Source organism: Mobula hypostoma, chromosome 23 (assembly GCF_963921235.1).
Source record: "Mobula hypostoma chromosome 23, sMobHyp1.1, whole genome shotgun sequence".
NCBI classification, from domain to species: Eukaryota; Metazoa; Chordata; class Chondrichthyes; order Myliobatiformes; family Myliobatidae; genus Mobula; species Mobula hypostoma.
The window spans coordinates 53896317-54027016 of NC_086119.1; the positions used below are offsets into that span (position 1 = coordinate 53896317).

Genomic DNA, 130700 nt, shown 5'->3' on the forward strand with positions numbered 1-130700 from the left:
CTGTTTCCGTGCTGTAATTGTTATATGGTCGTATATCTTCACCACCTTGTCTATCTGTGTCACAGCTTTCAGGAAGCTATATACTGGTACCACCAGATCTGTCTGCTCAACAACACTCACCAGAACTCCATCGTTCCCTACTTGTCCTACCCTGCATTAGCCTCCCAGAATGAATCACTTCTCATTTGTTTGAGTTAAGTTCCATCTGCAGTTCTATGCCCCACTTTCCCAGTTGATTTCCTGTGGTCGCCTCAGACAACCTTCTTTGGTGAACATTACACCCCCAAATTTTTGTACCATCTGCAAAGTCACTAATCATGACAACATTCTCACCCAAATCATAACATATGTTAAACAACATGGAACTAGAGTGGGACTGTTTTCCTTGGAGGGTAAGAGGTTGAGGGGTGATCTGATAGAGGTACTGTATATGAAGGACATAGACAAGGTGACTCTACCTTATCCTCAGGTAGGGATAGGGGAGTCTAGAACCAGAGAGCAAGGTTTAAAGTGAGATTTAAAGAAGACGTGATTAGCAAGATTTTCCACACAGAGAGGAGAAGGTATATGACCATAAGATATAGGAGCAGAATTAGGCTCATTGACACTTCTCTGCCATTTCATCATGGCTAATCCGATTTTCCCTCTCTGCCTCCATCTCCTGCTTTCTCCCCATGTGCCTTCATGCCCCGACTAATACTCAAAATATGGCAAAATAGTACAACCGTGCCTGACAAGGCAAGTCAAAGCTAATATAAAAGCAAAAGAGAGGGCATACAACAAAGCAAAAATCAGTGGGACGACAGAGGATTGGGAAGCTTTTAAAAAGAGAGCGACAAAAGTAATCTTGGGGGGAAGGGGGAAATATGAAAGCAAGCTAGCAAACTATATGAAAGTGGATTGTAAAACTTTTTCAAGTATGCTTAAATAAATAAATAAAAGAAATGAGAGTGGATATAGGACCACTAGAAAATGAGGCAGGAGAAATAATAACGGGGGACAAGGAGATGGCAGATGAATTAAAAGAGTATTTTGCATCAGTCTTCACTGTGGAAGGGTGTATGGGGTGTCTACGGAGGGGTAGCACCTCTGGTGGGGTGGGGGGGGGTCTGCCGTGCCCTTTTCAGGGCAGCTCGTCCACCTTTGGTCCCCACCTGGCGCTCAGCTCTCATCTGTGGCTCTGAGTAGCTGTAGCACGCGCAGTGGCCATACCCCGGTAAACCGTCTCGGCAGATGGACCAAACCAGGTGAGGGTAGCTGATGGGTCTTCGACCCTCGGTGAGGTAGGGGATCTGTCTATCCCAGTGTGTGGAGTCTGGCCCTGGCAGATTGAGCGGAGGAGACCAATTAATGGTCCAACAGTCAAGAAGGCGGGTCCAGCAGGCGTTTGTGGAGCGCTAAGAGTGCGACAAGGTACTTAGACGTCCTGGTCATCCACTGGAACAGGAGAGGTCTCCGGCCGTAACGGTTGTCCGTGCCACTGGATCAACGTCTCTTCTGCCAAGAGGGTGGGATTGCCCCTGTGCAACAGCTGTTCCACTTCAAACTCCATCACGCATGGGTTTCAAAAAGTGCCTTCTTCGAATCCGAAGGACTACCCATCACTGTGAAAGATGTTGTAGTGCCTGAAGGAAGAGAAGGTGCTAAAAGAACTGAAAGAGCTAAAGGTACATAAGTCACCGGCTCAGATGAACAGCATCCTAGGGTAGTGGCAGAGATTGTGGAGTCATAAGGAATGATCTTTCAAAAAAATCATTGGGCTGTGGCATGGTGCCAAAGGACTGGAAAATTGAAAATATCACTCCACTCTTTCAGAAAGGAGGAAGGCCGCAGCAAGGAAATTATAGATGGCATGGTTAGAGCATTGCTGAGTGATTGGAGGCAGTGAGTGGGAATAAAAGGATCCTTTTCTGGTTGGCAGTGGGTGACTAGTGGTGTTCTGCAGGGCCTGTGTTGGGACCGTTTATTTTTTATGCTGTATATCACTGATTTAGATGATGGAATGGACGGCTTTGTTGCCAAGTTTCCAGATGATATGAAAATTGGTGGAGGAGCAGGAAGTGTTGAGGAAACAGGTAGGCTGCAGAAGGACTTGGACAGATTAGGAGAACGGGCAACATAGTGGCAAATGAAATACAATGCTCGAAAGTGCATGGTCATGCACTTTGGTAGTAGAAATAAATGTGCGGACTATTTTCTAAACAAGGTGAAAATCCAAAAATTTGAGATGCAAAGGATCTTGTGAGTCCTTTTGCAGAACATCCTGAAGGTTAACTTGCAGGTAGAGTTGGTGGTGAGGAATGCAAATGCCATGTTAGCATTCATTTCAAGAGGTCTAGAATACAAGAGCAAGATGTGATGCTGAGGCTTTATAAGGCACTAGTGAGGCCTCACCTTTAGTATTGTGAACAGTTTGGACTCCTCATTTAAGAAAAGATGTGCTGGCATTGGAGAGAGTTCAGAGGAGGTTCACAAGGATGATTCCAGGGGTGAAAGGGTTATCATACGAGGAATGTTTGATAGCTCTGGGTCTGTACTCGCTGGAATTTAGACAGTTGAGGGTGTGATCTCATTGAAACCTTTCAAACATTGAAAGGCCTAGGCAGAGTAGATGTGGAAAGGATGTTTCCCATGAAGCGGGAGTCCAGCACAGGAAGGCACAGCTTCAGGGTAGAGGAGCGTCCATTTAAAACAGAGATGCTGAGAGATTTCTTTAGCCAGAGGGTGGTAAATTTGTGAAATATGTTACCGCAGGCAGCTGTGGGGGCCAGGTTGTTGGGTGTATTTAAGGAAGAGCTTGATAGGTTCTTGATTGGACATGGCATCAAAGGTTATAGGGAGAAAGTCGGAGTGTGGGGCTGAGGAGGGAATAAAGGAATCAGCCACAATTGAATGCAGAGCAAACTCGACGGGCCAATGGTCTAACTCTGCTCTTATGTCTTATGGTCTTATTCAAGTTTCTATCAACCTTTTCCGTAAATGCACTCAATAACTTGACTTCTACAGCTGCCTATGGCAACGAATTCCATAGATTCACCACTCTCTGGCTAATGAAATTCCTCATCTCCATTCTAAAAGGATGCCCCTATATTCTGAGGCTGCCCCCTCTGGTCTTAGACTTCCCCACCACAAGAAACATCCTCTCCACATCCACTCTATCAAGGCCTTTCACCATTCGATAGGTTTCAATGAGGTCACCCCTCATTCTTCTGAATTCTAGTGAATACAGGCCCAGAGCCATCAAGCATTCTTCATATGACAAGCTATTCAATGCTGGAATCATTTTCGTGAACCTCCACAATGTCAATGTATTCTTTCTTAGATAAGGGGCCCCAAATGGCTTACAATTCTCGAAGTGAGGCCTCACCAGTGCTTTATAAAACCTTAACATTACATGCGTGATTTTGTATTCTAGTCCTCTGGAAATGAATGCTGACATCGCATTTTCCTTCCTCACCACCGACTCAACCTGCAAATTAACTTTTAGGGAAGCATGCACAAGGACTTCCAAATCCCTTTGCAGCTCAGATTTTTGAATTTTCTCTCTATTTAGAAAATAGTCTATCCTTTTATAGTTTTTGTACCAAACAGCATGACCATACACTTTCCGACTCTGTATTTCATTTGCTGCTTCTTTGCCCATTCTCCTGTTCAGTCTATAGCCTCTGTAGCCTCACTACTTCCACAAATCTACCCCCTATCTTTGTATCATCCACAAATTTTGCCACAAAGCCATCAATTCCATTATCAAAGTCATTGATATATAATATAAAGAGAAGCAGTCCCAGTACAAACTCCTATGGAACACCACTAGTCACTGGCAGCCAACTAGAAAGGGTGCCTTTATTCCCACTCTTTGCCTCCTGCCAATCAGCCACTGCTTCATCCATGCTAGTTTCTTTCTTGTAATACCATGGGCTTTTAACTTGTTAAGCAGCTACATGTGTGGCACCTTGTCAAAGGCCTTCTGGAAATCCAAGTACACAACATCCACTATTCTCTTTTGTTTATCCTGTTTGTTATTTCTTCAAAGAATGCCTACAGGTATGTCAGGCAAGAAAACCGTGATAACTAGGCCCTATTTTATCATGTGCCTCCAAGTAGTCCAGAACCATGTCCTTAACAATCAATTCTCAACAACTTCCCAACCACTGAGGTCAGGTTAACTGGACTATAAGTTTCTTTTTTTTTTCACCTTTCTCCCTTCTTGAAGAGTGATGTGACATTTGCAATTTTCCATTCCTTGCAACCATGCCAGAATCAATTGATTCTTGAAAGATCATTACTAATGCATCCCACAATCTCTTCAGGGCTCTTTCAGAACCCTGGAGTGTAGTCTTTCTGGTACAGGTGATTTATCTACCTTCTGACTTTCAGTTTCCCAAAAACCTTCTCCCTAGTAATGGCAACTTTGTACACTTCTAATTCTTGACACTTCTAAACGTCAGGCATACTGCTGGTGTCTTCCATGGTGAAATACTTACTTAGTTCATCTGACATTTCCTTGTCCCCTATTACTACCTCTCCAGCATCATTTTCCAGCTGTCTGCTATCCACTTTCGACTCCCTTTTACACATTATGAATCTCAAGAAACTTTTGGTATCCTCTATCATATTATTGGCTAGCTTACCTTCTATGTTTAATCTCTCTATATTTTTGTCAGCTCCCCCAAGATCTAACTATTACAAGAATCACCACTTGTAATAACGATCAGGGAGGCATGGAGAGAATCTGTAATTACTGACAAGTACCTTCATTGTCTCAATGGAAAATCATGAGAATTTACACAACTGAATACCTGTGTACACACCAACTAAGTTTTCCTGACCTTCCACAAACAGTCAAAGAATAGTATAGATGATACCAGCTAAGAAGGAATTTTTGCTGCTGGCCACATGCTCCTTGTAGTCTCATTTCAAATCTTCACATCTCTGGGGCACCTCACATCCATAATGGTGAGTTTCCTACGGAGTCAATGCTGTCTTGCATCTTGACCAGTTGAAGTGTTAGATTCCAGTGTTATTGGCTATAGGTCATGTGTCTGATCTTTAACACCTTTTTATTGGCTCTGCTCCAGGCCAGCATCCATTTATTGCCCTCTTCCTAGCAAGTGACAATCGGTAATTTATGGCTCTTTGCTCTCAGTCAGCAACCAGCTTGAATCATGCAGGGTAAACACAGACCCCAACAGTCACAAACCTGCATGTAATATCCAACCAAAGAACACCTCACAAATAACTTCTTATTTGGAAATGATCCCTCGTCCAGCAGATTACATGAAACATCAATGTGTCTGCTTTAAAAGAAACACAGATCAAACTAAGCAAACAACAGGAATTCTGCAGATGCTGGAAATTCAAGCAACACACATCAAAGTTGCTGGTGAACGCAGCAGGCCAGGCAGCATCTATAGGAAGAGGCGCAGTCGACGTTTCAGGCCGAGACCCTTCGTCAGGACTAACTGAAGGAAGAGTAAGTAAGGGATTTGAAAGCTGGAGGGGGAGGGGGAGATGCAAAACGATAGGAGAAGACAGGAGGGGGAGGGATAGAGCCGAAAGCTGGACAGGTGATAGGCAAAAGGGGATACGAGAGGATCATGGGACGGGAGGTCCGGGAAGAAAGACGGGGGGGGGTGACCCAGAGGATGGGCAAGAGGTATATTCAGAGGGACAGAGGGAGAAAAAGGAGAGTGAGAGAAAGAATGTGTGCATAAAAATGAGTAACAGCTGACCTCCTGTCCCATGATCCTCTCGTATCCCCTTTTGCCTATCACCTGTCCAGCTCTCGGCTCTATCCCTCCCCCTCCTGTCTTCTCCTATCATTTTGCATCTCCCCCTCCCCCTCCTGTCTTCTCCTATCATTTTGCATCTCCCCCTCCCCCTCCAGCTTTCAAATCCCTTACTCACTCTTCCTTCAGTTAGTCCTGACGAAGGGTCTCGGCCTGAAACGTCGACTGTGCCTCAAACTAAGCAACAAGCTCACAAAATGGAGGACATAGAACAGCTGCACAAAATGGCATCCTCCATTCCTAAGTAGATGTCAAGAGGAAAGGCAATTTGTCTTCTCCCACTGTCCTTGATTCATTCAAATTAATTGATTTGTAGACTGTAGTTCATTTTGGCCAACACTACCTTGCACCTATTTACAATTTACAGTGGCAAACTACCAACCTGCAGATTTTATAAATGTAAGGTGCCTTTAGAAAATCCACATGGACTTGCACACTATGCATACTCAGCATCTGAGGTCAGGATTGAACCCAGCTATCTGGCACTCTACCACCTGTGCCACTGTGTCTCCATGAGACCATAAGATATAGGGGCAGAAGAAGGCCATTTGGCCCACTGGGTCTGCTCCACCATTCAATCATGGGCTGATCCAATTCTTCCAGTCATCCCCACACCCCTGCTTTCACCCCATATCCTTTGATGCCCTGGCTAATCAAGAGCTTATTTATCTCTGCTTTAAATGACCTGGCCTCCACAGCCACTTGTGGCAACAAATCTCACAGATTTATCACTCTCTGACTAAAGTAGTTTCTCAGCATCTCAGTTCTAAAAGGACGTCCTTCAATCCTGAAGTCGTGTCCTCTTGTCCTAGAATCCCCTACCATGGGAAATAACTGCCATATCTAATCTGTTCAGGCCTTTTAACATTCAGAATGTTTCTATGAGATTCCCCCTCATTCTCCTGGACTCCAGGGAATACAGCCCAGGAGCTGCCAGATGTTCCTCGTACAGCAACCCTTTCTGGAAGCATTCTCATAAATCTTTTCTGAACCTTCTCCAATGTCAGTATATCCTTTCTAAAATAAGGAGCCCAAAACTGCACACAATGCTCCAAGTGTGGCCTTATAGAGCCTCAACATCACATCCCTGCTCTTATATTCTATACCTGTAGAAATGAATGCCAACATCGCATTCACCTCCTTTACAACTGACTCAACCTGGAGGTTAACCTTTAGGGTATCTTGCACAAGGACTCCCAGGTCTCCTTGCATCTCTGCATTTTGAATTCTCTCCCCATCTAAATAATAGTCTGCCCGTTTATTTCTTCCACCAAAGTGCATGACCATACACTTTCCAACATTATATTTCATTTGCCACTTCTATGCCCACTTCCCTAAACTACGCCTCTCTGCAGGCTCTTTGTTTCCTCAAAACTACCCACTCCTCCACCTATCTTTGTATCATTGGCAAATTTAGCCAAAAATCCATTAATTCCAATGTCCAAAACAAAAACATACATCGTAAAAACCCATCATTGACCCCTGTGGAACTCCACTGGTAACCAGCAGCCAGCCACAATAGGATCCCTTTATTCCCACTCTCTGTTTTCTGCTGACCAGCCAATGCTCCACCCACGCTAGTAACTTCCCTGTAATTCCATGGGCTCTTATCTTGTTAAGCAGCCTCCTGTGTGGCACCTTGGAAAAGGCCTTCTGAAAATCCAAGTACACCACATCTACTGCATCTCCTTTATCTACCCTGCTTGTAATTTCCTCAAAGAATTGAAGTAGGTTTTTCAGGCAGAATTTTCCTTTCAGGAAACCATGCCTATCTTGTCATGTGCCTCCAGGTACTCTGTAATCTCATCCCTAACAATCAATTCCAACAACCACTGATGTCAGGCTAAATGGTCTATAGTTTCCTTTCTGCTGCCTCCCACCCTTCTTAAATAGTAGAGTAGCATTTGCAATTTTTCCAGTCATCTGGTACAGTGCCAGCATCTATCGATTCTTGAAAGATCATTGTTAATGCCTCCACAATCTCTCCAGCTACTTCCTTCAAAACTCTAGGGTGCATTCCATCAGGTCCAGGAGATTTATCCACCCTCAGACCATTAAGCTTCCTTAACACCTTCTTAGTCGTAATTTTCATTGCATGAACTTCACTTCCCTGACACTCTTGAATGTCTGGTATACAGCAGACGTCTTCCACCATGAAAACTGATGAAAAATACATATTCAGTTCCTCTGCCATCTTTGCATCTCTCATTACAATAACTCCAGCATCATTTTCTATTGGTCCGATATCTACCTTTGATTCTCTTCTACCCTTTATACACTTAAAAAAGCTTTTAGTATCTTCTTTGGTATTAGTCAGCTTTCTCTCATAATTCGTCTTTTCCTTCCGAATGACTTTTTTAGTTTCCTTCTGCAAATTTTTAAAATCTCCCCAATCCTCTATCTTCCCACTAGCTTTGACTTCCTTGTATGGCCTCTCTTTTGCTTTTAGTTAGGATCTGACTTCACTTGTCAGCCACGGTAGTGTCCTTCTTCCATTTGAAAATTTCTTCTTACTTGGAATATATCTGTCTTGCACTTTCCTCATTTTTCACAGAATCTCCAACCATTGCTGCTCTGCTGTCCTTCCTGCAAATGTCCCTTTCCAGTCTTTGGCCAGTTCACCTCTCATGCCATTGTAATTTCCTTTATTCCACTGAAATATTGACACGTTGGATTTTATTTTTTCCCCTCTCAAATTTTAATGTGAACTCAATCATATTGTGATCACTGTTCCCTCAGGGTTCCTTAACCTTAAGCTCTCTTATCACCTCCAGATCATTGCACAACACCCAATCCAGCAAAGCTCATCCACTGGTGGGCAACCAGTAGTCAACAACAAGCTGTTTTAAAAAGCTATCTCTTAGACATTCTAGACTCTTGGGGTCCAGTACTGGCCTGGTTTTCCCAATCCACTTTCATGTTAAAATCTCCAACAATTATGATGACATTGCCTTTCTGATATGCCTTTTCTATCTCCTGCTGTAATTTGTAATCCACATCCTGGCTGCTGTTTGGAGGCCTGTATACAACTGCCATTAGGGTCCTTTTACCCTTGTCATTTCTTAACTCAACCCATAGAGACTCAACACCTTCTAATCCTATGTCATCTCTTTTCAATGATTTAATATTATTTTTTATACACAGATCCACACCACCCCTCTGCCTACTAACCTATCTTTCCGATACACCGTATATCCTTGGATTTTCAGCTCCCAATGGCAGCCATCCTTTAGCCAAGTTTCAGAGATGGGCACAATGTCATATTTGCTAATGTGTAGCTGAATTTCAAGATCATCCCTTTTATTCTTTATGCTGTGTGCATTCAAATACAACACTCTCAGTCCAGTATTTGTTGCTTTCTGTTTTAACTGCACCATGCCCCTATTGCCCTGTAACTCTGCCACTGGCTTTGATTAAGTCTCATTTCCTGCCTGTTCTTTCTGTAATCTCTGTTGTACGCTATCTTTGATTTATTTTGTTTTCCCCCTCCTCAGCCCTATCACTCCAGTTTGCATCCCCCTGTCAAATTAGTTTAAACCCTCCCTAACAGCTCTATTCACTGTGCCCACTAGGATATTGGACCCCTTTGGGTTCAGGTGTAACCCGTCCATTTTGTACAGGTCATACCTCCCCCAGAAGAGGGCCCAATGATCCAGAAATCACACAAACCAATCTTCCGTCCTTGGACTCACTTTACACCGCACGCTGTCGGAGCAGTGCTGCCAGGATAATCAAGGACACGACCCACCCAGCCAACACACTTTTCATCCCTCTTCCCTCCGGGAGAAGGCTCAGGAGCTTGAAGACTCGTACGGCCAGATTTCGGAACAGCTTCTTTCCATCTGTGATAAGACTGCTGAACGGATCCTGACCCGGATCTGGGCCGTACCCTCCAAATATCTGGACCTGCCTCTCAGTTTTTTCTGCACTATTTTACTTTGCCTTTTCTATTTTCTATTTATGATTTATAATTTGTCTAAGTTGCATGCCATCTTGGTCAATGTCTCCCATCCACTACATAATGTACTGGGTGGGCACAGGAGTACATTCAGCCAGAGACTCATTCCACCGAGATGCAACACAGAGCGTCATAGGAAGTCATTCCTGCCTGTGGCCGTCAAACTTTACAACTCCTCCCTTGGAGGGTCAGACACCCTGAGCCAATAGGCTGGTCCTGGACTTATTTCATAATTTACTGGCATAATTTACATATTACTATTTAACTATTTGTGGTTCTATTACTATTTATTATTCATGGTGCAACTGTAACGAAAACCAATTTCCCCCGGGATTAATAAAATATGACTATGACTATGACTATTTAAATTTTTACTATTTACTATCGATTTGTAATCCAGGGAGCGCGAAGCGCAGAATCAAGTATCGCTGTGATGATTGTACGCTCTAGTACCAATTGTTTTGCAACAATAAAGTAAAGTAAATCTGAAGCCCTTCTCCTTACACCAGTCTCTCAGCCACATTTTAACACACCTGATCATGCTATTCTTGCACTCGCTAGCATGTGGCACAGGCAGCAATCCTGAGATTGCTACCCTGGAGGTCCTGCTTTTCAGCTTCCTACCTAACTCCCTGAATTCTCTCTGCAGAACCTCCTCCCTTTTTCTACCTATGTCATTGGTACCAACGTGTACCAAGACTTCTGGCTGGTCACCCTCTCCCTTCAGAATACCCTGTACCAGATCTGAGACATCCCGTACGCTGGTACCTGGGAGGCAACACATCATGTGGGTATCTCTATCAGGCTGACAGAACCTCCTGACGGTTCCCCTCACTATGGACTCCCCTATGAGGATATCACACAATATCAGATGCTTGCCTCTGGAATTCAGATCGTTTGCCCGTATTTGGACAGGGGCAGGAATGCTTGCTGGATGGAGCAAGGATCCAATACAGTTTCTGCTTTCAGAACCAGATGATTATTTCAATAAAAATAACAGATGGTCACAAAATGAAACTGGAATCTCATTAGGTGCTTTCACTTCTCTATTTTGAGAGAGAGAGGAAGTTCCCCAGGACTTTTGAGGCAAGTCACAAAAGCTGAATCTCAGTTAGCACAGGAGTAGAAGATTTGTCTCAGCCTGTTAGTGCAAGCTGCAAGTCAAAATTGTACTTTGAAGGTGACAAGAAGTGTGGAGGGAATTAACTGATTTATCTGCTCCAGGACACAAACCAAGCAGCAGCGGTCTGGTGTTGGGGGTGAAGTGCTTCCGGGCTGCAACGGTTTTGGGATTTATTGACATCTAGAATGGAGGGGCCTCACGTCAGACATGTCGAGGTGCTGGGATTTGAAAAAAGATTTGTCCCAAGTCAGCATTATGTGAGTACCAGTAAGAAATGCATATTCCGATATCATTATTCTTTCATTATGAAAAGCGAATCTAGGTGCATTCTGTGTGTTTCTCTTCTTACTCAGAGAACTATACTCAGAGGGAGGGAGGCAAAAGAGGTGGAGATTTTGGCAATGCTGATCAGAGATAGCGTCACGGCTGCAGAAAAGGAGCAAGTCATGGAGGGATTGTCTACTGAGTCTCTGTGGGTGGAAGTTAGAAACGGGAAGGGGTCAATAACTCTACTGGGTGTTTTTTATAGACCACCATGGCCTCCTATCTTGCTAAGCAGCCTCATGTGCAGCACCTTAGCAAGGTATTCTGAAAATCCAAGTACACTACGTCTATTGCATTTCCTTTGTCTACCCTGCTTGAAATTTCCACAAAGAATTGAAGTAGGTTTTTCAGGCAGGATTTTCCTTTCAGGAAACCATGCCTATCTTGTCATTTGTAACAGAGACATCGAGGAGCAGAGAGGGAGGCAGATTCTGGAAAGGTGTAATAACTGGGTTGTTGTGGTGGGAGATTTTAATTTCCCAAATATTGATTGGCATCTCCTGAGAGCAAGGGGTTTAGATGGGGTGGAGTTTGTTAGGTGTGTTCAGGAAAGTTTCCTGACACAATATGTAGATAAGCCAACAAGAGGAGAGGCTGAACTTAATCTGGTATTAGGAAATGAGCCTGGTCAGGTGTCAGATCTCTCAGTGGGAGAGCATTTTGGAGTAAGTGATCACAATTCAATCTTCTTTAGCATAGTACTGGAGAGAGATAGGAACCGACAAGTTAGGAAAGTGTTTAATTGGAGTAAGGGGAAATATATAGCTATCAGGTAGGAACTTGGAAGCATAAATTGGGAACAGATGTTCTCAAGGAATGTACGGCAGAAATGTGGCAAATGTTCAGGGGATATTTGCGTGGGGTTCTGCATAGGTACGTTCCAATGAGACAGGGAAGTTATGGTAGGGTACAGGAACTGTAGTGAACAAAAGCTGTTGTAAATCTAGTCAAGAAGAAAAGAAAAGCTTACGAAAGGTTCAAAAAACTAGGTAATGATAAAGATCTAGAAGATTATAAGGTTAGCAGGAAAGAGCTTCAGAATGAAATTAGGAGAGCCAGAAGGGACCATGAGAAGGCCTTGATGAGCAGGATTAAAGAAAACCCCAAGGCCTTCTGCAAGTATGTGAACAGCAAGAGGATATGAGAGAATAGGGCCAGTCAAGGTGACAGTGGAAAGGTGTGTATTGGACCGGCGAAGATAGCAGAGATACTTACTGAATACTTTGCTTCAGTATTCACTATGGAAAAGGATTTTGGTGATTGTATGGATGACTAACAGCGGATTGAAAAAGTTGAGCATATAGACATTAAGAAAGAGGTTGTGCTGGAGCTTTTGGAAAGCATCAAGTTGGATAAGTCTCTGGGACCAGATGTGATGTACCCCAGGCTACTGTGGGAGGCGAGGGAGGAGATTGCTGAGCCTCTGGCGATAACCTTTGTATAACTGCTGTGTAAGGTTTCACTGATAATGTAATGGTTTCTCTGTAGCAGCAATGTTTGGGTTATGGCTAGAGATAACAGGGTTTGGAATGCTGTTGTTCTTCCTTGTGAGTCTGGAAGAGAGATTTTTGCAGTCTTTTGAAGGTCAGCGATGATCAGAGGAGGCCGATGGTGGACAATCGGCTTATCAGTAAGCTCCAGCATTGTGCAACAGACTGTTGAATAAGATTGGGCCCTTTCTTTTCTTTTTTTTTCGTTTCTTTATGAACCATATAGTCAAAGTAAGAATTATAAGGCTTAATCGTTTAATCATGTATTGTGTACTGTTTGTTATTTTGGGGTACTGATTTGTAACAGGGGACACATTGCGCAGCATCCACCCAAACGAGATTTCTTAAGTTTGTCCATGCCAGGGGCTATCACCCCTATATTAAGCCGCTAGCCGAAGGAGAGTTACAATCGTAGGGTCTCGTCCGGGATTGATTCCGTTGGATGCTGTGTAAATACCCTGAGCAATGAACCAGTGGGGCAGATATTTGTACTCCGGATGAATTGTTAATTCCACTGTTCAGTACTGGTAAAGTGGCGACTGTGGGAGGAGGTTTGATAAAATGGCTGGCGCAGCTCTCATTTTTAATGCAGACCAGTGCTGAGGTAGCGGCAGCTGGGGGTGGAGATTTCAAAGACTGAGCTTTCTCGTTTCTGAGGAGTGAGGGGAAAGAGTGGTCGGATTTGGAATGTCTAATTAGTCCACGTCCCCCGGTGAAGAGTGAGAATCCGCCCTTACTTCTCTGGCGAATAAATGGAAAAATCAGATTCAAAGTCCCAGCTATGGCAGGCTCCGCCTATTCGCTGGAATAACACCCACCCCTAAAGGGGAGAAGGAGTATGAGATTTGGACGGAACGGACCTCTCAGTTGTTAGATGAGCGGCAGTGCTCTGATGATATAAAGCGACAGAGACTGGTTGAAAGTTTGAATGGACGGGCCGCTGACGTTGTGAGAGCTGTCAGGCTGAAATCTCCCGTAGTGACAGCTGTCAATTATCTGCGAGCACTGGTCAATGCTTTGGCCCGACTGAAAGCCGAATGGAGTTCATGGCGGGGTTTTAGAACGTACGTCAAGAGAAGGGGGAGAAGCTTTCTGCTTTTATTTTTTGGATAGAGAGGCAGCTAAATTACTCGCATCGCAGAGGGGTCATCCAGGCGGCTGAGGTGGATCAGTTAAGAATGAACCAGATAGCCAGGTGCCCAGTCCCATGACCGGATTGCATGGGGTCTCCAACAGTCTCGTAAGATGCGCCCCACTCCATCTTTTGTTGAGCTGATCAGAGAGGTACGGGAGGAGGAGAACGCGACGGAGGCGTGGGAGGATTCCGTCAGCAGGGTACAGTCCTCGGTAGTAGTTCCCTGAGGTGAAGTGACCACAGACAGCCTACCCCGGGGAGCAGTAGAGGAGATTGTGGCAGAGTTAGAACGGAGGTATGTCGGCTGTTATCAGCGGGTGTGACCCCCCCCCCATATGATGGAGCTGATGGTGGGGGGGGGGGCGCGCAGATTCCCCAAGCAGACGAACAATGCGGAGGGCTGGTGGAGCGGGTGTCACGCCAGAAGGAGAGAGAGCCCCCGGGTACCTCAGCAGGGGAGAGTAGGAGATCCAGTGAGAGAACGGCCTGGTGTCTCTGGGGGGACACGTTCCCAGCAATGTACTAAGGAACCCCCAAAAGGCTTAGTGGGTCCATGCTCCAGTGTGTCGCTACAAATAGAAGGTATTTATGCTAAAGCCATACTCGACACCGGGTCGCAGGTCACGTTGTTGTACCGTAGTTTTACAACCGGCATCTGAAGCATTTACTATTGACACGATTCAGGGTGCTGGAGGTCTGGGGGCTTAGTGCTAGTAATTGTCCGTACGACGGTTATTTGTCAGTGAAGTTGGAGTTCTCGCAGGCCGATGTGGGAGTGTCTGAGGTCCTTGATACATTGGTGCTGGTTTGTTCGGACCCTGTTGAGAAGGGTGGCGTTTCAATTCCGGTGGGGACCAACACCCCTCTTGTGAAGAGACTCATGGGGGCCTGGGGGTCTGGAAGGAGAAGGCTGGTGAGACCTTTCTGGGAACATTGTCCGTTCACCCGGGGTTTTGAGCTGCTTTTGAGGAGGTGCGTGGCTGCACTGGGCTGGATACCAAATTGAAACGAGGGACTGTGTGGTTCACTCAGTCGAAGCCAATGGTAGTATGGCCCGGGGAAGTAGCAAAAGTGATGGGGATCCCCAAATTTCCTGGAGTGCCCGAGGGCAAAGCCCTCTTAGTGGAAGACCACAAGGGGGAGTCGGGGTTTCCCTCTGGGTGTCACAATGGGGGAGCATTGGGAGCAAGGGTGGACCCAAATGCAAGACACATCTTGTGAGGTTAATTAGATTTAGTTTATTGTTCGATACCGGCAGAGCAAAGCAGAAGCAGCAATAGCAAACTGGATAAGGACTCAGGACTACGATTAGGCTGGGACCAAGGGTCTGGGCTTGGACTCTGAATCGGATCCCAGAACTAGAGGCGACATGAAGAGGCTAGGGTACGGACTCCGAGCCAGAGACTGGGCAAGGACCCAGTACCTGGGTCTTGCCTCGGGCTCGGACCCCAGAACTAGGCAAGGACATGACATGGGCTAGGGAGAGGAGGAACATGGAAAACAGAGCCTCGGTCTCAGGAGAGTAGGTACATGGAACCATGGACACATACACAGAACACAGAGTCGGGACCCCTCCTTGGGTACAGGACATAGGGCCGGGACTCGCACACAGAACAGAGAGCCGGGACCCCTCCTTGGGTACAGGACATAGGGCCGGGACTCATGACCCTCCGTGGGGTAACGGCAAGAAGGCCTGACCTACCCCACAGAGGCGAGGACAAGGCAAGACAAGACCAACACGGATGAACACCAGACAGTACCCATCTAGCTCCGGTGATGGAACTAGATCGAAGTGCAGGTGGGGGCTGCAGACAAGGGCTAGAGGCGAGAGGGGCAGAGAAGGGATTCAGACAGGGGGGAAAGGACAGGAATCACAGACCGCCAGGGCCAGGACTCGACTCGGAAGTAAGAAGCCGCCAGGGCCAGGACTCGACTCAGAGCTTGAATGCCCCCGGATCCAGGACTTGACTTGGAGCCTCCGGGTAGTGGCGAGCTCTCGACTCGGCCTGGGAACAGTAGACAGCGGTTCTTGATTCCCTCCGGTGGGTTAACTGACGGACCCACCTCGGTGAGGAAACTTTGCAGGCTCGCTCTGGCGAGGTAACTGGACAGGGTTGCTCCGGTGAGGAAGGGTGAATTACCGGCACTCGCTTCGGCAGAGACTAGGCTTGCTCCGGCCAGATGACATCGGCACACCGTACCTTTGGTGACTTTGCAGACACTCCTGCACCAAACGGCTGAAAGCCGGAGACTATAAACTACTGGTTCAGTCGAGAGTAATTGCCTCCAATCACCAAAGCCGAGGGACACGGGAAAACAGGGAAACAAAGGGAAACAGGGAGTCAACGGTCCGGATCGTAACATAAACAAAGTAAATTTAAAGGGACCCCGATCCGGACCATGACACTGGGGTACTGGTGAGGCCCAAATTGCAGAAGCCCTCGGTTGTACAGGAACGCAGATGGCAGTGATTGTCAGGAACACTATGAAGAGGGAGGTCACCTTCAAGTGGGGGATGCCCCTGGCGCATTTGCTCCCAGTGACGGTAATGTCTGGTGCCCCCGTGAGGCACGCTGGGGAGAAACTATTAGAAAAGGGGGTAAAGTTAACCGCTGAGTCATTCAACTTCAGGGACTCCCTGGTTCCTGTGGGTTGGAAGAGGAGGCTGGTAGAGAAGATGTTGAAGCTGGAAGGTGTCTTTTGCACTGACAAGTTTGATGTGGGTTGTTCCAAGAGCACTCGTCACACTATCCAGGTGACTGAGGATACCCCGTTCAGAGAGAGGTCACGGTGACTGGCCCCTGCAGAGCTGGAGGACGTTGGGCAGCATTTGTGTAAATTGAAGGAGGCTGGGATCATCACTGAGTCCCGAAGCCCCTATGCATCCCCAATAGTAGTGGCCCGAAAGAAGAATGGGAAGGTACGCATTGTGTGGACTATAGGACTCTGAACAGGCGCACCATCCCTGACCCATATACTGTCCCGAGGATTGAAGATGCGCTGGCCTGCCTGAGTGGTGCGAAGTGGTTCAGTGTGCTGGACGTGAGGAGTGGATATTACCAGATCCCCATGAGTGAGGCCGACAAAGAGAAAACAGCATTTATATGTCCCCTGGGATTTTTCCAGTTTGAAAGGATGCCCTAGGGCATCTCAGGAGCTCCTGCAACCTTCCAGCAGGTCATGGAGAAGATGCGGGGGGGGGGCGGGATACAAACTTGCTTGAGGTATTGGTGTATCTGGATGACCTCATAGTATTTGGATCCACCTTGGAAGAACATGAAGCGAGGCTGCTAAAGGTGCTGGGCCTCCTGAAAGCTGAAGGGTTAAAACTTTCCCTGGACAAACGCCTGTTAGCTATGTTGGGCACATAGTCTCACGATATGGGGTAGTTACAGACCCAGCTAAGATTGAGTTGCTTACCACTTGGCCAAGACCCCAGACTGTGAGCGCTCAGCGCTTGTTCCTCGGGGTCTGTGGTTATGATTGGAGGTTCATGAAAGGCTACGCAAAAGCGAGTCACCCTTTGAATCAGCTTCTGTGCGGTTTCCCTCCCTTGGGGAAGAAAGGGAGGGGGAAGAGGACAGGAGGGTGGAGGGTATCTTAGCCCATTGGAGACCTTTGGACCGAGGTGGGATGCAAAATGTGAGGGGGCCTTTCAGTCGCTGAAGGAGCTGCTGACCCAGGTGCCAGTGCTGGCTCTTGCAGACCCCGATTACTGTTTGTACTGCACACAGATGCCACCTAAGAGGGTTTAGGAATCAGGAACAGGGCTCTGGGTTGAGGCCCATTGCGTTTCTCAGCCGGAGTCTGTCACCCTTTGAGAAAAACTATCCCACGCACAAGTTGGAATTTCTGGCGTTGAAATGGGTGGTGGTGGGTAAGCTGAGTGACTATCTTTACGGGGCCAAGTTTGAGGTGAGGACGGACAACAATCCCCTAATTTATATCCTGACCTCGGCGAAACTAGATGCCACAGGCCATTGGCGATTGTCGGTGTTGTCTGCCTATGACTTCAGCCTGAAGTACCGGCCGGGAAGCAGGAACGTTGATGCTGATGCTTTGTCCTGACGGGTGCATGAGGGACTGGACAGGGATGAGGAGTGGGAGAGCATTCCTGCCCCGGGGGTGAAGGCCCTGCGTCAGTTTGCCATCACCGTGAAGGCAGAGGAAAAGGAGGGGCAGGATCGAGCGGTGGATCAATTGGGGGCTTCTGATGACACCGTCCCCCAAGTTTACTGTAACCTGACTGCTCTGAAGACAAATCAGCTGCCGGAATTGAGTTCTAGGGAAGTGGCAGCTGCCCAGTGAGATGATCTGGGCATCAGTACCATTTGGGTGGCGGTCGAAAAGGGAGACATGGCTCAGGTGGACAGGATGAAACAGGTGTCGGTGCCTCCATTACTATGAGAATGCCCTCTGATGGAATTGAAGGACCAGATCTTATACCGGGTCACGTCACCCCGAGACCGACCCCAACGTTGCCAACTGGTTCTGCCAGAGAATTATTGGAGGATGGCATTGAAATCACTTCATGATGATTCTGGACATTTGGGGGTGGAAAAGACCTATGGATTGCTCAGAGACCGGTTTTACTGGCCCTGAATGAAGTCGAAAGTCGAAGAATACTGCAAGTCATGCATTTGATGCATATGGCGGAAGACAAGGCCAATGCGGGCAGCTTCAGAGTGCGGGGCCCCTGGACCTGGTGTGTATGGATTTCCTGGCAATAGAACCCGATGCCAGCAACACAGCGAATGTCTCAGTCATCACGGACCACTACACCAGATATGCTCCTGCTTTTCCTACCAAGGACCAGAGGGCGTCTACGGTGGGTGTTTTGGGAGAAGTATTTCATTTATTATGGCCTTCCCAGGCGAATACATAGTGATCAGGGACGGGATTTTGAGAGCAGACTCATCCATGAGTTACTGGGCATGCTTTGAGTCGAGAAGTCGAGGACCACGCCCTATCACCCACAGGGTGATCCCCAGCCAGAGAAGTTTAATCGGACCTTGCTAGACATGCTCGGGACCCTGGAGATCAGCAAGAAGAGCAAGTGGAGTCAACATATTGGGAACCTGGTTCACAGTTATAATTGTACACAAAATGAAGCTTCTGGGTACTCGCCATATTATCTGATGTTTGGGCGTGAGGTGAGGTCGCCCATTGACCTTTGTTTTGGGACTGACAAGGGTGACTTACCACTGAAGACTTATCTGAAGTATGTGTCTGACATGAGAAGAGAGCTTAAAAGGGCTTATGAATTAATTGGGGTCGTGGCTGCCAAGCAGAATCAAGGAAATAAGAGGAGGTATGATCAGAAGGTGAGATTCTCCCAACACCTGTTGGGAGACCGAGTCCTCATAAGGAATTTGGGGCTACCTAGAAAGCATAAGTTGGCTGACCGCTGGGCGGCTACGCCCTATGTGGTGGAGAGTCAGATGCCAAACCTACCAGTTTTCCGGGTGAAACCAGAGGATGGGAAGGGGCCTGTCAAGTTTCTCCATTGGAACCACCTGCTGCCCCAGGACAAGAGGTGCAGGTAGGCCCAGAGCCCGACTTGGAGCCTACGCCTAGTAAGAGGGCTCTACGAAAACAAGGGGTGACTGCAGGGCCCACAACAGGCGAGGTTAGGCCTGCCCCCACCCCTGAGAGGGATACTGATTCGGAAGATGAGGACCTGGATGTGTGGTATATGCTGCCTTTTGCTAACTCCCCATTGGTTGAGGAAGACACTCCTGGCCCTTCTCCCATTGAGACAGGTGAAGTGTGGGGGGGGGGGGGAGCTATCTGTGGACAGCCTGGGTAGCAGCGGGACTCTGCAGGGGAGGAAGTGGAGTTTGATCACGGGACAGAGGGCTCCGAATTGCAGGTGGGCACGAGTGATAGATTGGGGGAGGCCTCACCAGGTAGACCGGAAATATCCCCAGTAGTGTCAGAACCTGAAGAGTTAGATGATAGGGTGCAGAGGTCTCAGAATATTAGGAGACCACTGGATAGGTTGGTCTATGTAGCACCAGGGAAACAGAGTGTGACCCCTACTGTGTTGGGGAGCTATGTCACTGCCTTTTACACCTGGATTGAGCTTTGTGTTTTGCAGGAAGGGTTGGTGAATTATCTCAACGTCATAAGGTCATGACTAAATTTGGTGGGGGGAAAGTGTAACGTGCTGTCGGGTTTCACTGCTGTGTAACATGCCATAATGGGTTCTCTGTAGCAGCAATGTTTGGGTTATGACTAGAGATAACAGGGTTTGGAATGCTGTTGTTATTTCTTGTGAGTCTGGAAGAGAGATTTTCGCGGTCTTTTGCCGGGGAGCGATGAGGAGAGAAGATGCAAATGGAGAGAGTTGGTAGACCGCCGGACGAGGTGGACTTGGAGCAAGGGTCCGAAGGGCAACTACAACCGGAGGAGTTCGATGGTGGACAATCGGCTTATCAGTGAGCTCCAACATTGCGCAATAGACTGTTTAATAAGATTGGGTCCTTTTGATTCTTTTTTTTCGTTTCTTTACTAACCATATAGTCAAAGTAAGAATTATAAAACTTAATCGTTTAATCGTGTATTGTGTACTGTTTGTTATTTTGGGGTGCTGATTTGTAACAGGGGACACATCGCGCAGCATCCACCCAAACGAGATTTCTTAAGTTTGCCCATGCTGGGGGCTATCACCCCTATATTAAGCCGCTAGCCGAAGCGAGAGTTACATTTGCATCATCAAAGGGGATGGGAGAGGTTCTGGAGGATTGGGGGGTTGAAGATATTGTTCCCTTATTCAAGAAAGAGGGTAGAGGTATCCCAGGAAATTATAGACCAGTGAGTTTTACTTCAGTAGTTAGTAAGTTGACGGAAAAGATCCTGAGAGGCAGGATTTATAAACATCCGGAGAGGCGTAATATGATTAGGAATAGTCAGCATGGCTTTGTCAAAGGCAGGTCATGCCTTACGAGCCTGATTGCATTTTTTGAGGAGTGACTAGACACACTGATGAAGGTAAAGAAGTAGATGTAATATATATGGATTTCAGCAAGGCATTTGACAAGGTATCCCATGCAAGGCTTATTGAGAAAGTAAGGAGGCAGGGGATCCAAGGGGACATTGCTTTGTGGATCCAGAATTGGCTTGCCCACAGAAGGCAAAGAGTGGTTGTAGGCGGGTTATATTCTGCATGGAGGTTGGTCACCAGTGGTATGCCTCAGGGATCTGTTCCGGGACCCCTTCCCTTCGTGAATTTTATAAATGACCTGGATGAGGAAGTGGAGGGATGGGTTAGTAAATTTGCTGATGACACAAAGGTTGGGGGTGTTGTGGATAGTCTGGAAGGTTGTCAGAGGTTACAGCGGTACATCGATAGGATGCAAAACTAGGCTGAGAAGTGGCAGGTGGAGTTCAACCCATATAAGTGTGTAGTGGTTCATTTTGGTAGGTCAAATATGATGGCAGAATATAGTATTAATGATAAGACTTTTGGCAGCGTGGAGGATCATTGGGATCTTGGGGTCCGAGTCTATAAAACACTCAAAGCTGCTATGCAGGTCGAATCTGTGGTTAAGAAGGCATAAGAGCAAACCTTTACTCCCAGCTTAAAGAAGGCAAACTTAAAAAAGACGGACAACAGAAGAGATTCAAAGACGTCTTAAAAGCCGACATGAGGAAATGTAACATCGACATCAACAATTGGGAAACCAATGCCAAGGACAGGAAACTCTGGCAAGCCATCATCCGAGAAGGAACAGCAACTTTTGAAGCCAACAGATGTGCAGAATTAGAAGAAAAGAGAAGAAAATGGAAAGAGAGGCAGCAACAACCAAAGCCTGATCTGCCATCTGGAACTACCTGTCCTGAATGCGGAAAAACTTTCAAAGCCAAGATTGGACTCATAAGCCACTTGAGAGCCCATAAGTAGATCAACAGAATGAAGACCATCATGCTCGACCTCGAGGGATAGTCAGGATCGAAGAAGGCATATGGTGCATTGGCCTTGATCAACCAGACGATTGATTTTAAGAGCCGAGGGGTAATGTTGCAGCTATATAAGACCTCGGTCAGACCCCACTTGGAGTACTGTGCTCAGTTCTGGTCACCTCACTGCAAGAAGGATGTGGAAACTATAGAAAGGGTGCAGAGGACATTTACAAGGCTATTGCTTGGATTGGGGAACATGCCTTATGAGAATAGGTTGAGTGAGCTCAGACTTTTCTCCTTGGAGTGGTGGAGGATGAGAGGTGATCTGATAGAGGTGTATAAGATTCTGAGAGGCATTAATTGTGTTGATAGTCAGAGGCTTTTTCCCAGGGCTGAAATAGCTAACACAAGGGGGCTCAGTTTTAAGGTGCTTGGAAATAGGCACAGAGGAGATATCAGGGGTAAGTTTTTTTACAAAGAGAATGGTGAGTGCTGGCTATGGTGGTGGAGGCAGATACTATAGTCTTTTAGGAGGCCCTTTTATGTGCCCGATGCCCGCCCCCTAGGCCTGAGTCGACATAGTAGTAGTACTTTTAAGAGACTCTTAGATAGGTACACGGAGCCTGGAAAAATAGATTTCTATGGGGTAACCCTAGGTAATTTCTATAGTAAGTACATTTTTGGCACAGCATTGTGGGCTGAAGGGCCTGTATTGTGCTCTAGGTTTTCTATGTTTCTAACTATGTTTCTGTAAAGCTGCAAGTTTGACACATATTGAGGAATTGAATTTTTTTTCAGAATGCAGGAAATGCCAAAATTACATTAGTTCATTTCAACTGTTAGGCACTTCTGTGTGTGTGTATATATATATATCTTGTGCTCTGTCTCTCTCCGGTTGGCACCCAGCTTAATGGTGCATTACTGCCATCTTCTGCTCCAGAGTGTGCAATAGACTTACATTCTAAATCCCTTCACCCAATCACACACCCACACATACCCTAACCTCCACTTTATCCTCCCATCTTTGGCTATCCTAGTACCCTATTCCTGTTTATACGTCATATCCTATATAAAAAAAACCTGTACCCCTTAAGAAATCTGTCTGCCTTGATATTCAAAGCAATTTCAGGCAGGCAATTTAATTCATGATTGCAAAGGTTACTGACTTACATAGAACATAGAACACTACAGCACAGTGCAGACTCTTTGGCAGACAATGTTGTGCTGACATTTTACCCTACTCTAAGATCAATCTAACTCCTCCCTCCTACATTGCCCTCCCTTTTTCTATCATCCATATTCTTCTCTAAGATTTTCTTAAAGCCTCCAAGTGTGACTGCATCTGCCAGCAGCACCACTCGTCACTCTCTGTATAAAGGCATTACCTCTGACATCACCACTATCCTCCAATCACCTCAACATTCTGCCCCCTAGTATTAGGGACTTGTAGTTTCTTGTACAGAACGGAAACAAATTTGAAATAAAAGGCCCTAAACTGTGGCCAAAGTGTTGGAATGCACCTCTTCAGGCAGTCCCTTAAGGCGAAAGGAAACTTGCTCCCACCGCAGGGCTGTGGGTTCCAAGGTCACTGATAAGGCTAATGGAGGGCCACAGTTGGGGCAGGAGGGGCTGCTTACTTTGATCAGATCAGGTGGTCCGGGATCCCGGATTCCCAGAGTCAGCAGCAATGCTGGATTTCTTAAAGTAGGCTTTGACACAAACGAATCTTTCTTTCAGTCTACTGTGTGAGTTATTGTATAGCACTAACGAGTCACAGAACAACACAGTGTTGAAATATTCCAGTCTAAGTTAGCCATTTGCCTATCTTTGGCCTATATTTATCTAAACCTTTCCTATCCATGTACCTTTTAAAGTACAACCTAACAACGTATAAGTGTTGTTAGGTTTACCTGACTCATCCATTTCCTCTGGCAGTTTATTTCATAAATGGATTACCCTCTCACCTTAAAGCAATACCCTCTGGCTTTTGATTCCTCAACCCCAGGAAACTGTGAACATACGCTCTATCTCTGTCTTCACGGTTCTATTCTTCTATGATTCAAGGAATAAAATTCCAAACTCTGTCCATAACTCAGCCCCTTATGTCCTGGCAATACCCTGGTAAACTTACTCTGTCCTTTTTCCACCTTCTCTGGGTAAAACTGGGAAATGTAGCAGCAGCCTTGTCTGTGATGCTGCAGGTGGTTCCCTTGTGTGAGGACTGTGCATTTTGTGAGGGATGGGCTCTGCCAGGTTTCAGATACCCAAAATGCGCTGTTCAATGAGCAAACGCAAAAGATCGGTGCAAAAGCTTGTCATGATGGCACCCCGGAGACTCCACCAGGAGAGACAGACAGACAGACAGACAGACACACACACACACACACACACACACACACACAGACACACACACCATTTAATCATAATGGGAGTAAAGACAACTCTGCTGCAACACGGGGCGTGGTCTCCCTGGTTCCAGGGTCAGGGATATCTCAGAAAGTGGTGGGGCATCCTGGAGGGCAAGAGTGAGCAGCCGGTCATAATGCCCAATCTGTACCACACAAAGAACGAGATCACCTAATTTGTATTTAGGGAGCTTTGAGGTGAGTTGAAAGGTACGACTATGAATTAATAATCTCAGGATTACTTCCAGTGCTCCACACCAGATGAAATAGGAAAAGATATAGAGTTACGTAACATTTGTCTGGTTTGGCCCACCTCCCTCTCTAAACCTTTTCTGTCCGGTACCAGTCCAAATGACTTTTAAACATTGAAAAGAATATTGTGATGAGCCACCCTACTTGCCTCTCACCATTTTATAACTCTCCGTAAGGCCACTCACAGCCTCCTGCATCATAGGGAAAACAGTTCCAGTGTATCCGGTTTCTCCTTTTAGCTCAAGTCCTCCAGTCAATGAAATATCCTTGTGAATCTTTACTGCACCCCTTCCAGCTTAATGCATTCCTTCTGTGCAACAAGAACAGCACACAAGTGTGATCTCACCAGTGTCTTGTAAAGCTGTAACATGATGCTCTGACTGTTGGACTCAGTGCCACATACCTTCACCACTTTGCCCACCTGTGCCACCACTTTCAGAAACTCCGTACTTGTATCCCGAGGTGTCTCTGTTCTACAAAAGTCTCCAGGGCCCTGATATTTTCAGTGTAGGTGCTACTCTGGCTTAACTTCCCAAAGTGCAACTTGTGTTGGTGTAAGTTCAATTCCATTCAAATTCCCTGGTCCACATTCCCAATTGATCTATATCCTGTTGTAATCTTAAATAACCTTCTGCACTGACCACAACACCACTAACTTAGGCAACTGTGGCTGACAAGGGAAGTTAAGGAATGCATAAAAGCCAAGGAGAGTAGATATATGGTAGCAAAAGTGAGTGGGAAGTTGGATGATCGGGAAGCTTTAAAAATCCACAAAAGGCAACTAAAAAAGCCATAAGAAGGGAAAAGATGAAATATGAAGACAAACTAGCAGGATACTAGAAGTTTTTTCAGTTATACAAAGAGTAAAACAGAGGTAAGAGCTAATATTGGACCACTGGAAAATGATGCAGGTGGGGTAGTAATGGGGGACAAAGAAATGGTAGATTACTTTGCTTCAGTCTTCATTGAGGAAGACACTAGCTGGGTGCCAGAGGTCCGTGAGTGTCAGGGAGCAGGAGTGAGTGCCATTACTATTACAAAGGAAAAAGTGCTAGGCAAACTGAAAGGTCTTAAGGTGGATAAGTCACCTGGGCCAGACGGACTACATCCCAAAGACCTGAGAGAGGTTGCTGAAGAGATAATGGACGCATTGGTCATGATCTTTCAAGAATCACTTGATTCTGGTATAGTCCCAGAGGACTGGAAGATTGCAAATGTCATTCACTCTTCAAGAAGGGAAGAAGGCAAAAGAAAGAAAATTATAGGCCAAATAACCTCAGTGGTTGGGAAAGTGTTGGAGTCTATTATTAATGCCTTGGAGGTTTTGGAGACTAATGATAAAACAAATTCAAGTTATCATGGCTTCTGCAAAAGGTAAATCTTGGCTGACAAATTTGCTAGAATTCTTCAAGGAAGTAACAAGCAGGGTGATCAAAGGAGAGGCAGTGGATGTCATTTACTTGGGTTTTCAGAAAGCATTTGATGAGGTGCCACACATGAGACTGCTTAACAAGATAGAATTCTATGACATTACAGGGAAGATACTGGCATGGATAGAGGAATGGCTGACAGGTAGGAGGCAGTGAGTGGAAATAAAAGGGACCTCTTCTGGTTCAGGGGTCAGTTTTGGGACCGCTGCTTTTCACGTTGTTTGTCAATGATTTAGATAATGGAATTGATGGCTTTGTGGCAAAGTTTGCAGATACGAATATAGGTGGAGGGGTAGATAGTGCTGAAGTAATGCAATTGCAGCAGGACTTAGACAAACTGAAAGAATGGGCAAAAAAAGTGGCAGATGGAATACGGTGTTGGGAAATGTATGATGATGCATTTTGATAAAAGGAACAATAGCGTGGACTATTATCTAAATGAAGAGAAGGTTCAAACATCAGAGGTGCAGAAAGACATAGAATTCCTCATACAAGACTCCCAGAAGGCTAATTTAAAGGTTGAGTCTCTGGTAAAGAAGACAAATGCAACGTTGGCATTTATTTCAAGAGACATAAAATATAAAAGCAAGGAGATAACACTGAGGCTTTATAAGACACTAGTCAGGCTGCACTTGGAGTATTGTCAACAGTTTTGGGCCCCATATCTCAGAAAGGATGTGTTGTCATTGGAGAGAGTCCGGAGGAGGTTCATAAGGATGATTCCAGGAATGAAGTGGTTAACATATGTGAAACATTTGGCAGTTTAGGGGCCTGTACTCACTGGAATTTAGAAGAATTGGGAATCTCATTAAAGAAAACCCTAAGGCATTCTACAAGAATGTGAAGAGCAAGAGGAGAATACGACCAATCAGGTGTGACAGTGGAAAAGTGTGTATGGAACCGGAGGAGATAGCAGAGATACTTAATGATTACTTTGCTTCAGTATTCACTATGGAAAAGGATCTTGGCAATTGTAGGGATGACTTACAGTGGACTGAAAAGCTTGAGCATTGAGATATTAGGAAAGAGGATGTGCAGGAGATTTTGGGAAGCATCAAGTTGGATAAGTCACCAGGACTGGATGGGATGTACCCCAGGCTACTGTGGGAGGCAAGGGAGAAGATTGCTGAGCCTCTGGCGATGATCTTTCCATCATCGCTAAGGCCTGAGGAGGTTCCGGAGGATTAGAGGGTTGCGGATGTTGTTCCCTTATTCAAGGAAGAGAATAGAGATAGCCAAGAAAATTGTAGACCAGTGAGTCTTACTTCAGTGGTTGGTAAGCTGATGGAGAAGATCCTGAGAGGCAGGATTTATGGATATTTGGAGAGGCATAATATGATAGGAATAGTCAGTATGGCTTTGTGAAAGGCAGGTCCTGCCTTACGAGCCTGACTGAATTTTTTGAGGATGTGACTAAACACATTGATGAAGGTAGAGCAGTAGATGTAGTGTATATGGATTTCAGCAAGGCATTTGGTAAGGTACCCCATGCAAGCCTTATTGAGAAGGTAAGGAGGAATGGGATCCAAGGAGACATTGCTTTGTGGATCCAGAACCGGCTTGCCCACAGAAGGCAAAGAGTGGCTGTAGATGGGTCATATTCTGCATGGAAATTGGTGACCAGTGGTGTGCCTCAGGGATCTGTTCTGGGACCCCTACCCTTCGTGATTTTTATAAATGACCTGGATGAGGAAGTGGAGGGATGGGTTAGTAAATTTGCTGATGACACAAAGGTTGGAGGTGTTGTGGATAGTGTGGAGGGCTGTCAGAGGTTACGACGGGACATTGATAGGATGCAAAACTGGGCTGAGAAGTGTCAGATGGAGTTCAACCCAGATAAGTGTGAGGTGGTTCATTTTGGTAGGTCAAATATGACAATATAGTATTAATGGTAAGACTCTTGGCAGTGTGGAGGATCAGAGGGATCTTGGGTCCGAGTCCATAAGACATTCAAAGTTGCTGCGCAGGTTGCCTCTGTGGTTAAGAAGGCATATGGTGCATTGGCCTTCATCAATGGTGGGATTGAGTTTAGGAGCCGTGAGGTAATGTTGCCACTACATGGAACCCTGGTCAGACCCCATTTGGAGTACTGTGCTCAGTTCTGGTCACCTCACTATAGGAGGATGTGGAAACAATAGAAATGATGCAGAAGAGATTTACAAGGATGTTTTCTGGATTCGGGCTCATGCCTTATGAGAATAGGTTTAGTGATCTTGGCCTTTTCTCCTTGGAGCGACAGAGGGTGAGAGGTGACCTGATAGAGATGTATAAGATGATGAGAGGCTTTGATCATGTCCATAGTCAGAGACTTCTTCCCCAGGGTTGAAATGGCTAACACGAGAGGGCACAGTTTTAAAGTGCTTAGAAGTAGGTACAGAGGAACTATCAGGAGTAAGTTTTTTATGCAGACATTGGTGAGTGTGTGAAATTGGCTGCTGGTGGCAATGGTGGAGGCGGATACAATACAGTCTTGTAAGAGACTCCTGGATAGGTATATGGTGCTCAGAAAAATAGAGAGCTATCGGTAATTTCTAAGGTAAGGACATGTTTGGCACAGCTTTGTTGGCTGAAGGGCCTGTATTCTGCTGTAGGTTTTCTATGTTTCTCTGAAACTTAGCAAAAGTTGAAAGGACTAGATGGGGTGGATGTGGAGAGGATGTTTCCTCTGGCAAGGGTATCCAGAATTAGAGGGCACAGACTCAAAATTAAGGAGCGACCGTTTAGATCAGAGGTAAAAAGAAATTTTTTTTTTAGCCAGAGAGTAGTGAATCTGTGGATTTTCTGCCACAGACTGCAGTGGAGGTTAAGTCCATGGGTACAATTAAGGCAGAAGTTGATAGTTTCCTGATTGTTCAGGGCATTAAAGGATATGGGAGAAGGCAGGTGTATGGGGTTGAGTAGGATCGAGAATCAGCCATGATGGAACGTCGGAGCTGACTCGATGGGCTGAGTGGCCTAATTCTGCTCCTATGTCTTACGGTCTAATTTTTGTGCCATCCACAAACTCACAAACTCAACTATATTCTCATCTGTTGTGTTTTGTAACTTTAAAACATAAAGTTCAACGGAAGAAAAACATGGATTGATCGGGAGAATGTATACGCTTCCTTTTTACTTCTAGAAAGGCTTACCCTTATAACTTGGTGGCATAATAACGTTTGTCATTTGTTGTGTCTGTGCAACTATGTAGACATAGAAACATAGAAAACTTACAGCGCAATACAGGCCCTTCGGCCCACAATGCTGTGCCGAACATGTACTTAATTTGGAAATTACCTAGCGTTACTCATAGTCCTCTATTTCTCTGAGCTCCATGTACCTGTCCAGGAGTTTCTTAAAAGACCCTATCGTATCTGCCTCCACCATCGTTGCTGGCTGCCCATTGCACACACTCACCACTCTGCATAGAAAAACGTACCCCTGACATCTCCTGTACCTACTTCCAAGCACCTTAAAACTGTGCCCTCTCATGCTAGCCATTTCAGCCCTGGGAAAAAGCCTCTGACTATCCACAGGATCAATGCCTGAATAATAAAATATTCAATTTCCCTTTCATAAACCCACATTCCAAATAAACATGCTTTCACAATAATAGTCCATAATTAACTTCACGATACTGAAGATTTAGTCTTTTGGGTGGTGCTCTGCTTCTTTCAGGACAGTGCCTCTGGACCTGTGGAGTGGCGTCGGAGTTGGCAGGAGTCTTGTCTCAGTTTCTCGTGTCACGTTGCTGTCTGTGACATGATCACCACTGAGAGATAAGTCCGGTTGCCATAATGTGTCTGTTTCATCGGATGCAATCAACTCAGGTGCGTTCGTTGGTTGAGCATCCAATATCTGGACCACTTGATGTCTCCACGTCTGACCTCCAACATCCACTGTGTGCATCAGTGGTCCAGTTCATGTAGTTATCCTACTTGGGGTACAATTGTCTTCTCAGGACTTCTTCCAATCTCAAAGCTCCTTGTTGATGCACTTGGTAACTGGTCGAACTGGACTTTCTGCACTTTCCTCTGTAAGTCTGGTTTATGTGAGATAGATTCCTGTTCATGAAAAGCATTGCAGGTGCTTGATTTGTCATCACATGAACAGGGTTTCGATGCATTCAAAGGAAGTTGTCTACCTTGTACTGTAGAGAAATGTCTTCATTGTTCATCGTTTTGATGGACTTCATGAGTGTTTGTATAAACCTTTCAGCTAATCCATTCATTGCTGGGTGGTGAGGAGCCGACTTGAAATGCCTGATGCCTTTTTTCTTTGTCAGCAGTTGGAATTCTTCTGATGTGTATTGTGGTCCATTGTCACTCACAATTTGTTCTGGTAAGCCACTTCTGGTAAAGATAGTCCTCAGAGCAGAGACAATCTTTGCTGAGGTGGTTGACTTCACTGGTATGACCTCCGGCCAATTCAAATGAGTATCCATAACAATGAGAAGCATGGAGTCCATGAATGGACCAACAAAGTCAATATGTGCTCTTCACCACGGTGAAGACAGCCACTCCCATGGGTGTAATGGCACCTGTGGGGATGCATTTTGAACTTTTTGGCATCCCAAACAGCTCTTGACTAAGTCTTCAGTCTGTTTATCTATTCCCAGCCACCACACGTAGCCCCAGGTGAGACTCTTGATCTTGAATGTGTACCCAGGTGTCCTTCATGCAGATTCTTATAACTCTGATGTGCAGCTTAGAGGGAACCACAATACGAGATACTGTCACATGACCAGCAACAATGAATATAGAATTGAGTTAAGTTTTATAAGCAGACATAAACATTTATTAAACTCTGCTCAACAATAGCAAAAAGTATTCAAACAACTAACTTAACTGGAAGTTAACTGCTATACGGCAACTCTGGAACAGTTCCTAAAATGGTAAATTCGAACACAGTCTTAAAGTGGTAAATTCGGAAGTCAAGTGATTTACACAGTCAATAAGGAGAGACTTCCCTGGAAACGGACTTCTTCGAAGATGTGACGTTACTGCTGATTCTGTCCAAAGGATTCACAACAAAGGAAATAAAACGGCTTAAAGGAACTGACCTTTTCCCTGGCGAATGAACACTGCACAAACCTTCCTGCTCTTACAGGGCTTATCTCAGATTTACCATAGAAACCATAGAAACTACAGCACAGAAACAGGCCTTTTGGCCCTTCTTGGTTGTGCCGAACCATTTTCTGCCTAGTCCCACTGACCTGCACACGGAACATATCCCTCTATACACCTCCCATCCATGTATCTGTCCAATTTATTCTTAAATGTTAAAAAAGAACCTGCATTTACCACCTCGTCTGGCAGCTCATTCCATACTCCCACCACTCTCTGTGTGAAGAAGACCTCCCCTAATGTTCCCTTTAAACTTTTCTCCCCTCACCCTTAACCCATGTCCTCTGGTTTTTTTCTCCCCTTGCCTCAGTGGAAAAAGCCTGCTTGCATTCATCCAATCTATACCCATCATAATTTTATATACCTCTATCAAATCTCCCCTCTTTCTGAACAAAGATTCAATAAGGTCGATTCTGTATTAAACTGTCGAACGACACCAACTTTACTCAATCCTTAAGATTCCCGTACTTTAGTAAGGCCTTCACTCTCCAAGACTGGACTTACAATAGAAAGTAAAACTCCACCTTAAAACGAAACAGCGTCATGAGACGAATACACAGCATAACAGAGCAACTGACGAATTAAACAACGAATTAACTGTGTAACAACAGAGGTTTCCCGTTATACACCTGTTGAGAACATGTCATCACATGACCTCACACTGGCGGGAAAATTACATCACGCCACCATCACAAGACCATTACACCGTACTCACAAGATACTCAGTTACATCATGGTCATAAAACAGTCACAAGATACCCACGAGGTATGTAACACCTCCCTCCAAAAAGGGAAAAGTTTGGTCTGTTATGAGCAAAATTTTAACAACTAACACAAAAAAACCACAAATGTGTAAAATCTACAACATACACAATATACATAGTATTATCATACAGAACCTTGCAAACTAATATACCGTAGGAGTGTTACAAATGTTAAAATACCACTCCATAAAAAAATTACATTGTACATTCAACATCTAGATAGACAGTCAGCAATCACATTATCTTTACCTTTAATATGAGTTAGCAAAATATTATACTCCTGTAACATCAAACTCCAATTCACTAACCTTCTATTTTTGTTTTTCATCTTACTCAAAAACACTAACGGACTATGATCGGTGTAAACTATGAGTGGTTTCTGAGTTGTACCCACATACACATCAAAATGTTGTAAAGCCAAAACAAGAGATAATAATTCCTTTTCTATGGTTGAATAATTTCTTTGATGTTCATTAAATTTCTTAGAAAAGTAAGCTACTGGACGGTCAACTTCATCACCCTCATCACCCTCATCCCCTTGGCGTAACACTGCTCCTGCAGCCTCATCACTAGCATCTACAGCTAATGAAAATGGTTTTTCAAAGTCAGGCGACCTGAGCACAGGTTGATGACATCGCATTAAATTAAAGGCATCCGTTAGTCTTGCGAGACCGTCTTCACTCTCCAGGGCGCAGGCCTGGGCAAGGTTGTATGAAAGACCAGCAGTTGCCCATGCTGCAATTCTCCCCTCTCCATGACACCAATGTTGTCCAAGGGAAGAGCATTAGGACCCATACAGCTTGGCACCAGTGTCATTGCAGAGCAATGTGTGATTAAGTGCCTTGCTCAAGGACACAACACGTTGCCTCGGCTGGGGCTCGAACTCACGACCTTCAGGTAGCTAGTCCAATGCCTTAACCACTTGGCCACGTGCCCACACTGATATAGCATAGTTTTCAATTTATCAAAGGCCTCTTGACGAGACTCTGTCCAAACAAAGTTTTCACTTTTCTTCTAGAGATTAGTTAATGGAAGGGCAATGTCAGCAAAATTCTTACAAAATTTACGGCAATATCCTACCATTCTCAAGAATCTTCTGAGAGTCATTCTACCAGTTGGAGTGAATATGTCTAAAATTGCCCTAACAGGAGCTAACTTATCTTGACCCACAACATAACCAAGGTAGGTCACAGTGGCATGACCAAATTCACTTTTAGTTAAGTTAATAGTTAAGTTAGCTTTTGAAAGCCTTTCAAATAGTTTCTCCACCGCAGTAATATGTGCTTCCCAAGTATCATTTCCTGTAACTAAATCATCAATATAGACATCTGTATCTTTTAACCCATGAATCACAGAATTAATCTTCCACTGGAAAGTACCTGGTGCATTCTTCATCCCAAAGGGAAGAACATTATATTTCTATAATCCAGATGGGGTTACAAATGCAGAAATCTCTTTACCTCTATCCGTCAATGGAACACACCAATAACCTTTTAACAAATCAATCTTTGTAAGGAATTTTGCTTTTTCCACTTTATCCACACAATCATCTACCCTGAGGATTGGATATGCATCTGTTTTTGTCACAGCATTCACCTTCCTGTAATCAGTAGAAAACTGAATACTACTGTCTGGCTTTGGCACCATAACACACGGTGAACTCCCATTCGAATTAGAAGGTCTAATAATATTATTCTCTAACATATACTTAATTTGTTGTTCAGCAAGTTCACATTTCTCCATGTTCATCTGATATGGATGTTGCTTTATGGGTTTGGCATCTCCAACATCTACATCATGTGAAGCTACTGTGGTTCTCTTAGGAACGCCTGGAAACAAATCCCTGTATTAAAAAATTAACTGCTTCATCTGCCGCCTCCACTCTGGCTGTAAATGAGCTAATTTCTCATCAATATTTTCCAGAATTGTGAGTTTGGTAACCTGGCAGAAATAATGTTGGGTTTAAAATAAGTTTCAGATGAATCATCCATTAAGTTCCTAGGGGTATCAGACTCACTGTTATTGACCACAACAGTCATAGTAGCTGACTGTTTCTCATAATATGGTTTCATCATATTTATGTGACAAAGCTTCATTGGCCTTCTTCGATCTGGAGTTTTTATCACATAATCCACGTCATTAACTTTAGATATAACCTCATAAGGACCATGAAATTTAGCTTGTAAAGGGTTTGTTTGCACTGGGAAAAGAACCAACACCTTATCTCCAGGCTTAAATGACCTCATTCTAGCTTCCTTATCATACCAAGTTTTCATTTTCTCCTGAGCTGAATTTAAATTTTCCCTAGCAAACCTTACAAACCCTACAAACTTTATGCAATCTTTCCTTAAATTTTAAAACATAATCCAGCAAATTAGTATGTACCTCTTTATTAATCCACTGTTCTTTTAACAAGGTCAAAGGTCCTCTAACTCTATGCCCAAACACAAGTTCAAAAGGACTAAAACCTAAGGATTCCTGCACTGACTCCCGTACTCCAAATAGAAATAAATGAACACCCTCATCCCAGTCATTTTCATTTTCCACACAATACATCCTAATCATAGTTTTGAGGGTAGAATGGAATCTCTCCAAGGCTCCTTGTGATTCTGGATGGTATGAAGATGAGGTAATCTGTTTTGCTCCCAGTTTATAAACTATCTGCTGGAACAATCCAGACATAAAATTACTACCTTGATCAGATTGTATTTCCTTAGGCAACCCAAAGTAATTAAAGAATTTTATAAGAGCCTTTATTACAGTTTTAGCCATTACATTCCTAAGTGGTATTACCTCTGGAAACTTAGACGCTGTGCACATGATGGTCAACAAATATTGATGGCCAGTTTTGGTTTTTGGCAATGGGCCTACGCAATCTATAATAATTTTGGAAAATGGTTCGCCAAATGTGGGAATAGGTTGCAGTGGGGCCACTGGAGTAACTTGATTAGGTTTACCCACAATCTGACAAGTATGACACATTCTGCAAAATGTCGCCACATCTTTTCTTAAACTAGGCCAGTAAAAATGTTTAAAAACCTTGTTCATAGTTTTCTTCACACCTTGATGGCCACCCAAAGGCATACTATGAGCCATAGTTAAAATCTCATTCCGATAAACTTTAGGAGCTACTACCTGGTGAACAACTTCCCATTCCTCACTTGCAGGAATTGTAGGTGATCTCCACTTCCTCATTAATACTCCCTTCTCAAAATAATATCCTACTGGCACCTTCTCAATTTCACTATCTAGAAGAGCTTGTTCCTTTAATTTGATAATCTCAGGGTCTCTACTGTACTCTGCTATCATCTCCTTCCGAGACAGAGACAAATCTTCATGGCCAGACTTACTACAAGAGTCTTGATCAAACAATGAAGGTGAGAAAGTTTCTGACACATCCTAAAATTCGAATCTCAAGTTGAACAGTCATGGGTAACAGACCCATCCTGCACATCAATCTTTTTAGCCATAGCTCGGGTTACAACACAGGAGGAATCCATGTTAGAATCCATCTTTTGTTCCTCAGAACTGGGCTTTATTGTCAAATGTACTTCAGAAAAAACTTGTCCATTGGCTAAGTCATTCCCTAACAATAGAGAAACATCATTCATGGGTAAACTGGGTTGTAGTCCTATTTTAACAGGTCCTGTAACTTACCCTGACCTTAAATTTACTCTATGCAAATGTACAGGCATAAGGGCACTCCCAACACCTCGTATATGGTGTACCTCACCAATGTCAGACTCATCACTAGACTTTAGAACACTGTCTAACAGTGAGAAGCTCCAGTATCCCTAAGGATTTTTATTGGCACCGGAGCGGACCCCTCTTTCAAGGATACAAATCCTTCAGTTATAAAATGATCATATCCGCTCTTAACTTGGTCAGACCCTGACAAAGCTTCACTGGTATTTATCGAACCCTGTGGATTTCCAGGTGTTTCAATATGTTGCACACAAGCATCTGGGACTGCCTCCTTCTCCTTCTTCAATCGGAAACAGTTAGCTATTATGTGACCAGGTTTCTTACAATAATTACAAATAGGACCAAAATGTCTTTCCCTCACATGTTTCCCTTCATCCTTACCTTTCTCACTAACTTCTGATTTAATTTCTGGTTTACCTTGACTCTCTGTGCTGTTTTTCATTTTAAAAGTTCTACCTGAAGGAAATTTACTCTTGTGGATTAAAGCATACTCACCTGCTAATTTAGCAGACTCCAGCAATGTAGCAGTGTCCCTCTCATTTAAGTATATCCTTACTTCAACAGGAATGCTCCTTTTAAATTCCTCCATTAAAGTCAACTCTTTTAATTTATTATACTCTCCATTCACATTTTTAGAGGAAACCCATCACTCAAAACACACAGATTTATGATAGGCAAATTCCATGTCAGTTTTTTCCCATGGATTTCTTCAAATTTCTGAATCTTTCTCTGTAAGCTTCCGGAACCAGTTCATATTGCTTTTAGTATATGCTGCTTCACAATATCATAATCAAATGCTTGCTCAGCAGTTAAAGCTGTACAAACTTGTTGTGCCTTACCTCTAATTACACTTTGTAACATCACTGGCCATTTATCTTTCGGCCACCGTGAAATCAGAGCAAGAGTTTTGAAATAATGGAAATATTTATCCACCTCTGTCTCATTAAATGGAGGAGCCAATATAACTTCCCTACTAGCAACAAACTGTTTCCTAGAACCAGAAGCCTGAGTCTCGGACCTTAACTGCTCTATCGCCAGCTCAAACTCCCTCTGTTTATTTGCAGCTTCTAACCGACTTTGTTGCAAGTCTGCTTCTAATTGTTTCTGTTTTAAGTCTGCTTCTAGTCTAAGCTTTTCTAACGCTACCTGCTCCAGGTGCAACTGGATCGCTGCTTTACTTACAGGGAACCTATCTAACTCCGCGTAATCAAAAACTCCCGAATTTACATAGTGTTCCGCAATTTTCCTCTGAATTACTGGCTTTGTTGTAACCTTCGAAATTCCTTTAAGGCCCAAACTTCTAGCAATCTCGGATACATCATCCTTTTTTGCCTTCACTAATAATTCTGAGTCTGACGATGCCATAAACTTGGCAATATTCATTGCTGCTGAATACCACCCACAGACCAATCAGACAAAAGAATCGGGTATTTCCCTTTTCCAAATCAGATTGATAATTAGACAAGCTCAAAATTGGAACAATCCAGATGAGCCCCCAATTTTTCTGTTATGTGACCAGCAACAATGTATATAGAATTGAGTTAAGTTTTATAAACAAACATAAACATTTATTAAATTCTGCTCAACAATAGCGAAAAGTATTCAACCAACTAAATTAACTGGAAATTAACTGCTATACGGCAACTGTGGAACAGTTCTTAAAGTGATAAATTCGAACACAGTCTTAAAGTGGTAAATTCAAAAGTCCAAGTGATTTTCACAGTCAATAAGGAGAGACTTCTCTGGAAACGGATTTCTTTGAAGATGTGGTGTTACTGCTGATTCTGTCCAAAGGATTCATGATGAAATAAAACGGCTTAAGGGAACTGACCTTTTCCTGGCTAATGAACACTGCACAAACTTTCCTGCTCTTACAGGGCTTATCTCAGATTTCTGAATGAAGATTCAATAAGGTGGATCCTGTATTAAACCGCCAAACGACACCAACTTTACTCAATCCTTCAGATTCCTGTACTTTAGTAAGGCCTTCACTCTCCAATACCGGACTTACAATAGAAAGTAAAACTCCACTTTAAAGCAAAACAGTGTCATGAGATAAATACGCAGCATAACGGAGTAACTGACGAATTAAACTACGAATTAACTGTGTAACAACAGGGGTTTCCTGTTATTTACCTGTTGAGAACATGTCATCACGTGACCTCACACTGGCGGGAAAATTACATCACCCCACCATCACCATCCATCGTTTTTTGACCTACTCCTTGCAAGGTGATTTCATAGACTCTTATCAATGTTGAGTCATTCCTTGTTTCCCTTCAGAAATTCCAAATTTCTTACCGGCAACTGGTCCACCAATGTTGTATGGAACACTTCTACTGGGACAGTATGAAGATTTTTCTTCTTCAGTTGCCAACAGTGGAAGACGTGACAGCCATCAGCATTGCTGTGTTGCTTGGTACCCTTGAATTCTATGTCATAAGAGTGGGCTCCGAGGAACTGGGTAGAAGACATCACTTGGATTCCCTCCCTGGGACTGAAACTGGAGACAAGGGGCTGGTGATCTGTTACTAGTGTAAACCTTTGTCTGTAGAGGTAGTGGTGGAACTTCTTTATTCCCCATACTAGACTATGGGCCTTTTGGTTGACCTGAGCATAGTCATGTCCTGTGCTCATCAGTGATCTTGAAGCAAATGACGTTCAGATCCTTCATCTACAATGTGTGACAAAACTGCCCCGATGCCATGGGGGGGACGCCTTGTAAACCAGTCTGAAGGGCAGGGATGGGTCATAATGGGTGAGCAGTTCATTGGATGTTATTAGTCTCTTTGTTTCCTTGAGTACTCTTTCACATCTTTCTGACCATTTCCACTTTGCTCCTGTCTGAGTTGTGACACATTTTCTGGTTTGGGTGCCTGTAGCACTGCTTCAGTCTTCTCTTGTGACTTATGTAAGCCATGCTTGTCAATGACATGTCCACAATATGAGATTTCATTCTTGAAAAACTCACATTCCTCTCTTTGCACACAGACCATACTCACTCAGCCTGTTAAGCTCTTTACCAAGGTTCTGAACATGCTCTTCATTATTCTTGCCAGCCACAATGATGAAATCAAGGTAACATTGTGTTTCTGAGGTATCTTGGAGCACATGGTCCATTGCTCTTTGCCAAGTTGCTCGAGCTGATACAAATAAAGCTGTGACTGCAGTGTCTGGCCTCCAAATGTCAACACTTACTTTCAGTTTGCCTTTGGGAGACACTTTTTTGCCTGTGTAAGTCTTCTTTACTTAGTTTTTATTTAATGGTAGTCTTTTGTTGTCAGCCTCTGAAGTTACAGACAAAGGTAACTGATAAGGTATCCCATGAAAGGCTTATTGAGAAAGTAAGGAGGCATGGGATTCAAGGGGACTTTGCTTTGTGGATCCAGAACTGGCTTGCCCACAGAAGGCAAAAAGTGGTTGGAGATGGGTCATATTCTGCCTGGAGGTTGGTGACCAGTGGTGTGCCTCAGGGGTCTGTTCTGGGACCCCTACTCTTCGTGATTTTTATAAATGACCTGAATGAGGAAGTGGAGGGATGGGTTAGTAAGTTGGCTGATGACACAAAGGTTGGGGGTGTTGTGGATAGTATGGAGGGCTGTCAGAGGTTGCAGCGGGACTTTGATAGGATGCAAAACTGGGCTGATGTCATGGGGGGGGGGTGCTGGGAGGACCCAAATGCACGACACAGACACTGAAGTACTAGGAACAGGACTTTACTAGAGAGCTGGGACAAGAACACAGACTTGGGCTAGGACATTGGCTAGGAAAGCGGAACCAGGACAAGGAACTAGGAACAAGGAGCCTGGGCTTGGACTCCGAGCCAGAGACTGGACAAGGACCCAGAACCTGGGTCTTGACTGGGGCTCGGACCCCGGAATTAGGCGAGGACATGACGTGGCTACAGGACTGGACGAGGCTTGGGTTCTTCCAGGCGAGGACATGGTGTGGCATGGGTTCGGACTCCAAGTGAGAGACTGGACAAGGACCCAGAACCTGGGTCTTGACTGGGGCTCGGACTCCGGAATTAGGCAAAGACATGACGTGGTCTTGGGAGACAGGACTAGGCGAGGCTATGGGACAGAACGAGAGACTCCTGGTCAAGACAAGGGAACTCCAGCACAGGACGAAGCACATGGACACAATGAGAACACAAAGCCTTGACTTGGTACTTAGAAACAGCCGTGCCTTGGACTTGGGACAACAGGAACCCTGGAACCTTGGACTTGGGACAACAGGAACGCAGAACACAGAGTCTTTATCTTGGGGAGGACAGGAACACAGAACCTTGATCTACAGCACAGGAACACGGAGCCTTGGACTTGAGAGACAGGAACACAGGGACATGGAACACAGAGCCAAGACCCCTCCTTGGGAACAGGGCGTAGGGCTAGGACTCGTACACAGAACACAGAGAGACAGTTCCCAACACAAGGTAGCGGCAAACAGCCAGACCTACCTAGCAAAGGCGTGGACACAGAGATAGTTCCCAACTCAAGGTAGCGGCAAACAGCTGGACCTACCTAGCGAAGGCGTGGACACAAAGAGACAGTTCCAAACAACAAAAGACAGTTCCTTATCTAGACACAGCAAGGCTCCAGTCTTGTTCCAGTGGTAGAACCTGACAGTGATACAGGCAAGGACAGAGGCGAGGCAAGGCAAGGCTTGGCTTGGCTTGGCTTGGCTTGGCTTGGCTTGGCGTGGCTTCAGACACTGGTTGCAGGGCAAGGCTTCAGGAGGAAGGGGCAGAGAAGGGATTCAGACAGGGGATTTGGACAGGAATAATCTGGTAGCCAAGCCCTGGTCTCCAGAGGTATTTATGTGTCTGCCCAAATGAGAATCATGAGCCTTAATTAGAGCACCCAACAGAACAATGGAAAACCAGAAAATCTGGAATACGGATTGATGGACCGGACCGTGAACCGGAATGCGGACTTCACGGACCAGACCATGACAGCTGAGAAGTGGCAGATGGAGTTCAACCCAGATAAGTGTGAGGTGGTTCATTTTGGTAGGTCAAATATTATGGCAGAATATAGTATTAATGGTAAGACCCTTGGCAGTGTGGAGGATCAGAGGGATCTTGGGGTCCGAGTCCATAGGACACTCAAAGCAGCTGCGCAGGTTGACTCTGTGGTTAAGAAGGCGTACAGTGTATTGGCCTTCATCAATCATGGAATTGAATTTAGGAGCTGAGAGGTAATGTTGCAGCTATATAGGACCCTGGTCAGACCCCACTTGGAGTACTGTGTTCAGTTTTGGTCGCCTCACTATAGGAAGGATATGGAAACCATAGAAAGGGTGCAGAGGAGATTTACAAGGATGTTGTCTGGATTGGGGAGCATGCCTTATGAGAATAGGTTGAGTGAACTTGGCCTGTTTTCCTTGGAGCGACGGAAGATGAGAGGTGACCTGATAGAGGTGTATAAGATGATGAGATGCATTGATCGTGTGGATAGTCAGATGCTTTTTCCCAGGGCTGAAATGGCTGCCACAAGAGGTCGCAGGTTTAAGGTGCTTGGGAGCAGGCACAGAGGAGATGTCAGGGTAAGTTTTTTACGCAGTGAGTGGTGAGTGCGTGGAATGGGCTGCCAGCAACGGTGGTGGAGGCGGACATGAAAGAATCTTTTAAGAGACTTTTGGATGGGTGCATGGAGCTTAGAAAAATAGAGGGCTATGGGTAACCCTAGTAATTTCTAAGGTAGGGACATGTTCGGCACAGCTTTGTGGGCCGAAGGGCCTGTATTGTGCTGTAGGTTTTCTATGTTTCTACAAAGCTGACCCTGTATCCAGTTCCATTTTCAGTTTTACACCAGGCACATCAATTGTGATCCATATTATATTGCGATCTGCTTCAGTGATACTGTGCAGTTCTAGGCATGACAGCTCACCTTTGTTGGACTCTGTGTGGTCTGATTCTGTTTTACATTCAGTCACTTTATGCATTTACTTAGTCTGTGTTTGAGACTATTCACTTGGTTGTGCTTTTTCTCTACTTTGCATACTCTATGTGACCTTGTCTGTGACACTTTCTGCAAACTTTTTCTTTGAACCGATTTGCATCACAGGAGGATTTGCCACATCGATAACATCTTTGGCTTTTTGCACCATTCAGGGACATTCTAATCTCTTTTTCTGCAGATCTTCTGCATCCTTTGCTGCCAGCTCTAAAGATGCCCATTCTGAGGTTAGGTCTCTTTCTGACAGTAGCCTCTTTTGAGTGCTTTGACTATGCATGCCAAATACAAGCCTGTCCCTTAATGCATCTGAAAGTCCATTTCTAAGGTCACAGAACTGGAAAATTCTGCGCGGTTCGGTAATGTATTCAGAAATGCTTTCATCCTTTAACTGGTTCCTTCTGTAAGATCTAAATTGCTCAGCTATTACCAGCGGCTTGGGGCTCAAGTGATTTTGTAAAATTGGAACAATTTCATTGAAAGTCTTGCTTGCTAACTTTTCAGGTGTTACTAAGTTGCATAAGAGACTGTACATTCTCGCACCCATTAAGCTAAGAAGCATAGGGGCTTTCTTTTGCTCAACCACATCATTCGCCTTACAGTACAGTCCACCCTCTTGATATTCAATTCATTGGCATTATTAAATTTGTCAACTTTCCTGACTGAAGCCATCTCCATGTTATTTTCACTTTAACTTTGCTAGTTGTGTGACTTTCACTATGTACCATGCTGTACTCATTTTGTCAGGGTCCGTGATGGCTTCTGTCCTCTTTAACTCTTTCCTCTCGTTGTTTCATATTGTAGCTATTGGTGCAGTTCGTGATACTTTCTTACATTCAGATCTATACTTGTCACCAATTTCTTGTGTCTGTGCAACTACATATCAATTAAAATAAAAGCACGCACGCAGCAGATGGCTTTAACTGTTGCATTCACATTGCAGCAAGAGAGGGAGAGCACAATGCACATACACAGACAAGAAATCAATACGTAGTGCAGAGAGTTTCTCTAAAAGAAATAGCTCCATCGATTACACTATATGCATACTTTTACATATAACCACCCCTGGTTAGGAAAGATGTTATCTCACAAGAAATCCTCCACAGTGATTAATTCTTTAGGCCTGAATTGGGAAATATAAAATTTAATGTGCTGTAGCTGTCCATGCAATAGTTATATTATATATATGAATTATATGAATTATTTGAACAAAGAGTGCATTATCAAACATTATAATATTGCTCAACTATTACTGAAATATTAAATACTTAACACTCCTCCCTGCTTAGCAATATACTCTGATTCAATATAGAAAGCATCTCAATGTATATGCATATATATGTATAGTAGAGTATATAATACAAGTACTATATAGACATCCACAGCATAGTAAATTTTAAATTTTCCCATTCAGATCTGAAGATTTAATCACTGTGGAGGATTCCATTCTCTTACTGGATATCATCTTTCACATTTCTCACTGGTTATTACAAAGCTTTTGGAATTCTTTAGGCAAAGGAGAATCAGTAGATTGTCAGAAGGCATCTGACAAGGTGCCATGCACGAGGCTGCATAACAAATTAAGAGCTCATGGTGTTACAGGAAAATTACCAGCATGGATAAAGTATTGGCTGATTGGCAGGAGGGAAAGAGTGGCAATAAAGGAAGCCCTTTCCTGGTTGACTGCTGGTGACTAGTGGTGTTCCACAGGAGTCTGTATTGGAACTGCTTTTTTCACTTTATATGGCAATAATTTGGATGACAGAATTGATGGCTTTGTGGCCAAGTTTGCAGATGATATGAAGATAGGTGGAGGGGCAGGTAGCATTGAGGAAGCAGATAGACCACAGAAAGGCACAGGCAGATTAGGAAAATGGGCAGAGAAATGGCATAAGGAATACATTGTCAGGAAATGTGTGATCATGCACTTTGGTAGAAGAAATAAAACCATAGACTATTTTCTAAATAGAGAGAAAATTCAAAATTGGAGGTGAAAAGAAATCTGGGAGTCCTTGTGTAGGATTCCTTAAATGTTTTTCAGCTTGAGTCTGTGGTGAGGAAAGCAAATGCAATGTTAGCATCCATTTCGAGAGGACGAGAATATAAGAGCAAGGATGTAATGTTGAGGCTTTATGAAGATGCTGGTGAGACCTCACTTGAAGTATTGTGAGTAGTTTTGGGCCCTTTATCTAAGGAAGGATGTGCTGACATTGCAGAGATTTCAAAAGAGATTCACAAAAATGATTCAAAGATTGTAAGACTTATCACCTGAGGAGCATTTGATGGCTGTGGGCCTGTAATCACTGGAATTCAGAAGAATAAGGAAGGATCTCATTGAAACCCTATTAAATGTTGAAATAGAGTGGTTGTGGAGAGGATGCGTCTCTGATGGAGGAGTCTTAAGACCAGGGGACACAAACTCAAACCAGAGGGATGTCCATTTAGAATGGAGATGAGGAAGAATTTCCTTTGAATCTGTGGATTTTATTGCCACAGGCGGCTGTGGTGACCAAGTCAATAGGTATATTTAAGGCAAAGGTTGATAGATTCTTGATTAGTCAGGCATGAAGGTACATGGGGAGCAGGCAGGAGATTTGGGCTAGGAGAGGGAAATCGATCAACCATAATGAAATTGTGGAGCAGTCTCACTGGCCAAATGGCCTACTTCTGTTCTTATATTTTATAGTCTAATGGTCTTAAAATACTGGTCAATTCACTCAGTATACAACATCCAGTTATCTCTTGTGCAATTGAACACATTTATCTTTCTGATGTAGCCAGTCGTTGCTGCTTATTTTATATTTATGATTATTATTACCTGGTACTTAGTATTTATGAAACCATAAATTAGTCCATTTTCTGCCTTTTTTTAAAACTTGAGCACCTCTGCCCCTTTCTGAAGACGCACGTCTTGCGCTTCTTTTAACTTGAATGCCTTACTGCACTTCAACAGGTAGGTAGTCATCTCAGATTTGTTTAATACTTCCTCATTGCAACTGTTACAGGTATATTTTCTAAAAGAAAGAAAAAGACAGGGAGACTAGGAAAATGTGTATGCTTCATTTTTACTTTCAGCAAGGCATGTCCTGATGATGTGATGACAAATGGCATTTGCCATTCACGTATTTTTTCACATAACCCATAATCAATTATTTAAGCAAACAAAGGATGCTTAATATTACTCAAATATTACAGAAATATTAAATACACCACATCATCCAAATCATTAAAAGATGACAAGCAACAGTGGACTCAGCACTAATCTCTGCAGCATACCATTTGAATACCATGTGATCTACCTTTTGAATATGCCTACAATGGGTGAAGAGGTGTGTTTTGCAATATCTACCATCCTGATGTATCATTCATTTGTAACCTATTCAAATATACTCAGAACAGATCCATAAGTGAGAGACAGAAAGGGACAGAGAGAGACAGAGAGAGACACACAGGCAAGCAGAACAGGCATTAGAACTCCTCCATTCCAGCTTCTCCACTCCAAATCATCCACTTCAACTAGCAGGCTCCAACTTCAAGTGTGTCAATTTTGCAATGCACCAGCAGGGCACATCTCTCGAGTTCACTTTGCCCTGAATCGCCTCTTCATTGTTTGTAGTGTTAGTTTACCATAATTTACTTCATAAACAATATTATTAGTAATGTTTCATATCAAATTCCTTTGCTTTCGAACTACAAGTATGCTGTTGCATGTCTTTGGTAGTGCTATCTTAAATGGGAAGCTGTCTGTGGCAACAAATTCCACAGATTCACCACCATCTGGGTAAAGAAACTCCTCCTCATCTCCATTCTAAAAGGAAGCCCCTCCTTTCTGAGGCTGTATTCTCTGGTCTAAGATTATCCCAATAATATTATTGGCTCATTTACCTTCGCAATAATATTACTAGCTTGCTTACCTTTGTATAACATCTTTTCCTTCATTTTTGGGATGTATATATCCTGTGCTTTCTGAATTGCTTTCAGAAATTCCAGCCATTACTGCTCTGCCGTCATACCTGCCAGTGTTCTTTTCCAATCAATTTTGGCCAGCTCCTCTCTCAGGCTTCTGTAATTCCCTTCACTCCATTGTAACACTAACACATCTGACAGCTGTAAACACCCACTTTCCTGCACCCCTTCCAAAGTCCTCCTTAACCCTTAATTACTTATCTTAATCTTATAGTAATGATCTTACTGTAGTGCATTTTTGACACTTTTAATCTTTGATCATTAATTCAGAAATTCATAAGCTCCCTGTGGGTCGGCACAAGTTTTCAGAGCCTTACTAAGTACTCCATCTGGGCCTACTGCCTTGTGAGGGTTCACCCTTCTGAAAGACAGCCTGATGTTGGCCTCTGAGACGCAGGGTCACCGGGCTGCAGGGATCCTCACATCCTCACAGTTCTGGTTATACTTTCCTATTCAAAGTGGCATAAAAGGTGTTGAGCTCATCCGGTAGTGAAGCATCACTGCCATTCTTGATGTTGCGTTTTGCTTTGTAAAAAGTATTAGAAACATAGAAACGTAGAAAACCTACATCAGAATACAAGCCCTTCAGCCCACAAAGTAATGCCGAACATGTCCTGACCTGATAAATTACTAGGCTTACCCATAGCCCTCTATTTTTCTAAGTTCCATGTACCTATCCAAAAGTCTCTTAAAAGACCCTATCATATCCGCCTCCACCACCATTGCTGGCAGCCCATTCCAAGCACTCACCACTCTTTACGTAAAAAACTCACCCCTGACATCTCCTCTGTACCTACTCCCAAGCACCTTAAACCTGTGCCCTCTTGTGGCAACCATTTCAGCCCTGGGAAAAAGCCTCTGACTATCCACATGATCAATGCCTCTCATCATCTTATACACCTCCATCAGGTACTTTGTCCTACAAACCCTGCCAGAGTTGACGTGCAACCAATGTCACCTCCAGCCTTGCTTGGAATTGTTTCTTCACTCTTGAAATAGCCCTCTGCAAGTCAAACCTGATTTTCTTCACCCATATCTGCAACTGATTATATCCTGTTGTAGTCTTTGCCAAACTTCTATGCTATCCATAACACCTCCAATCTTCATATATGGGGTGTCAGGGAGGGGTAGCACCTCTGGTGGGGGAACATGTCGCGTCCTTTTCAGGGCGGTTAGTCCACCTTTGGTCCCCACCTGGCACCCAGCTCTCACCTGTGGCTCCCCATAGCTGTTTGCATGAGACAGCGGCCACACCCCGGGCAATGGCTTCGACAAGCCGGCTAAACCAGGTGAGGGTAGCCGACGGGTCTCAAACCCTCGGTGAGATAGGGAGTTGTCTATCCCAGCATGTGAAGACAGACTCCGGCGGATTGAGCGGACGAGACCTATGGAAGGTCCAACGGTCAAGAAGGCGGTCTCTGCAAGCGTCGTGGAACGTGTAGAGCAGGACAAGACACAGAAGATGTCCTGGTCATCCACTGTGCCTAGTCCCATCTCCAGCCGTCTAGACTCTGTCTTGCCACTGGATCCAGATGGGAATTGGGAAGAGGGAGTGAGGCTGACGCTGCGCAACTCTCCCTCACTTAAATCCAAATCACGCGCTGGTCTCAACACCATCATTATGGTGTCACGGCCCTCATCGACGCCAACGATGGACGAACAACAACAATCTTCATATTATTTGCAAACAAGGTCATTTGTGTACATCACAAGCCAGAGAGTTCCCCGTACAGATACCCATGGAACACCACTAACCACTGACCTCCAGATGGAATAAGTCCCTTCAACCACCACCCTCTGTCTACTATGGACAAGCCAGTTCTGAACCCAAGCAGCCAATTCACCATGGACCCCATGCATCTGAAGCTTCTGGATGAGCCTCCCATAAAGGAACTTGTCACACACCTTACTAAAATCCACGTATACAACACCCACAGCTCTACCTTCATCAACCACCCTCGTCACCTTAGCAAAAAACTCAGTCAAGTTAGTAAGTCACAACTTAGCCCACACAAAGCCCTGCTGGCTCTCCCTAATGGCCAGGGGTTCTTGTAAAGTAGCTAATCAGAAGCTCAAACTGGGTGTGTTGGTTTAATGAGGAGGCCCAGACAAGAGGGAACGTGATGTGGACCATGCTTTGTGTGGATCAGGACAGCACACTGATGCAGTTTTGGGGAGTAAACTTTTCCTTCATGTTGAACTGACACTGTTTTATTTGCAGGTTTATATGCTCATGGTGAAGTGGAGTGACTTGTCGGAAAAACTCATCTACCGAAAGTTCTCTGAAATCTATGATTTCCATGTAAGTAGTTCACTTTAATTGTCCACTCAAAAAGTGAAAGTATAGCCGGGGTACTGCAGAGCTGTCAGTCGGACTCCCAGGCACAGAACCCAAGCTGAAGAACCTGCCACAGCAGGTACTAATAGAGTCATGTCTGATAAAGCTGCCTCACTGGGGAGAGTTACGAGACACCACTCCTCTGCCCCGAAGCCAACGAGACACCGAGGAACAGAGATGCGGTTAGGTTAGGGAAAGGGGTAAAAACTACAAAGCTGTCATTGTGCATGACTTCAACTTCCCCATTAGAGACTGAGACCTCCTTAGTGCAAGAGCCTTAGCTGGGGCGAAATTTGGTACATCCAAGAGAGTTTCTTAACACAGTATGTGGTTAGTTCAACAAGAGGAGAGGCCATACTGGACCAGATGTTTGGTGACAGAGTGGGGGAACACTTAGGAGATAATGATCACAATGCCTTAAGATTATGGATAGTTATTGTGACGAGAATACACATAAAATTAAAATGTTTGCTGGCCTGGGTTAGCATCAGTAACATCAGCAAGTGGTCTGCCACCTGTCCTCAGGGGAAGGAGAGATAAGGAACAATGGAGCAGCGTCTGGAGATGTGTAATGAAGGGACGGGGGAGAGAGAGCTGTCTGGAGCGGCTCCCCCTTTGAACCCTGAACTGTTTGAAGTGATGGACAGGCGATACCCCAGCAGGGGGGTAAAAAGGGACAGGTTCGCTAAGGCGGACACACACGCCACCCGAGGTAACGAGACCCTGGAAGCGGTACGCTTCTCACGAGTCGGTGAGAAGTACCAGACAACGGCCAGGGTGGAAAGGTACGATCAGCGGGAACCCGGTGTGTGTCCGCCCTTGCCTGGGTGCCGGGTTCACTGCAGAGGATCAACCGCATCTGGAGGAGGGGTCACAGTCGGTGACCTCAGGTGATATCACCAAGGACCCGCCCAAAAGTTGCTTGTGAGCCATCTCGCCGGTCTGTGAGTGAAGCCGTGTATGAATAGTTGTTCCTGTTCTCTCTCTCTCTCCCCCCATGTTGTCCATCGCCATGGCAACGATTACTGTGAACTGAACTACTAAACTGGACTGAACTTTGAGTCACTTTGAAATTTGGTCATTTACCCCTAGACAACGATAGAGCTTGATTGATGCTGTTATCTTAATTCTGTGCACATGTGTGTTTATCATCGCTGAACTGTTGCATTTATTATCCTTTCGATTACTGTGTTGCTTGTTTCTTTAATAAAACTTTCTTAGTTCTAGTACTCTAGACTCCAACTGAGTGATCCATTTCTGCTGGTTTGGCAACCCAGTTACGGGGTACGTAACATTATGCATAAGTATGGGTCTTACAAGAGAGTATTAAATTGGAGCAGGGCAAAATATGAGAGTACTGGACAGGAACTAAGAACTAAGGACAGCTAATTGGAATCAGCAGATTCTTGGTAAGTCCTTGCAAAAAAAGACTTGTTTCACATATCTCTTTGTACTTTTCCCCTTTCAGCTTAATTACATGTCCTCTAGGGTTAGAAATTTCAGTCTTGGGGCAAAATGGTTTTCTACTCTATCTATACCTCGCATAATTTTATAAAACTATCATATCTCACATCAGCCACTCTGGAGAAAGCAGCCCCAGATTGTCCAGCCTCTCCTCTTAGCACATTTCCTGTAAACCAGGCAGCATCATGGTAAGCTCTCTCCGCACTCTCTCCTGCTGTGCCTTGAGGTTCCCACCTGCTTTAAAAGGGCAGGAATCATTCTGACGCCAGGAAGAGCAGGATGAGCTGCCTCAGTGACTATTGCCTGGTAGCACCAACAAAGCACCTGTGAAGTGCTTTGAGAGGTTAGTCATAGCTAGAATTACCCCCTGTCTGAGTAAGGACCCAGAGGCAATTTGCCTACTGCTGCAACTGCTCTACAGCACCTACTATCTCACTGCCTCGCACTCAGCTTTGGAGTGCCTTGACAACTGAGCAACATATGTCAGGCTGCTGTTAACAATTACATCTCAGCATTCCACACCATCATCCCCTCAGTACCAGTCAACAAACATCAAAATCTGGGCCTCTGGAACTTCCCTCCACAACAGAATCCTTGATTTCCTCATCAGCAAACCGTAGTCAATATGGATCAGAAATAACATCTTTTCCTCGCTAACACGTACAAAATGCTGGAGGAACTCACAGGTCAGGCAACATTTATGGAAATGAATAAACATGGAACATTTCGGGTTAATAGCCTTCATCAGGACTGGGGAAAAAAGAGGAAGAAGCCAGAATGAAAAGGTGGCAAGAGGGGAAGGAGGACAAGATAGAAAGTAATAGGTGAGGCCAGGTGGGTGGAAAATGTAAAGGGCTGGAAAAGAAGAATCTGACAGGAGAAGAGAGAAAACCCTGGGAGAAAGTGCACCGGGGGAGGTGATATGCGGGTGAGGTGAGGAGACGAGAAGAGATAAGAGGAAACCAGAGTGGGGAAGGAAAGGGCAAGGTGATGTGTGGGCCGCCTTCAAGAGGGAGAATCCAAAACAAGCATCTGGTCTGAATGGAGTACCTGGCACTGAAGACCTGTGCTGACCAGCTGGCTGGGGTGCTCATGAATATCCTTAGCCTTTCGCTTCAGCAGTGTGTGGTCCCACCTGCTTCAAACTGGCTCCAACCATACCAGCTTCGTAACCTGCTTCAATGTGCACTTACATCCACTGTGATAAACTGTTTTGAGAGGCAGGTGTTGAGACTTATCATCTCCTTTCTGAGTAGGCAAATTGGCCCCAGTTTCCCTACTTGGACAACAGGTGGACAGTGTGTGCCATCTCATTGGCTCTTCACACAACCCTGGAACATCTTCACAGCAAAGGTGCATACATCAGGATACTCTTTATCAATTACAGCTCGGCATTTAATATTATCATCCCCTCAAAACCTATCAGTAAACTCCAACACCTGGGCTCCCTTGTGGAATTGAATCCAGGATTTCCTTACCTGAGGACCCCAGTCAGTTCGGATTGGCAAAAACATCTCTGCAGTCTCCATCAGCACAGGAGCACCACAGGGCTGTGTGCTCAGCCCCTGCTCTACTCACTTTACACCTGTGACTGTGTGGCTAAGTACAGCTCCAACACCATACTCAAGTTTGCTGATGATACTGCTGCCATGGGCTATAGCAAAGGCGGTAATGAATGCAGGAGGGAGACTGAAAATGTAGCTGAGTGGTGTCATAACCACAACTTCTCACTCAGTGTCAGTCAGACCGAGGAGCGAACTGTAGACTTCAGGAGAGGGAAACCAGAGGTCCATGAGCCAGTCCTGGTGAGAGGATTGGAGGTGCAGAGGGTCAGTAACTTTAACTTCCTGGGTGTCACTCTCTCAGAGGACCTGTCCTGGACCCATCATAATTACAAAGAAAGCATGACAGTACCTCTACTTCCTCAGAAGGTTACAGTGATTCAGCATGAAATTAAAAACCTCGACAAACTTCTATAGATGTGTGGGGGCAAGTATATTGACTGGCTGTATTATGGCCTGGAATACCAATGCCTTTGAATGGAAAATGCTATAAAAAGTAATTGTTTCATCCCAGTACATTACGGGTAAAGCCCCCCAACTATTGAGCTACAGGATATGTAGCACGCATCATCAAAAATCCTCTCCACCCAAGCTGAGCTCCTTTCTCGCTGCTCCATCAGGCAACAGGTACGATTCCCTCAGGACTCGGACCACCAGCTTCAAGAACAGTTACTACCCCTCAACCATCAGGCTATTGAACAAAAGGGGATAACTACACCCATCTATTGAGATGTTCCCACAACCAGTGATCCCACTTTAATGACTCTTTATCTTGTTATTTCATGCTCTCATTATTTATTGCTATTTATTTCTATTTCTATTTCAACCATTTGTTGTCTCCTCCACTCTTTCTCTTTCCTTGATTCTGTTTACAGTTATTTTTCTATTGATTTGCTGAGTATGTTCACAGGAAAAAGAATCTCAAGGTTGTATATAGAGACACGTACATACTCTGATAATAAATTTTAGAAACATAGAAACATAGGAAACCTACAGCACAATACAGGCCCTTTGGCCCACAAATTTGTGCTGAACATGTCCCTACCTTAGAAATTACTAGGGCTACCCATAGACCCTTTCATATCCGCCTCCAGCACTGTTGCCGGCAGCCCATTCCATGCACTCACCACTCACTGCGTAAAAAATTTACCCCTGACATCTCCTCTGTACCTACCCCCAAGCACCTTAAACCTGTGCCCTCTTGGGGCAGCCATTTCAGCCCTGGGAAAAAGCTATCCACATGATCAATGCCTCTCATCATCTTATACACCTCAGTCAGTTCACCTCTGCATCCTCCATCGATCCAAGGAGAAAAGGCCGAGTTCACTCAACCTGTTTTCATAAGGCATGCTCCCCAATCCAGGCAACATCCTTGTAAATCTCCTCTGCACCCTTTCTATGGCTTCCATATCCTTCCTGTAGTGAAACGACCAGAACTGAGCACAGTACTCCAAGTGTGGTCTGACCAGGGTCCTATATAGCTGCAACATTACCTCTCAGCTCCTAAATTCAATTCCACGATTAATGAAAGCCAATACACCATATGCCTTCTTAGCCACAGAGTCAACCTGTGCAGCTGCTTTGAGCGTCCTATGGACTCAGACCCCAAGATCCCTCTGATCCTCCACACTGCCAAGAGTCTTACCATTAATACTATATTCTGCCATCATATTTGACCTACCGAAATGAACCACTTCACACTTATCTGGGTTGAACTCCATCTGCCACTTCTCAGCCCAGTTTTGCATCTTATCAATGTCCTGCTGTAGCCTCTGACAGTCCTCTACACTATCCACAACACCCCCAACTTTTGTGTCATCAGCAAACTTACTAACCCATCCCTTCACTTCCTCATCCAGGTCATTTATAAAAATCACAAAGTGTAAGGGTCCCAGAACAGATCCCTGAGGCACACCACTGGTCACCGACCTCCATGTAGAATATGACCCATCTACAACCACTCCTTGCCTTCTGTGGTCAAACCAGTTCTGGATCCACAAAGCAATGTCCCTTTGGATTCCCATGCCTCCTTACTTTCTCAATAAGCCTTGTATGGGGTACCTTATCAAATGCCTTGCTGAAATCCATATACACTACATCTACTGCTCTTTCTTCATCAATGTGTTTAGTCACATCCTCAAAAAATTCAATAGGCATGACCTGCCTTTGACAAAGCCATGCTGACTATTGCTAATCATATTATACATCTCCAAATATTCATAAATCCTGCCTCTCAGGATCTTCTCCATCAACTTACCATCCACTGAAGTAAGACTCACTGGTCTATAATTTCCTGGGCTATCTCTACTCCCTTTCTTGAATAAAGGAACAACATTCGCAACCCTCCAATCCTCCGGAACCTCTCCCGTCCCCATTGATGATGGAAAGATCATCGCTAGAGGCTCAGCAATCTCCTCCCTCGCCTCCCACAGTAGCCTGGGGTACATCTCATCTGGTCCCGGCGACTTATCCAACTTGATGCTTTCTGAAAGCTCCAGCACATCCTCTTTCTTAATATCTACATGCTCAAGCTTTTCAGTCTGCTGCAAGTTATCACTACAATCACCAAGATCCTTTTCCATAGTGAATACTGAAGCAAAGTATTCATTAAGTACCTCTGCTATTTCCTCCGGTTCCATACACACTTTCTCACTGTCACACTTGACTGGTCCTATTCTTTCACGTCTTATCCTCTTGCTCTTCACATACTTGTAGAATGCCTTGGGGTTTTCCTTAATCCTGCCCGCCAAGGCCTTCTCATGGCCCCTTCTGGCTCTTCTAATTTCCTTCTTAAGCTCCTTCCTGTTCGCCTTATAGTCTTCTAGATCTCTAACATTACCTAGCTTTCTGATCCTTTTGTAAACTTTTCTTTTCTTCTTGACTAGATTTATTACAGCCTTTGTACACCACGGTTCCTGTACCCTACCATAACTTCCCTGTCTCATTGGAACGTACCTATGCAGAACTCCACACAAATATCCCCTGAACATTTGCCAATATTGTCGAAGCCCAAATGAGCCAAAGCCTCACCACTCTGCCTCAGACCACTCCGTTGATGACTGCTCTGCTAGGCAGTGTCTCCCTTTTATGCCTGAAGCTTCCCTGCTATTTAACTCACGATTGCTGCTCCGGATTTAGCCGCTGATAGGCCACGTACGATGGACTAATGCTCTCGAAGCTCCTATTTTAAATAACCGCCGCCGACCTGTGAGAAATCCTTCTTGGTAAAGCTCTCTTGATGCCACTGATAGGCCACGTAGGAAGATAGAGGACTGGGAAGTTTTAAAAAACCCACAGAGAGCAATTAAAAAATCATTAGAAGAGATAAGATGAAATATGAAAGCAAACTAGCAAATAATATCAATGTGGATAGTAAAAGTTTATTTCAAGTATGTTAAAAATTAAAGAAAAATGAGAGTGGATATAGGACTGCTAGAAAATGAGGCAGGAGAAATAATAACAGGGGGACAAGGAGATGGCTGATGAATTAAATGAGCATGTTGCATCAGTCTTCACTGTGGAGGACACCAGCAGTGTGCCTGATGTTGTAGTGGGTGAAGGAAGAGAAGTGGATGCAGTTACTATCACAAGAGAGAAGGTGCTCAAAAAGCTGAAAGACCTAAAGGTACATAAGTCACCCAGAACAGATGAACTGCACGCTAGGGTTCTGAAAGAGATAGTGTTAGAGATAGTGGTGGCATTAGAAATGATACTTCAAAAATCATTGAACTTTGGCATGATGCCAGAGGACTGGACAATTGCTAATATTACTCCACTCTTTAAGAAAGGAGGAAGGCAGCAGAAAGGAAATTATAGACCAGTTAGCCTGACCTCAGTGGTTGGGAAGATGTTAGAACCAATGGTTAAGGATGAGGTGTTGGAGTTCTTGGTGACACAGGACAAGATAATACAAAGTCAGCATGGTTTCCTTCAGGGAAAACCCTGACTGACAAACCTGTTGGAATTCTGTGAGGAGATTACAAGTAGGATAGATAAAGGGGATGCAGTGGATGTTGTATATTTGGACTTTCAGAAGGATTTTGACAAGGGCCACACATGAGGCTGCTTACCAAGTTAAGAGCCCATGGTATTACAGGGAAGTTACTAACATGGTTAGGGCATTGGCTGATTGGTAGGAGGCAGCGAGTGGGAATAAAAGGATCCTTTTCTGGTTGGCTGCCAGTGACTAATGGTGTTCTGCAGGGGTTGGTGTTGGGACTGCTTCTTTTTATGCTATATAATAATGATTTAGATGGCTTTCTTGCCAGGTTTGCAGATGATATGAAGATTGGTGGAGGAGCAGGAAGTGTTGAGAAAACAGGTAGGATACAGAAGGACTTAGATAGATTAGGTAAATGGGCAAGACAGTGGCAAATAAAATACAATGTTGGAAAATATATGGTCATACACTTTGGTAGTAGAAATAAATGTGCAGGCTATTTCCTAAACGGGAAGAAAATACAAAAATCTGAGATGCAAAGGGACATGGGAGTCCTTGTGCAGAACACCCTAAAGGTTAACTTGCAGGTCAAGTTGGTGGTGAGGAAGGCAAATGCCATTTTAGCATTCCTTTCAAGTGGTCTAAAATAGAAGAGCAGAGATGTGATACTGAGGCTTTATAAGGCACTGGTGAGGCCTCACCTTGAGTATTGTGAACAGTTTTGGGCCTCTCATCTTTGAAAAGATGTGCTGGCATTGGAGAGGGTCCAGAGATGGTTTACAAGAATGATTCCGGGAATGAAAGGGCTATGATACAAGGAACGTATGATAGCTCTGGGTCTGTACTCACTGGAATTCAGAAGGATGAGGGGTAGGGTGGAATCTTATTGAAACCTTTCAAATTTTGAAAGGCACAGACAGAGTAGATGAAGTTACTATCACAAGAGAGAAGGTGCTCAAAAAGCTGAAAGACCTAAAGGTACATAAGTCACCCAGAACAGATGAACTGCACGCTAGGGTTCTGAAAGAGATAGTGTTAGATGTTTCCCATGGTGGACGTGTCTAGAACAAGAGGGCAGAGCCTCAGAATGGAGGGGTGCCCTTTCAAAACAGAGATGCAGAGAAATTCCTTTAGCCAAAGGGTGGTGAATTTGTGAAATTTGTCGCCACATGCTGCTTTAGAGCCCAGGTTGTTGGGTGTATTTAAGGCAGAGATTTATAGGTTCTTGATTGGACATGGCATCAAAGGTTACGAGCTGAAGGCTGGGAACTAGGGTTGAGGAGGAGGAAAAAAAGGACCAGCCATGATTGAATGGTGGAGCAGATTTTATGGGCCAGATGGCCTAATTCTGCTCCTATGTCTTATGGTTTTATGGTTTTATCAGGCATTGCTCCTTCAACCAGAGAGTCTCCTCATTTTGGCAGTAGGGCAGGCCATGGACCAAATGGGGATAGGGATTGGAATTAAAATGGTTAGCTATCAGGAAATCTGATCTCTTCCTTCCTGACGGTCAACACAGGTACAACTCAAGGATGTGTGCTGTGCTCTACAATCATAACTGTGTGGTAGGTGTAGCTCAAATGCCATCAATATATCTACTGATGACACCACAGTTGTTGGCAGAGTCTCAGATGGTGATGAGGAGATGTACAGAAGTGAGATAGGTCAGCTGATTTAGTGGTGTCATAGCAACAACTGTACTCAATGTCATCAAGAGCAAGAAATTAATTGTGAATGTCAGGACAAGGAGGTCAGGAGAACACACAACAGTCTCACTGCCTCATGCTGACAGAATAGTTCATTGACTTTGCTACCAGAGGTGAGAACACATTAGATCTGGTTTACGCTTCCTGCCCCAATCTCCCACCTTGGATACTCTGGTGACTTACGTATCTGTTACAGTAATTCCGACATACAGATCAAACCAGGTCAGAGGGAGATAAAGACCTGGCTAGAAGGAGCAACCTCAGCATTGCTGGACTGGAGGATATTCAGGGAGACGGCTACCTGTGGTCATCATAGTAACTTTGATAAATATGCCGGATCTGTGACTGGCTCCATTGAGAAGTTAGTAAACTCATCTATTGAAGGCAAATCAGAAGTCTTGGGTGACAGCAGAGGTCTGGACACCGCTGAGAGATTGCGATGCTTCCTTCAGATCGGGGGATAAGACATCTCTCAGGTCAGCTAGAGTTGGGCTTTCCCATGCCACCTGGAAGGCAAAACGGGATAATTCACAAACTATATACAGTCATCTCGGTGACTCCAGAGACACAGGCACATGTGGCAGGGCATTCAAGACTGCAAGTCCACTCTGTGTGTCAACCTCCCCTACCCCACCCCAACCCTTTCTAACCAGTTTTTACAGGAGCACGACTGAGGGGGTCTCAACCAGCTGCCACACCATCTGATACGGGAATTGCACGGCATCTGGCTACGTCCCTAAAAAGCATTGTGAGGATTGCTGAGAGGATAATTGGGATCTCGTTTGCGCACATTAGAGATATTTCTCGGGAGCTGTGCACACAGTCTCAGGATCCTTCCCATCCGTCCAACAATCTCTTTGATCCTCTACCATCCAGCGGAAGGTACTGTAGCTTTAGGACAAGGTCTGTTAGGACAGGATACAGTGTCTTTCCCCAGGTCGTGAGACTGCTGAACTCCCTGCCACCACTCTGGACTCATCATGTATGAAGTACCAATAACATTATACTGTTTACTATTTAAATTGTGTCATAAATGCACCTTATTATTTGTTAATTTATTTGTGGTAACTTCACTTTATGTGTTGTGTGGTCTGGGAAAACTTTTTTTATTTGGTGGTATGCATGGGTATGGTTGAATGATAACAAACTTGAACTTGATGGGACAACAGTGGAGAGGGTGATGAGCAGCTTCAAATTCCTGGGCGTCAGCATCCCAAAGCATCCATCCTGGGTGCAACATATAGCTGCAATCACAGAAGAAGGCAGGCCAGAGGTTTTAAATCTCTGAGAGTTTGAGAAGGTTTAGTATGTCACCAAAGACTCTCGCAAATGCCTACAGATGTATCGCAGCATGTATGGAGGCTGCAGAGGATTGTGGAATCAGCCAGCTCCATCATGGACACAACCCTCCCTACTATCGAGGGCAAATTCAAGAGGCGGTGCCACAAAAAGGTGGCATGGATCACTAAGCACCTTCACACTCCAGGAGATGTCCTCTTCTCGTTACTACCGTCAGGGAAGAGGTAGAGGGGGCTGAAGACCAACACTCAACAATATAGGGACAACGTCCCACCGACTGGTTATGGTCCCTGATCCCTGATCCTCCCATCCAGCTTCACAGTCCAGGATCTGCTTTCCCCATCTCATGCACAGCGGCGGACTGACCAAGAGCAGCCTGAATTCTGGGGCTATCACTCCACTCCTGCAGCTGTGGCACCCTTGGGTTTTGCTTTCTTCACCATGGTAGAATGGCTGAAACGCATGGCCCACGATGATAGCATTTTTGAGCTTATTACACCTAGCCTTCAGGCCGCAGCCTGAGGTAGTTTCTTCTCAACTTTGTTCAGCTCGTGGCTCTCAAAATGCTCATTGTGGACAGTGCCTGCCAGAGGACAGGTCTAGCAAGGTACTGCGGAAGTGAGCTGAGGTGATACTCCGGCCTCTGCTAAGCTCTATTTCAGCAGGAGCTCATAGCTGGTGAAGAGCTTTCTCTCCAGAAATACAGACTGACCTGCTGAGTGTTCTCAACATCTTCTGTCCTCAATTCAGATTTCCAGCATCCACCTTTCAATTAGTTACTTATTTCTGGAACCCTTGCTTGAGCAGGGGTTTGCTGTTTCTGATTCAGGAATGCTGTATAGCTACAGTATGTGCTGCAGATCTGCACTAACAACGTTGTTCTTTTATATCAGAAAATGCTGAAGGAACTGTTTCCTATTGAAGCTGGAGAAATAGATCCCAAAGCCAGGACTCTCCCACATTTACCAGGTTGGTCAGAAACAGTGATAATTCTGGAAGAGTGTCAAATGACTTTATCGCTTGGAATGTAGAAGCTTGAGAGAAGATTTGATAGAGGTATAGAAAATTATGAGGGGTATAGATAGGGTAAATGCAAGCAGGCTTGTTCCACTGATGTTGAATGGGACTACAACCAGAGGACATGGGTTAAGGGTGAAAGATGAAAAGTTTGAGGGGGACATGAAGGGAAACCTCTTCATTCAGAGGGTCGTGAGTGTGTGGAATGAGCTGCTAGCACAAGTGGTGCATGCGAGCTTGATTTCTACGTCTAGGAGAGGCTTGGATAGGTCCGTGGATGGTAGGAATATAGTCCCAGTGCAGGTCAATGGGACTAGGCAATTTAAATAATTTGGCATGGACTAGATGGGCCAAAGGGCCTGTTTCTGTGCTGTACTTTTCTATAAATGTTCCTTTATTTGAGAAATGGCAGTAAAGCTAGGCCAGGTAATTAAAGCCTGTGACTCTGTGACTCTAATAACACAAGGAGTTACTGGAAACAATTCTGAGGGACAGGATTAATCCATGTGTCAAGTTCAAAGCACATCTATTATCAAAATAAGTCTAAATTATACAGCCTCGAGATTTGTCTGCTTACAAACTGCCACAAAACAAAGAACTCAGTTTAATAAGAGACCCAACACCCAATGTGCAGAGAGAGGAAAACAAACGCAAATCATACAAACAATAAAAGCAAGCCACACCCACTACTGAAGTCAGGCTCATTGGACTATAATTTCCAGGCTTATTCTTAAATTCTTTCTTGAATAACTGAACAACAGTAACTATTCCTCCCGCATCTCACCTATGACTAAGGATTTTTTTAATGCCTATGCGAGGGCCCCTGCAATTTCTGCACTAGCTTCCCACAAGATATGAGGGGACATCTTGTCAGACCCTGGAGACTTATCCGCCCTAATTTGCCTCTAAATAGCAAACACCTGCTATTCTGTAATCCAGACATGGTCCCTCTATTTGACAACACTTGTACCATTCACAGTGAAACTCCTATCTTGATCTGACTTTCCAAAATCCAATACTTCCTACTTACCTAACTTAAACTCTATTTAACAATCTTTGGCTCACTTACCCATCTGGTCAAGATCCTGCTGTAATAACAACAGGCTCTGCACTGGCAGTGGGAGAACACTGATAGTCACAGGCCTCCAGTCAACACTCAACTAACAGCCTCTTCTCTTACCATCAAGACAATTGTGTATTGATTTAACTACTCTCCCCGAATCTCATAGGAACTAACCTTCCAGAGCTGCTTACCTTATGGAACCTTATCAAAGGTGTTACTGAAGTCCATATAGTCCACGTTTACCACCCTGTCCTCATTGACCTTTTCGGTTACTTAATGAAGAAACTGAATCAGATCCTTGAGCCATGATCTCTCATCTATGAAGCTGCGATCTGAGCCATAATCTCTCACACAGAAGGCCATAGAACATAGAACATAGAATAGTATAGCACAGTACAGGCCCTTCGGCCCACAATGTTGTGCCGACCCTTAAATCCTACCTTCCATATAAACCCCCACCTTAAATTCCTCCATATACCTGTCTAGTAGTCTCTTAAATTTCACTAGTGTATCTGCCTCCACCACTGACTCAGGCAGTGCATTCCACACACCAACCACTCTCTGAGTAAAAAACCTTCCTCTAATATCCCCCTTGAACTTCCCACTCCTTACCTTAAAGCCATGTCCTCTTGTACTGAGCAATGGTGCCCTGGGGAAGAGGTGCTGGCTATCCACTCTATCTATTCCTCTTATTATCTTGTACACCTCTATCATGTCTCCTCTCATCCTCCTCCTCTCCAAAGAGTAAAGCCCTAGCTCCCTTAATCTCTGATCATAATGCATACTTTCTAAACCAGGCAGCATCCTGGTAAATCTCCTCTGTACCCTTTCCAATGCTTCCACATCCTTCCTATAGTGAGGTGACCAGAACTGGACACAGTACTCCAAGTGTGGCCTAACCAGAGTTTTATAGAGCTGCATCATTACATCGCGACTCTTAAACTCTATCCCTCGACTTATGAAAGCTAACACCCCATAAACTTTCTTAACTACCCTATCCACCTGTGAGGCAACTTTCAGGGATCTGTGGACATGTACCCCGAGATCCCTCTGCTCCTCCACACTACCAAGTATCCTGCCATTTACTTTGTACTCTGCCTTGGAGTTTGTCTTTCCAAAGTGTACCACCTCACACTTCTCCGGGTTGAACTCCATCTGCCACTTCTCAGCCCACTTCTGCATCCTATCAATGTCTCTCTGCAATCTTCGACAATCCTCTACACTATCTACAACACCACCAACCTTTGTGTCGTCTGCAAACTTGCCAACCCACCCTTCTACCCCCACATCCAGGTCGTTAATAAAAATCACGAAAAGTAGAGGTCCCAGAACAGATCCTTGTGGGACACCACTAGTCACAACCCTCCAATCTGAATGTACTCCCTGCTGAACCTCCAGGGCAGAGAGAAGTTATGAGGTGTTATCCCACATTATATGTCAATGACCTGAATGATGGAATCCATGCTGGCTTTGTGGCCAAGTGTGTGAATGATGAAAGATAGGCGGCACGCAGCATTGAGGCAATGAGAAGCCTACAGGAGGACAGATTAGAAGAATGTGCAAAGAAGTAGCAGATGGAATACTACTTCATGCATTCTGGTAGAAGAAAATTAAGTGTAGACTATTTTCTAGACAGGGAGCAAACCCAGAAATTAGAGGCGCAAAGAGACTTGGGAGTCCAAGTGTAGGATTCACTAAAGGTTAACTTGAATGTTGAGGCAGGTGTCAGGAAAGCAGCATTAGCCTTCATTTTGATCGGACTAAAGTATAAAAGCAAGGATATAATGCTGAGGCTTTATAAAATATTGGTCAGACCACATTTGGAGTGTTGTGAGTGTTTTGATTTAATAAGGGATGTGCTGGTGTTGAAGAAGAGTCTGGAGGAGGTTTATGAGAATGATTATGGAATGAAAGGGTTATTGTATGTGGAGCGTTTGCTTGTACTCACTGGAGTTTATAAGAATGAGCGGGGGAATCTCATTGAAAACTATTGGCAGTTGCTAGGCCTGACAGAGTGGACTTTGAGAGGATGTTTCCAATAGGCGGGGAGTCTAGGACTGGAGAGCACAGTCTCAGAATACTAGAATGTCTATTTAAAACAGAGATGACGAGGAATTTCTTTAGGCAGAAGCTGGTGAATCTGTGGAATTTATTGCCGCAGACGCTGTGGAAGTCAAGTCATTGGGTATATTTAAAGCAGAGGTTGATAGGTTCTTGACCTGTAAGGTCCATGAAATTGTGGAGTAGATGCTATGGGCTGAATGGCCTGATCACACTCCTATGTCTTATTTTCTAATGGTCTTTACCCTTCACAGCTCCCAGATGGTTGGAAGGTCACAAAACCACAGAGAACAGACAGAGCACCCTCGCTGACTACTTACAAACGCTGCTCAGCCAGCCTCCCAAGATCTCACACTGTCAGTGGATTGTCAACTTCCTTCAGGTTCGCCCTGGTGATGTTGCCGTCCCTAATCCTCACCCGTGAGTATGGTTCATCCAATCATCACCCTTCTGCTTCACGTAGAGATAGTCAGAGGCTGGAGACAGTCAAGGGCCAGGACAGAAGGGGGATGTTGATAAGACAGACAGAACAATGGCAATGACTGATAAATGTAAGGTGATGCACTTTGCTAGGAGTAATGAGAATAGAACACACACCAGGAATGGTAGGGCTTAAGGGAATGTTCACACACTTGTAAATGGGATTAGTGTGGAAGATTTTCAACATGGACAGGGTAGGCTGAAGGTTTATTTCTGTGATCAGCTCCTTTCAGTTTGGAGAGATCCCAGACAATTCAAAGTACTGCACAAATAATAATTAGGGTGGCTAATGTAACCCCACTTTTTAAAAAAGGAGGGAGAGAGAAACCGGGGAATTATAGACCGGTTAGCCTAACGTCGGTGGTGGGGAAACTGCTGGAGTCAGTTATCAAAGATGTGATAACAGCACATTTGGAAAGCGGTGAAATCATCGGACAAAGACAGCATGGATTTGTGAAAGGAAAATTATGTCTGACGAATCTTATAGAATTTTTTGAGGATGTAACTAGTAGAGTGGATAGGGGAGAACCAGTGGATGTGGTATATTTGAATTTTCAAAAGGCTTTTGACAAGGTCCCACACAGGAGATTAGTGTGCAAACTTAAAGCACACGGTATTGGGGGTAAGGTATTGATGTGGATAGAGAATTGGTTGGCAGACGGGAAGCAAAGAGTGGGAATAAACGGGACCTTTTCAGAATGGCAGGCAGTGACTAGTGGGGTACTGCAAGGCTCGGTGCTGGGACCCCAGTTGTTTAGAATATATATTAATGACTTAGATGAGGGAATTAAATGCAGCATCTCCAAGTTTGCGGATGACACGAAGATGGGCGGCAGTGTTAGCTGTGAAGAGGATGCTAAGAGGATGCAGGGTGACTTGGATAGGTTGGGTGAGTGGGCAAATTCATGGCAGATGCAATTTAATGTGGATAAATGTGAAGTTATCCACTTTGGTGGCAAAAACAGGAAAACAGATTATTATCTGAATGGTGGCCGATTAGGAAAAGGGGAGGTGCAACGAGACCTGGGTGTCATTATACACCAGTCATTGAAAGTGGGCATGCAGGTACAGCAGGCAGTGAAAAAGGCAAATGGTATGCTGGCATTTATAGCGAGAGGATACGAGTACAGGAGCAGGGAGGTACTACTGCAGTTGTACAAGGCCTTGGTGAGACCACACCTGGAGTATTGTGTGCAGTTTTGGTCCCCTAATCTGAGGAAAGACATCCTTGCCATAGAAGGAGTACAAAGAAGGTTCACCAGATTGATTCCTGGGATGGCAGGACTTTCATATGATGAAAGACTGGATGAACTAGGCTTATACTCGTTGGAATTTAGAAGATTGAGGGGGGATCTGATTGAAACGTATAAAATCCTAAAGGGATTGGACAGGCTAGATGCAGGAAGATTGTCCCGATGTTGGGGAAGTCCGGAACGAGGGGTCACAGTTTGAGGATAAAGGGGAAGCCTTTTAGGACCGAGATGAGGAAAAACTTCTTCACACAGAGAGTGGTGAATCTGTGGAATTCTCTGTCACAGGAAACAGTTGAGACCAGTTCTATGGCTATATTTAAGAGGGAGTTAGATATGGCCCTTGTGGCTAAAGGGATCAGGGGGTATGGAGAGAAGGCAGGTACAGGGTTCTGAGTTGGATGATCAGCCATGATCATACTGAATGGCGGTGCAGGCTTGAAGGGCCGAACGGCCTACTCCTGCACCTATTTTCTACGTTTTATGTTTCTATGTTTTAATAGTACTATTGAAGAAAGGATAAGTTCCACATAAACCTACCCTCTGGCTAAAGAAATTTCTCATGGACAAGGCATGGACAGTTAGCTTAGCTTCAACTATTGGGAAAAGTGGGAATTCATTCCTAAAGAAGTAGGAGATTCGGAAAATGTTGTCAGTCAAGTGGAAGTCATCTGGTTTTACGAAGAGGAAATTATGTTTGATAAATCTCTGGGTTTTTTTTGAGGTTGTGAAAATGTTGGCAATGGGGAAACCAATGGTTCCAATGCAAAAGGACACAGGTAACAATAGGATTTGGGAGTGAAGCACTGACAGGGACTGGTGGATTGACAGTGTTGGGAGTGATGCACTGGCTAGGACTGAGTATTGTCAGTGTTGGGAGTGATGCACTGGCTGGGACTGATGGATTGATAGTGTTGGGAGTGATGAACTGGCTGGGACTGATGGATTGACAGTGTTGGGAGTGATGCACTGGCTGGGACTGATGGATTGACAGTGTTGGGAGTGATGCACTGACTGGGACTCTAAGACTAACATCCTGGGAAAGAACTGTCAACAGGGACTGAAGCATAAACAGGTTAAGAGTGATGTACTGACCATATGACATAAGAATCAGGCCATTCGGTTTACCGAGTTAGCTCTGCCATTCCATCACGACTGATTTACTATCCCTCTCAACTCCATTCTTCTGCATTCTTTCTGTAAAGTTTGATGCCCTGACTAATCAATAACCTATCAACATCCATTTTAAATATATTCAGTGACGGCCTCCACAGCTGTGTGTGGCAATGAATTCCACAGGCTGCCTACACTCTGGCTAAGGAAGTTCCTCGTCGTCTCTATTCTAATCGAATGTCCCTCTATCTTGGTCGTGAATTATGCATATGTTTTCACCAATTACATTACCTACACAGGCACCTGTAGAATTCACCAAAACCGGCAATGTGAGCCTGCCTGGAGCTCGGAGGGGCCACCCAGCTTGGGTCCTGTGTTCCATAGCAGGTGCCTTGGGCTCACCCAGGGATGTGCTTACATGCTCATGATCATGCTGTGATGCCAGGGGTAGCATAGCAGAATCCTCCAGCTCTTGGTGGGCTGGTTTAAGGTGATGTACTGAATACATTCAGGTTTACCCCTCCTATCTATGATAAGCGTCTTTTCTCTCTGTCATTTCTACAGTCCTGATAGAAAAAACTACGGAACCTGGACCCCTGTACCTCCCTCTGTATCTGGATCCTCAACTTCCTAATCGGAAGACCCCAATCTGTGTGGATTAGAAATCATATCTCCTCCTCACTGACAATCAACACTGGTGTACCTCAGTGTGTGCTTAGCCCACTGCTCTACTCTCTCTACACTCACGACTGTGAGGTTAGATGCAGCTCAAATGCCACCTATAAATTTGCTGATGGTACACCCATTGTTGGCAGAATCTCAGATGGTGATGAGAGGGTGTACAGGAGTGAGATATATTAACTAGCTGAGTGGTGACGCAGCAACAACCTTACACTCAGCATCAGTAAGACCGACGAGCTGCTTGCAGACTTCAGAAAGAGTAAGATGAGGAACACAAACCAATCCTCATAGAAGGATCTGAGAGTGAGCAATTTCAACTTCCCGGGTGTATCTCTGAGGACCTAATCTTGTTTCAACATACCTTATCAGCTATAAAGAAGAAAAGAAGGCATGAGAGTGGCTATATTTCATGAAAAGCTTGAGGAGATTTGGTGTGTCACTTACAACACTCACAAATTTCTACAGCTGTACCATGGAGAGCATTCTGACTGGCTGTTTGGGATGGGAGGTGGGGGGAAGCTTCTGATAGGATTGAAATACATAGCAGAGAGTTGTACCCTGAGCCAGCTCCACATGGTACCAGCTTCTGTAGTGTCCAGGACTTCTTCAAGGAGCGTTGCCTCAAAGAGACAGCATCCTTCATTAATGACCAACCTCCAGGGACAGGGACAGGGACAGGGACAGGGACAGACCCTCCTCTCACTGTTACCATCAGGAAGGAGGTACAGAAGCCTGAAGGCTCACATTCAAGGATTCAGGAACAACTTCTTCCACTCTGCCATCTGATCTTCTGAATGGACATTGAGCCCACGAACACTACCTCACCATATGTTTTAAATGTTTATTTGGCACTACTTATTTAATTTAACTATTTTATATATATACTTACTATAATTCACAGTTTTTTTCTATATCATCATGTATTGTATTGTACTGCTGTTGCAAAGTTTGACGACATATGTCAGTGATATGAAACCTGATTCTAATTTTAAAATGTGCAACGGGACATCATAAGGGAGCTTAAAGGAATTCTGGTGTGCATCATGGCAGATGAAAATGAACGAGGCAGTGTATAGGTCAACAGGAACCTAAGAGTACTGTAAGCCATGATGCGGGGTAGGAATTGGTGCAAAATAATTGAAACATTCGGATTGAGATGGCACCAAGCCAGTCTGAGGAGATTGAGAATGGCTTCTTTGGCATCGAAATCCAGGACAAGAAGAGAATCGCTGGGCAGTATATTCTAGGCCTGGAGCAATTTGCCATGGCAGAGCCCGGGCCCTAATGCAAGGGACAATCCACTGTTTGGACAATTGAAATACCAGCCTGGATAGACTGGAAAGGCAGGGTGTCAAGAGTTAGGTGAGGTTGGATCATTCAGGGCACTGAGCCAATTAGGAGAGGTTGAGAACGACTTCTTTGGCAATGAAATCTAGTCCTGGAGTGATTTGCCGTAGTGAAGCCCAGGCCCTACTGTGAGGTATGATCCACTGTTTGGACAGTTTAAATGCTGACTCAGATGGACTGGGAGCTCCTCTCTCCGCGATGCTAAGGCTGTAATGCTGAGGATGGTTTTTGAATATAGGATCCCAGCAGCACTTGATGAAAGCACACCTTACAAAAGCTGGAAAAACGAAATTGGAATATGGACTTGTGTTACAGAACAGGAGAAGACAAAGAAAACCTTGGCTGTTGTGTTGTTGGTTTCTGGGAGAGTGAGAGAGATTGTGATGGGAATTCCGGTGGAAGACTTGAGCAAAGATAATGGTATGAACACGCTAATAAATACACTTGAAACTGATGTTTTGAAGGAAGAAAAGGATTGGATTTATGAGGCATATTCAGACTTTGACAAAATATATAGAAACAATTCTAAAAATATGGCTGATAATATTATTAATTTTGAACAAAAGTACAGTTGCATCAGTCCTGGGCATGATTCTAAACTGCAACCAGTGATGAGGCTCTGATTGGGGACTTTCAGAGCTTTGGGGAAAGTGGAGTTGCCCCTTAGTCATTCATTGCTCCCAGGGCCCCTCTGACTCGGAATGGTAGCACCTGCAAGGATTCCTGCTCAGGATACGAGCGAATGCCAACGGCGGATCCGGCAGGTTCAGTAACTGAACTTATGATGGAGAAGGCGGATGAGCTACGACCTCAAATGTCAACGGCTATAGTATAGCCGGATGAACATTTGGGAAGAGAAAGGGCAATTTCTTTAGTTTGCCCAACGGTAGGCAATAGCAAATCACTGTTGCAATTTGCTAAGAAAACCATGGTCAAACTCACAAAATGTATCACACAACAACAGCGTCAAGAGGATCTTCGAGACAACTCTGAAGATGTTTCGCTCGGTAGGGTTGATTCTGGCCAGCAGGGGATCCCCGACCGTCATCAAGCTAATGGTCATAAAATTCACGTAACACAAAAGAAAATTATTGCCACTTGGAATGTAACAACCCTATATCAATCAGGAAGATTGGACAATGTGATAAATGAAATGGAAAGACTAAAGATTAACATCATGGGAATTAGCAAAGTTCGTTGGACATGTGCTGGAACATGAAAGATTAGAAATAACACTAGTTTATTCTTGTGGAATAAATGGAGTAGGAATTCTTATGGATGAAAACATGGCAAAAAGTGTTTTAGGACATTAGGCAATATCAGAAAGAATGCTCCTTGTTAGATTCAGAGGACAACCATTAGATTTAGCAATTATACAGGTATATGCACCAACAACAGATGGAACAAATTAAGACATAGATAAATTCTATGAAGAGCTTGCACAAGCAAAGAATGGATGCAAATCTCAAGATATTGTTATTGTCATGGGAGATCTAAATGCTAAAGTAGGACAAGGTGCTGATGGAAATACCATAGGAAAATTTGTACTAGGGGAAAGAAATGAAAGAGGTGAGAAATGGATAGAATGGTGCAAGATGAATAATCAGGTCATTAGGAATACCTACTTTAAAAATTATCCAAGATGCATGTGGACCTGGAAAAGTCCAGGTGATAACACTAGAAATCAAATTGACTTTATTACTATAAACCAAAGATTTAGAAACTCAGTGACTCAATGCAAAACATATCCAGGTGCAGACTGTAATAGTGACCATAACCCAGTAGTATGTCATGTAGAAGTAAAACTTAAAAAACTAAAGAAGCAAAAACCTGAACAATCCCTTGACTACTTGCAATTAATTAAAGAAGAAAACTTAAGACAAAAATTTACAATTGAAGTAAGGAATAGATTTCAAAGTCTAGAAATACAATCTGTTAAAAATGATAGCAATCATGTAGAAATGAAATGTAACTCTCTAAAGGATGTCTTGGTAGAATCAGCAAAGTCAGTGATTCCTAAAAAAGAAAAAAGAACAAAGAACAAATGGCTAACAGATGAAATCAAAAATCTAATGGAAGAAAGGAGAAAGAAGAAAGTAAATCCAATAGAATATAAGTCCTTAGATAAAAAAGTTAAAAGCTTATGTCAAAAAGTCAAAGAAGAATGGTTAAACCAGGAATGTGAGCAACTAGAAAGAATCCCTATTACTGATCCAAAAAGGTTACATCAACAAATCAAGAATATCACTGGTAGATATTCAGATGAGATTATGAACAGATGAGTATATTCAGGAATTGTTTGAAGACAATCGAGGCGAAAAACCAGAAATTAAGAAAAACATTGAAGGTCCAAGTATTTTAAAATCTGAAGTTCGTAATGCAATAAATAAGATGAAGAAAGGAAAGGCAGCAGGTCCTGATGAATTAGTAATAGAACAAATTATTGCCCTTGAAGATTATGGAATTGAAAAACTTACTGATTTAATCAATGGCATTTATGAGACTGCAATAATACCAGAAGAGATGAAAAAATCAGTATTTATCACTCTTCCTAAGAAACCTGGAGCAATAGAATGTGAATTACATAGGACCATAAGTTTAATGAGTCATATCACCAAGATACTTCTAAGAATTTTGATGACAAGAGCTAGAAGTAAGATACAAGCTGAAAAAGGCAAAGAACAATGTGGTTTTGTCAAAGGCAAAGGTACAAGAAACGCAATATTGATGTTAAGGATACTATCAGAACGAGCTATTCAAATGCAAAAAGATCTGTTTGTCTGTTTTATCGACTACACAAAAGCATTTGATAAAGTGAAACACAATAAGTTATTTGAAATATTACAGAAAACTAGATCTAGATTCGAAAGACCTTCGCTTAATCAGAAATCTGTACTGGGAACAAACTGCCGCTGTAAGAATAGATGGAGAAGTGAGTCAGTTTACGAAAATCAAGAGAGGCGTTAGACAAGGGTGTGTTTTCTCCCCTGATTTATTTAATGTGTACAGTGAAACAATATTACAAAAAATAAGAGACATCTTGGGAATCAAAGTTTGCGGTGAAAACATCAGTAATTTCAGATATGCAGATGACTGTGTTAATTGCAAGTATGGAGGAAGAACTACAAAACTTAATTGATATAATTGTTGAAGAAAGTGCAAAAATGGGTCTATCTATCAATTGCAAAAAGACAGAATGTATGGTGATATCCAAAAAGAAGGAGAATCCTATCTGCAGGCTGAGAATAAACGGGGAAGACATAAAACAAGTAAAGAACTTTTGCTACTTAGGAAGCTGGGTGATATCAGATGGCAGGTGCGGCTTGGACATCAAAAGAAGAATAGAGATGGCAAAAGACACCTTTACGAGAATGAAGAGTATACTGACCAATACTAAACTAGGCATGACAACCCTCCTCAGAGTACTGAAATGTTATGTTTATCCAGTTATGTTATATAGCTCAGAATGTTGGACAATATCTAGTAACAAGAGGAAACAAATTGTAGCAGCAGAAATGTGGTTTTTGAGGAGGATGCAAAGAATATCATGTATGAAACAAATATGTAATGAGGATGTCATGAACAAAGCAAACACAAAAAGAGAAATAATGTACAAGATAATGAAAAGGCAACGTAACTTCATTGGGCATGTGATTAGGAAAGAGGAGTTAGAATGCACGGTAATTATGGGGAAGATTGAGGGAAGAAAGCAAGAGGAAGACAAAGACAAATGATGATGGAGACAGCAGCCAGAGAACTGGAAATGAATATCAATGAATTGATCCACTTGACCCGAAACAGGAGTGTGTGGGCCATGGCAGTCAAAGCTCAAACTGGGCATGGCACCTGATGATGATGATGATGATGGTGACAGTTGCAAACATTAATACAAAATGGAACTTTTGACAGTTTTAAATTGCTAGACACTTAGCTTTCAAATTGTTGGATAGCACGTCTCTAGACATAAAGGGCAGAATGCTAGTGTTATCTGCATGCACAGAACTTACATTTGCATCTATGAAATCAGCACTGAAGAGGAGTTTTGGAGAAAAGGTTGCTAAGACAACAGTCGGAATTAGTTTGAGTCAGGAAATGGCAGACTTCACTGAGCAGAAGCAGGAGTATAGCAAGTGTAGATCCCAGAGGGACCAGACAAGGCTACCATTACCTGGCACAAATCTAAGAAGCAAGTATGGTAGGAGATCAAAATGTGCGATATGTCAAAGTATTTACCACTGGGCAAGAAACCGTCTGCACAGACCCGAACAAGTGAGGCTAACTGAAGAAAATAACAAATCTGAAGATGTAGAAGAGTGCCATATCACACTGTTTACAAAGGAATCACTTACTAATTCAAAGACATCTGAGACAGAGATTTTGATCAGACGACCCTAAGACCATAAGATATAGGAGCAGAAGTAGGCTATTCAGCCCATCGAGTCTGCTCTGCCATTCAATCATGGGCTGATCCAATTCTTCCAGTCATCCCCACTCCCCTGCTTTCACCCCATACCCTTTGATGCCCTAGCTAATCAAGAACCTATCTATCTCTGCCTTAAATACATCCAATGACTTAGCCTAGTGGCAACAAATTCCACAGATTTACCACCCTCTGACTAAAGTAATTTCTCCGCATCTCAGTTCTAAAAGGACGTCCTTCAATCCTGAAGTTGTACCCTCTTGTCCTCGAATCCCCTACCATGGGAAATAACTTTGCCATATCTAATCTGTTGAGGCCTTTTAACATTCGGAATGTTTTTATGAGATCCCCCTCATTCTCCTGAGCTCCAGGGAATACAGCCCAAGAGTTGCCAGACGTTCCTCATACGGTAACCTTTTCATTCCTGGAATCATTCTCGTGAATCTTCTCTGAACCCTCTCCAATGTCAGAATATCCTTTCTAAAATAGGGAGCTCAAAACCGCACACAATACTCCAAGTGTTGTCGCATGAGTGCCTTATAGAGCCTTAATATCACATCCCTGCTCTTATATTCTGTACCTCTAGAAATGAATGCCAACATTGCATTCGCCTTTTTCACAACTGACTCAACCTGGAGATTAACCTGTAGGGTATTTTGCACAAGGACTCCCAAGTCCCTTTGCATCTCTGCATTTTGAATTCTCTCCCCATCTAAATAATAGTCCGGCTGTTTCTTTTTTCCACCAAAGTGCATGACCATACACTTTCCAACATTGTATTTCATTTGACACTTCTTTGCCCATTCCCTGAAACTATCTAAGTCTCTCTGCAGGCTCTCTGTTTCCTTAACACTGCCCGCTCCTCCACCTATCTTTGTATCATTGGCAAATTTATCCACAAATCCATTAATACCGTAGTCCAAATCATTGACATACATCGTAAAAAGCAACTGTCCCAACACTGACCCCTGTGGAAATCCACTGGTAACTGGCAACCAGCCAGAATAGGATCCCTTTATTCTCATTCTCTGCTTTCTGACGATCAGCCAATGATCCACTCACGCTAGTAACTTCCCTGTAATTCCATGGGCTCTTATCTTGCTAAGCAGCCTCATGTGCGGCACCTTGTCAAAGGCCTTCTGAAAATCCAAGTACACTATGTCTACTGCATCTCCTTTGTATACTCTGCTTGTAATTTCCTCAAAGAATTGCAGTAGGTTTGTCAGGCAGGATTTTCCTTTCAGGAACCATGCTGGCTTTGGCCTATCTTGTCATGTGCCTCCAGTTATTCCATAAACACATCTCTAACAATTGGTTCCAACAACTTCCCAACCACTGATGTCAGGCTGACAAGTCTATAGTTTCCTTTCTACTGCCTCCCAGCCTTCTTAAATAGCAGAGTAACATTTGCAATTTTCCAGTCATCCGGTACAATGCCAGAATCTATCGATTCTTGAAAGATCATTGTTAATGCCTCCGCAATCTCTCCAGCTACTTCCTTCAGAACCCGAGGGTGCATTCCATCAGTTCCACGAGATTTATCCACCCTCAGGCCATTAAGCTTCCTGAGCACCTTCTCAGTCGTAATTTTCACTGCACATACTTCACTTCCCTGACACTCTTGAATGTCCAGTATGCTGCAGATGCCTTGGAAACAAAGATGCAGATTATTTTTCCATCCTATAGCAGATAATTGACAGCTGTGAGATGTGCCAAAAGTTTGGAAAGCCCAAGCCACGGTTTGTCTGCCACTAGTATCTGAATACAATGAGACGGGAGACATAGACCTACATGAACTGGAGCAAGGTGTGTAGTAAATAGACAAAATAGAAGGATATGGGTAAGCCTAGTAATTTCTAAGGTAGGGACATGTTCAGCACAACTTTGTGGGCGAAGGGCCTGTATTGTGCTGTAGGTTTTCTATGTTCTAGGAGAAACTGTGAGATTTGTAGACCAAAACACTGGTATTTCACTTGAAGCTGAAGTCTTAGCATGGGTAGGTAAAGGCACTGGGAGAAACAAATGTTGGTGCAACTTGAATTACCTAGAACCAATGATGGTCACTGGCACTGCAGACAGACTTCCTATTCAATCAGGCTGGACCATCTGAGAAACATCAAGATGAAGATGTCCTAGTAACTAAAGAGGTGATGTTTGAATCTGCAAAAACAGGATGGAATCAGAAGTTGGATAAATAATGGAGTGTTTGAGGTAGCTAGAGAGATTGGCCAAAAGACAGAGTCTACAAGATGGCTGTGTACCCTGAAAGAAACTCCAACAGGAATTATACCAAAAGCAGAAGTTTTGAGGAACTGAACATAGAACTCTGAAAGACTTACCAACATGTGCATCAGAGTCTCTCTGACTACTTTTCTCAGTGATATGTCAAAAGCATTGGCAACCCCATCGCATGGATACAAAATCCTTATTCTTACAGGGAATGGAGCTGTCAATTGACATTTACATTAAACCCCCTCCTGAAGCTAAAAGCAAAGGAACACTGTGGAAACTCAAAAAGTGTGTGTATGGTCCAGCAGATGCATCACTAGGCTAGTATAAAAAGGTCAAGGATGTAATGTTGAAAACAGATGGAAAGCTATCACAAGTGGATCCAGCTGTTTTATTTATTGGCAAGATTCAGGATATCCTGTGATTGGAATACTTGCCTGTCATGTAGATGACTTCATACGCGGAGGCTCACAAAACTTTGCCACAGCAGTTATCCCTCAGCTAAAGACAGTCTTTCAGGAGGAACATAACAGATCCTGCTATGTAGGGATAGATATCCTTGTTGTTAATGGGACAGTACAACTGCACAAAGAGAGCTACATCAGGAATTTTCAGACAATCCACATGGAATCTTCACATGCCACAAACAGGATGTACCCCTCAGTGAAGCTGGAGTGGAGCAACTTAGGTCAAAGGTAGGTCAGATCGTAAGGGTGAGAAAGCAGAGCAGATCTGACATCATGTTTGGTGCCTGCAACCTGGCATCCAGCACAAAAAAGTGTCACGGGACAAACTTCACCTGAGGCAGACAAGATAGCCTATAGAATTCAATCCGAAAAGGTAGTCTTGAAGTCAACAGCTCACTGAAGCTCGTTGTCTTCAGTGAGGCCTCACTTGGAAATCTTCCTGATGAAGTTACTCAAAGGGGACACTTCATTGTACTGATGGGAGATGAGGGAAGATTTTCACCTCTCTATTGCCAATCAAAAAACGATCTGAAGAGTTGTACAGCGTATGCCGGCCGGAGAAAGCCTTGCAGTGTGTGAAGGTATTGACAGTGCTGTTTTCTGGCCATGCTGTATTCTGAGCTTTTCCATGGTGACCCAAAGAAGAACAGTCTACATATAACTTGTATCACAGACAACTACTCTTTGGTTGATGCCATCAAGTCACCAAGTCGGTTACAGAGAAGAGGCTTCATCCAGAGATAAGCAGCATCAAAGAACTTGTCCAAGCTCAGAAAATTCATCACGTTACGGTCAACTACAAATGAACAACTAGCTGACGGTCTGACAAGGAAGGCTCTTGTGCTGTTAAAGGCCCTTAGTGAACGCATTTGGTACCTTAAGAATTGTATTAATTTCAGGGGTTGGAACTAAATCCCATATCCTAATGGACATTTGAATTCTCTTAAAATTGTTTTCATATTTAATTTTTTAATACATACATAAAAAGGATGGGAGTTTGCAGAGCTCTGTTCATTTGGTCTATGTAAGTATTTAGTACGCATGCGTACTCTCTCTGTTATGTGTGTGAGCGTGGGTAGAGGGAGACGATTGTGGGATGTAAAGGTGTCAGCACTCAGGTATTGAACGGAGACATTGGAAGTAAAGTTGATTAAACAGAAGAAAAATGTGTCCTTGTTGTTTGGGTGTTAACATTTGGATATAAGAACTCAGTTTGGTTCAGGATGCTGTTGTTGTTGTTGCTTCTTTTGCTTGCGTGATTTGTGTTTTTTTTCTCTCTTTCTCTGTGCACACAGAGGGCTGGGAGTTGGCTTTTTAATTGGATTATTTTGGGTTTCATGCTTCGTGGCTGCCTATAAACAAACAAATCTCAAGGTTGTATAAATTACTTTGAATTAAATATGTTGAATCTTGAATTTACTGAGGAAGACAGAACACTGTTGAGAGGCTGACCAGGAGGTCATGGCATCAGGAATAAAATCACCTGGCACTTGTAACAGCTGTCCATGTACCAACTCAGCCACAGATAACTGCAGGTCCTCCTTTGGAGACATTCTGAGCCCCAGCAGGACCCACAAGTGATGATTATGCCAACGCTTATTCATCAGGGAAGCCCACAGAGCAGTTTTTAAGGGGCAGTGAAACTGCTCACACAGGCCATTGGACTGTATGTGATACACTGTAATGTGTTGTAGGCCCATGCCTGGTTCTGTGCCATCACAGCTCAGAGGTCTGATATGAACTTGGATCTGTGGTCAGAGGAAATATCAGATGGGTGTCAAACCGAGCAACCCAGATGCTAATGAACACCCAAGCCATGTCTGTGGCCATTGAAAATGCTGGAGGGAATCCCTCTGGCCACCAGGGGGTACGGGTCCACCATGGTAAGAAGGTGCGTGAAACCGCGGGAGGGGGGAAGAGGATCAACAAGGTCCACATTGACATGGTCAAACCATCGTTCAGGGATCTCAAGAGGTTCCAATGGCACCCAAACGTTGGGTAAATTTTTCCAGCTAGCACTCAACGTAGGCTGCACTCCAATCATACATGTCCTGTCTAAGGCCATGCCACACAAACGTTCGTGCAACCAGTTTCTGCCAGGCCTTTCAGCCCAGATATGAGAGGCCATGAATGGAGTTAAAAGCAGTCCGCCTCCAGTTTGTGGGCACTATGGGGCAAGGGCAACCAGTTGAAATATCGCACAGGAGAGAAACCCCAGCTTCCCCACATTTAATTCATCTAACTGCATGCCTGTGACTGCTGTTCGGTAAGCCTGGACATTTGGGTCAGTAGCTTGATCAGCTGCCATGCATGGCCTCAGTGGCTGGCAGTGAAAGGCAATTAGCCACAGTATTATTTCTCACCTTGACGTGTTAAATGTCAGTTGTGACATGTAGGCCAGGTGGTGTTGCTGCCATGCAGACAAAGGGTCTGATATTTTGGCCATTGCATGCTCAAAGGGCTTGTGATCAATGAATGCAGTGAAATGGCGACCCTCCAGAAGAGAAGTAATAGCAATGGGTGCATTGGGGAGTGGGTACACCGGTAAGGTCATGTTGGAAAGAGCTCATATGGCGTCATCAAATGCTCTGGTCATGTCTGTACGTGATTAGGGCATTGCTTTTAAGGGCACTATACAGGTTCAGCAGCTCGTGGAATGAAGTAGTGATAAAAATTCACCATATCTAAAAACTCTTGTAGTTTTTTAGTAGTGTGGGCAGTGGGAAATCCATAATAGCGATGACTTTTGATTTTGAAGGTTTTGCACCTTCTGCGGCGATGTGATAACCGGGAAAGTCAATGGTTGACCATACAAACTGGCAGGGTTAATAATCAACCTGTGTTGGCTTAAGCAATTGAGAAGTGTGCGTAGGTGTGATACATGTTCAGATTTGGGTGCACTGTCAACAAACATGTCATCCAAGTAAACAAATGAAAATCAAAGTCTTTTAATACAGTTTGTCAGCCGTTGTCTGTGCTGCATTTTTCAGCCCAAACAGCATGCACAGAAACTCAAAAAGGCCAGATGGGATTATCACAGGTGTTTTGGGAATGTCTTCTGAGCACACAGGCACCTGATGATAGCCCCTAACTGAATCAACTTTAGAAAAATATTAACTTTACAGCTAAACGTGCAAAAAAGTCTTGGATGTGTGGGACCAGGTAATGATGTAGGGTAGTGACATCATTAAAGTGTCGGTGATCACCACGTGGGTGGCAACTACCTTCAGACTTAGGGATCATGTGAAGCGGCGAAGCCCAGAGGCTATTCGAGCGTTGTACAATGCCAAGCCTTTCCATGCTGGCAAACTCAGCCTTCGCGGTTGCAGGCTTTTTTGGGTCCAGTCAATGTGCCGAGACATGGAATGGCAGGCCAGTTGTGTGAATGTGGTGCTATACTCCATGTTTTGCAACTGTAGTGGAGAATGTGGGCTTGGTGAGGTTTGGGAATTTGCCCAGCAGCTGAGTGAACTCACATGCAATGGTGCTTGTGTTTGACAGAGTCATTGTGAGAACTTACAGTGTGAGCAGAGTAACCACCCAATGTCCTTGACGTCCACAAGCCAGCAGTTCATAAGGTCAACAGTCCTTGGGCTCAGGAAATCTGTGCTGAATAGAGGTCCAGCTACCTTAGTCAGGACGAAGTCCCATGTGCAATATCCCACTGAAGCAGACTGTTGTGTTTCCATAAGCCTGGATATTTCTGCCGTTGGCAGCCTCCAGCAAGGTTTTAATAGATGTCTTTGGCAGTAGAGCACTTGAGCACCTGTGTCACAGAAGAAACACCGTCTTGGAAAGGGTGTCCATGATGAACAGCAGATGACCTTGGCAGCTGGAAGTCACAGATGTGATGCTGAGGCTTTATAAGGCACTGGTGAGGCCTCTCCTTGAGTATTGTGAGCAGTTTTGGGCCCCGCATCTTAGAAAAGATGTGCTGGCACTGGAGAGGGTCCAGAGGAGGTTCATAAGGCTGATTCCAGGAATGAAAGGGTTATCATACGAGGAACATTTGATAGCTTTGGTTCTGTACTCGCTGGAATTCAGAAGGATGAGGGGGGATCTCATTGAAACCTTTTGAATATTGAAAGGCTCAGCCAGAGTAGATGTGGAAAGGATGTTTCTCATGGTGGGAGAGTCTAGGACAAGAGAGCACAGCCTCAGGGTGGAGGAGCGGCGCTTTTTCAAAAAACAGATGTAGAGAAATTTCTTTAGCCAAAGGGTGGTGAGTTTGTGGAATTTGTTGCCAAATGCAGCTGTGAAGGCCAGGTCGTTGGGTGTATTTAAGGGAGAGATTGATAGGTTCTTGATTGGACACATTATCAAAGGTTACGGGGAGAAGGTCAGGAACTGGGGTTGAGGAGGAGATAGAGAAAAAGGATCAGCCATGATTGAATGGCGGAGCAGACTTGATGGGCCAGATGGCCTAATTCTGCTCCTATGTCTTATGGTCTTATGGTATTCAGAGACCTCTGATGTCCTGATGTGCTGGCACTGTCGAAGCTGCAAGGCAATTGGCATTTCCTGGCCTCCGTACCAAAGCGAGCATGGTAAGAGCACAGTCCTGGTGTTGTCTGTTTCCCAGCCACAGGCGTGTGTGTGTTGGAGGCCCTGCTGACTGGGCTTATTAAGGCAAGGAATGGAGGAGGAATTATGCCCCTCTATCTGGCTGAGTGTAGACTATCAGCCATTTAGGGCACTGAGGAGTGTGGGAGAACAAAGAGATCTGGGAATACAGGTCCATAATTCAATGAAAATAGCATCACAGGTAGATAGGGTTGTATAGCGAGCTTTTGGCACATTGGCCTTCATAAATCAAGTTATTGAGTACAGGAGATGGGATGTTGTGTTGAAATTGTATAAGATGTTGAAGAGGCCTAATTTGGAGTATTGTGTGCAGTTTTGGTCACCTACCTACAGGACAGATGTAATAAGGTTGAAAGAGCACAGAGAAAATTTACAAGGACATTTCCGAAACTTAAGGACATTTCCGAAACTTGAGGACCTGAGTTATAAGGAAAGATTGAATAGGTTAGAACTTTATTCCTTGGAACGTAGAAGATTGAGGGGAGATTTGACAGAGGCATAAAGAATTACAAGAGGTATAGATATGGAAAATTGAAGCAGGCTTTTTCACTGAGGTTGGGTGGGACAACACACAGAAGTCATGGTTTAAGAGTGAAAGTTGAAGGTTTTAGAGGAACAAACATGGAACATAAAGTGCAGTAAATACTTCACTTCATTTGCATCTTCATGTCAGACCAGCTTCTTAAAGTGAACCTCAATTAAATGTCGGTGGATGAGAATTATGCATATATTTCAAGCTATTATCTTACCCTACAATAAAATGGGCTCTTTTTAAGCAGCCTCATGTGAGGCACCTTGTCAAACTGACTCTTCTTTGTCTATCCTGCCCATTATTTCCTCAAAGAATTTGGTACATGGAACTTAGAAAAATAGAGGGCTATGGGTAACCCTAGGTAATTTCTAAAGTAAGTACATGTTCGGCACAGCATTGTGGGCCGAAGGGCCTGGATTGTGCTGTAGGTTTTCTATATTTCTAAGTTTCTAATTCCAACAGAGTTATCAGGCAGGATTTCCCCTTAAGGGAACCATGCTGACTTTGACATATTTTATCATGTGCTTCCAAATACCCCAAAGACTTCATCCTTAATAGTAAACTTCAACATCCTCCCAACCACTGAAGTGAGGCTAACTGGCCTATAGTCTCCTTTATTCGCTTCCTTCTCTTCTTAAACAGTGAAGTGACATTTTCAGTTTTCCAGTCCTCTGGACCCATTCCAAACCTTGTGACTCTTGAAAGATGATCATTATTGCCTTAATCACCCTCTTAGTCCATCAGTCCACTGATACCCACATTCCAGTGAGAACAAACCCAGCCAACCCAATCTCTCCTTTCCATACAACAAACTGGTGAATCTCTTCTGCACTCTCTGTATCACGACCACATCGTACCTGTAATGTAATGACCAGAACTGTACACAATACTCCAAGTGCAGTCTAATGCTTTGTACAACTGCAACATGATGTTGCAATTCTTATACTCACTGCCTCAGCCTGTGAAGGGTTAATTGAAAATGACTTCTTAATTATCCTATCCACCAGCGTTGTCACTTTCAGGGTGCTATGGACTTGCCCTCCAGGGTGTCTCTGTACAACAGTGTTCCTAAGGCCCCTGCCATTTACTCTGCGTGTCCTACCGGAATTTGATTTCCAAAAGTGCATCACTTCCCACATATCTGGATTATATTCCATCTGCCACTGCTCCTTCCAATTTTCCAACTGATTCTTAGACAACACGTGTCCTTCTCAATAACTCCAATTTTTGGGTCACCTGTAAACTTGCTAATCAATCTACCTGTATTCTCATACAAGTCATTTATAAATATATATGACAAAAGCAGAGGTCCCACCACTGATCCCCGTGGCACATTAATAGTTTCAGAGGTCCCACCATTGTCTCTGTAAAACATCAATAGTTTCAGAGGTCCTACCACTGCCCCTGTGAAACATCACTATTTACAGAACTTCCTGCACCATAACTTGTGATGCAACACGAGATACAGAGGTGCCAACTCTGACCCCTGTGATACACCACTAGTTACATAGTACCAGTCAGAGATCCTACAGCTCTAGAACTTCTCCCCCAAGGAGCCGGTGTGGTGGTGTAATTGGATTAACTTGGCCTGAGGCCGATGGACATTCAATGATTGGAGAAGTGTGAGAAGGGGAAGGGGCAGAAGTGACGTGTGGGCCTTGAATTGCAGAGGAGGGGAGATGTGGGATGGATGGATGCAAACTTCTCATACAACACATGCATATTTGCAGGACAAAGAAGACAGAAACGTACCTGATATCAAAAGGCAGACCAAGGGCTAACTCCTCTGGTAAGTTAGCAATCCACCCAACAGAACTGCCGCTTATGATTGACTTAGATCAGCAGTTTCACTGACGTTAGAATTGTAATATTTGTTTGTCATATACAGTGGATGGTATGTGTGCCACATTTTGACTGATCAAATGCAAGAGGGAATTTTACAGTAAATGAGCGGACTCTGAAGAGCATTTATGTATGAGGAATCTTGGGGTGCAAGCCTAGTTTTCCTAGGGAAAGGGAGTCAACAACTAGAAGACCTCAGTTTAAGGAGAGAGGGGAAAGATTTCAAAGGGACCTGAGGAACAACTTCTTTATACAGTGTAAGAATACAGTGTAAGTAGTGGATACAGCCCAGTCCAACACAGGATAAGCCCTCCCCCCAAACTGAGCACATCTACATTGTTGCAGAAAAGCAGCATCCATCATCAAGGACCTCTACCATCCAGATCACATTCTCTTCTTGCTGCTGCCGTCAGGAAGTAGGTACAGCAGCCTCAGGACTCACACCACCAGGTTCAGGAACAGTTATTACCCCTCGACCATCAGGTTCTTGAACTAGAGGGGATAACTTCACTCACCCAACGCTAAACTGTTCCACAACCTATGAACTCACGTCAAGGACTCTCCATCTTATGTTCTTGATATTTATTGTTTATTTATTAATTATTATTATTTTTCTTTTTGTATTTGTACAGTTGTTGTCTTTTGCACACTGGTTGTTTGTCTGTCCTGTTGGGTGTATCTTTCATTGACTAAACTGTGTTTTTTGTATTTACTGTGAATGCCCAAAAGAAAATTAATCTCAGGGATGTATACCGTGACATATATGTACCTTGATAATAAATTTATTTTGAACTTTGCTCCTTGAAAGAAGGCACACAAGTATATAGGGCAGAAAGAAAGGTTTGCACATGTTTCATGATTTTCACAGTCAATAGTAAGAGTGTTTCCCTTTATTGGTAAGGGTGTTGAGTATAAAGATTGAACATATGAAACTTTGGTCAGGCCACATTTGGAGTATTGTGTGCAGTGCTGGCCACCCCATTACAGGAAGGATGTGGAGACTTTGGAGAAGATGCAGAAGAGGTTCACCAGGATGTTGCCTTGTTTAAAGACTATTAATTGTGAGGAGAGGTTCAACAAACCTGCATGGTTTTTCTGAGTGCTGGAGAGGAGTCCTGATAGGTGTCTATAACATATGTAACATAAGGCTAGATTGTCAGAATCTTTTCCCCAGAGTCATACAGCACAGAAACAGGCCCTTGACCCAAATTATCCAAACCAATCAAGAAGCCTAGATCCATTTGCCTGTATCAAATCCTTTCCTGTCCATGGACTTGTCCAAATGTCTTCCAAATGTTGTTATCATAACTGCCTCGCCATTTCCTCTGGCAGCTCATTCCAAATACACATCACCCTCTGTGTGAGGAAGTTGTCCTTCAGGTTCATTTTAAAACTCTCCCCTCTCACCTTAAACTGGTTCTTGATTCCCTTTCCCTGGGAAAAAGACTATGTGTAATCATCTATGCCTTCATGATTTTATACACCTCTTCAAGGTAACCCCACAGTCTTCTACAATCCATTGAATAAAGTTCTAGGCTGCCAAGTTTCTCCTCAATCATCATCCTATTAAGTCTTACTGCACACTCTCCAGCTGAATGACATCTTTGCTATAACAGGGTAACCAAAACTGTACACAATACTCCAGGAGCAGCCTCACCAACAGCTTGTAGATCTGCAACATAACAGTCCAGCTTCCATACTTAGTGCCATGACTGATGAAGTCCAACATGCTACACAGCTTCTTCACCACCTTCTCTATTGGTAACCCCACTTTCAGGGAACTCATAACTTCCTTCATTCTACAACATTCCTTGGACTCCTACTATTCACTGTGAAAGTCGTATTGACTGCCCAAAATGAAATATTTTCCACTTAGGGTCCTAGAGTCAGTGTGGTTCAGCACCGATAAAAGCCCTTCAGCCCAAACATTTCCATGCTGACTAAAATGTACTTCCCAGCACTTGGCCCATATCCTTCTAATCTCTTGTCATACTCCTGTCTTATGTGCCTTACATACCTGCCTTATTTAAGTATATACCTGTCTATGTACTTAATGAATCAAAAGAACAAACCTCAATCACTTCCCCTGGCAGCTGGTTTCCTGCTGTGTAAAAAGAAAGTTGTCCTCATGTTTTTAATAAACCTTTCACCTCTACCTTTAAAACTATGTCCTCTAGTTTCCACTCTACCCTGGAAGAAGACTGCTCATCCCATGCATGATCCTGGTGATTTTAAAACAATACCTCCATGAGATTACCCAAGTTTCCTATGCTCCAACGAGTTACGGCCCAACCTGTCCAACCTCTCCTCATATCTCAGTTCCTTAAGTCCAGATAACTTACTTATAAATTGTTTCTGTACTCTTTCCAATTTAATTATTCCTTTAACGTGGTGACCAAAACTGAAAAAAATACTCCGTGTGGTCTCACTAATGTTATGTACAATTGCAACATAACCTCCCAACTTCTATGTTCAATGCCTAACTGATGAAGGCCTGCATGCCAAAAGCCTTCCTCACTGCCCTGTCTAGTCCACCTTAAAGGAACTGTGCACCCGTACTACAAGGTCCCTCTGTTCTGCAACAGAACCCAATGCCCTTCTGTTCAATGTAAATGTCCTACCTTTGTCTTTCTTTCCAAAATGTAACACTTCACATTAAATTCTAAATTAAATTCTTTTTGCTGTTCCTCAGTCTTCCTACCCAGCCAATCAAGACCCTATTGTAATTCTTGATATTCCACGTCACTGCGTACACCACCCATATTACTGTCATTTGCAAACTTACTAATTGTTCCTTGACTATTCTCATCCAAATTGCTTGTATAAATAACAAACAACAATGGGCCCAGCTCCAATTCTTGGGGAATTCTACTAATCACCGGCCTACTCTCCAATAAAAGACTCATACCATCATCTCTGCTTTCTACCATCATCAATCGTGCATCCACTCTCAAGCAGCTTAACCTTCCAGACTACCCTTCAATGAGGGACTCTGCTAAAGTCATATCGATATCACCAATTCTCTTGTTTACTTCTTCAAAAAGTTAACAGGTTTATGAGACACAATTTCCCACACTCACAGCTGTGCTGACTATTAGACCTCATTCTGATCAAATGCTGGTCCTCAAAATTCCCTCCAGTAATCTACCTACCTACCACTCATCAGGTTGTAGTCGCCTGTTATGTCTATGTTGCCCTTCTTAAATAATGGCAAAACATTATAAAAATGGAACTATCCTCTAATATTCCAGAACTTCACCTGTGACTGAAGATGATGCAATTTCTTCTCTAGATTTTCACGAGGTACAAAGATGCACTTGATGGTCCCAGAGATTTAATGTGCTCTAAGGCTGCCAATTTCTTCTTTTTGGTGATTCAAAATGTTAAATACAAGAAAACATGGATCTAAGTTGAGAAGGGGAAAATTTAAAGGAGATTTTCAAAGCAACTTTTTTTACATAGAGCTGTAGAGTATAGAAATGGGCCCTTCAGCCCATCATGTCAATGTTGACTGCCATACTATCAATATTCATCCTACTTGCTTCCACTAATTCTACGTCCCTATGTGTTTGCTTTTTCCAAGTAGCTTTTCCAGATGCTGGGACTACAGGCAATTCTGCACGTGTGGTAAACCAATGTTATATACAACTGTAAACATGATATCCAAACTCTTGTACTCAATGCCTCAGCCATTGAAGACAAGCATGCCTTACACCTTATTCACCACCCTGTCTCAGTAATCTATCTACTTGTGGCCCCCAGGTCTTTCTGTACAACAACACCGTATGCCTATACTGGCTTAACTTCCCAAAATGCATGAAATTTTCACTTGACCGAGTTTAATCCATCTGCCATACTGTAGCCTACTTTCCAGTTGTAGAGTTATAGAGCTGTACAGGATAGAAATAGGCCCTTTGACTCAACTCATCCCTACTGACCAAGTTGGCTACCTGAGATAGTCCCATTTGCCTATGTTTGCTCTCTATATATTCTAATCATCTCATTTCCATGTACCAGCCTAGATTACTGTGACAACATCTAACCTCCCTCTCATCCTCATCACTCCTCATTGCCACCTCCTCAGAAACCTCAACCAAATTCGTGAGACATGATTTCTCACACACAAAGCCATGCTGACTATTCCTAATCAATCTTTGACTCTCTCTCAAAACCCCTCCTGATAACTTCGTTATCACTGACGTAAGACTCACCAGTCTGCAGTTCTTTTCTATATTCTTGCTGTCCTGTTTAAATAAAGGAATGACATTCTAGACTTCCGGTACCTCAACCATGGCTAATGAAGGTACAAAAAAAATTGTCTTCCAAGGTCCTATGCTCTATATTTCCAATAACATCCTGGAATACATTTGGGCAGGCTCCATTTCCTGTGGATCCATACCTAGGTCACCTCACAAATCATGAAGAGAAGCTAGTCTCTCTCTAGCTACCCTTTTACTCTTCACATGATGATGCAATCTTTTAAGATTCTTATCTTATCTGCCGGGGATCACCCTTGACTACTTTCCCTCCTAATTTCTTTCTTAAGTGTTCTCTGTACCTTGAGGAGTTTATTTGATACAAACCTGAGGTCTCCTTTTACCTAACCAGCCTTGCTCTTCATTCTAAACAGGAATGTGCTATCCCTGAACTCTCATCTCACTTCTGAAAGCCTCCCACTTGCCAAGCATCCCTTTACAATTTCCCTAAAGAGCCTTTCCTAGTCAACCTATGCAAGTTCCTGTCTGATGCCATTAACATTAGCTTTGCCCCAATTTAGGACTGCCACTTGTGTCATGGTCCGGTACGTGAAGTCCGCATTGCAGTTCACGGTCCGGTTCATCCGAGTTTTTCCTGTTTTCCCCGGTTCTGTTGGGCTCCTTAATCGATTCTAGTTTCGGTCTGGCTACATAAATAGCTTCGGGATCCAGCTTCTTTTGCTGGACTGTTCCCTTCCCCTTCCCATCTGAATCCCCGACAATTACCTCGGCAGTTTCCCTCGGCAAGTATCCTCGGCAGTCATCCCGGCCCTGCGTCCTAGGAGGGTCCCGGCCCTGCGCTTCAAGATGGAGTCCTGGCTCCGTACCCAAGGGCCTAACCAAGCCGAGTCCAAGGGTCGAGCCTAGCCTAGTTCAAGAGCCAAGTCCTGGCCTGGAGTTCCTCGTCCTCGCCCAGCCCAAGAGTACCTCAGCTAGCCTGGTGTTGGAAATTCGTTGTCCTGTGCTGGAGTTCCCTCGTCCTGTGTTGGAGTTCCTTCGTCCAGTCCAGGAGTCCCTCGTCTAATCCAAGCCACGTCCAAGTACCTTGTCTAGTCCAATCCAAGTCCTAGAATCTCGTCCTGTTCAAGTCAAGGCTTCGTGTTCTCGTCCTGTCCATGTGCCTCATCCTGTGCAGGAGTTCCGCATCCAGTCCTGTAGCCACGTCTTGTCCTCCCCTAGATCTGGGGTCTGAGCCCGAGTCAAGACCCAGGTTCCGGGTCCCTGTTCAGTCTCTGGCTCGGAGTCCTAGCCCAGGCTCCTGGTTCCAAGTTCCATGTCCTGGTCCTGCTTTCCTAGTCTTAGTACTAGCCCAGGCCTGGAGTCCTTGTCTCGTCCAGGGCCTGTGTCCATGTCCAGTGTCATTTCTTCCTGACTCCCCTTGCTTTCTTGATAAACCTTGACCTGTTCCTAGTACTTAAGTGTCTGTGTCTTGCATTTGGGTCCGCTCTCAACGCCCCCTTATGACAACTTAAGGATCAATTCTATCCTTTCCATAACTTGAAACTTATGAAATTATGGTCACTGTCCCCGAGGTGCTCCATGACTGTCACGTCAGCAACTTTCCCCAAGTCATTTCCTACGAGGAGGTCAGTTGTAGCTCCTTCTCTACAAAGGACAGTGACAACTGCTCTGAACACACTTAACAAATTCTGCCCTGTCTAATCTGTTATCAATCAATATTAGCGAAGTTTATATCACCTACAGTTACAACCCTAATATATCCTAACACCCTGAAATCTGGACATATATATACTCCTATAATTCCCACTATTGGGGTCCAATAGTAGAATCCCATTAAAATGATTGCCCTTTTATTATTTTTAATTTCTACCTGTTTGACTTTACTGATGTTCCCACTGGGGATGTCATCTCTCAGTACTGCTGTGATGTTCACTAGTGAAACTACCCCTCCAGTCTTACCTCCACCTCTACCATGCCTGCAGCATCTGCGCCCTGGAACACTGATCTGCCAGTCCAGACATCCCAGAACCATATTTCTGTATCAGCTGTAATTTCTTAGTCCCGTGCTCGAATTGATGCCTTAAGTTCACCTGCTTTACCTGTCAGGCATCTCACATTAACCATATAACCATTACAGCACGGAAACAGGCCATCTCGGCCCTTCTAGTCCGTGCCGAACTCTCACCTAGTCCCACCGACCTGCACTCAGCCCATAACCCTCCATTCCTTTCCTGTCCATATATCTATCCAATTTAACTTTAAACAACAACATCGAACCTGCCTCAGATTAAAATAGATTTTATTTTATTTTATCTTAATAAGATGCAATGTAGTTGATCAGACTTCCCCAGTCACTGTCATAGTCATAGTCATAGTCATACTTTATCGATCCCAGGGGGAATTGGTTTTCATTACAGTTGCACCATAAATAATTAAATAGTAATAAAATCATAAATAGTTAAATAGTAATATGTAAATTATGCCAGGAAATAAGTCCAGGATCAGCCTATTGGCTCAGTGTGCCTGACCGTCCAAGGGAGGAGTTGTAAAGTTTGATGGCCACAGGCAGGAATGACTTCCTATGACGCTCTGTGCTGCATCTCGGTGGAATGAGTCTCTGGCTGAATGTACTCCTGTGCCCACCCAGTACATTATGTAGTGGATGGGAGACATTGTCCAAGATGGCATGCAACTTGGACAGCATCCTCTTTTCAGACACTACCGTCAGAGAGTCCAGTTCCATCCCCACAACATCACTGGCCTTACGAATAAGTTTGTTGATTCTGTTGGTGTCTGCTACCCTCAGCCTGCTGCTCCAGCACACAATAGCAAACATGATAGCACTGGCCACCACAGACTCGTAGAACATCCTCAGCATCATCCGACAAATGTTAAAGGACCTCATTCTCCTCAGGAAATAGAGATGGCTCTGACCCTTCTTGTAGACAGCCTCAGTGTTCTTTGACCAGTCCAGTTTATTGTCAATTCGTTTCCCCAGGTATTTGTAATCCTCCACCATGTCCACACTGACCCCCTAGATGGAAACAGGGGTCACCAGTACCTTAGCTCTCCTCAGGTCTACCACCAGCTCCTTAGTCTTTTTCACATTAAGCTGCAGATAATTCTGCTCACACCACGTGACAAAGTTTCCTACCGTAGCCCTGTACTCAGCCTCATCTCCCTTGCTGATGCATCCAACTATGGCAGAGTCATCAGAAAACTTCTGAAGATGACAAGACTCTGTGTAGTAGTTGAAGTCCAAGGTGTAAATGGTGAAGAGAAAGGGAGACAAGACAGTCCCCTGTGGAGCCCCAGTGCTGCTGATCACTCTGTCCTGACCCTTCCTCTCCTGCGTAATATTCCTGGTCTCTTTCCCTTTTATATTTGTCTCGGCTTTCTGACTTGCCACACTACTATTTTGGATACCACACCCTGCTGTCCTAGTTCAAATCCTCCTGAGTAGCACTAGCAAATCTTCCTGTCAGGATATTGGTTCTCCTACAGGTTGCCTCTGTCCCAGAAGAAAATGCAATGGTCCAGGTATATTTTGAGGCAGAACAACTTTTGAAGAGAAGTAAGCTTGATAATGGCTGCATTTGGAACATAAGTATCAAACTTCAGCCTCATCCCCTCACACTAACCAGGCACCCAACTTTGGAAGGACGAGTCTGCCAGTCTGACCCTAATTCCCTCTTCAGTCTTTAAGGCACAGCTTGCTATCATCCTTTTTGTTCAGCTGAGTTTCACCTTTATCTATCTCCCTCCTTGAACTTTTGACTTAAGGTCTAATGATCATTCAGACTGAGCTGTTGGTGAATATTAAGTCATGGAGCCAATGTTATACTGCTTATATTGTGCACTCATTCCATTTGCCTGCATTAGGACCCTTCTCTGCACCTTGAAGTGCTTCTTTAAACAGAGTAATTGTATCTGATACCTCTGGTACCACATTTCTGATATCAACTACTCTCTAAGCGAAAAAAAAGTCACCCTGAGATCCCCTTTAAATCTCCACCTCATCTTAAAACTATGCCCTTATGTTTTTGATACCCCTACCATGGGAAAAAGATCCAATCAATGACTCCAACAATTTTATATGATCAGGTAAAACTGCACCCCGCCCACCCACCCCAGATTTCTAGGTTCCAATGTCAATAAACTCAGCCTATACAATCTCTCCTTATATCAACCGTCCTCCAATCCAGTTAACATCTTAGTGAACCTTCTCCCATAAAGCTCCAGCTATCTCCCTCCTTCCTTTCGTGCTGTTTTAGGACAGATCTGATAGCCCTGGTTAACAGATTGATGTGTGCTTCAAGGCAGAGGTACAGTCGACGTTTCGGGCCGAGACCCTTCGTCAGGACTAAGTGAAGGAAGAGCTAGTAAGAGATTTGAAAGTGGGAGGGGGAGGGGGAGATCCAAAATGATAGGAGAAGACAGGAGGGGGAGGGATGGAGCCAAGACTTGTTCAGGTGATTGGCAAAGGGGATATGAGAGAATCATGGGACAGGAGGTCCGGGGAGAAAGACAAGTGGGGGGGGGGAACCAGAGGATGGGCAAGGGGTATAGTCAGAGGGACAGAGGGTCAGATGCTGCCTGATCTGCTGAGTTCCTCCAGCAATTTTGTGTGTATTTCTTTGTCTTTCATGTTCTTCTCCTTGGTGAAGTATTCATTTAGGACTAAGCCCACATCCTCAGGCTCCACACCAATTACCTTTTTAGTCTTGGAGGGGACCCAGATGTTCTCCAAGTAGAATCATGGAGTCATAGAACATGGAAAAAGGCCCTTTGGCCCAACTGGTCCATGCTGATCGAGATTCCCATCTGAGCTCATGTCATTTGTCCATATTCCTCTGAAGCAGGGATTCCCAACTGGGGGTCTATGGACCTCCTGGTTAATAGTGGTGGTCCATGGCATTAAGAAGTTTGGGAGACCCTGCTCTAAAGCTTTCCTATCCACGTATCTGTTCAAGTACCTTATGGCTTGTCATGCGAAGAGCGTTTGTTGCCTCTGGGTCTGTATTCACTGGAATTCAGAAGAATGTGTCACCAGGTTCGGATATGGCCCAAGTGCGGAGTGAGAGACACTGAAGCAGGACAATAGTTCACAAAACTTTAACGCAAACAGTGTTAAAGGGAAAAAGAAAACAATAAACGCTAGGCCAAACAGGGTCATTGACTAAAACACTCAAATGGAAAATACAAGCCTACACTGCAGCTGAAAAGAACAACTAAGAATAAAACAAACACCTCAAGTCTTCAGAGTCAGTTGACTTGACAATCCAATTTCTCAAGCAAGGTGGAATGCTGATAACGAAGCGTAGCTATGTCCAAGTCTCGACAAATACTATGACGGAATCAATGGAGTTAAATACTATCGCAGTGAAATAATAATTAGCTGTCACGTGCATATTTACGACAGCAATTGCCTTCTCTGCTGTGCTGCCGAATCTGTGGTTGTGACAAGGCCCCACTCTATAGGCGCGACACCTGAGGCGCACAGACCTGCGTCCGCTGGAAGTCCCAGATGAGGGACTTGTCCAAGATGTCCTTCAGTGATGCTGGCAGACAAGCGCCGTGGTGTGCACTGCCAATATCAGAGCCAAAGACTTCCATGTAGAGACAGAAACAAGAGCTTAGACAGAGGTAGCTCGACCAAGTGATACTGTGAGACGGATCACTCTCAAAGTGAGGACTCTTCGATTGGAGCTAATCAGGCATCTGTTTCAACAATAAAACTAACACAGAATCCCTGAACCTGTCAAAATAAACTTAACAAACTTAAACAGAAAGCGCCAGGAAACCGCATTACAAAGAGTGAATCGCTCGATAAAAACACAAAGAACTCTTAAACTATTAATAACTTTTGTTAAGCATCAATTAACCATTTCAGGTACTCTAAAAACCTCAGAGCCCAATGCTCTGATGTCCTGCACAGGCCTGAAGAAGTCACTACAGGACCCCCTTCCCTATAGCTGGCACTTGATGGCCCTGGAAGACCTGAAAACTCAAGATCCCGGGAAGACTCGAGAGACCTGGGGAACTTGAGAGGGAGGCATGGGGAACTCGAGAGGCAAGGAGACTTGGGGATCCAGAGAGACTGAGGAACCTGGGAATCCTGAGAGACGGAGAGACCTGGGAACCTCGAGTGAGATCAAGAAGGGTGGCTTGGGAGTCCTCGAAATGGGGAGGAATTGAAAAACCCTAAACACATTGAATAAGCCTTGGAAACAATGGGAAAAATAAAAACCTTGGGAACATAGAGAAAAGTCCTTGGGATACATTGACAACATGAAAATTGAAACCTAGAGAAGGAACCTTTTCAAATCTTGCTCACAATGTTTTATCTTTTGCAATGTTTTCCAGAGGGTATTAGGATATACTCTCAATTGTACAGATCAAGACAGCACAGACAGGTTTCTTCCATCGCGAAGCTAGCTGGTTCTCTGTAGATCTGTTTAATTTGCTACATGAAAGTTCAATTTTCCCAGTCTGTACCATGACTTTCATCAAGAGGTTGATAGGGTTACTTTACTCGTGTATTTGCACACTCCAGCCAGGGATCAGCTTTTGGAGTAGGGCTCTTCCAGAATTTACACTATTGACTTGAATGATGATTTGTTGAATCAATTGATAAGCTTGCTTGAAGCGCTCATTTGTTGTGCAGACCTGAGTCACGGGATCACAAAGCTGGGAGCCTGGGTACTTCTGACTTGAAAAGCGTGGAATGGATACCGGAGAAACTCAATGTAGACTAGAGAATCTCAGTATGTAGACTGAGGATTCTCGGAATGTAGAGTCAGGACATGCACTGAGAATAAAGGCACCCTCTCCTCAAGCCACCAATGTCAAAATGTCACTGTTCAAACTTCACTGGATCCTTCTGTCACGATGGAGACAGAAACAAAAGGAATTCCATCGGAACATTGTTGCCTCGACGAATCACTCTTACCGATGAATCTTAGGGCCAAGGTCAGCTGCTGTCTCTCTGCTGGGTCCATCTTTGTGTGGTTGAGACTTGCTGTCACTCCAATGAAAAATGTACCAATCTACTCAATCTCTCATCCTTGAGTCTCAGGAACATCCTTGTTTATCTCCTCTGTACTATTTTCAGTTTAATGGCATCTTGCCTAAGCAGAGTGACTAAAAATGAATGCAATATTCCAAGTTTGACTTCACCAACATAACATTCTGACTTTTATACTCAATGAAAGCTTAAAGCCTTATTCACCATCCCGTCTACCTGCAAATGCTACTTTTGGGGAAACCTGTATTTGCATTCCTATGTTTCTCTGTTCCACAACACTCACCAGGTCCCTATTGTGAAAATCCTACTTTGTTTGATCTCCCAAAATGCAACACATCTGTCAAAGAACAACATGCTGGATGGTGATATTTATTTAATCGCTACATAGGAACAGCAAAAGGCACGCAGCCCACACATGATGCAACAAGGTTTCAGGGTAACTAAAACACTGAGTGTACTGCTCGTGCAAAACTGAATGGCCCACACCTGCTCGTCTGTTTCCAGATTTCTACACGTGTTTCCATTCAAGTAAGACTGTTGGAACCTACACTAGAAAGAGTGTACATGGAACCCAAACAACCTGTACATAAATTAAAATATACCTGATTGTTTGCTTGGTTTGGCCAGTGCTCTGTATTAACCTTGTTCTTTCTTACTAGAAATCACAGGACCAATGCTGCTGCAAACATATCGTTCAATTGCAGATTATCAGAAGAATTCCAAGTATGAAATGAACATCCAGACTGGGGATATTGTCGAGATTGTGGAAAAACATGAAAATGGTAAGAAGATCCTCTTCCTCAAAGAAACACAAATGTTCCCTGTAAACCCTCAGTAAGACACGACTGTACCTACTCTGACTCAGTCTCCTCCCTTACCACCATTTGGTGACCTAAACAGTCTTTCTAAGTGAGGCAGCATTTCACAGTGGCATTTATTGCATCCAGTGCTCCCAGGATGGCCTCTTCTACTTCAGTGAGACCCAGCTCAGACTGGAGGACCACTTTATCAATCATTTTGCTTCATCTGCTGTAACAGCCAGGATCTCCCAGTGGCCATTCATTTTAATTCTACTTCCTATTCCCATACCATCGTGTCTCCCCCAGGTCCTCCTTTACTGTCACAGTGAGGCTAGATACAGATTGGAGGAGCAATACTTCATATTCTTGGGAGTTTCCGACCTGATGGTATTAACATTAATTTTTCTAACTTTTCAAATTCAAGTTCAAGTTTATTGTCATTGAGCTGTATACACGTATACAGCTAAATGAATCAATATTCTGCTGGGACCAAGGTGGAAAACACAGTTTGTCTCACATACAGCACATAGAATAATATTCACACAATAATATTAACAGAATTTGGTAACCTCTCCCTTCAGTATAACCTTTATTTTCCCTTATCCTTGTGGCCCTATTACCCCGCTCTTTCCATCCCCCACCCTCACAACCTGCCCATTACCCACACCTTTCCCCTTCTGCTTCCCTCCCACTTCCCTTTATTCCATGATCTATAGTCCTCTCCTATCAGATTCCTTCTTTTGCCCTTTTTGCTCTTCCATCTATCACCTCTCAGCTTCTCACTTTATTTATTTTGCCCCCTTCATCAGGATTCACACATCTACCAGCAGGTAGCTCATGCTCCCCCTTCCCCCACCAATTTATTCTGTCCTCTGACCCCCTTCCTTTCCAGTCCTGGTGAAGGGTTTGTCCTTTCGTAGATGCTGCCTAACATGCTGAATTCCTTTGGCATTTTGGGTGTGTTGCTCCAGATTTCCAGGATTATTAGTCTTTCTTGTGTTAGCCAGTGTACTGTTGTCCCTGCTTTTATCTCTGCCGGGAGCCAGCTTTTGTCAGAGATGACTCTGATGTCTTTGTGCTGCCCCAAGATTTGTGTGGCTTCCTGTCGAAGGATGTAACTCTGCAGAAGCTGCAGGAAGATGGAGGATTCCCAGTTCCCACCTTAACATCCAACAGTCACCACTGAAGACAGACCTAAGATGAGCTTGTTTCAGAAATTCATTTACAATTGGAAGGTCTGGGGAGCATGAAGAACAGGAATGGAAAGGGCGTATCATGGTGTTTTAAATGTAGCTGAGCCTGCATTTTGATTTTTTTGTGAAACAGTTAAATAGTTTTGAAGCCAAAAGGATCTTATAAATAAATTTTATCTGCAAATAATATTGAGTAGCTAGTCTTTTTGTGTGGTGTCACCCTACATCTTGAGGAAAATTAGTCAGAGAAGGAGCTTTTCTTTTTGAAGCAAAGGAAGGTGAGAGGTGATTTGAGCCAGGTGTATAGGTACAGCGGATAGCCAATACCTTTTCCCAGTAGACATCCTTTTATGGTGACTAGAGGAAAGCTTAAGGGAGACACCAGAAGGAAGATATTTTTACACAGCATGGTAGATGCTTGGAATGCACTGACAGATGTGGTGATGTGGTGATACATTAAGGGACTTCTATAGTTATGGGCTGTGCAGGAGGTGTGGACCAGATAGGTTTATAGAGGTCAGCACAACACTGCGGGCTGAAGAATCTATATTATGCTGTAGTATGTTCTATATTCTATTGATTGGATGACTTGCAGGAAGAGGAAGGAATGGAGGCAGGTGGTGATGGAATGCTTACAGTGCATCCCACCCCAAAACTGCCTCTCTATTTTGGGAACTGGTAGGGTGAGTGTTGGTCTGGATCTAGATGGAGCCAAGATGATAGCAACTGGGGAAGGCTGAGCTTCGCAGAAGGATGGGAAGTGGAGCGAGGTCCAAGAGTAACAGAAGTAGGAAAACTGCTAGTGACAACAATAGATAGTTGCTTCATAGGTGTAGGTGTGAATCTGGAATGGGTCACCTTCTTGGTGGCAGGCTCAGGAATATTGAAGGAGGCAGGTAAAATATCCAGAAATTATGATCCATAATGATATGGGTGAAAGGAGGGATGAGGTCCTGCAAAGTAAATTTAGGGAGCTAGATCCCTAAATTAGGGATTAAGAGTTGTTCTCTTAGGATTACTTCCAGTGGGCATGTACTAGCTTGTCCAAGAATATGATAAAGAGTGGTGCGGGTAAGGGAAGCTTCTAACTTCTGTATCACTGAAATATTCCTGGGTATGTGTGAGTTGTCCAAGCAGGACAGCTTCACCTGAATTGAACAATGGATCTTAAGACCATAAGACGCAGGAGCAGAATTAGGCCATTAAGCCAATTAAGTCCGCTCTGCCATTTTATCATGGCTGATTCTGGATCCCATTCACCCCATACACCCGCTCTCTCACCATATCCCTCGATGCCCTGACCTATCAGGAATTTCCCTTCGGCTTTAAATATACCCACTCACCTGGCCTCCACAAAGTCTGTGGCAGACAATTCCAGAGATTCATCACCCTTTGGCTAAAAGAATTCCTCAGTACTTCTTTTATCACCCCTCACTTTTGAAGCTGTACCCTCTAGTTTTGGATACCCCCACCAGAGCAAACACCCACTCCACATCCATCTTATCTAGCCCTTTCAACAGTTGGTTAGGATTCAATGACATCCCCATGCATTCTTCTAAATTCCAGTGAGTACAGGCCCAAAGCTGCCAAACTTTCCTCATACATTAAGTACATTAACCTTTGGTAATTTCTACATTAAGTACATGTTTGGCACAGCATTGTGATCTGCAGGGCCTGTATTGTGCTGTAGGTTTTCTATGTTTCCATGATTGGTATGTGTTCCTTCGTCTTACCCTTCCTGAAGTCCACCATCAGCTCTTTTGTCTTACTATTGCGGAGTGCCAGGTTTTTGCTGCGACACCACTTCACTAGTTGGATATCTCACTCCTGTACGCCCTCTCGTCACCACCTGAGATACTACCTATGGTTGTATCGTCAGTAAATTTATAGTGGTATTTGAGCTATGCCTAGCCACACAGTCATGTGTATATAGAGTAGAGCAGTGGGCTAAGTACGCACCCCTGAGGTGCGCCAATGTTGATTGTCAGTGAGGAGACGATGTTATCACCAATCCGCACAAATTGTGGTCTTCAGGTTAGGAAGTCGAGGATCCAATTGCAGAGAGAGGTACAGAGCCCCAGGTTCTGCAACTTCTGAATCAGGATTGTGGGAATGATGGTATTAAATGCTGAGGAACAGCATCTTGAGATAGGTGTTTGTGTTGTGCAGGTGGTCTAAAGCCATGTGGAGAGCCATTGAGATTGTGTCTGCCATTGGCCTATTGTGACGATAGACAAATTGCAATGGGTCCAGGTCCTTGCTGAGGCAGGAGTTCAGTCTAGTCATGACCAACCTCTCAAAACATTTCCAATCCTCAACACTCATAAATCACCTTTTTCACTCCTCAAAAAACTTGTACAAGTTAGTAAACCATGACCTGCCTTGCATAAAACCATTCTGACTGTCCCTAATCTGGTCATGCTCTTCCAAATGCTCAAAAATCCTATCTCTAAAATTCTTGTCTAAAAGCTTTTCTATTACTGACTTGAGTCTAGGGTTTGCAGAGTTATTCCTATTACCCTTTTTACTCACCAGTCCTCCGTGGTCTCACCTGTGGTTAGAAAACATGGATACCATGGTCAAGGCCCTAGCCATCTCATCTCTTGCCTCTCTCATTGACCATTAGGCTCTAGGGACTTAACCACCTTAATTTTCTTTATTTCTACCCCTTTATTTACCTCAAAATGCCACAGCATATAAGCATGATGCACACTGATTTGACTATCCTTCTGTGTTCTATTTCTGGCCTCAATAGCATGTGACAACAGCAGTAACCCTGAGTTCAGAACACTGGAGGTCCTGCCCTTTAACCTAGCACATAATTCTCTGATCTTACTTTGTAGGACCTCATCAACCTTCCCGCCTGTGCCACTGCTACTGGTGTGGAACACAACCTCAGGATGCTCACCCTCCCCGTTAGGGATGCTTTGGACTCAGACAGAGATGTTCCTGGTCTGGCACCTGGGAGGCAATGTACCATCTGGGAATCTCATTCTCATCCACAGAACCTCCTGTCTGTTCCCATAACCAATGAATCCCTATCACTACTGCTCACCTCTTCCCTTCTAAGTCACAGAGCCAGACTCAATGCCAGAGACCTGGTTGCTGTGACTTCCTCTGCTAGATCATCCCCAACCCCCCCAGAAGCATCCAAGGGGAAAGGCTATCTAAATTGGAGGGGGACTGTAATTGGTTGGGTTGATCAGAGCCAAATGACCCAAATCAATTTGAGTGATCAGGAGATGCGGTAATAAGTGTACAAGTACAACAAAGTAACTTAAGCCTAATTTATTATCATATAACAGAGAGCACAAATAAACCACGCTAAATGTTAGTAAGTTAAAAAAATTTCTGCAAAGATTTCAGGGCTCACGATTCTCAGCTGCGACTTGATTGTCGTCATTGTCAGGGGAACTCCAAATTCCGACTAGTGAAATCTCCCTGGGTCCATCCTAGGGGGTCTTTGGTCCAAGTGAAGTCCAAAGATCTGAGAGAGAGGTTCCTCGATAAATAGGGGGTTCAAATCCACAAGCATTGAGAGACACACTGAGACAGATAAATTCTTTGGTCTTTTGATCTCATGTCACTAATGAATCCAGAGGCTATCAGCAAACACTTAAACATATAGTGTAAGAATCCAAGCAACACATACAAAATGCGGAGGAGCTCAGCAGGCCAGGCTGCATCTATGGAGAAGAATAAACAGCTGACGTTTCAGACCAAGACCCTTCATCAGGACTCGTGAAGGGTCTTGGGCCGAAATGTTGTCTCTACTTTTTTCCACAGATGCTGCCTGGCCTGCTGAGTTCCTCCAGCATTTTGTATGTGTTGCTTGGATTTCCAGCATCTGCAGATTTTCTAGTGTAAGCATACAACCACTATGCAGACTTTCATCTAATATTTGTACAAAATTTAATCCGTCACAACACAGGGACATGTATCTTTGAGATCCTGCTTTTTGGACTCTTGCCTGACTCCCTATACTCACAACGCAGACCCTCATTCCCCTTGTCTACCCAAGTTGCTGGTGCCAATGTGCACCATGGTCTCTGGCTGCTCACTCTCTCCCTTAAGAATATCTTACAACTGCTCAGAGACATCCTAGATCCTGGCTCCTAGTAGGAAACACACCATCACATCTTAGGACCACAGAAACTCTTGTCAGCCCCCCAGCTACCAGGTCTCCTATCACCATTACCCTGTCTGCCTTCACCCTTCCATGCTGAGCTTCAGATTTGGTCAAGGTGCCACTAACCTGGCTGCTGCAGGAGCATCCACATGGGTGTGCTTGTTGCTGAGTGAACAACTGAGTGTTCATTGGGCACTGAACCTGTAACTGTTCTCCGGTGCAGGCTGGTGGTTCTGTCAGATGGAAGGGCGGAGGGGCTGGCTGCCGGCAGCATTCCTGGAGCCCTTGGATGGACCTGACGAGATTGAGGACCAGGAGCCCAACTATGAAGGTGAGAGTGTGATCGGCCTGTGCATAACGTGAGCTGGTGCACTATAGGGCAGGCCCGTGCGGCCCAGCAGCCTCAGCCTCAAGCCATGGCAAGCCACAACTGAGGCAATATACTGATCGGCCACAGCCCTCGTCACCTAGGTCACGCTGGGCCTGCGGGAGGGCAAGGGTAAGGGTTTGTAAAAGATCAGCTGCAGCCTGCGCAGAGGAATGTGCTGTTATGTACCACCTTAAGGCTGTGTGGAGAGGACTTGTGTATACAGCAACCTGAGCATATGTGGTAACCTGGCTCGAGCCCATACAGTGATGACCTGTGTATTATAGATCTGTGTAATACATTAGCTGAGCTGTATAAGACGGGTATGTAAAACATCAACGTGAGTCTGCGTAGAGTGGGGCCTAGAGTTATACAGCATGGAAAAAGGGTCTTCACTTCTCCGTGTCCATGTACGTCTCTGCATCGGTCCCACTTACCCATAGGTCCTCTGGTCCATGGCCCTCCATGTCCTTGTGAGACAAGGCGCTACTTAAATATAATGAATTTCTCTGCCTGCACCACCTTCTCAGTGAAATTTCCCATTCTGATTCCTCTAAACCTCTCACCTCTCACCCTATACCTACGTCTCTTGTCTGAGACATTGCTGGAAGAATATTTCACTATACTCTGTCTATCCCCCTTTAATTTATATCTTTTAGCCTCCTTCAGCCAGTGAAAATAAGCCAAGATAATCCAATCTCTCTTTGTGACAAGAAATATTCCAATTCTGGTGAATCACCTCTGCTCCCTCTCCAGTATAATCTCACCCCCCACCCCCCACCCCCGCATGGTGTAGCGACCAGAATTGCATTCAGTTATAAGACCAAAAGTCACAGGAGCTGAATTAGGCTATTTGGCTCAGCGAGACTACTCTGCCATTCAATCACGGCTGATCATTTTTTCACCTCTTCAACCCCATTACCCGGCTTTCTCCCCGTAACCTTTGATGTTCAGTCATTTAGTTCGGTCCGACTCTTCGTGACCTCGTGGACCACAGGGTTCATAGGGTTTTCATGGCAAGATACGGAAGGAGAGCGCCAGGCCTTTCCTCCACATCCTTGGGCTCCACAGCTGCTTGCGGTAACAAATTCCACAAATTCATCACCCTCTGGCTAACAAAATTTCTCTGCTTCTCTGTTTTAAATGCCCCTCTAACCTGAGGCTGTGCCCTCTTGTCCTGGACTCCCTACACCATGGGGAACATACTGTCCACATCTATTCTGTCTAGGCCTTTCCACATTCAAGACATCCCCCCTCATCCTTGTAACTTCCAGTGAGTATAGACCCAGAGCCATCAAACGTTCCTTGTATGGTAATCCTTGCATTTCTGGAATCGTCCTCATGAACTTTCTCTGGAACCTCTCAAATGCCAGTATATCCTTTCTAAGATGAGGGGCCAAAACTGTTCACAAAACTCAAGGTGTGACTTCAGCATCACATCCCCGTTCTTGTATTCAAGAACTCTTAAATGAAAGCTAACATTGCATTTGCCTTCCTCACCACCAACTCAACGGGCACGTTAACCTTAGGGTGTTCTGCACAAGGACTCCCGAGTCACTTTGCATCTCAGATTTTTGGATTTTCTCCCCGTTTAGGAAATAATCTGCACATTTATTTCTACTACCCAAGTGCACGACCATGTTCAATTCAACGTTGCATTTAACTTGCCACTTGTCATGTGTTGGCTTGCTTTTTGCCGTTTGTGCAATTTGTTCTTTTGTTGTGTGTTCTGGGTATTTGATGTTTTTTAAAAATGGGTTCCATGGTGTTTCTTTGTTTCAAGGATGCCTGTGAGAGGACAAATCTCAGAGGTGTACTCTGTGTCCACACTTTGATAATAAATGTACTCTGAATCTTACAGGTGTATGCAGTGACACAGTGATCGGGCTTATTCCGAGCAAACGCAAAGTGTTGCATAAGGAAGGTCAAGTGTGAAGGGATATAATAAATTGCAAGACCCTTAACAGCACTATTGTACAGATGGGTCTTGAGTTCCAAGTCCATAGCTCATTGAAAGTGGCCAGGTAAATAGATAGAGTGGTAAAGAAGATGTGCTTGCCTTCATTAGTCATGGCATTGAGTATAAGAATCAGGCAGTCATGTTGTCCTATGTAACTTAGTTGAAATTTGGAATATTGTGTATAGTTCTGTCTGTCCCATTACAGGAAGGATGTGGAGACAGTGGAGAGGATACAGAGCAGGCTTTACGAGTATACTGCCTGGATTAAATGGAACAAACTTGGGCTGTTTTCTCTGAAGGGAAGACCTGATAATTATAAAAGATAGAGTGCTCTGAGGATCTTTTTACCAAGATCAAAGTGTCAGGTACCAGAGGCCATGCACTCAAGTTGAGAGGGGGAAGTTTAAAAGAGGCAAGGTTTTTACACAGAGTAGTGGAAGCCTGGAATGGGCTGCCGGGGTGGTGGTAGAGGCAGGTATAATAGAGGTGTTTAAATAGCTTTTATATCAACATGTGAATACACAGGGAACTGAGGGATACAGATCATCTACAGAGAGAAGAGATTTAGTTTAACTTGGCATTCTCAGTTTTACAAGCCCCTGCTCATTGGAAGCTGTTGAATCTAAAAACTAGCTTCTGCCAATCTAATTTTACCTGCCCTGTGCCTTATGTGATTGAAATAGGCCCTCCCCAAATTTAGGACGAAAGCTTGACGGCCATCCTTATTCTATCAATAACAACTTTAAAACTGACTGAATTCTGACAACTGTTCCCAAAATGCTCCCTTGCTGAAATTCCCACTCTTGCCCAGCTTATTTCCCAAGATGAAATCCAGTGGAGACCCTTCTTCTTCTCAGACTATCTACATACTGACTGAAAAACAATACCTCTGGGTCCACCTTATAAATGTTATCCCACCTAATCCCTTTATGTTAAGGCTCAAGGGAATTAAAATCCTCCATGACCAAAATCTCTGTCAGTGTACCTGCTCCTCTGTTTCTAGCTGGCTGTTGGAGAACCGGTAGTAAAACCACAAGCAAATTAATCACTCTTTTTATTTTGTTCCATACATATGCCCTTATTTCAAAGGTTCAAAAATCCAATTTAATGTCAGAGAAATGTATATAATATACACCCTGAAATGCTTTCTCTTCGCAAGCATCCATGAAAACAGAAGTGCCCCAAAGAATGAATGACAGTTAAACGTAAGAACCCCAAAGTCCCCCCCAGCTCCCCTCACTCTTGTGCGTAACTGGCAGCAAGTAACAATCCCCCTTCCCCCTCGGCAAAGAAAAGGCAAACATTGGCACGGCCACTGAGCATTCAAGTGTGAGCAAAGCAATAGCAAAGACACGGACTTGCAGTTACCCCAAAGACTTCACGTTTCACCCGGTATTCAACATACCGCAGGTTCTCTCTCTCTCTCTCCCTAATAAGGGAGAAGAAGGTGTCTCCATTTTCCCAGCGAGTGGGGAGACATAACAACAACTTACTGGTTTACGATGTTAAAAGTCTGTTATGTCGCTTTTTTCGAGCTCTGTACCTGAAGTTCGCAAAGATCCCGGGTCTCCGGGCCCAGAGCAGCTGATTTTCCGACTCCCCCTGACGACACACGGGTCTCCTGCTGTGACACTGACCCTCGATCCGCCCGTCTCCAGAGCCCCGAGATCTTAGGCTTCCAAATCCGAGCCGGGTTCTCAGGCTGAACCCTTGCCGTGCTGAACAACAGCCGGCCCTGAAACCCCGAGACCGGGTCCCATTCCCGCAAAAAACCAAAGTCAACATGTAATTCCAGGCCAGGGTCTCCAAAACAACCCTGAAAGGGAAAGATAAAGATATTAAAGATGGAAATAGATCTGTTTCCTATTTGAAGAGCCTCCCAGGATATTCTTCCTGAGCACTGCCAAAATCAACACTTTCATGGCCGTGCTTTGACATATCTGAAACTTCAATACCATGAATTAGTCATTAGTCATTAGTCATACGTTATTGATCCTGGGGGAAATTGGTTTTCGTTACAGTTGCACCATAAATATTAAATAGTAATAGAACCATAAATAGTTAAATAGTAATATGTAAATTATGCCAGTAAATTATGAAATAAGTCCAGGACCTATTGGCTCAGGGTGTCTGACCCTCCAAGGGAGGAGTTGTAAAGTTTGATGGCCACAGGCAGGAATGACTTCTTAAGATGCTCAGTGTTGCATCTCGGTGGAATGAGTCTCTGGCTGAATGTACTCCTGTGCCCACCCAGTACATTATGTAGTGGATGGGAGACGTTGTCTAAGATGGCATGCAACTTGGACAGCATCCTCTTTTCAGACACCACCGTCAGAGAGTCCAGTTCCATCCCCACAACATCACTGGCCTTACGAATGTGTTTGTTGATTCTGTTGGTGTCTGCTACCCTCACCCTGCTGCCCCAGCACACAACAGCAAACATGATAGCACTGGCCACCACAGACTAGTAGAACATCCTCAGCATCGTCCGGCAGATGTTAAAGGACCTCAGTCTCCTCAAGAAATAGAGACGGCTCTGACCCTTCTCGTAGACAGCCTCAGTGTTCTTTGAATTTCTTGGATGTGTGTGTATATATATGTAAGTATATATATAAAATAAAAAATATAATATTCCCATGCTGTTATTTCCTTAGTCTAACTTGTCAGGCAGCCATCACAGAAAATCAAAGAATTTCACCATTTCACTTTCTACACCCCATCTATTCTTCCAACTGGACTTTTGTTTGGTCTATACCCTATATACACGATCACTACATCTATGTACAATGTGATGCTATGTAATACATTGGTTTGGACCCAAGTAGGGTGGATCTGTGTAATACATTGGTTTGGGAGGAGATGGTCTCATTGGGATCAACATACACAAAATGCTGGAGGAATTCAGCAGGCCAGGCAGCATCAATGGAAAAGAGTAAACAGTCAACGTCTCGGGCTGAGACCCTTCATTAGGACTGGAAAGGAAGGGGAGAAGTTGGCGTAAGAAGGTGGGGGGGAAGGAAGGAAGAATACAAGGTGACAGATGATAGGTGAAACCAGGAGAGGGGGCGGGGGGTGAAGTAAAGAGCTGAGAAGTTGATAGGTGAAAGAGGTAAAGGGCTGGAGAAGGGGGAATCTGATCGGAGAGGACAGAAGACCATGGAAGGGAGGGAAGAGGGAGGAGCAGCAGAGGGAGGTGATGAGCAATTCAGGAGATAAGTTGAGACAGGCGAACAGGAATGGGGAATGGTGAAGGAGAGGAGTAGGGGGCGATTACCAGACGTTCAAGAAATTAATGTTCATGCTATCAGGCTGGAAGCTATCTAGATGGGATATAAGGTGTTGCTCCTCCAACCTGAGTGTGGCCTCATCATGGCAGTAGAGGACTGACTGACATGGCGGAACGGGAATGGAAAGAATTCAAATGGCTGGCCCATGGGAGATCCCACATTTTATGGCAGATGGAGCGCAAGTGTTTGGCAAAGTAGTTGTCCATCAGCACTGGGTCTCACCGATATACAGGATGCCACATTATGAGCACCAGGTACAGAGGATGACCTGGAAGGACTGTTTGGGACCCTGAATGGGAGCGAGGGAGGAGCTTTAGGGGCTCCACACTGTGGCACTTGTTCCACTTGCAAGGAGGGAGATCAGTGGGGAGGGACAAGTGGATGGGAGGGTCGTGTAGCAAGCTATCCCTGTAGAAACCGGAAAGAAACAGGGAGATGGTGGGATCCCGTTGGAGAGGGCAGAAGTTGTGGAGAATTATGTACTGGACACAGAGGTAGGTGAGGACAAGAGGAACCTATCACTAGTGTAGCAGCAGATGGAGTGAGGACTGGTGTGCGTGAAATGGAAGAGAGGCGGGAGAGGGCAGCATTGATGGTGGAGGAAAGGAAACCCCTTTCTTTGAAGAAAGAGGACCTCAGTTGTTGTGGAATGAAAAGCCTCATCCTGAGAGCAGATGTGGTGGAGACGGAGGAACTGAGAGACGGAGATGACATTTTTACAAGTGACAGGGAGGGAAGAAATACAGTCCAGATATCTGTGAGACTCAGTGGGTTTATAAAAGACATCAGTAGTAGACTCTATAGAGATGGAGACAGAGAGATCGAGAAAGGGTCTCATAGGTTCTCAGTGAGATGCCTGTTATCTAAATTTTTTGGGCAGTTCTATTTGGTTCCAGTTGATCTGATGAACTGAGTGACTTAACGGAAATAAGACTGTGCAGACTGTTGGGTTTGACCTTGTGTGGTCTTGCAGGTGAACATTATAAAGTCATTAAAAGCTATATGGCAGTGCAGGAGGACGAGATGAGCCTGGAGGAGAACGATGTGGTGGATGTGATCCACAAGCTGTTGGATGGCTGGTGGGTAGTCCGGTAAGTGTACACCTTGAAAGTACCTCCATTCCCTCTTCAGCAGCCCTGGAAAGTTTTTATTTTTCTCTCTGCGTGGTGCTAAACAAGGCAACAAATCTGGAAAACTGTTGCAGCATTAATTGGTGGTGTAGTTTGTCGCTGCTATACGGTGCGAACTATCACCGCTGTTGGTCTGTAGCCCTCCCGGAGTAGCAGATGAGTGTGGAGGAACAGCAGCTCAGTCCTCAGGAACACCTCTCCACTCTTCTTCATTGTCATCTTTCCAAATAGTTCCATCTATTATCAGAGAAAGAATACAGTATACAACCAGGCAACCACGAGAAACAGAAGAACTCTGAAAGAATTAGATTAGATTCAACTTTATTGTCATTGTGCCGAGTACAGATACAAAGCCAATGAAATGCAGTTAGCATCTGACCAGAAATGCAAAGAATAGTGTTATTTACAAAATAACTGTGAATAAAAAGTAAGTGCTACAGCACACAAATATAAAAGTACTGAGACAGTACAATATGGATGCAATACTGCTTAGTGCTGTGATGTGAGGTTCAGCAGTGTCACAGCCTCAGGGAAGAAGCTCTTCCTGTGCCTGCTGGTGCGGGAGCGGAGGCTCCTGTAGCGCCTACCGGATGGGAGGAGAGTAAAAAGTCCATGGTTAGGGTGAGATGCATCCTTGATAATGCTGTTTGCTCTGCCCGGGCAGCGTTTATGGTAGATGTTCTCAATGGTGGGCAATTGGGTGCCGATAATCCACTGGGCAGTTTTCACCACACGCTGGAGTGCTTTGCGGTCCGATACGGGACAATTGCCGTACCACACTGAGATGCAGTTGGTGAGTATGCTCTCGGTGGTACAGTGGTAAAAGTCCGTCAGTATCCTGGGACAGAGGTGAGATTTCTTCATGCTCTGCAGTAAATAAAGACGCTGTTAAAATAAAAGCATCAATGTGTCAACCAACCCCTCCCCCCTACCGACTTCAGCAAAAAACATCAGTGCCCACCACACACCAAGCCATAGCAAAGCACCCAGAGAGAAACCATGATCTGCAATCAACAAAAACTATTGTTTACTCTATAGCTTGACATGTCACAGGCCGTCTCTCTCACACTAGAGAGATGTCACCCATTTCACAGAAACTAAAAGTTGCTGAAACAAACACCCTGAAAAGGAAAAAAAGAGACATTAAAGAGAGGGAAATTAAGCTGTTTCCGCAGATGAGCTCGCACTGCATCATCGCAGGAGGGAGTTGCCTTTGTTTCAGTATTTCATGGGCCAGCAGTGTTATATTCCTTTCTGCCACTCGTTTTCAAATACACAGCTTTCTGATGTTGCAAGGTTTGTATAGTTGTGGTGATGTTCTTCTAGGCAAGATGAAATGCCTATAAATTACAGCGGATTAAAGATCATTGCTATACAGGAAGAGGCCTGGCAATTCACCTGATTCATACCCTCGTGACATTGACCTGTGCTAATCTCATACCCCACATTTGGCTGTTCCTATTCAAATACTTGTCCCACTGCCCTTTACATGTTGTATCTGCCTGTATCATGACCTATTGCAGATAGTTACAGATAGCCACCATTCTCTGTATGAGAAAGTTTACCCCTCGTATTCCCTTTGCATTTCACCCCTTCTCCTTAAACCTATGCCCTCTCATTCTGAATTTGTCTGATTTGGGCTTAAAATTTGCTTACATTTTAACCCTTAAATTTCAGGATTCTTATTAATCCTATTTGCCAAGGTTATTTCCCTATTGCCCGCCTGATTTCTTTTCTTATATTTTCACCATCACCTTGAAATCTCAAGTGACATTTCCTGTGCCTCCTTTTCCCAGACTAAGTTTATAATCTATGTTTTTTTCCCCTGCAGTCACATGCTGACTGAACTCTTACTAGCTCCCAATGTCGTTTTCCAGTTCAGCAGCTGCTCCGAACCTACCTCTCCCACCTTCCCCAGTTAGGGACCCCAACTCAGCAACTGCCCAGTCGGGATATTTCCTTTAAGGAGTTGCCAGAGTTGCCACTATTCAGGGGGAGCAGTTTGTGGAATGAAGCAGTGATGGAAATTCACAATGCCTAAAAACTCCTTTCATTTTTTTATTAGTGTGGGATAGCAGGAAATCCATAGCAGCAGTTACTTATGATGGGAGGGGTTTCACACCTTCTGTGGTGATGCGATGGCTGAGGAAGTCAATCCTTGACAACCCAGACGAGCATTTAGCAGGGTTAATAATCAAACTGCGTTGGCCTGAGCACTCAGAAAGTGTGCGTAGATGGGATATATACTGTATATACATTCGGATTTGGAAGCACTGGCAACAAGTCTGTCATCCAGGTAAGCAAAAAGAAAATCTGAGTCTTTTAAGACAGAGTTTGTCAACCTTAGGAAAGTCTGTGCTGCATTTTTCAGCCCAAACAACATGCACAGAAACTCGAAGAGGCCAAATTGCAGGTGTTTTAGGAATGTCCTCCAAACACACAGGCACCTGAAAATAGTCCCTAACTAAATTGACTTTGGAAACAATTGACTTTTTGGCTAAACATGCTGAATGTGTGTGACTGGATAGTGATCAGGGTGTTGGCCTCATTAAGGCATCGGTAATCACCACATGGGCAGCAACACCATCAAACTTGGGGGCAAAGCCACGTTTCAACTGGTGTACATTTCCAAGACTTTCCATGTTAGCAAACTCAACCTTCACGGTTACCAGCTTTCCTGGGCCCAGTCTATGCAGACGAGCATGGACTGTGTGTGTGGTGTGTGTGTGGGGAGGGGGTGGAGGGGTCAGTGAATGTGTGTGTCTCTGTGTGTTGGGTGTCTGTCTGTGTCTGTATGTGTGTGTGTTTGTTTGTTGTGTCTGTGTGTTGTGGGTGTATGCGAGGGTCAGTGTGTGTGTGTGTGTGTGTGTGTGTGTGTGTGTGTGTGTGTTGGGGGATGTCAGTGTGTGTGTGGAGAGCAGTGTGTGTGTGTGTGTATGTATTGGTGTGTGAGGGGTCAGTGTGTGTGTGTGTTTTGCATGTATCGATGTGTGTGGGGTCACTGTGTATGCCTGTGTATGTGTATTGTGTCTGTGTGTGGGGGGTCAGTGTGTGTGTGTGTGTGTGTGTGTCTATGTGTGTATGTTGTGTCTGTGTGTGGGGGGGGGGTTCAGTGTGAGTGTGTTTGTTGTGTCTGTGTGTGTGTTGTGTGTGGGTAGCAGTGTGTGTGGGGTCAGTGCAGACATCCCACCCTGCAAAAACTCATTTCAGGGAGGTAGCATCATCAATTTGCGGGAGACTCCCGGAACTTCCGGGAGAGGTGGGATGTCTGCAACAGAGTAGCTCCTTAGCAGCTAGCCAGATAGTTTAAATAACGTTAGCTATGCTAATGAACGAATGACACCTGTTAAACTCACCTCAACACGTCTTTTACAGTCTTAACCCACCATGGGCAATAGAAAAGTCACTGTTGCAAACAGTGCAGCGAGCAACACTGTCATTATTTTGACCCCTATTAGGCAGGGGTACACTTTAGCGTAGTCTGGGGTGACGTACGTTTTATATTTTCTTTTTTTGGAACACTCTGCCATGGCGTGCTCTCTTTCTCTCTCTCGCTCTCTCTCTCGTGCGCTCGCTCTCTCAAAAAAAATGATCAGGGAGCCACTGTCAATATGCGGGAGACTCCCGGTACTTCCGGGAGAGGTGGGATGTCTGTCAATGTGTGTGTATGTTGTGTGTGTGTGTGTGTGTGTGTGTGTGTGTGCGTGTGTGTGTGTATGTATATCCGTGTATGAGGGGTCAGTGTGTGTGTGCGCCTGTGTATGTGCATGTGTGGAGGAGGGGTAAGTGAGTGTATCTGTGTGTGCACGTGTGTGTCTGTGTGTATGGTGTGTGCATATGTGTGTGGAGGCGTCCGTGTGTGGGCGGGTCTGTGTGTGTGTGTGTGTGTGTGTGTGTGTGGGGGAGTGTGTGTGTGTCTGTGTAGCAGTGTGTCTGCATGGGGGGCAGTGTGTGTGTGCGCGTGTGTGTGTCTGTGTGGGGGGAGCAGTGTGTCTGTGTGGGGAGTGTGTGTGTGCGCGTGTGTGTGTCTGTGTGGGGGGAGCAGTGTGTCTGTGTGGGGAGTGTGTGTGTGTCTGCGTGGGGGGCAGTGTGTGTGTGTCTGCATGGGGAGTGTGTGTGTGTGGGGAGGAGCTGTGTGTGTTTGTGTTGTGGGGCAGTGCGTGTGTGTTTGTGTGGGGGGGGGCTCAATGAGCTGAGTTTATTTTAGATTTTGAGCATCTGCAGTTTTACTTTTAGTTTATAGGAACAATGACGTTGTTCTTGTCGAAACAGGAAATCTGAGGCGACTGGGTACTATCCCTCTATGTACCTCCAGAAATCAGGCTGCACACTCAACTCTGGATTCAGCGTGAACAAAGTGAAGAACCCACCCCCCCGCAGGTGAGGCTGCCCCGCACGGAGGTAAACTGTTCCCCTCGCTCTGCTCTTCTCAGTCCATCAGAGAGGGAGTGGTCAGAGAAGAATGACTTTGAATGTTGTCAGTTCCTGTCTCTTCTGGAATATTTGTGGAACTGAAACGCGACACTTGTCAGCAATACTGAGTGCTGTCAAAGGACAGCAAACTCTCAGAAAGGAGCCTATTGTTTACTGGCCTCAAAACTTTGCTTTGGTATTAAGTTCAGAACAGGAATTCATTCCCATCCTTGAGCATAAAAGCTAGAGTTGTAAGATTCAGTCTTTCATTAGATATTTCAGAGTTCTGAATGGCAATTTTGTAAATGGTCCTGATTGTGGCTCCAGTTAACATGGCTGAACGTAAGGTCACAGATTGAAGTGTTTGTGGAAAAAACAGGATGTTCTGACCATCATTGCTCAAAACCAAGGTCAGACATTTGCTGACTCTCACATTGTTGTGAAACACTGGCGACTGCTCCACATCAGTTCAGTGAGCACAGACTGAATGCACTGTAAAATACTTATACACACACACACACACACACACACACACACACACACACTGACCCCACCCCTGCCACACACAAACACACACACACACACACACACACACACTGACCCCACCCCCGCCACACACACACACACACACACACACACACACACTGACCCCACCCCTGCCACACACACACACACACACACACACACACATTGACCCCACCCCTGCCCCCACACACACACACACACACACACACACACACACACTGACCCCACCCCTGCCACACACACACACACACACTGACCCCACCCCCGCCACACACACACACACACACACACACACACACTGACCCCACCCCTGCCACACACACACACACACACACACACACACATTGACCCCACCCCTGCCCCACACACACACACACACTGACCCCACCCCTGCCACACACACACACACACACACACTGACCCCACCCCTGCCACACACACACACACTGACCCCACCCCTGCCACACACACACACACACACACACACACACATTGACCCCACCCCTGCCACACACACACACTGAGAGCGGTGCTGTACTCTCCTGCTGATATAATGGTCCTTCTGATAAACTCTTGTGAGTTTATGACTGTGTCAGGTCCCTGCTGAACAGCTTCAGGCATACCCGTCCAATCTCACAGCCCCAGCATAGAAGGATCTCCCTTTAGAACAGAGACGAGTAGAGGGTGGGGAACCTGTGGCCTTCATTGCCACATATGGCTGTGGAGGCCGTGTCATTGAGTGTTTTTAAAGCAGAGGTTAATAGGTTATTGATTAGTAAAGGCATCAATGGTTATAGGAAGCAGGGTTGAGAGGCAAAGTAAATCAGCCATGATTGAATGGCAGAGCAGACTTAATGGACTATCTGGCCTAATTCTGCTCTTATGTCTTATGGACAAAAATCCCAGCCCTCCTGTTGCCTGGCTGCATGATGTAATGGTGGAGGGAGAAAGGTACTTGGGCAAATGGGTCAAGCTTTGATGCTCAGCAGGGGCAAATTAGGCTGAAGGGCCTGTTTCTGTGCTGTATGACTCCCTCAGTAATTCACAGCATATTTTCAGGTCAACCATACGTAATGCAAAGAGCATCCATAGGGCAGAGCGGAAGCAGATAAGCCAGGAGTCGTACAGGCGGAACAGCAGACGGTATCTCCAGCAGAGGGTCAACACAAGTGATGCAGTCAACAACAGGAACGTGTGGAAGCAGAAGGTGGATCCAAGGACAGAGGGGAAGCTTCCATCTGCAGGTACCAGCAGCTCCACAAATACCCGCCATTCTCAAGTTTTCACCACCCACAGGCAGTGCTGTAACCTGAGTGTGAGGAAGTCATCAGGCAGGGTCCTCTTGGTCAATGCCCTATCCCTCTTCCTGGGTCTGGGGCCAGAATAGGTTATTACTTCAAACACGCTGATCCGAGTCAATTGGGAATGTTTCAGACACTCTCCTTCATCTGGGTAGCACATCCCAGGAACACCAGTTCAATGAGGGCCATTGGTTTAAAGTTTATAGGGCTGCTGTTTATAACCAATGAAGTCAGATATGGTATCAGCCTCTCACTTAAAAAAAAACTAAACATCCTTTCCGAAGCTGTGGAGCTCACACGAAGTGCTGGAGGAACTCAGAAGGTCAGGCAGCATGTATGGAGAGTCAGCATTTCAGAGAGAGACCTTCATCTGGAAAGGAAAGGGAAAGAGGCCTAATAAGAAGTAGTGGGGGAGAGGAAGGAACACGAGCTGGCTGGTGGTAGGGGAAACCTGCTGAAGGAGAAGGTGGGGGCAGGGAGATGAAGTGAGAAGTTGGGTGATGGGTGGAAGACTCAAATGACCACAGTATTCCCTGCCCCTCTGCCTCAATTCCACACCAGCAGAAAGAGCCTCTTCCACTGTACCCTAAGCAGACTGCCAAACTGCAGGAGCTGGGCAAGAGCTTGAAGTGAAACGTACCATTCTGGTTTGAGCAGAACACCAAAATTGTGGGGTGTTAACTCCAAGGAAAATGTACAGAGGAGAATCAGCTGGCGAAGGTCAGGCATGGAAGGATTTAGCAGTTTTATTCAAGAAGGGTAGGAAAAGTAGACAGGTTGTGCAGGATTCCCCTGTGGCGATTTCACTTGAAAATCCAGGCAATCCCTGAAGCAGTATGTGGACAGTCCAGAGAGGAGTTTGTACAAGATCTTGTCCTGCGGAATGAGCCTGGCATGGTGAGTGACTTTTCAGTGGGTCAACACTCGGGAAACAATGATCTCCATGCTTTGAGACAGTGCAAATAAGGGAACAATTCATATGCTGTGAGTAAGTGAACCTTGCAGGTAAGTATTAAATTGGGGAATGTAAATGATGAGTGCGTCAGACAGGACCTAGGGAGATTTAACTGCAGAGAATTGTTTTCATGTCTAACATGTGAAGGTTGTTCTTAAGACCGGCTGAACAGAACTGTGTACTGGTTTGTTCTAGTAGGAGAAAAGGAAGCGAATGGCAAGGCGCAGGAACCTTGGATGATGAAAGGAGTAGTTACTTCTGTGAAGAAGAAGGCAGCATGTGTAAGGCTTAAGGAACGGGAATCACTTGAGGATCATAAAGGAGCAAGATGGGAACTCAAGAAGGGACTTAGGAAAACCAGGAGTACTCACAAAATTACCTTGGCAAATAGGATTAATGAGAATCCCAAGTCATTCGACACATACATTGAGCAAGGGGCTAACTGGTGTAGAAGCATTTAAGGATAAAAGAAAGGTCTTGTGTTTGGAGGCAGAGGATGTGGACAAAGTCCTAAACGAGTACTTTGTATCAGTATTTATTGAGGAGAAGGACAAGGATAGTGGGATCAGTGTGGAGTATGCTAAGATACAAGGACATTTCAAGACTGTGGACAAGGTAGTGTACTAATTCTTGGAAGAACATTAAGATGGCTAAGTCCCCAGGATCTAATAGAACATATCCCAGGTTATTGAAAAAGACAAGAAGTCTCATTAGAGACACAGAAATGTAGAAAACCTACAGCACAATACAGGCCCTTCAGCCCACAATGCTGTGCCGAACATGTACTTACTTTAGAGATTACCTAGGGTTACATATAGCCCTCTATTTTTCTAAGCTCCATGTACCTATCCAGGATTCTCTTAAAAGACCCTATCGTATCCGCCTCCATCACTTTCACCAGCAGCTCATTCCATGCACTCATCACTCTCTGTGTAAAAAAAACTTACCCCTGACATCTCCTACTTCCAAGCACCTTAAAACTGTGCCTTCTCGTGCTAGCCATTTCAGCCCTGGGAAAAAGCCTCTGACTATCCACATGATCAATGTCTCTCATCATCTTATACACCTCTATCAGGTCACCTCTCATCCTCCGCTGCTCCAAGCAGAAAGAGCAAGCTCACTTAACTTATTCTCATAAGGCAAGCTCCCCCATCCAGGCAACATCCATTGCTGGAGCTTTGATCAGACCTTTGTATCTTCTCTAGCCACAGGTGTGGTTCCAGGGGACTGTTAAGTAGCTTATATCTTCCTTTGTTCAGGAAGAGAAATAGAGATAATCCTGGAAAACATAGACTAGTGAGTCTCACATCAATAGTAGGAAAGCTACTGGAGAAAATTCTTAGTGATAAGAATTATACAAATTTGGAAAGCTATGGCCAAATTAGAGATAGTCAGCATGGCTTTGTATGAGACAGCTCGTGTTTGACTAATCAGATTGAGATGTAGATGTAAGATCAAGATGTAATGATTGATCAAGGTAAAACAGTGGATGTTACATGCAAGTATTTTAATAAGGTGTTTGATAAGGTTCCTCATGGGATGCATGGATCCATGGTGCCTTGGCTTAATGGACCCAAATTGGCTTGTCCACAGAATAGAAAGTAGTGGTGGATGAGTTGTATTCTGGATGGAGGTTCATGACTAGTGGTGTTCCACAGGGATCAGTACTGGTCACTCAGCTGTTGGCTATATATGTATATAAGTGAGTAAAATGAAAATGTGGTAGGATGAGTGAGTAAATTTGCTGACAACGCAAAGATTTGTGGCATTGTCCATTGCATGGAGGATTGCCAAAGAATACAATGGGATATTGATCACTTGTAGATATGGACAGAGAAGTGGCAAATGAAGTTTAATTCTGGTAAGTGTGAGGTATTGCACTTTATGAGATCTAGTGAAAAGAGACAGTACACATTTAGTGGCTGGAATCTGAACAGTGTTGGTGGACAGATGTATCTTGGGGCTCAAGTCTCCAGATTGGGAAGTCCAAATCGAGATAGAGATCAGTTTGCTGATGCTGACTGCACAAGCTGGTATAGTGGTAAAGAAAGCATTCTTCCCTTTATTAGGAAAAACACAGTCAAACGGTTGAGAAGTTATATTGCAGTTTTATAACATAAAGCTAGAGTATTGCATTCGATTCTGATTTGCCCAGTACAGGAATGTGGATGTTCTGGAGAATGGGTTTCACCAGAATGCTGTCTCAGTTAGAGGGGATGCACTGTAAGGCAAGTCATAAAGAACAGCACAGCATGGATATAGACCCTTTGTCCAATCAATCCATGTTAACCAGGGCGCCCACCCCGTTGGCCCCAATTTCATGTGTTCAGCCCTTATCTTAGCCCTGCCAATCAAGGTACTTCTTAAATTGTAATATTGTACCAGCCTCAACCACTTCCTCTCACTCCATATAGTCACCACTGGCTCTCACTCCAGAATCTCACCACATTCTGTCACTCCATTTTCTCACCACCTTCTTTCACTCCACACAGTCACTACTTTCCCTCACTCCACATCATCACCACTTTCTGTCTTTCCATATAGTCACCACTTCCTCGCATTCCATATCATCACCACTTTCTGTCCCTCCACATTCCCTCCCTCCACATTCTCTCCACATTCTCTCTCTCCACATTCTCTGACTCCACATTCCCTCCCTCCACATTCTCTCTCTCCACATTCTCTCTCTCCACATTCTCTCACTCCACATTCTCTCTCTCCACATTCTCTCTCTCCACATTCTCTCACTCCACATTCTCTCACTCCACATTCTCTCTCTCCACATTCTCTCCACATTCTCTCTCTCCACATTCTCTCCACATTCTCTCACTCCACATTCTCTCACTCCACATTCTCTCCACATTCGCTCCACATTCTCTCACTCCACATTCTCTCCACATTCTCTCCACATTCTCTCACTCCACATTCTCTCCACATTCTCTCTCTCCACATTCTCTCACTCCACATTCTCTCTCTCCACATTCTCTCCACATTCTCTCACTCCACATTCTCTCACTCCACATTCTCTCTCTCCACATTCTCTCACTCCACATTCTCTCCACATTCGCTCCACATTCTCTCACTCCACATTCTCTCCACATTCTCTCCACATTCTCTCACTCCACATTCTCTCACTCCACATTCTCTCCACATTCTCTCTCTCCACATTCTCTCACTCCACATTCTCTCTCTCCACATTCTCTCCACATTCTCTCACTCCACATTCTCTCTCTCCACATTCTCTCCACATTCTCTCACTCCACATTCTCTCCACATTCTCTCACTCCACATTCTTAACCTGGCCAACCTCTTACTATAACTGAGGACCTTTAATCTTGGTAATATCCTGATAAATCTCTGCGCTTTGTCCAGTTTAACCGTATTGTTCCAATACAAAGGGACCAGAACTGTACACAATGCTCAGAATGCAGTCTCACCAATGCTCACAAATTAACCAATTTCCCCCCGGGATCAATAAAGTATGACTATGACTATGACAATGACTTACAAAACTGCAACATAAAGACCCAATGCCTATACTCAGTGCCCTGCTTGATGTAGGTCAATGTGCAAAACACCTTTTGCATGATACTGTCTACCTGTGCCACCACTTTCAATGAACTATGCACTTGTACTCCTAAGTTCTTCTGTTTCACTGCATTCCCTCATGCTCTACCCATAATATAAGTGCTATACAGGCTTAACTTTCCACTTATTTATATTGAAATCCATTTTCCACACCTCAGCCCACTTCCCTAACTGGTCATGATCTCGCTGTAATCTATGATGACCTTCTTCACTATCAACAACACCTAGTAATTCAATAGATATATTTAACGTCAGAGAAATGCATACGATATCCATCCTGAAATTCTTTTTCTTCGCAAACATCCACAAAAACAGAGGAATGCCCCAAAGAATAAATGACAGTTAAATGTTAGAATCCCAAATGTGTCATCTGCAAATTTACTGATCAGGCCTTGTGCATTCGTATCCAAGTCAGTTATATAGGTAACGATTACATGGGTTGTGGCACCAACCCCTGCAACACACCACCAGTCTGGTCTCCATTCTAACAAACAACCTTCCTATCTTGGAGCCAATTTTGGATCCACCAAAGTACAATGGCTCTTCCTGGATTCCTTGGGACCTAACCTTCCAGGCCAACCTACCATGCAGGACCTTGTTGGAGGCCTCGCTAAAGTCCAAATGGACAAAATCCACTGTCCTACTCCACCTACCTTTTTGGTTGTTACTTCAAAAAGACTCTGAAAAGTTAATTGGGCACACCTTCCATGCACAATGCCATGCTGACAGCTTTCAATCCGATTCTGTCTGTGCAAGTGTTGGTAGATCCTGTCCCTCAGAATTCCCTCCAGTAACATCCCCACCACTGATGTCAGGCTGATCAGCCTGTAGTTGCATGACTTGTATTTGCTCCCTATATCGAAACAGAAGTCGTTAACCACCTTACATTCTTTGGAAACTTCATTGTCTCTGAACATGGTTCTGTTACTTCTTTTCTAGCCTTCCACAAAGTCCAAGGGTGCACTTAGTTAACCCCTGGGGATTTTTCTACCTTAATATGTTGTAATACTACACATATCACCTCTTTAGTAATAGTTCCTAGTACATCTTCACTGGTTTCCCTTATATCCTGTGTATACATGATTTTCGCTTCAATAAACTCAGAGGTGAGATCATGGTTAAAATTCCTACCTATCTCCCACAGCTCAAGATACAGCCAGCTTTGCTTATCTTTAAGAGACCTGCACATTCTCCCTAGCCACCCCATTACTTTTAATGGAGGGTGTATATTTAAAATGAGAAGAGTATGTTCAAAGGAGATGAGTGGAATAAGGATTGTACAGCTGGAATGTACTGCCGAGTCTTCTAGATAGGCACATGAATGTCTAGAGATTGGAGGGCTATGGATTTTGTGTAGGCAGAAGGGATTAGTTAAGTGTTCAATGGCTAGTTAATTAGGTCAGCACAACATCACCGGTTGAAAGGGCTGTTCCTGAGCTCTTCTGTTCTATGTTTTAAAACAGAGACACCTAAAACTAGACTATAGACTTAAGTTGAGGAGTAAGGCTTTAAGAGGGTTAACAAGGAAGAACGTCTTTCACCCAGAGGTTGTTTATGTTCTGGAATGCTCTGCTTGAGAAGGTGGCAGAGGCAGAGGGAGATACATTTAAAAAGTATCTGGACAATCAAATACTTTGCCCAGCATGGACTGGGTTCTGATCAATGGGATTTGTAGAGACATGTGCTTTGCTATTGATGGTGTCTTTTGTGCTGCATGGTATTGGTTGTTTCAATGTGTGTGTGTGTGTGTGTGTGTGTGTGTGTGTGTGTATGTGTACATGTATACTGGGCTATTCAAGCATATGGTATCCGTGCATCTTCTGTGTCAGTGTGAGGTCTCTGCTCTTCTCCTTCCATGGTCCTGTGTTGCTCGTTTAGGGCTGTGTCCTGACTGTAAGCGTTGTCTGTGTGGGAAGTTTGGGTATGTGCCAGTCCAGCTGAGTGATCATCAGTTATTTTTTTTCTCTCTCTCAGATGCCATCAGTGAGGAGGAAGAAAGTCAAAAGATGGCCCCAGAAATTCCTCCCCGGCCGACTCTCAGTGAGATCATGGCACACTGCTCTGAGAGAACCAAGAGCAAAATAAAATGAGTGTGAGCCTTTGCAGGAAACCATTGGCAGCAGGTATGGCCATGTGGCTTGTGATCCAATTGTCCCATGTGGGTGTGAATCCAGCTGTGGGCTTGTTGATTAGATTAGATTCAACTTTATTGTCATTGTGCCGAGTACAGATACCAAGCCAATGAAATGCAGTTAGCATCTGACCAGAAGTGCAAAGAATAGTGTTATTTACAAAATAACTGCGAATAAAAAAAGTGCTACAGCACACAAATATAAAAGTACTGAGACAGTACAATATGGATGCAATACTGCTTAGCGCTGTGATGTGAGGTTCAGCAGGGTCACAGCCTCAGGGAAGAAGCTCTTCCTGTGCCTGCTGGTGCGGGAGCGGAGGCTCCTGTAGCGCCTACCGGATGGGAGGAGAGTAAAAAGTCCATGGTTAGGGTGAGATGCATCCCTGATAATGTTTTTCGCCCTGCCCAGGCAGTGTGGATCTTGCTGTGTTTAAGATTCATGTTCAGTATCCAGCCGTGGCAGATAGCCGTGTTTGAAGTCCAGCTCTGGAGGGAGGCTGTTCTAATGGGGTTCCACCTTGCTTGAGTGATTTTGGATTTTGGAATTCACTGTGTGCAAATTTGATGAACCAAGTGGCCTCACGCTAACCTGAACCCAGGCTCATTGTTCAAGGAGCTAATTATTTCTTCTTCTCCTGTCCCTCCCACTGTTGCCTGCAACATTCAACAAGTCAGGCACTGGCTGTGGAGAGAAATTTGAAATCTGATGATAAAGCCTAAAACTTTAATCTTTGTTTCTCTCTGCACAGATGCTGCCTGACTGGGGTCCTTCTTGCATTTTTTGCTTTTATTTCCAGCATTTGCAGTTTAGTTCTGAATTCATCTGAGGAAGTTCCAGGTCCCAGACTGCACCATGCACTGAAGTTGACTGTACATGCCCCTGTGTTTGTATTGGACACCAGCTTGTATCGTTCTGCAGCAACCAACCTGGGCCAAGCTTGTCTTAGGAGTTGCTGAGACAATGGGTCAGGGAAGACAAGCAGGAACAAATCCTCTGCAAGAATTTACACATGTGTTAAAACAATAAAAGACAATCTTATTTTCTTCATCTGGTTTGTGTTTTTCCTACTGTGATCTTCATTCTAAGATTACAATGTCCCTAATTTGTCAGATTAGAACTGAAGCATACCCTGTATGTTGATATTTATTTGTAAATTGAAAAGCAATTTGCCCTTAAACCTTATGGTTACAAATTGGCATATAGGAGGGAGACTGAATATCTGGTTCAGAGGTGCCACAGCAACTTCTCACACAATGTCAGTAAAATCAAGGAGCTGATTGTTGATTACAGGAGGAAGAAGCTGGAGGTCCATGAGTGAGTCTTCATTAGGGGATTGGAGCTGGAGAGGGTCAGTAACTTTAAATTCATTGGCATTACCATATCAGAGGACCAGCACAGAGAAGGCATGACAGCTCCTCTACTTTCTTAGAAGTTTACATAGATTCACCATATAATCCAAAACTTTGACAAACTTCAATAGATACTCAGTGGAGAGCATCCTGACTGTTGGCATCATGGCATGATGTGGAAACATCAATGTCCAGGAATGGAAAAGTCCTCAGAAAGTGCTGGATGTAGTCCAGGTAAAGCCCTCTCCGTCATTGGGCAGATTTACAAGGAGCGCTGTCACAAGAAATCAACGTGCGTCATCAGGAACCGCATTATCCAGTCCATGTGCTTTCTTGTGACAGCCATCTAGTAAAAGGTACAGGAGCCTTAGGTCCCACACCACCGAGTTCAGGAACAGTTATTACCCTAAAACCATCAGGCTCCTGTGTCAGTGTGGATAACTTGACTCACTCGACACAACTGATTGACTCACTTTCAAGGACTTTGCAACTGTCGTTCTCAGTATTATTTATTTACTTTATTTTATTTGTGTAATTTGTTTTCTTTGGCACATTAGACACTTGACCTTTGTTATGTACAGATTTTCATCAATTCTTTTCTTCCTGTAAATGCCTGCAAGAAAATGAATCTCCGAGTAGTACAAGGTGACATATATATATAATTTGATAATAGAGTTACTTTGACTTTGTCCTGTACCAGGTTCAATGCTGACTCCGTGTAGCTGCAGAGATTCTGGCAGCTGAAGCATTCTTTGTTTAACCACAGCCAGCCCGTACTGAAGAGCAACACGCTCCATGATTGTAGACTTGTGCATATGGGAAGCTCTGTAGCAGTCGTGTGCCCTCTTCGAGCCTCGATTTACTTTCAAAGCATCATCCTGTTGTGACTGATAGCTACATTGATAATTACAAAAATGATTTTTGTGGGTAGAACTGATCTCTGGTTTGTGGGAGTTACTGATCGGTGTCATACACCAGGGGACTAGAAGGTAAGTGTGGCCTGGGTGGAAGCCCAGGCAAGGCAGAAGAAAGGCAGGCACCTTGTACGTTGTTTATGAATATTTGTTACAAAAAATTGGCTCTGTTGACTCTAAAATTGAAAGGAATGGCCTGAACAAGCTCTGATCTTGACTCCCACTGAACTCCTCAGAGAAAGATGTTACTGGTATGGTGATAGGAAGCAGAATGCACTGGGGCGTCAAACTGACTCGGGCTCTGTGACCAGCAGTGTAGTGCTGGAGCCTCTATTGTTTGTCATATATATAAATGACTTGGATGAGAATGTAGGTGGTCAGAGTAGTGAGTTTGTAGATGATATGAAAATTGAAGTCATAGATGATGAATAAATTTGTGATCAGCTGGAAAGTTGGATAGAGCACTTGAAGGTAGAATTAATTTTAAATGAGTGTGAGATGATACACTTTGGTAAATCACATTCTGACAGGGTATACAGAGTAAATGACAGGGACGTTAGCAGCAAAGTACATAAAGACCTTGATGTGCAAGTCCATAACCGTCTGAAAGTGGTGTCCCACCTGGATAAGGTAATGTTTGCCAAATCATGCCAAATCAAAGAGTATTATAGCGGGGTCATCATGTTGCATAATGTTACATATGATAAAATATAGTATGCCAAAGTCAGCACGGTTTTCTAAAGGGGAAATCTTGCCTGCCAAATAGACCATAAGAGATAGAAGCAGAATGAGGCCATTCAGCCCATTGAGTCTGCTCTGCCATTCCATCATGGCTGGTCCCGGATCCCACTCAACCCCACACACCTGCCTTCTCGCCATATCCTTTGATGCCTTGATCGATCACGAAGCTATTAACTTCTGCCTTAAATACACCCATGGACTTGGCCTCTACCGCAGTCTGTGGAAGAACATTCCACAGATTCACTACTCTCTGGCTAAATAAATTCCTCCTTACCACTGTTGTAAAAGGTCACCCCTCAATTTTGAGGCTGTGCCCTCTAGTTCTGGATAGCCCCAGTATAGGAAACATACTGTCAACATCCACCCTATCTAGTCCTTTTAACTTCCGGTAGGTTTCAATGAGATCTCCATGCACTCTTTTGAATTCTAGTGAGTACAGGCCCAAAGCTGCCAAATGCTCCTCATATGTTCATCCCCAGAATCATCCTCAGGAACCTCCTCTGGACTCTCTCCAATGACAACACATCCTTTCTGATATATGCAGCCCAAAACTGTTAACAATACTCCAAGTGCAGCCTGACAAGTATCTTATAAAGCCTCAGCGTTATCTCATTGCTTTTATATTCTATTCCCATTGAAATAAATGCCAACATTGCATTTACCTTCTTTACCACAGACTCAACTTGTAAATTAGCCTTCTGGAGGTCTTAGAAACATAGAAACATAGAAAACCTATAGCACAATACAGGCCCTTCGGCCAACAAAGCTGTGTCGAACATATCCCTACCTTAGAGCTACCTAAGCTTTACCCATAACTCTCTATTTTTCTAAGCTCCATGTAGCCATCCAGGATTCTCTTAAAAGACCCTATCATTTCCACCTCCACCGCCGCCGCTGGCAGCCCATTCCACGCACGCACCACTCTCTGCGTAAAAAATTCACCCCTGACATCTCCTCTGATCTACTTCCAAGCACCTTAAAACTATGCCCTCTCGTGCTAGCCATTTCAGCCCTGGGGAAAAGCCTCTGACTATCCACACGATCAATGCCTCTCATCATCTTATACACCTCTATCAGGTCACCTCTCATCCTCCGTCACTTCAAGGAGAAAAGGCTGAGTTCACTCAACCTATTCTCATAAGGCATGCTCCCCAATCCAGGCAACATCCTTGTAAATCTCCTCTGCACCCTTTCTATGGTTTCCACGTCCTTCCTGTAGTGAGGCGACCAGAAATGAACAGAGTACTCCAAGTGGGGTCTGACCAGGGTCCTATATAGCTGCAACATTACCTCTCAGCTCTTAAACTCAAATCTCACGATTGATGAAGGCCAATGAACCGTATGCCTTCTTAATCACAGAGTCAACCTGCACAGCAGCTTTGAGTGTCCTATGGACTCGGACCCCAAGATCCCTCTGATCCTCCACATTGCCAAGAGTCTTACCATTAATACTATATTCTGCCATCATATTTGACCTACCAAAATGAACTACCTCACACTTATCTGGGTTGAACTCCATTTGCCACTTCTCAGCCCAGTTTTGCATCCTTTCAATGTCCCACTGTAACCTCTGATGGCCCTCCACACTATCCACAACACCCCCAGCAAATCTACTATCATCAGCAAATTTACTAACCCATATCTCCACTTCCTCATCCAGGTCATTTATAAAAATCACAAAGAGTAGGGGTCCCAGAACAGATCCTTGAGGCACACTACTGGTCCCCGACCTCCATGCATAATATGACCTGTCTACAACCATTCTTTGCCTTCTGTGGGCAAGCCAGTTCTGGATCCACAAAGTGATGTCCCCTTGGATCCTATGCCTCCTTACTTTCTCAATAAGCCTGGCATGGGGTAGCTTATCAAATGCCTTGCTAAAATGTATATACATGACATCTACTGCTCTACCTTCATCAATGTGTTTAGTCACATCCTCAAAAAATTCAATCAGGCTCGTGAGGCATGACCTGCCTTTGACAAAGCCATGCTGACTATTCCTAATCATATTATGCCTCTCCAAATGTTCATAAATCCTGCCTCTCAGGATCTTCTCCATCAACTTAGCAACCACTGAAGTAAGACTCACTGGTCTATAATATCCTGGGCTATCTCTACTCCCTTTCTTGAATAAGGGAACAACATCTGCAACCCTCCAATCCTCCGGAACCTCTCCCGTCCTCATTGATGATTCAAAGATCATTGCCAGAAGCTCAGTAATCTCCTCCCTCGCTTCCTACAGTAGCCTAGAGCAGGGGTCCCCAACCTTTTTGCACCGCGGACCGGTTTAATATTGACAATATTCTTGGGGACTGGCCGACTGGGGGGTGGGGGGGGGTGTTAATCACAACTGTAAGTCACTTATCAGTGGCTAATACACTCAATTTCATTTCTAAAGGGGTTTATCTAATGAATTTAATATTAAACACACAGCGCATATTTTCCTCACATGAATGTAGTGATAAGTCAATTATAACAGTGGTCCAAACCTCCGGGCCGCGGACCAATACATTGCCGCGAAGAATGCAGCGGTGCAGCAGTAGCCAGAACACACCCAGCACATCTTTAAGAAAAAAGCTGAAATAAACAAGCCAATTGATTAGGTGCTGCCCGGCACGTAAATGTCGGCCCAGATCAGAGGCAACGCAATTGGCAATCATGGTTTCCCTTCTGCCGTCATCAATGATGCCCTCACCTGCATCTCCTCCATTTCCTGCACTTCAGCCCTCACCCCATCCTCCTGCCACTACAACAGGGACAGAGTTCCCCTTGTCCTCACCTACCACCCCACTAGCCTCCGGATCCAACACATTATCCTCCGCAACTTCCACTACCTTTAACAGGACCCCACCACTAAGCACATCTTTCCCTCTCCACCCCTCTACGCTTTCCGCAGGGATCGGTCCCTCCGCGACTCCCTGGTCCACACGTCCCTCCCCACGGATCTCCCACCCGGCACTTATCCCTGTAAGCGTAAGTGCTACACCTGTCCCTACACCTCCTCTCTTACCACCATTCGGGGCCCCAAACAGTCCTTCCAGGTGAGGCAACACTTCACTTGTGAGTCTGTTGGGGTCATCTATTGCATCCGGTGCTCCCGGTGCGGCCTCCTCTACATCGGTGAAACCCGACGCAGATTGGGGGACCGCTTCGTCGAGCACCTCCGCTCCATCTGCCACAACAGACAGGACCTCCCAGTAACCACCCACTTCAACTCTGTTTCCCATTCCCATTTGGATATGTCCATACATGGCCTCTTCTACTGCTATGATGAGGCTAAACTCAGGTTGGAGGAGCAAAACCTCATATACCGTCTAGATAGTCTCCAGCCCCTTGGTATGAACATAGAATTCTCCAACTTCCGGTAATTCCCTCCTCCTCCCTTCCCCTATCCTTATTTCACTCTGCCCCCTCCCCCAGCTGCCTATCACTTCCCTCATGGTTCCGCCTTCTTCTACTACCCATTGTGTTTTCCCCTATTCCTTCTTCACCTTTCCTGCCTATCACCTCCCTGCTTCCCCTCCGTCAGCCCTTTATCATTCGCCTTACTGGTTTTTCACCTGGAACCTACCAGCCTTCTCCTTCCCACCCTCCCCCCACCTTCTTTATAGGGCCTCTGCCCCTTCCCTCTACAGTCCTGACAAAGGGTTCCTGCCCGAAACATTAACTGATCGTTTCCACGGATGCTGCCCGACCTGCTGAGTTCCTCCAGCGTGTTGTGAGTGTAACATTTTAAGTAACGTTCAGATATTAAACACACAACACATATTTTCCTTGTATGAGCATATAAAATCATTGCAACACATCAATATCGCTGAATCAGTGGGAGCCCTGGGCTTGTTTTCCTGCAACAAGACGGTCCCATTGAGGGGTGATGGGTGACAGCGATTCTCGAAGCGCGTTCCTTATGTCCAGTCTATTTTGCAATTTAGTTTTCATTGCATTCATTGCTGATGTCAAGTGACTGGCAAGAATGAATATAGAAATGAGTCAGGTTTTATAAACAAATACACATTTATTAAACTCTGCTCAAATTTAGTAAAAAAAAACAAACGGAAACCTTAACCGGACGTAAACTGCTATGTGGTCATTTAACAAACCACCTGTCAGTACTAGTTCTTAAAGTGGTAAATGCAAAAACAGTCTTAAAGTGGTAACTTCAAACACAGTTCTTAGAATGGTAAATTTGAAAGTCCAAGAGATTTATACAGTCAATTAGGAGAGACTTTGCTGAAGTAAAGAATGCCTCGAAGACACGACGTTACTGTCGATCCCAGCCGGAACCTGCCTTGTCCCGCAGGACTCACGATGACGGAAATAAAATGGTTTAAAGGCACTGACCTTTTTCCTCCATAGACTAGATACTGCACAACTTTTTCTGCTGCTTTTAGCAGAGGTTATCTCATGCAGATCAATCTTACTTGAACGAATTCAATGGTGGTTGATTCGCTTCAAAACCGTCGAATGACTCCTTCAGGTTCCCATCTTCACTCCTCAATACTACTGAAAAGGTACATCAACAAATCTGGCAGCTATTGGTGAAACTGCCAGCCCAACACTTCTGTACCTTACAATAGAAAGTAAAACTCCGTTTTAAATCAAAACTGCGTCATGAGATTAATAAGCAGCATAGCGGAGTATTTGACTGACGATCTAACTGTAAACTAACTGCGTCACCAGGGGTCTACACTTATATATCTGGTGAGAACAGGTCATCACGTGACCTCACATCGGTGGGAAAATTACATCATGTGACCTCCGCAAGACCATTACATCATCCTCATGAGACAATCACAAGAAATCCATGAAGTATGTATCACAGAAAATTCCGCTTTGCAGTGATATGATGTTGGAAATGGAAGCAACGTTTTCAGTGCTTTCGTGGCTATCTCAGGATACTCAGCTTTGACTTTGATCCAGAATGCCGGCAGAGATGATATGTCAAACATACTTTTCAGCTCGTCATCATTTGCAAGCTCGAGGAGTTGATCTTTTTCCTGCACTGACATGGAAGATTCACTAGAAACATTCACAAATGGGTCACGGACCCATTCCTTTGCACGTCTTGGGTCACTGATGACCTCACGTGCGTAATGACCTTGCGTGCGTTAAAGTTCAACAGTGGGCGTGACAGGGAATGAGGAAAGGTGCAGCTGACTCATATCATTTCATATCGCCAAATCATATTGTTTTCTCGCGGCTCGCGGCCCGCGGCCCGGTAGCACATGCTTTGCGGCCCGGTACCGGTCCGCGGCCCAATGGTTGGGGACCACTGGCCTAGGGTACAACCCGTCTGGTTCCGGTGACTTATCCAACTTGATGCTTTCCAAAAGCTCCAGCACATCCTCTACCTTAATATGCTCAAGCTTTTCAGTCTGCTGCAAGTCATTCCTACAATCGCCTAGATCCTTTTCCATAGTGAATACTGAAGCAAAGTATTCATTAAGTACCTCTGCCATCTCCCCTGGTTCCATACACACTTTTCCACTGTCACACTTGATTGGTCCTATTCTCTCATGTCTTACCCTCTTGCTCTTCACATACTTGTAGAATGCCTTGGGATTTTCCTTAATCCTGTCCGCCAAGGTCTTCTCATGGCCCCTTCTGGCTCTCCTAATTTCATTCTTAACCTCCTTCCTGCTAGCCTTATAATCTTCTAGATTCCTATTATTACCTAGGTTTTTGAACATTTTGAAAGCTCTTCTTTTCTTCTTAACTAGATTTACAACAGCCTTTGTACACCATGGTTCCTGTACCCTACCATCCTTTCCCTGTCTCATTGGAACGTACCTGTGCAGAACTCCACACAGATATCCCCTGAACATTTGCCACATTTCTGCCGTATATTTCCCTGTTTCCAATGTATGCTTCCAAGTTCCTGCCTGATAGCCTCACATTTCCCCTTACTCCAGTTAACTGTTTCCCTAACATGTCTGTTCCTATCCCTCTCCAATGCTATGGTAAAGGAGATAGAATTGTGATCACTATCTCCAAAATGCTTTCCCACTGAGAGACCTGACACCTGACCAGGTTCCCAATACCAGACCACGTACAGCCTCTCCTCTTGTAGACTTATCTACATATTGTGTCAAGAAACCTTCCTGAACACACCTAACAAACTCTACCCCATCTAAACCCCTCACTCTATGGAGATGCCAATCAATATTTGGGAAATTAAAATCTCCCACCACACCAACCCTGTTATTATTACTCCTTTCCAGAATCTGTCTCCCTAACTGCTCCTCTATGTCCCTGTTACTATTGGGTGGTGTATAAAAAACACTCCGTAGAGTTATTGACCCCTTTCTATTCCTAACTTCCACCCACAGAGTCTCCGTAGATAACCCCGTCATGACTTCCTCCTTTTTTGCAGCCGTGACACTATCTCTGATCAACAGTGCCATGCCCCCACCTCTTTTGCCTCCCTCCCTATCCTTTCTAAAACATCTAAAGCCTGACACTTGAAGTAGCCATTCCTGCCTCTGAGCCAGCCAAGTCTCTGTCATGACCACAACATCATAGCTCCAAGTGCTGATCCACGCACTAAGCTCATCCGCTTTATTCATAACACTCCTCACATTAAAATAGACACATCTCAAACCATCGGTCTGAGCGTGTCCCTTCTCTATCATCTGCCTATCCTCCCTCTCGCACTTTCTCCAAGCTTTCTCTGTTTGTGAGCCAACCTCCCTTTCCTCCGTCTGATCAGGTTGGTTTCCACCCCCCAGCAATTCTAGTTTAAACTCTCCCCAATAGCCTTAGCAAACCTCCCCGCCAGGATATTGGTCCCCCTGGGATTCAAGTGCAACCCATCCTTTTTGTACAGGTCACACCTGCCCCAAAAGAGGTCCCAATGATCCAGAAATCTGAATCCCTGCCCCCTGCTCCAATCCCTCAGCCACGCATTTATCCTCCACCTCATTCTATTCCTATACTCACTGTCACGTGGCACAGGCAGTAATCCTGAGATTACTACCTTTGAGATCCTGCTTCTCAACTTCCCTGTAGTCTGTTTTCAGGACCTCTTCCCTTTTCCTACCCATGTCATTGGTACCAATATGTACCACGACCTCTGGCTGTTCTAACATAGAAACATAGAAAGCCTACAGCACAATACAGGTCCTTTGGCCCACAAAGCTGTGCCAAACATGTCCTTACTTTAGAAATTACCGAGGGTTACCCACAGCCCTCTATTTTTCTGAGCTCCATGTACCTATCCAGGAGTCTCTTAAAAGACCCTATCATATCTGCCTCCAGCACCTTCACCGACAGCCCATTCCATGCATTCACCACTCTCTGAGTAAAAAACTTACCCCTGACATCTCCTCTGTAATTACTTCCAAGCACATGAACACCATGCTAATGTCTTGTATGAGGACTCCTAAGTCCCTCTGCACCTCTGATGTCTGAACCTTCTCCCCATTTAGATAATAGTCTGCACAATTGTTCCTTTTACCAAAATGCATTATCATACATTTCCCAACTGTATTCCATCTGACACATTTTTGCCCATTCTTCCAATTTGCCCAAGTTCTGCTGCAATTCCATTGCTTCCACAGCACTGCCTATCTTCGTATCTCCGCAAACATTGCCACAAAGCCATCAATTCCAGTATTCAAATTATTGTCAATCAATTTTAAAAGTAGTGGTCCCAATACTGACCCTGAGAAACACCACTAGTCACTGACAGCCAACCAGAAAAGGCCCCTTTTATTCCCACTTGCTACCTCCTGCCTGTCAGCCATTCCTCTATCCATGCCACACATGCCTTCTGAAAATCCAAGCAAATGACACCTACTGCCTCTCCTTTGTCCACCCTGCCTGTTACATCCTCAAAGAACTCTGACAGATACGTCAGGCAAGACTTCCCTTTGCAGAAATCATGCTGAGTTTGACATTTTTATCATTTTTTCTCCAAGTACCTCAAAACCTCAAACTTAATAATAGACTCCAACACTCCCCACAGACGAGCTGGCCTATAGTTTCCTTTGTTCGGCTAACTGGCCTTTAATTTCCTTTGTTTTGCCTTCCTCCCTTCTTAAAGAGTGGAATCTTCCAGTCCTCCAGGACCATGCCAGAATCACGTGACCCTTGAAAGATCATGATCAATGCAACCTCTCTCAGGAGTCTGGGATGTAGTCCATCCAGTCCAGGTGACTTATTCATCTTAAGACCTTTGAGTTTACCTACTGTTACGTACCCCGTAACTGGGTTGCCAAACCAGCAGAAATGGATCACTCAGTTGGAGTCTGGAGTACTAGAACTAAGAAAGTTTTATTAAAGAAACAAGCAACACAGTAATCGAAAGGATAATAAATGCAACAATTCAACAATGATAACCACACATGTGCACAGAATTAAGATAACAGCATCAATCAAGCTCTACCGTTGTCTAGGGGTAAATGACCAATTTCAAAATGACTCAAAGTTCAGTTCGCAGTAATCGTTGCCATGGCGATGGACAAGGTGGGGGAAGAGAGACAGAGAGAACAACTCATCATTCAGCACAGCTTCACTCACAGACCAGCGAGATTGCTCACGAGCAACTTTTGGGCGGGTCCTTGGTGATGTCACCTGAGGTCACCGACTGTGACCCCTCCTCCAGATGCGGTCGATCCTCTGCAGTGAACCCGGCACCCAGGCAAGGGCGGACACACACCGGGTTCCCGCTGATCGTACCTTTCCACCCTGTGCGTTGTCCGGTACTTCTCACCACTCGTGAGAGGCGCACCGCTTCCAGGGTCTCGTTACCTCGGGTGGCGTGTCTGTCTTAGCGAACCTGTCCCTTTTTATCCCCCTGCTGGGGTATCGCCTGTCCATCACTTCAAACAGTTCAAGGTTCAAAGGGGGGAGCCGCTCCAGACAGCTCTCTCTCCCACATCCCTTCATTACACATCTCCAGACGCTGCTCCATTGTTCCTTATCTCTCCTTCCCCTGAGGGCAGGTGGCAGACCAACTGCTGATGCCACTGATGCTAGCCCAGGCCAGCAAACATCTTAATTTTATGTGTATTCTCGTAACACTACCACTCACTGTTGCTCCCTGACACTCACAGTCAACTGGCAAAGTATCAATTAAGTTCATCTGTCATTTCTTTGTTCCCCCATTACTGCCTCACCAGCATCATTTCCCAGTGGTCCAATATCAACTCTCACCTCCCTTTTACTCTTTGTATAACTGAAAACACATTTAGTATCCTGCTTTATATTATCGGCTAGTCTGCCTTCATATTTCATCTTTTTCCTTCTATTACGTGGTCGGCAACAATGAATATAGAATTGAGTCATGGTCACTGCTGCTTCCCCCAGGTTGGTTGTCCCCCCTAACAGTACTCAAAATGGAGTAGTTATTGTTGAGCAGGATGGCCAAGGGTGCTCTCTACTCTCTGACACTTGTTACATGCTCAAGGAGATCTGTGTTTTTTTTTGTGTGAATGATGTAATGGTCTTTTGGAGGTCACCTGGTGTGATTTTCCCACCAATGTGAGGTCACGTGATGACATGTGACCCATGACTATATAAAGGTCGACCCAGGTGACGCAGGGGATTTTTGAGTTCGTAGATTTCCAGGTAGAATGTGCTGTATTTCCGTTTCTGTTGCGTGTTTGTTTTTGTGACGCAGTTTTTTTTAAAACGGAGTGTGCGTTCTGCTGCACGATACCATATTATTGAACTGGATATTTTTGTTAGATGTGTTGATTTACCCAATTCCAACATAAGAAGGGAGAGTGAAGAATTTATCGAAGTACAGGATCGAGGGATTGAGAGGAGTTGACATCGTTTGGCAGTTTAATAAAGGATCGACCTTATTGAGTCTTCGTTGGAGTAGCAACCTGCATCGAAGATAACTCTTGCCAAAAAGAGCAAGGAGTTCATGCAAAAAGGTGCTCTCTCCCTAAAGGAATTTAAGGTCAGTTGATTTAAACTGTTTATTTTCGGCATCGTGAATCCTGTGGATAGAACCAG

At 44.5% G+C, this 130700-nt stretch overlaps 1 protein-coding gene across 2 annotated transcripts; it reads left to right on the forward strand.

Moving 5' to 3' along the window:
* The first annotated feature begins 10882 nt into the window (after positions 1 to 10882).
* Positions 10883 to 118753, forward strand: ncf1 (neutrophil cytosolic factor 1). 2 transcript variants are annotated; one of them, XM_063031248.1, is made up of 12 exons: positions 10883 to 11127; positions 47530 to 47610; positions 58511 to 58586; positions 62013 to 62178; positions 80592 to 80650; positions 92607 to 92729; positions 98293 to 98400; positions 104657 to 104774; positions 109086 to 109193; positions 110811 to 110995; positions 117570 to 117718; positions 118479 to 118753. In XM_063031248.1, exons 1-11 carry the CDS (start codon positions 11056 to 11058, stop codon positions 117683 to 117685), a joined length of 1212 nt encoding a protein of 403 aa, XP_062887318.1. In that variant the 5' UTR covers positions 10883 to 11055; the 3' UTR covers positions 117686 to 117718; positions 118479 to 118753. The 2 variants fall into 2 exon arrangements, with proteins under 2 accessions (XP_062887318.1, XP_062887319.1); XM_063031249.1 differs by lacking the exons at positions 117570 to 117718; positions 118479 to 118753 and having other exon boundaries at positions 109086 to 109214; positions 110811 to 110938.
* The last annotated feature ends 11947 nt before the right edge of the window (positions 118754 to 130700 follow it).

What these genes read in the sequence shown, in the direction of transcription:
- ncf1 (XM_063031248.1), top strand. Translation starts at nt 11,056, where the DNA reads ATGGAGGGGCCTCACGTCAGACATGTCGAGGTGCTGGGATTTGAAAAA. An exon ending in GCCGTCCCTAATCCTCACCC is followed by an intron (nt 62,179 to 80,591) that starts GTGAGTATGGTT and finishes GCATATTTGCAG; the next exon opens with GACAAAGAAGACAGAAACGT. An exon ending in GATGGCTGGTGGGTAGTCCG is followed by an intron (nt 104,775 to 109,085) that starts GTAAGTGTACAC and finishes TTGTCGAAACAG; the next exon opens with GAAATCTGAGGCGACTGGGT.